A 144,179-nucleotide genomic window follows, 5' to 3' on the forward strand; every position below is an offset into this window, starting at 1 on the left:
AACACATACAACAGTTTTTAGACACAGATCTACCTGCACTGTTAAACAACAGAGGAACACACAAGTGCATTAAATACCTATTTGGCATTCTGTACTTCCATGGAGCTTCTCTGATTGGAACTTTGTCTGTTTCCTCCTCTGTCTGGTGAGCATGTGTCTCTAGAAAATCCTAGCAGGGAGTTTTACACAGGAATAAATGAAACTGGCTGGGATTGGTTAAGGCTCTGTACAGTGTGAGGATGGCTGTGATTGGCTCACCTTATACTAACTCTTAAAGGCATATTTTCCTTTTCTGCTTCTGCTAACACAATGAATATATAAATGTCATATAACAATCAAAGACATAAATCACAGCAATGATTCTGCTTTGGCTTTAACATATGCACATATATACTGTACTGAGGTTATTGGCAGGTTTGGTATACACATATATGTGACCCATATTAACAACCTAGGACCGGTCTTAGCTGGCCAGCTACACCCCATCATTGGGCTTAGTGGGAGGGATAGTGTTTTGTATAAATGAGAATCTTCCCCAGGGGCCGGATAATAGCAAGAAAAGAGTTGCATTTGGCCTATGGGCTACAGTTTGGAGACCACTAATATAGAGGGAAGAGAGATCCAAAATTCTATTGCATCTTCTTAAAAAGACTACTTGATTCAACAGATAATCCCTTCTTGTAGATCAATACATTTTTTGTGGTTGGAACTGAGAACTGTTATTCCAGCGTTAGGAATGGATTACCATCTTCCCAAATTGCTGGAATTGGGATGTATACTTTAAAAGCAAAGCCATGATGTCCTCCACAGACTTCCTGTGAATGATTTTATTGACAGATATTTCTTTCTCACATCGGTTCGATCCCACAGGACTGCAGAATGAGCGACAACATCAGAAATTTCCGTCTTCGTGATGTTGAAGGAAATGAAGGTTATAATCGGATCATCTTGCAGCTCTTCGGGTTACCGGGAAATGGGAAATCCTCCTTCATCAACTCCTGCAAATATGTCAACGATGGCGGAGAGTTTGTCGCCCACGCTGAGGCTGGAAACAACCAAGGAGGAGGAATAACCACTAGAAGAATCCCTTATGAGCTCACTGAGTCAATACTGATGGTGGATAATCGGGGGATGCCAACACTGGACAGGTTCCAGACAGGAGAGATTTTTGCTCAACTTGGTAAAATTTTATGAACCTTTAAAATGACCTCAGTGATATTTTTTATTAAAAATCAAAGCAATGTGCAGTAACCATACATCCTGAACTTAGAACCCGAGAGAGGGACAGACTGGTGTGAAGATGATATATGGGGGCGTACAGCATGCCATGGGGGAAGGGAGCATGACAACAGTGGGGGAAACCCACTAAAACTGGAGCACGCAGAATCTGGTGCAGTTGTGCATAGGAGCCAATCAGCTTCTAACTTCAGCTTGTTCGATTAAGCTCTGGCAATAAACCCTGGAAGCTGATTGGTTTCTATGAAGAGCTGCACCAGATTTTGCACCCTCCAGTTTTAGTAAATAACCTTCACTATCTTGTATATTGGCAATGGCATAATGAGGGACAGTTATGTGCAGAGACTGTATACACTACACACATATTTTATGCCACAGCCCTAGTACCCCCAATATATTCTGTAATTACTGTGCCACAAATGACAGTCTCACAGACACACATACACATAAGGACAAAGGACCATTTTAAAACATGGAAACTCTTCCATTGCATATGCTTTTCATCACACAAAGTATGCACAGGGAGCTAACACTTTATCTGAGCCTACCTTTATGAATGATTTCATTAGAACAGTTTGGAACTACATAGTAACCAGAAACTGATGAGATAATGAACTAATTGACCAGAAGATTGTAATGTACAGCACAGCTTCTAGAGTGCCAGAGGTAAAGCTGTGTAATGTACAACATAGAATATAGAGTGTAGTGGCCAGAAGTATGTAATTTACAACATAACATATAGTGCAGTGGTTAGCAGTATGTAATGTACCACATATCACAGAGAGTGCAGTGGTAAGGGGTGTGTAATGTACAGCACAGCATACAGCATGCAAAGAATTATTATTATTATTATTATACAGGATTTATGTGGCGCCAACAGTTTTCTCAGCGCTTTACAATATAATGGGAGACAATACAGCAACAATACAGTTCAATACAACTGAAGCTTACAATCTAGGAGGGAGGGGCTAGTGGTACAAAAGGTAGTAATTGTGGGGGATGGACTGGTTGGAAAAGTAGAAGATTCCAGTATTAGCTGAGGGCAGGATAGGCTTCCCTGAAGAGATTTTCAGAGATTGCCTAAAAGTGAGCAGAGTAGGCGATAGTCTGATAAATTGGGGTAGAGAGTTCCAGAGAATGGGGAAAGCTCTGTACATAGAGTGCAGAGGGTAACATGGAGGTTAGCTATTGTTCTTAGGAGGTCATAAAATGCCATCACATTGGAGGTCAGTGGGATAATAAATGCCTTAGTGTCAGTGGTCAGAAGAAGGATTTTACAGTATTAGTGGCAGGAAAAATTCCTCCTAATAGATGACAGTCCATAGAAGGAAGAATACCCCAACATTGGTGTCAGTGGTAAGAAAAACATTATGCACCATTGATCAGAGATGAGAATATTCTCCATCATTGGTTTCAGAGGAAGGAAGACTTTTCCCCATAGTGGGTGTCATTAGAAGGGTGGAACAATGCAGGCAGCATTAGTCAGGAGGTCTCTCCACCTCACAGCACCAGCACCTGACTCTGGAATATGGAATAGAAATATCACCAGCATATCGGGTGTCAAGAGAACCACAGAGCACACAGAGACAGATTGCACGGAACCCAATGTGTGGGCTTTTATTGGGGAGGTTTTTGGGGCACAGACAACAGTTCCTTTAGTCCACAGATCCACACCAGACACAGTAACACAGTAAAGTTCTTTTGAAGGCAATATGGAACAACAGGGGTAGGGTAATCCACAGGGTTCAGTAAGGCAAGGGCGGGGTGGCTTTGGGGGACTTTGGGTTCCTGGGGAGAATTGGGCTCAGTCTTTTGGGCAGCACGGGGTTAGTCCACTTACTGGATGCGGGAAGCCGGACACAGAGGGCTACAGTCCACACCAGCAACACAGGGTTAATCCACACAGGCAGCTCCAGGCAGGGAAGGGTTAAGTCAGTTCGGCTCACGGGCAACAAAGAGTTAAATCCAGGCAGGGAAAATGTCCAGCCCGCAGGCTCACAGGGAACAAGAAGTAAGTCCAGCCAGGGAAGGGGTTCCAGGCAGCAGAGAGTTCTCCCCACACAGGAGAGGATCCAGCAGCAGACGGACAGTCCAGTCAGCCAGGGAGATGAGGAGGAGGACGGGGGATGGTCGTATGAGAGAAGCTGGCACTCAGCACAGTCTTCCCTCACACACACAGCCAGGAGAACAGAAGGGGTTTTTTTCTTGCTCACCCTTAAGTATATAGCTGGGCGCCTTGTTGGTAACCTGAGACTTCCTGTCGGGTTACCATGGCAATGGGCCCTGTCTCCCAGGTCTCTGGACCAGCCCAGGGAGCCTGGGAAGATGTGCATGAGGGGGAAGGGAGGAGGGGGCTTGTTTGTGGATTCCTTCAGCAGGGGGCCAGACTGCAAGTGAGGGGGGTGAGGGGCTGCTGAGGGCTGCCTGTGTCAGGGACATGGAGGTCTAGAAGTCCCAGCATGGACGGGACAGAAGAGTAAGGGGCTGCTGAGTGGTGTGGGGGTGGCAGGCAGCAAGCCTGGAGGATGTGGGGGAAGAGCAAGCTCTGTGACAACCCCTCCATTCTACAAGTGCTGCCAGGGGAACCTCTTGCTGACGGGACAGCCCATCTGCATTGTGGTGCTGACTTCCCCTTCGGTATTGGATAGTGAAATTGTAGGGTTGTAAGGCCAGGCCCCATCGTAAGAGGCGGCCATTATCCCCAGAGACCCGATTCAGCCAGGTGAGGGGGTTATGGTCTGTGAGGATGGTGAACTCCCGGCCATACAAATAGGGTTGAAGTTTCTTCAACGCCCACACTATGGCCAGGCAGTCCTTTTCTATGGTGGCATAGGCAACCTCCCGGTCTAATAGTTTCCTGCTAAGGAAGGCCACAGGGTGCTCCTTCCCCTCCTCATTTACCTGGCTGAGGACGGCCCCCAGCCCATAGGTAGAGGCGTCCGTCTGTATGAGGAACCTTCGCTGGTAGTTGGGCGTTGCTAGGATGGGGTCATGGGAAAGGGCCTCCTTCAGCCGATCAAATGCAGTCTGGCAGGCCGGGGTCCAGGTTACCATCCGAGGCATGGCCTTCTTGGTGAGATCTGTGAAGGGCTTCGCAATCGTGCTGAATTGAGGAACAAATTTGCGGTAATAGTTAGCAGTGCCCAGAAATGCCATAATCTGTTTCTTAGTCTGGGGGGTGGGCCATTCCCTAATGGCTTCTATTTTAGCTGGTTCGGGGAGCAGTTTACCCTCTCCCACCCGGTGTCCTAAATATTGCACCTCCGCCATCCCCATCTGGTACTTGTCTGGTCGAATGGTGAGGTTGGCCCCTGCAATTTGGTCCAGGACAAAACCCACATGCTGGAGGTGGTCTTCCCATGTTTCTCTAAAGATGGCGATGTCATCCAGGTAGGCGCAGGCAAAGTCATGACAGCCCCACAGCAGCTGGTCCACCGTGCGCTGGAAGGTGGCAGGAGCATTCTTCATGCCAAAAGGCATGTTGAGAACCTCGAACAGACCGAAGGGGGTGATGAAGGCAGAGCGCTCCTGACCCTCTGCAGATAAGGGGATTTGCCAGTAGCCCTTGCTCAAGTCCAGAGTAGTGACATAGCGGGCTCCAGCCATCCGGTCCAGCAGGTCATCAATACGGGGTATCAGGTAGGCGTCACTAACCGTGTGGTCATTGAGGCATCGGTAGTCAACACAAAATCGGATGCTACCATCTTTCTTGGGGACAAGAACAACAGGAGAGGCCCAGAGGCTCTGGGAGGGCTGAATAATTCCCAGATCCAGCATTTCGATCAGTTCCTGTCTCATAGTGTTCATAACGGCTTCAGGGACACGATATGGGGCTTGTTGGATGGGCTGGGTTCCCAGGGTCTCCACATGGTGAGTGGTGATAGTGGTCTTTCCAGGCCGGGCCGAAAAAGCGGAACTACGCTGGCCCAGGACAGCATTCATGGCCCTCTGTTGCCCCGGGTTCAGCTGCAGACTCAGGGGCACCTGGTGCACATCAGTTGGATGACGCGCTGCTTCCAGGAGGTCCAGTACGGCCTCTTCCTCCTCCTCCTCCTCAGAGGGTATTGAACAGACGGCCATAACAAGGGGGTTTCGGTCATGGTACTCCTTGATCATATTGACATGCACCATTTTCTGCCATCTCCCCCGATCATCTAGTCCGAGAATATAGTTTGTGTCATTCACTTTCCTAATGACATGGAAGGGTCCCTCCCATGTGGTTTACAATTTGTTCTGGGGATTTGGGACAATCATGAGGACCTGTTTGATTTCAGTAAACTCCCGGGTGCGTGTCTTGCGGTCATACCATGTCTTTTGCCGGACCTGGGCTGCTTGGAGATGGTCAGCTGCTAGGCTGGCTAGTTGTCCCATCTTTTCACACAGTTACAAGACATAGTGCACCACAGGGACCCCGGTATTTGGTAGTTGACCCTCCCAGTATTCCTTCAGTAGGGTCAGGGGGCTGTGGATTTTCCACCCATACAGCAGTTCAAAGGGGGAAAATCCAGATTCCTGGGGCACCTCTCAGTAGGCAAGGAAGAGGTGGGGCAGGTATCGTTCCCAGTTTGGCTCTAGGTCTACAAAGGCCCGTAGCATGACCTTCAGGGTCCCGTTAAAGCATTCACACAGTCCATTGGTCTGGGGGTGATAGGGGGTTGTCCGGATGGCCCACACTCCACAGGTCTGCCAGAGGGACTGAACAAGGCCTGACATGAACTGAGTCCCCTGATCTTACAGGATTTCAGCAGGGAAGCTCACTCGGGTGAAAATGGTAACCATGGCTTCTGCAACTTTGGGAGCTGTGATGCTGGACAGGGCGACTGCTTCGAGATAACAAGTAGCATAGTCCACGATGGTCAGGATGTACCGCTTTCCAGATTTGCTGGGGCGAGCTAAGGGACCTAGAATGTCAATAGCTACTCGTTGGAACGGCTCCTCAATAATGGTTAGGGGCTGTAGGGGGGCGCGCAGGCCACCCGTTCTTCCATGTCGCTGACAGGTATCGCAGGTACGGCAGTAGCGAGCTACCGATTGGGACATCCCAGGCCAATAGAAGGCCTGGGCCAACCTCTTTTCGGTCCGTAGCTTTCCCTGATGCCCAGCCATGGGAATATCATGAGCAAGGTGTAGCAGTTGGGTCCAGAATTGTTGGGGAACTTTCAGCTGTTTAGCCACGGTCTGAGGCCCCCCTTCGGCATCGGTCTCCACCACTCGGTACAGCAACCCATTTTCCTGCACTATCCTTTCGCCGGTCCCCGGACCAGTCAGCCCTGCTCAGGCCCAGAAGCTTGTGTCGGGGATCGCCGCAGCGCTGGGCTCGGCGCAGGCGCAGTGCACCGCCCTGTCGTGGTGGTTTATGTAAGGATATATATTATTTATAAAGGGCGTGTCCCTTTCCCTTAGATGAAATATTACAGTGCCTCCAGCCGTTAAAATACGGCAAATATTTAATAAACCAATAATTTGGACACTTTGATAATTTGATCACCACTTATTATTATACCTTGAATTCTTTTAGCCAATATGATTTCGTACCATACACACAAAATTTGCCTTATAATAGATAAATATAAAAATTTATTTATGTACAAAAATTATATATATATTAACACAAAACGCAAAAGACTGGTGATAAATGAATATTGGTACACACAATCAAAGATATAACCTACCAATGTAAGACACACTAATAAGGTCTCTAACTAATTACATCAATCACAAATTTTAAATGATATGATATTTATTAAATTTATTAATAATTAATAATTTCGAATATCTCAAAGGTTATATTCTCGCATGCCGTGGCCATAGGATTGCAAGAAGTAAGCCCTTGATATGTGATACTCTGGTTATTAATATTCAATAAATTATGAAATATGGAAAAATTTATAATATGGCAATAAACAATTTTTAACAGTAACACAGTATCTGACTACAGATATCTAACTACCCAATATTGTTGTAATACACTAAGGTAATTTTATGATTCTACACAACAGAGAAAGTAATTAATACAAAATCAAATAAACATCTCACCACACCCGGACGTCAGACTAGGCAACTCTCCCGTGGATTTAGCTGGCAGTGGAACGCCTTTAGACTGATATATAGGCAAGTGATAGATTCAATAGGGGAGAATGTAGGAAGTTATAAGTTTAGAGGTATAAAGTTTTAGGAAGTTTGAAAAGATGGAAGAGTAGTTATTTCAGCAGAGATCTTCTTCAGATGTCAGGTCTTTCCATGAGGTCTTTATGAGGGTTCCTTTTTTTTTTTCTCTTAAAGCACATGGGCTTTTATATCCACTAGTCCATTGTTCTAAGATACCTTCCCACCAGGCTTCCTGATTGGCTAGTTGAGAAATGTGTGTACATAAGCTATTTCTCACCTGCCCGCCAGGTGGCGGTCATGTATCACAGAACAATGTGAGCATTTGAGATGACTCATACCTTGGGTGGAATCTTCAGGTAATTTCAGGAATAAAATATACGGCTCTTTCCAGATATAGCAGTGATACCTATATTATTCTAAATAGGGACCATGGAATATAGGTGTATATTCGGTTATTCCTCCTTGAAGTACCATCCTGTTTGTTTCCTGATAAGACATGTTACTAATGCTAGTTTATAATACATCTTACTTCCCATCATCTCAATACTCAAGTTAGTGATATATAGTTCCCATTGCTGAGTATTTAGTGGTGTTTAAAGTCTATGACATCTTATTTATAATCTGTTTTTGTAATACATTTTTGTAATGATATACAGTGAACTTTTAGACTTAAATGTCCTGAATTTCACCCCTTTGTTTCAGAATCAACATTTTTCTCTGTGTAGGGAAAAAACTCTCTATTTGCATGGCCCTTGTATTGGGCTCATGGTAAACAATTGTTAATGCTTTCACCCTTGGTGAACAATAGTATATGGTAATAGTTTCAGAGGTCTGTTGGTTCATCACACTCTACAAGGTTTGGGTAAGCTCTCAGACAATCAGTTTGGTTCCTCTATTGTCCTGTCCAGACCTTGTATATGTTTACCTGCTTATTGAAGTCTGAATAATGGTGTTTGATCACCTGTAGAACTTTAAAATAGTATTGTCTCTAGGAGGAAAGAAAAACAATCCCTTCACCCATTCTCTCCAGTTCTTTAACTAGAATTCTTGGTGGTTCAACCAAGACAAAATTAACTCTTAACATCCGGTTATGCTGATCTGTTTGCCATATAATATTATGTCTTGATAAAAGTCATATTCTTGAGACATGATTCAAAAGCCCACAACAAAATCCCCCTTTGTTTGGGGTACAGGCACGTGTATAGGGGTGTCTGTGTCGCAAAACATGAGTGGGGCTTTTGGCTAGAGTGATTGTTCGTCTTCTCCGGTGAAGTGAATGAAATAAAAAAACAATTTTTTTTTTTTTTTTTTTATAATAAAATGGCAGCGGTGATGCTGGTTGGTCCTCAACTTGACTCGGCGTCTTTAGATGGACACTTCCGATGACGATCCTGGTCTTGTGATGAGGCCGGCCTGGCCTGGCACATCCACCTTGGGGTCCATGGGTCCTCCGCACGACAGGTCTCTTAGACGGTCTCCTAGGCGGGTCTTTTCCTCTGGACTGGCCCTTGGTGGCCTGGGACATCAGGTTATCGTCTCCGGATCGATCTCTGGCATCTGGTCTTTCCCACAGGACATTATAGCTTCCTTCTAGGGTCCGGTCATTGACACCTCCGATCGCCGGTCTGGTCATAGTCTGGGCCTTCCTTTCTAAATTATTAAAATGAACAGTTTAAGTATGGGATATACATAAAATTATGTTACTGGATCCTGTAAGGCAAAAGATGAATTATATGTTTAAAGGAAATTTAATAATGATCTCAATATCTCCAGATAGGAATTGGTGGGTTCAGTCTTCCAACAACTGCAATTGAGACTTCGGATGGCAAGCACGTAATTGGTTGATGTGCACCCATCTATCACTGATTTCACCATACCGGGTAACCTGCAATTTATATGCGACCGGAGAGATTTTATCAACGATAGAGAACGGACCTTTCCAAGATGGAAGGAATTTCCGTTCCTTGATCTGGTCTCTTGCAAAATTGTATAGATAGACCTTGTCACCAATCTCATATTCCTTCTTGGAGGTTTTGAGATCATAGTATGTCTTAGCACTAGTTGCAGCTCTTTCCAAATTTTGCTGGGCAAAGGCAAAAGCATATTGCAGATGTTTACGTAAATCCTCTATGTACTGGTGTGTGGTGGTAGCATTGATCAAATTTTGATCTGTAGTGCGATACAATAAGTGCTGGGGCAGTACCATCCGTCTACCTGTCATCAGTTCAAAAGATGACATTTTTGTAACTGTATTCGGAGTAGCCCTCAATGCCATCAGGACCAGCGGGAGCTTGACATCCCAATCTTTGCCTGTTTCCTTAACAAATTTCTTAAGGACATTAACGATGGTCTGATTGTATCGTTCTACACCACCACTAGAGGCTGGCCGATAGGCGATATGCAATTTCCTTTTAACCCCCAAAATTTTCCACAATTTGGCCATCACTTCGCTAGTGAAGTGCGATCCTCTATCAGACTCTATCCTCTGAGGTAAACCAAAACGTGAAAATACATGATTTATTAGCAATGCAGCACATGTCTCGGAGCTGTTATTTGGTGCTGGTATACATTCGACATACTTGGTGAATAAACATGTAACTGTTAACATATACCGATTTCCTCGTGAAGATTTTGTTACTGGCCCAATAAAATCCATTTGAAGGTCTGACCAAGGCATACATATCCCCCTCTTCTGGAGAGGTGCTCTGTGAGTTGGCTTGGTAGGTTGAAATTGGGGACATATTAGGCAACCTTGGCAGTACTCCTTCACATCACGTAACATATGAGGCCAGTAGGCATAATCCCGCAGGATCTCATACGTGATCTTTTCCCCACGATGACCGGAAGTGGGAGCATCATGGGCATGCTGTAGCATCAAACCTCTAAATTTAAGTGGGACGACCCATTGTTGTACGCCACCCTTTGAGGTTCGTATCAACAATCCCTGGTATAAAGAGAATTGGGATTTGGATTTCATTAAGATACGTAAATCCTCCTTCCCACTACATACTTCCTTATTTATGGGATTTTGGTTGGGATCTTCTATATGACTATAAAACAAGCCAATTATTGGGTCTTCTTTTTGGGCAGTAATTAAATCCTCACTAGGAGAATCGTGACTCCATTGTAATGCATTTGGATCACCAGCTGTTCTGGCCTGTTGCCTGGTGACAGCTTCAACCTGTACGGTACCTAAAAATTGATCAATGTCTAACAGTTCACCGGTGATTGCCCCTTCCTTGGCTAGAGAATCGGCCAGATCGTTCCCTTCTTTCTCGGCACCTAGAACCTTGGAGTGGCCTTTGGTCTTCTTGAAGTGCAGGGTGAGATCATTGGACCTTACCAGTTCATCGATGTGACAAAAGAGCTTACCATGTTTCACGGGTTTGTGATTACTCTTGTTCATGTTGTTTCGCTTCCACCTAGGGAAATACTCCACAAAACTATTCCTGACATAATTGGAATCGGTTATGATGGCACACTCTTTAATGTTGAACTCTATAGCCATCTCAACTGCTCTAAGAATTGCAGTAAGTTCAGCAACCTGACTGCTTTTTGGTCCAAGTTTGTATCCCACAGAAATTGGGGTGACACCTTGGGTCCAAACGATTCCAATACCTGCCACTAGTTGGAGCTGTTCCCCATCCTTGTGATGAAAAGCACAACCATCCACATATACACACGGCAGCTGTTTACAGTATTCTTCATCGTAAACCTTGTAAGGAGAGAACAGTTGTTCTTCCAGAAAGTCAGTGTCCGGGCCCTCCATAGTAGGCGTAGTTGCGGAACAATCATGGAGCTCGGCTAGGCCCTGGGCTACTGGACTTTCCTTGTTCTGTTTGTATCGAATTTCAAGAGGCCACCCTTGCAAAGACAAAGTCCAAGCAGTGATGCGGCTATTAGACACATTTCCTCCCTTGATACGTTCACTCTTTAAATACTGTAAAGGCTGGTGTGCCGTTTCAACAATGATTCTCTCTCCCTGAATGTAACTGCGGAAATTCTGTAATGCCCACACGGTGGACAATAGAGCTTTTTCACAGTCACTGAACTTTACTTCAACCGGGGACAAAGTTTTACTGGCATAGGCAATCACCTTACTGACATCATCACGTTTCTGGTAAAGAACAGAACTCATACTTACCTGCGTAAACCCTGTCTCTAGATAGAAATTTTTACCCCCTTCGGGATATCCGAGACACGGGGCTTGTGTGAGACGTTCCTTTAATTCCTTCATGGCGTCCTCCTGTTTCTTACCCCACGACCATTCGACATCCTTCTTCAGTAGGTGAAGCAGTGGCTTGCTTATCTCGGCGTAATTATCAATAAACTTATGCGAGTAGTTTACCATACCTAGGAATGATCTCAATTCTTTAAGGTTAGTAGGGACTTTACAGTTCAGAACCGCCTCAACTTTCTTCTTTTGTGGGTTCAAACCTTCAGCAGTAACTTCATGGCCTAGGAAGTTTACCTTCGTGCGACACCACTGGGCTTTTTGTAAGGACAGTTTTACTCCTGCTGCTTTTAATTGGCCCAGGACATGCCGAAGTTCTGTAATGTGTTTGGCCATATCAGTACTTTTGATCAGGATATCGTCCACATATGCCAACGTCCCCCTTTCGAAGGCGTCTGGCATGGCCTTGTGCATGAACACAGCAAATTCATGTCCGGAATTTATGAATCCGAAAGGCATTCTCACCCAACAATATTGTCGATTCCCAAAACTGAAAGCCAGTTTGTATTGGTCTTCCTCACTCACCTTTATGGTCCAATACCCTTGTGCACAATCCAAGGCTGTGAAAACTTGGGATCCTTGGAGCTGGGCGAGACATTGGTCTATGTATGGGACAGGCCATCCTGACATGTACACACGTTTATTCAGCTGACGGAGGTCAGCGCACAAACGCCATTGTCCATTGGGTTTTAAGATACCCAGGATCGGGTGGTTGTAGGAGCTGTGGATGGGCCTAATTATACCCCTTTCATGTAACTTCCTGATAATCTCAGCTAGAGATTCATAGGAAGCTAATGGTAACCTATACTGTCTTACGAATACTGGTGGGGCATCTGGATCTGTTTGGATCCTAGCGATGTGTAGGTCAGTAGTCCCACAATCGTAAGAATCCTTGGCAAAGATCTCTTGGAATTCAAGGAGAAGCTCTCGGAGCAATTGTCGGTCGAGATCACTGGCACACGCGTCGGCGAGGGCCACCATCTCTTCCACTAACTCCTTGAATCCAGGAAAGCTTTCCGGCTGACCTATCTCATATGCCTCTTCAAGTTTCGTGGTGAGGTCATTGGGTATGTGATGTGTGGGTGTGTTTTCCTGCCATCCAGGTTCTTTGGGGTACTCTTGTTCTTTGATTGGGTGATCAAAGACAATTGATGTCTCTTCGACTCGACAGGTGCCATCTTTAGAATCGAATGGATAAATGGACTCTATGGTGAAAATACCCTCTGGTAATGAATGGAATGTTTGTTCAATTAATTGTTCCTCCGACAAATATTCATCGGGGATGAGTCCAATCACCTGGTTAGTAACCCCAAAGGTATAATATTCAGTCTCTACCGCTAGACCAATAAGGGTCTCTTTGGGTAAGATGATGTCCTGATTGGACAGATTATGTATGTAAATGTACATTGGGGATTGATGTGTGTTGACTAGGGGCGTGTGTGTAATGTTCAGTCCCTCCCCCTGCATTTTATGGGAGAGGCATACTAATGCATCTGACCCCTTCAGTCTATGTCCCTTTTTAACTTGGATGGGGAGTATGAAATTATTTATGCCCTTAGGAATTGTAATCTTTTGGGCTACCTGGACTTCAACAGCATAAGGCATCTGTTGCTGGGATTTTAAAGCTAAGTCCAGATTTTGGTATTTTTCGGGGTCCCCCTTTAGTCGACTCCATAAACAGTCATTAATTAGGTCGACTTGCGTTGCAAAGCGATGTAATATATCGTTGCCAAAATAAATTTTCGTTTGGGGATTATCCAAGACTAGGAACACATGGGTGGCTGTTTTGTTTCCTACAGTGACGTTTAAGAGACACCTAGCCATTGAATTGTGATCATCAGAGTCATCAAGGGAGTCTGAAATCCAATGACGCTGAGGTGTGGAGAAACGGATCATTTCCATTTCGGTCAGGTGTTTTATCAGCCCATGGCTTACAAAGCTGTGTTCCTGTCTCAAATCTAGTTTGGCATATTTTGACCTATTAAGACCATTTATCCGGATGGGGATAAACAAGTCGCTGTTAACCCTTTCAATACCTGTCAAGAATTGGGTATGATCTCCCCCTTTTCTTGGTTTATCCTCCTGATGAAAAGATATCGTAAGGATGTCATCTTGGAGGGAAATATCTTTTATTTTATCTTGGGGAATTCTAAAAATGTGTTCCTCATCTCTTCTGATAGGGTTATGGTCATCAGGTTTGATAACCGTTACATCAGGAAGTTGGCTGTTCCTGAAATGGATTTCTAATGATCCAGGCCTTTCTTCCACCAGGTGGCAGTGTTGTCGGGAATGGGGAGTTTTAAGTTTCCCATATTTAATTGGGGTATTTACCTGTGACCACAGGACTTGGTTCACACAGTCAACTATGGTGTTCAGCCTTTTTAGGAAGTCCATCCCAATTATCATGTGGTGCTGGGAGAAGCTAGCAATGATGATGGGGTGTCTCAGTTCCTTATTACCCAGTTTCAATTTAAGCCAGGCGGTACCCATGACTTGTAACGGGTCTCCACCTACACCAATCAATGAGCTGTCAAAACTTTTAAGTCTCGGCTTGGTGGGCATGACATTCGCCACTTTGTCAAAATGTTCCTGTGACATGATGGTTGCTTGGGATCCAGTGTCGATTAAACCGACAATCGAAAGATCACTGGCATCCTGCACCTGTACTGTGGCATAATATCTCCCATCAGCTTCAGTCAGCTCACACATGAAATTGGTGTGGTTGAAGATCTGTGGGCCCTTCAATAACCTATGACTAGCTCTTATCTCACCGCATGTGGTGGACACATCACCCTTATCCTCCCTGGTGGGATTCTTGGACTGTCTCAAGACAGAAGCACAACTAGAAGTTGGTGCTCCGTCTGGCTTGTCAATCCTGATGACTTCCGATGCCGCGACTATATTAGGGGCAATAGATGGACACTGAAAAGCAGGAGAATCATTAATAACCAACAACTGGTCCCCCTTTGCCTGAGAACTAGATTCTCTATTAGTAGGCGTGTCAGGGACGGGGCACACATCTCCTGTCATTTGACTCAGTGTCCTCCCCTGTTGGTTTAAGGCTGGGTTGCCTGTTAATTCTGTGACCCTTGGTTGGTCACAGGAGCTGCTCCTAAAAAAGGATTGGATGGAAATTGAGTGACAAGCCTGTCCATTTGTTCAGCCATTTTGCTGACCTGTGCCTCTATTTGTCCAATACGCTCAGAGGAGTTATTCTGTTGATTCTCCCTTTTCCTATACTTGCGCTTGTATTTTGGACGAGACTGGTAATGAGACTCAGAGTCAGAACTACTGCTCTGGTCCCGACGCCATTGTTCTCTCTGAGGTTTTGGGGTCTCCCTGTTATTAAAGGGAGCCTGGGGTACTGTATCCCCCCTTTGAGCCTGAGGGTGTTCTTGGCGTGGAGGAAATCTTTGGAAGTCGGAGTTTTTATTAAAATTGGGATTCTTATTGTAATTATGGGGCCTGTTGAAATTGGGGTTCCCATAAAAATTCCCATGTTGGTTTTGGCGAGGATAATAGAACCTCTGAGGATACCATTGCCTCCTTTGATTCTCATCACTGTACTGACCCTTACCATACTTTTTATTCTTCTCACTTCCACTACCGTAGTTCCCTGGCTTTTGTCTATCCTTTCTCACCCACTGGTTTTGGGGTGCAAAGTTATGGACCTCCTTCACTTGCTGGGTTTGAGGTACAAATCTAGGGGAACCATTGGTTTTACCCCCACGGACTACTTCCGCATATGATTTCTTCTCTGCCTGCAAATTTGGATTTGGAGGGGAGACGGTAGTGGCTGCTACTATCTTGGGGCTATTTTTAGGTTCTCTTTTTATCCCGCCCTCACTGGACTGTTGGATCGAGAATAAATAGTCGCTCTCTCTCACCAACCAATCAAGAGAGCATCCCTTTCTGTAATCCTTTGCAAGTCCCAATTTTATGTAAGCAGGTAATGCTTCATAGAATAGTGTCTTGAATTCTGGCTGGTTAGGATTGGGATCCTTTTCAGCCAGGAAATAGGCATTTCTGAGGACAGCCAGAAATTCTGCAGGGCTTTGGTGAGGACCACACTTTAAATTGTAGGCCGCAGCCTTGGCAGAGGTTACAGTTTTATAAGGCCCAAATTCCATGTGGCACTTATGTTTAACCTCTCTCCAGGACTGACTGGAATAGGCCCTCAAGGTCTCAAAGAATTGCCGGTATTTCTCTTCAAACACCCATGGCAGCAATTCTATTTTGGTGTGGTCATCTCTAATGCCCAGAATCTCTAACGTCTGTTCATATGTTCTCATGTGTTCGGTGATCTCAAGGGACCCTTTCTTAGAAAACATAGGAACAGTGTCCTTCAGGAACTTAATGACCTTTGGGGTGTCATATCTCCTGAATGACCCCTGGGATTTCCCTTCCTGCCTATATGAAACCTCATATTTTTCTTCAGAGCGCTCTGGAGTGTATCTTGAAAGCTTAGGAGGTGACCTATATTCTGACCCTGACTCACTATCAGATACTTCGCTGTGATGCGGGTATCTCCGCCCATCAGCCTCTGGCTTGACTGGGTTAGTCCGTCTTTGGACCCCAGAATTTATTTGGGCCGTCAACCTTATAATCTGCTCCTCCAGAGTTTTCTGCTCAGATTTTATCAAGGTAAGTTCTGACTGGTCATGCTTATCCCCTGGGTGAACTTTAATTTTGACAGGAGATAACCTCTCTGATCTGAAGTACTCCACCTCATCTTTTAAGTCCTGATACTTCTTTTGAAGTTGTTTTAATTCCTGAAAGTTTCTTTCATATAGGTCCTGAGCACTTCGAAAGTCTCCGACCAATCTATCATAATGTTTCTCGGATTCGTCTAAACGAACACCGGCATGACCAAGCTTCCCTTTCAAAGACTCAATGTCCTGATTTTTGCTTTCTAACAAGAGGCGGGCCTCTGACAACTCTTCCCTTAGAGTCCTGGTCTGCTGGGCAGCTCCAGCGGTCATGAACCATAACATGGGCCAAGCTTCTAGGAGAAGTCTGTCACGGCTTCTATCACTTTCTGCTCCAGCAAATGCTATTAAAAACCCAACAACCTGGCCCTTTTGGTTGAACAGGTCCTCAAAAGTGCTAATAGCCTGCTTTTTCTCTTCATCCACAAATTCCTTATTGCTATTCCCCAAACTTAATCTCTTGCGGAGATAATCTATTACTTCATTTTCAACATACTTCTGCCAAGCACCGGCAGCTTTCCGAGCTGGCTTCATAGCTTCTTGCTCAATGCCTTGAGCCGCCATATTTTCCTCGTTATGCTTGGAAGAGGTGGATCCGTGATTACTGGATGCCATTTTGATACAAAATATATGTTTGATAAAGTGTACAAATATACAATCACCAGTGCGTTTTGTGTTATGGTACGATTTCTATGGATCTCAGCAGTGCCTCCAAATTTATGTCGTGGTGGTTTATGTAAGGATATATATTATTTATAAAGGGCGTGTCCCTTTCCCTTAGATGAAATATTACAGTGCCTCCAGCCGTTAAAATACGGCAAATATTTAATAAACCAATAATTTGGACACTTTGATAATTTGATCACCACTTATTATTATACCTTGAATTCTTTTAGCCAATATGATTTCGTACCATACACACAAAATTTGCCTTATAATAGATAAATATAAAAATTTATTTATGTACAAAAATTATATATATATTAACACAAAACGCAAAAGACTGGTGATAAATGAATATTGGTACACACAATCAAAGATATAACCTACCAATGTAAGACACACTAATAAGGTCTCTAACTAATTACATCAATCACAAATTTTAAATGATATGATATTTATTAAATTTATTAATAATTAATAATTTCGAATATCTCAAAGGTTATATTCTCGCATGCCGTGGCCATAGGATTGCAAGAAGTAAGCCCTTGATATGTGATACTCTGGTTATTAATATTCAATAAATTATGAAATATGGAAAAATTTATAATATGGCAATAAACAATTTTTAACAGTAACACAGTATCTGACTACAGATATCTAACTACCCAATATTGTTGTAATACACTAAGGTAATTTTATGATTCTACACAACAGAGAAAGTAATTAATACAAAATCAAATAAACATCTCACCACACCCGGACGTCAGACTAGGCAACTCTCCCGTGGATTTAGCTGGCAGTGGAACGCCTTTAGACTGATATATAGGCAAGTGATAGATTCAATAGGGGAGAATGTAGGAAGTTATAAGTTTAGAGGTATAAAGTTTTAGGAAGTTTGAAAAGATGGAAGAGTAGTTATTTCAGCAGAGATCTTCTTCAGATGTCAGGTCTTTCCATGAGGTCTTTATGAGGGTTCCTTTTTTTTTTCCTCTTAAAGCACATGGGCTTTTATATCCACTAGTCCATTGTTCTAAGATACCTTCCCACCAGGCTTCCTGATTGGCTAGTTGAGAAATGTGTGTACATAAGCTATTTCTCACCTGCCCGCCAGGTGGCGGTCATGTATCACAGAACAATGTGAGCATTTGAGATGACTCATACCTTGGGTGGAATCTTCAGGTAATTTCAGGAATAAAATATACGGCTCTTTCCAGATATAGCAGTGATACCTATATTATTCTAAATAGGGACCATGGAATATAGGTGTATATTCGGTTATTCCTCCTTGAAGTACCATCCTGTTTGTTTCCTGATAAGACATGTTACTAATGCTAGTTTATAATACATCTTACTTCCCATCATCTCAATACTCAAGTTAGTGATATATAGTTCCCATTGCTGAGTATTTAGTGGTGTTTAAAGTCTATGACATCTTATTTATAATCTGTTTTTGTAATACATTTTTGTAATGATATACAGTGAACTTTTAGACTTAAATGTCCTGAATTTCACCCCTTTGTTTCAGAATCAACATTTTTCTCTGTGTAGGGAAAAAACTCTCTATTTGCATGGCCCTTGTATTGGGCTCATGGTAAACAATTGTTAATGCTTTCACCCTTGGTGAACAATAGTATATGGTAATAGTTTCAGAGGTCTGTTGGTTCATCACACTCTACAAGGTTTGGGTAAGCTCTCAGACAATCAGTTTGGTTCCTCTATTGTCCTGTCCAGACCTTGTATATGTTTACCTGCTTATTGAAGTCTGAATAATGGTGTTTGATCACCTGTAGAACTTTAAAATAGTATTGTCTCTAGGAGGAAAGAAAAACAATCCCTTCACCCATTCTCTCCAGTTCTTTAACTAGAATTCTTGGTGGTTCAACCAAGACAAAATTAACTCTTAACATCCGGTTATGCTGATCTGTTTGCCATATAATATTATGTCTTGATAAAAGTCATATTCTTGAGACATGATTCAAAAGCCCACAACAGCCCTGTGCAGGGACGCGGGCACTGGGACCTGGCCGACCGCGGCAATCAAGTTCGCGCATGCACGGTAGAGACCGCGGGCGTGCGCTTGGCACCAATGACAGCGCAGGGCGGGATATTTAAATGGCCCTGAGCTGTCATTCAGTGCCTTCTGGTCTCCTTGTATCCTGTATCTTGTGAACCTGTGAATAAGTGAGTTGCTGACCCGGATTGTGCCCTGACCTTGCTGTTTTCTCCTGTCCTGACCCTTGCTTGCCTGACCTCTCTCCTGGATGCCCCCTATTGGACCTGACCTGCTGTTGTTGACCTGGAGTGTGACCCGACTACTCTCTGCCCGCTGCTTTGTACCGCACCGTCCCTATAGTTACCGACCCGGCCTGCCTGACCTCGCACTCGCTCAGCCATCTATCCATTCATCCCGTCGGGATCTCCCAGCCTTCTCACATTAGGCTCTTCCTCTGTGGGAGCCCCTGGCGGATACCCCTACCAGTGGTGAGTGTGCCCAGTAACTGTGACCTGCTTTCAGAGCACTACAAGTCCATCCCCACCATCAGGGGCCCTGGTGAACAAGTGCACTGGGACTTAGATTCCGCACGCTGGAATCACCTCACCGGTGGGTTGCTAGAGGTACCGCTGGGTGGTCCCTTACAGCTTGTCAGAGTAGGGTCGGTGGCTAAGTCCCCTTGAAACTTGTCCCAGTCCCATGTCACCCCAGTATTATCAGCAGTCAAAGTTGAGTCACTCACCGCGGAAAGCAGAGGTCTGTCCACATGCTGGGGTGACTCCTTCCTCTCAGCGGTTTCCCAGCAGACCTGACTTCATGTGATGGCGCCCACAAAGTGACATTGAAGATCGCCCACATCATTCCCAAGAGCCACATCTGCAGTTAGTCCTCCCATTACACCCACGTTGCAGCGTTTAGGCCCCAAGCCATAGTCCAGATTGACAGTAGCAAGAGGGATGAAGCATTTGGTGCCCCCTGCTAGCTGGATCACTATCCCAGGGCCAGGCTGTACAGCGTCAGGGTGCACCACTCAGGGGTCCACAATGGTGAGGAAGGCTCCTGAGTTTCGGAAGCCTACCGCCTTTTGTCCATCCGCAGTGACCTCTTGCAAGTGCTTTCCTTGGAGGCTCTGGGTAGGGGCCACCACCGGCTGTAGGCCAAAGACTGCTGGAGGGGTGTCCTTGTCTGCAGGAGCAAGATCCCAGTCTGAAGGGGGTGGTGGCAAGTCCTCGGGAGCCTGGTACAGATCCACAGAATTTACTGGCCGGGGCAAGCTAGGCCTGAGAGTCTGTTTTTTGGCGGGGCAGCTGGCCTGGTAGTGATAAAAATAATACACCTTGTATGGAGGTGTGCCTTTAATAATTCATATGGTGAAAAAATAAATCACCAGCCTGTGTCTTTAGGAAGCCAGGTTCCAAGATGGACGGCCCGTCTGCTCAGAGGGAAGCAGTGGAGTAGAATGCCTGTCAGTGCAAGGACCACGTGTACCCGACGTCCCAGCATCCTGGATGACGTCACCACGATGTGGAGAGACGGAGGGGGGAACTCTTGCTTGTCCCAACTGGCCTCTTCCTTCTAAAGCTGCGGCTCCAGCAAGAGTTCCCCCCTTCCGTCTCTCCACATCGTGGTGACGTCATCCAGGACGCTGGGACGTTGGGTACACGTGGTCCCTGCACTGACAGGCATTCTACTCCACTGCTTCCCTCTGAGCAGACGGGCCGTCCATCTTGGAACCTGGCTTCCTAAAGCCACAGGCTGGTGATTTATTTTTTTACCATATGAATTATTAAAGGCACACCTCCATACAAGGTGTATTATTTTTATCACAAAACTACACAGCGCCTGGCTCCTGCTTATACCTCCCACAAACCAATGTGTTTTTACCATGGCAGCAGTGAGTTTTTTCTCCACCAATCATAGTTGACATATACCATTCACTTATTTCCTTTGGGACACATCTGTGCGCTTTTATCCAGACCGTTCTTCCTGGTAGTGACCAATCTGTCCACAGCCAAAGCGCCGCCTATCTAAGGCAGGTCTGGGGCCCCGTTGTGAGTTGGCTGAACGAACTGGGAGTAGGGGCTGTAGTGCTGGTACTATTTGTGGAGCCATTCGGCGATGGGGAGGCGTGTAGGGCACCGGTGTAGGATGGGGCATCCTGTCCGCTTGGGGTGCCTCGACAGCAGGCTTCTTCCATTGCGGGTTAATGAGGAGAGCCTCATCCGCCAAGGCTGCAGCTTCTTCTAGGGTGGCATGTTTCCGCTCACGCGCCCACTGTCGGAGCTCGGGGGGGGGGGGGGCACTTGAAAAGGAATTGTTCCTTCAGGATGGCCTGGATGATCTGCTCAGGGGAGGTTGCCTTCTCCCCTTCCAGCCACCGGCGGCAGTCTACCGACAACTTGTGCACAAACATTTGAAGGAGGCCTCTGGGAGACGGAGTGTAGTCCGGAACTGGGCCCGATATGACTCTGAGGAGACCGCGTATTAGTCCAGTATGGCCCTTTTTATCTCCTCATAGTTCCGTCTCTTGAGGGGGTCCATCATTTGGTAGGCTTCATCAGCCCCTCCGTCAAGCAGCCCTACCACATGGCGAGTCCAGTCTGTGGGTGGGACCTGCAGTAGTTCGCACTGACATTCAAAGTCCTGGAAGAACCCATCCACATCTCTGATGTGCTCTTGGTAGGGCTTAAAGTCCTTCCTGGATATTCTCTGGGCCTCCCGTGCCACAGGGACAGCCACAGGAGCAGCTGCTTGATTCTTTGCAGCTTCCCACGCTGTTTGTCTCTTTTGAGCCTTTTCCATGGCCGCCAGCTTTCTATCTAGGGTGGCATCCTTCCCCAGAATGGCCATCTCTTCCTCGTACCAGATGACCCAAGGGCTCTTTCCATTTGTGCTTTGAAGCTCTGGTCCATCTCCTCTCGGGACCGCTTGGCCCTTGTCTGTGCCTACCTCTTCCCATTGCTGTTGGCTGGCTTTCTCCAGCATCCGGACCAGCTGATCTTTGTTAAGTCCCTTGTAGTTGAGGCCCAAAGTTCTGGCCTTTTCTTGTAAGCTGATTGCCATCCAGTGTCGATATTCCGGGGCCACCGCTTCCATTGTAAGCAGACTCTCTCATCTGCCATCTCGAGTGCTCTCGTCCCGCCGCTGCCAACCAGTTGTCAAGAGAACCACAGAGCACACAGAGACAGATTGCACAGAACCCAATGTGTGGGCTTTTACTGGGGAGGTTTGTGGGGCACAGACAACAGTTCCTTTAGTCCACAGATCCACACCAGATACAGTAACACAATACAGTTATCTGGAAGGCAATATGGAGCAACAGGGGTATGGTAATCCACAGGGTTCAGTCTTTTGGCAGCACGGGGTTAGTCCACTTACTGGATGCGGGGAGCCGGACACAGAGGGCTACAGTCCACACCGGCAACACAGGGTTAATCCACACAGGCAGCTCCAGGCAGGGATGGGTTAAGTCCATCCGGCTCACGGGCAACAAAGAGTTAAATCCAGGCAGGAGAAATGTCCGGCCCGCAGGCTCACAGAGAACAACAGGTAAGTCCAGCCAGGGAAGATGTCCAGTCTCGCAGGCTCACAGGGAACAAGAGGTAAGTCCAGGCAGCAGAGAGTTCACCCCACACCGGAGAGGGATCCAGCAGCAGACGGACAGTCCAGTCAGCCATGGAGATGAGGAGGAGGACGGGGGATGGTCATAAGAGAAGCTGGCACTCAGCACAGTCTTCTCTCACACACACAGCCAGGAGAACAGAAGGGTTTTTTTTTTCCTGCTCACCCTTAAGTATATAGCTGGGCGCCCTGTTGGTAACCGGAGACTTCCTGTCGGGTTACCATGGCAACGGGCCCTGTCTCCCAGGTCTCCGGACCAGCCCAGGGAGCCCGGGAAGATGTGCATGAGGGGGAAGGGAGGAGGGGGCCTGTTTGTGGATTCCTTCAGCAGGGGGCCAGACTGCAAGCAAGGGGGTGAGGGGCTGCTGAGGGTTGCCTGTGTAAGGGACACGGAGGACTTGAAGTCCCAGCATGGACGGGACAGAAGAGTGAGGGGTTGCTGAGGGGTGGGGGTGGGGTGTCAGACAGCAAGCCTAGAGGATGGGGGGGAAGGGCCAGCTCTGTGACATCGGGTTTTTCCAATATGGGCTCAAAGCTTATAATGTTTAATTACATAGTTACAAGAAAAGCAAACTTTTGGAGTCTCACAGGACCCCTTCATCAAGAATGGGATGTGTCACATGTCTGATGAAGGGGTCCTGCGAGACTCCAAAAGTTTGCTTTTCTTGTAACTATGTAATTACATGTTAATAGCTTCCGACCCACATTGGAGAAACCCGGTGTGCTGGTGATGTTTCTGTTCCTTTATGTATCACGGTTCCAGCCGCTGGTCCCTGCAGCCCCCACTATACATACAGTCGTTGTACAATGCAGGAACGTGTGCGATGGGATTGTGTAACTATGACTCCGGAATATGACACATAACTGCAGGACATTTGGAGGATATCCAATAACTCAGAGCAACTATCCATCTCCCAGACATCATTCTCCTTGCCTGAAAGGTGACATCTGACAGAGGAGACTGACAACGTAAACTCATTACAGTTTCTTTAAACTTTCAATACATTTTTCTACATTTTTTAGGAAATTTGCTGCCGCTAAACCAGGAGGTGGAATGGGTTGAGGACTATAATAAAAATGTGGACAGAGTAATGGCTGAATTCAATAATGAGGACAGTTTCCATGATCTAATTGTCCCGGTTCTTATACACAGGTAAGAACTAAAAACATACTATGGGGTGTTTGTGACAGAGATAAAGTGTTACTGAACCCACAACAGTTCAATCAGTCTGTATATGCAGCAAAGCATGCTGGTTATACTCATTGTGAGACCTGATATAGTGAATGCGGGGTCCGGGGAGAGCGGATATAGTGAATGCGGGGTCCAGGGAGAACGGATATAGTGAATGCGGGGTCTGGGGAGAGCGGATATAGTGAATGCAGGATCCAGGAAGAGCGGATATAGTGAATGCAGGGTCCAGGGAGAGCGGATATAGTGAATGTGGGGTCCGGGGGGGGCGGATATAGTGAATGCGGGGTCCGGGGAGAGTGGATATAGTGAATGCAGGGTCCGGGGAGAGCGGATATCGTGAATGTGGGGCCCGGGAGCAAGGATATAGTGAATGCGGGGTCCGGGGAGAGCGGATATAGTGAATGCGGGGTCCGGGGAGAGCGGATATAGTGAATGCAGGGTCAGGGAAGAGCGGATATAGTGAATGCGGGGTCCGGGGAGAGCGGATATAGTGAATGCGGGGTCCGGGGAGAGCGGATATAGTGAATGCGGGGTCCGGGGAGAGCGGATATAATGAATGCAAAGTCCGGGGAGAGCGGATATAGTGAATGCAGGGTCCAGAGGAGAGCAGATATAGTGAATGCGGGGTCCGGGGAGAGTGGATATAGTGAATGCAGGGTCTGGGAAGTGCTGATATAGTGAATGCGGGGTCTGGGGAGAGCGGATACAGTGAATGCAGGGTCCAGGGAGAGCAGATATAGTGAATGCAGGGTTTGGGGAGAGCGGATATAGTGAATGCGGGGTCCGAGGAGAGCGGATATAGTGAATGCAGGGTCTGGGAAGTGCTGATATAGTGAATGCGGGGTCCGGGGAGAGCGGATATAGTGAATGCGGGGTCCGGGGAGAGCAGATATAGTGAATGCAGGGTCTGGGGAGAGCGGATATAGTGAATGCAGGGTCCGGGGAGAGCGGATATAGTGAATGCGGGGTCCGGGGAGAGCGGATATAGTGAATGCGGGGTCCGGGGAGAGCGGATATAGTGAATACGGGGTCCGGGTAGAGCGGATATAGTGAATGCGGGGTCCGGGGAGAGCGGATATAGTGAATGCGGGGTCCGGGGAGAGTGGATATAGTGAATGCGGGGTCCGGGGAGAGTGGATATAGTGAATGCGGGGTTCGGGGAGAGCGGATATAGTGAATGCAGGGTCCGGGGAGAGCGGATATAGTGAATGCAGGGTCCGGGGAGAGCGGATATAGTGAATGCAGGGTCCGGGGAGAGGGGATATAGTGAATGCGGGGTCCGGGGAGAGCGGATATAGTGAATGCGGGGTCCGGGGAGAGAGGATATAGTGAATGCGGGGTCCGGGGAGAGGGGATATAGTGAATGCGGGGTCCGAGGAGAGCGGATATACTGAATGCGGGGTCCGGGGAGAGAGGATATAGTGAATACAGAGTTTGGGGTTTAGTACCAGTTTAATTCAGACGTCTAACATGGATTGAGGTCATATTAGAGGCATTTCCTGCAATGAAGTCTCTCAGTCTTTGATGAAAAAAACATTAGCAATGAATATAGTTCACATGTAATGGATTTATAACAAATATTTTTCTCTCAGAGTAGACTACAATATCCAGAATGAAGTTGGGTTGTTCAGAGAACTACTGAACACTGCCCGAGAACTAACTGGTTAGTATTTGGGGTATTTTTGTCATGTGGTTGTTTTTCCTCTCCTCTTTGTTCATGTCATGGTATTCTCTCCTCTCTCTATCTCCCAGACATTCCATGTGTGTTTTTGAAGGTATATGGGGTATATGAAACAGAAAAATATCCTCCTGCGCTTATATGGTAAATAATACACTTAACTAGAAAGCAGCCAGCATCTCTCCCATACCAGATAAGGACAATAGTAAAAACACATATAAAAGTGATGCAGCGCTAAAACTAATAATAAAAATACTCCAGAGATATAGGAAGTGATATACATAAAATAATGATTTAGCAAACGGGGTAACAAATGACCCAAATCCACATGGGGATATGAGAGAGGCAGTGACCCCTGGTACCCGAAGGGTACTCAATAAAGACCAGGTGAATATCTGCAGGACAAACCAAACAGATAATAATGGCTTTGTGCAATAAATGAAGTGTCCACAGTTCATACAAATGCTTTTATTTCAAGACGTGCAGGTGAATCACAGCACACTCCAAACATGATCCCAAGTGGGATCCCAAGTTCGTCCTGACGAAGTCACGAGTTACGTGACGCAACGCGTCGACGGCAATAGCGTGGTGACGTACTTCCGGCGTGACGCCATTTTGGAACACCTTTTTGATCATGCTGTACCACAATGATCTGGATACAGGCTGCTGCTATGTGAGTGTATTTACCCCCTTTTTTTGGCTTGTTGTTACTGTGCCATTAAAAGCAGTAATACACTATGAGGATTGTGTTCTTTTTCTATACTTATGAGCATATGAGCTTTGACACCTAAGGAGGGTGTATTTCGTTTGCCCACTGGTCCGACTACTGTGTATGTGATGATTGCCCATACTATCCTATCTGAGGAACCATCGGTTTCAGGGATCCAGAGATCTACATTTGCTTTGTGGCCCTTTGGGGTCGTAGAGTGGAGGTGAGAGGCCACTGTAGCCAGACTGCCTGCGATCATGTTTGGAGTGTGCTGTGATTCACCTGCACGTCTTGAAATAACAGCATTTGTATGAACTGTGGACACTTCATTTATTGCACAAAGCCATTATTATCTGTTTGGTTTGTCCTGCAGATATTCACCTGGTCTTTATTGAGTACCCTTCGGGTACCAGGGGTCACTGCCTCCCTCATATCCCCATGTGGATTTGGGTCATTTGTTACCCCGTTTGCTAAATCATTATTTTATGTATATCACTTCCTTTATCTCTGGAGTATTTTTATTATTAGTTTTAGCGCTGCATCACTTTTATATATGTATATGGGCTATATGAAAACTGCGTGATCGTAATGGGAATTTCTATTTTTTCAGCAAAAATTTCCCAGTGTCTTTGTCAATCTCTACTCACATCACCATAGCTCAGTCCAAAATTTTTATACTTTCGTAAAGTATTTTAGTCTTTTTTATTCTTTACTTTTCTATTATTGTATAATCTATTCTAATGTATTCTTTTTTAATTCATTCTATTCAAAATTTGAATTTCGGAAGGCAATTATATACTTTCTTTTTTATTCTATTCTATTATTTTTCCATTCTATTCTTTTCTATTCTATTCTAATGGATTCTATTCTGTTCCTTTAGTTGCTATTAAATTTTATTCTGTTTTACTCTATTTTTTTCTATTCTTTAATTTTCTATTCTATGTTTTTCTATTCTATTTTCATTGATTCTATTCCTTTATTTTCTGACCTATTTTATTCTACTCTTGTTTTCAAATTCAAATGGAATTTTGGCTGAATTTTGTTTCATTATTTCAGATTTGTGTAAATTTGTTACTATTGGAATTTGGAATTCAGATACACCCAAAAAATGTAAAATGTATTAGTATTGTTATTATTATTATTATTATTATTATACAGGATTTATGTAGCATCAACAGTTTGCTCAGCATTTTACAATATAACAGCAGACAATGCAGCCCGAATATGGATTCGGATCAAAAAGAACTGCACATGTCTATCTCCTCTCTGTCTATGTAATGACTACCTTTCCTCTGTCTATCTCCTCTCTGTCTATGTAATGACTACCTTTCCTCTGTCTATCTCCTCTCTGTCTATGTAATGACTACCTTTCCTCTGTCTATCTCCCCCTTTACTCTGTCTGTATAATGACCGCCTTTCCTTTGTCTATCTCCTCCTCTCCTCTGTCTGTATAATGACTTCCTTTCCTCTATCTCCTCCTCTCTCCTCTGTCTATATAATGACTGTGTCATGGAGCTAGCCCCTCACTTTTCTGTCCCGTCTATGCTGGGACTTCTAGTCCTCCGTGTCACTGACACAGGCAGCCCTCAGCAGCCCCTCACCCCCCTTCCCCTGCAGTCTGGCCCCCTGCTCCTCTTTCTATATAATGACTGCCTTTCCTCTGTCTATCCCCTCCTCTCCTCTGTCTGTATAATGACTGCCTTTCCTCTGTCTATCTCCTTCTCTCCTCTTTGTCTGTAGAATGACCGCCTTTCCTCTGTCTATCTCCTTCTCTCCTCTTTGTCTGTAGAATGACCGCCTTTCCTCTGTCTATCTCCTACTCCTCTCCTCTGTCTGTATAATGACCGCCTTTCCTCTGTCTATCTCCTCTCTCCTCTGTCTGTATAATGACCGCCTTTCCTCTGTCTATCTCCTCTCTCCTCTTTGTCTGTATAATGACCACCTTTCCTCTGTCTATCTCCTCTCCTCTGTCTGTATAATGACCGCCTTTCCTCTGTCTATCTCCTCCTCCTCTCCTCTGTCTGTATAATGACCGCCTTTCCTCTGTCTATCTCCTCTCTCCTCTTTGTCTGTATAATGACCGCCTTTCCTCTGTCTATCTCCTCTCTCCTCTTTGTCTGTATAATGACCGCCTTTCCTCTGTCTATCTCCTCCTCCTCCTCTCCTCTGTCTGTATAATGACCGCCTTTCCTCTGTCTATCTCCTCTCTCCTCTTTGTCTATATAATGACCGCCTTTCCTCTGTCTATCTCCTACTCCTCTCCTCTGTCTGTATAATGACTGCCTTTCCTCTGTCTATCTCCTTCTCTCCTCTTTGTCTGTATAATGACTGCCTTTCCTCTGTCTATCTCCTCTCTCCTCTGTCTGTATAATGACTGCCTTTCCTCTGTCTATCTCCTTCTCTCCTCTTTGTCTATATAATGACCGCCTTTCCTCTGTCTATCTCCTCTCCTCTGTCTGTATAATGACTGCCTTTCCTCTGTCTATCTCCTACTCCTCTCCTCTGTCTGTATAATGACCACCTTTCCTCTGTCTATCTCCTCTCTCCTCTGTCTGTATAATGACCACCTTTCCTCTGTCTATCTCCTCTCTCCTCTGTCTGTATAATGACCGCCTTTCCTCTGTCTATCTCCTCTCTCCTCTGTCTGTATAATGACTGCCTTTCCTCTGTCTATCTCCTCTCCTCTGTCTGTATAATGACTGCCTTTCCTCTGTCTATCTCCTCTCTCCTCTGTCTATATAATGACTGCCTTTCCTCTGTCTATCTCCTTTTCTCCTCTTTGTCTGTATAATGACCGCCTCCTCTCTTTCTATATCATGACTGCCTTTCCTCTGTCTATCTCCTCCTTATTCTCCTTCAGATTTTTCCTCTAGAAAAAGCCTGCAATGGTTCTGCCCCCCTTCTCTTCACCCAGACAATGGCTATCTTTCCTCCATCTCCCCTTTACCTCCTGTCCTTCAGGAACTGACTTGCTCCTTGTACTGAATTCCTTCATGTTGATGTTCCAGGCGTTAACCCATACATTGTCCTGACACACAAGTACAGCGGTGAATTGGAATCCATGAAGTCCATCTTTACAAACATGGGGCTGAAAAACATCTACACCATCGAAAATTACACTGCAAAGGGCGAGCCGATGGTGAGAGAGAAGCATGAAGAGATCATCAAATTCCTCACTGATGTTTTGGAAGACATCAGATTCCGTATGGGACACATGAGAGATCCCAAAGAGGAGAGGAAAAGGCATCTGAAATTTATTATAAAATATATGAAAGAAACAAGCGACATGAAACTAAATTCCGAATATATGAAGAACAAGAGTGAGGGGAGTGGAAAAAGTTATTGTATTCTACTTTGAATAAATTGTGATTGTGCAGCCCTAGCTACTGTATATTACAATCCCTGTGTGCCTTATGTAGTTATCTGTGATGTAAAATATAAATGGTAGGTAAGATTTGGGAAGGTCTACGTCAGTTATTTCTTCTTCTCACTTAGAGGACAGAAGGGACTCACTGAAGGTCCAGGTTAATAAAAAGCCTCCATAGACCATTTCTTCTCTTTCAGCCATCAGTTTTCTGTGTTTCTATGTATTGGTGACATAAAGTGGGCTCTGCATCCAGCGCCAGCTCAACCATAGGGAGGCATAGGCAGCCGCCTTAGGGTGCCAGCATGGTGGGGCGGGGGGGGGGGGGCGGTAAAATCCAAATCCCCAGCCTTTTGCTCAGGATTTGTAACCATAGTGCGGACATGTGTGTTCCCCGGCCAGAAGCGTGCGTACTTTTGTGAAGCTGACTGAAGCTGGCTGTCTATGGGAAGGGTTTCAAGTGGCTGCAAAACTGTCGATCACTTCTACAACTGCCACTATGTGCCGCCCCCTGCGCAACCCCCCCACCATATTTACAGGGGTCCCACCTGCTGGCCCACTGCGTTCATGGCGGATGTCGCTGTGAAGGGCGGAAGGAATTTAGTGGACATTTATCCGCTGAGCTTCTCTCCTCTGTACAGAACAGGCAGTGACGTACCTAACTTCACTTCCAGAGCTGTCAATGACTGGAATCAGTACCTGAGGAAGCAGCTGACAGACCATGATCTGTGTTCCATCAGCTGCAGTGGCGTGTAAGGGAGACATCCAGGGTCTAATAGACCCCAGATGTCTCATAAAGAGTACCTGTCACCTATATGCTATCACATAGAGGGCTAGTGGTCCCCTATGTGATAGCAATCACAAGTATGTAAAATGTTTTTTTAAGTTTTAAGCATTAAAATAGACACATATAAAATTAAAAAATAAAAATATTTGCCCCCCCCCACATATCAAAATGCACGCATTGGGGTGCCTATATACAAAAACGGCAATTGCTGAACACATATTACATATCACTGCGCTTGGTGGAGTGAGATCAATAATTATAGCATCAGAACTCCTGCATAACTTTACATTGATGACCTGTAGCGGCTTTTAAAATGTTGTCTATGAAAAAAAAATCTAGGGTTTCACGGGCACACACAAATTTAAGGTTTGACATGTTGGGTCTCTATTTACTCAGCACAACTTCATAATTTACATTTTACAAAAAAAAAAGTGTAATAAATTGAATTTATACAACCAAAAATGTACTTTGGTGTATTTTTTAATGAAAGTTTGTATTTGAGCCAGTATCGTGTAACATAAAAAATTGGGACTACCAAAATGTTATTCTCTAGGACAGGAGTGTCAAACTCCATTTCATTGAGGGCCGAATCAGCATTATGGTTGCCCTCTAAGGGCCGATTGTATCTGTAAGGGTAGATGTCCCTCTTAGATTGTAAGCTCCCAGGATCAGGGCCCTCCTATATGTATTGTTGCTGTATTGTCTCCTGTTATATTGTAAAGCGCTGAGCAAACTGTTGGCGCCATAAATCCTGTATAATAATAATAATAATGTCTTGAGCACCCCATCCCCCTCATTACATCAGATATCAAGAATCCCACACCCTCCATAACATCACCGTGCACCCACTTTGGGGGCAGAGCTGGAAAGCAGAAGGTACAGGGTCTGGAGGAGGACCAGAGGAGGAATGGAGTCAGTTACCAAAGTCTGCTGAATGTTGAGACCAGGGGAGGCAGAACTGAGGGGGTGCTGCAGCTGCACTGAGAGGTACAAAATTTGGCAGAGAAGTTATTTTGTCTTCTCTGCTGCCGATTGCTGAGACAAGGAGGGGGCAGAGACAAGGGGGTACCTGAAGGAGAGGTGCAAGGGCCACATGAAATGGCCTGGAGGGCTGGATTTGGCCTGCGGGCCTTATGTTTGACACCTGTCATCTAGGGTGTCTTCTTTTTAGAAAATATATAATGTTCTGAGGGGGTATAAGTAACCTTCAAGCCTAAAATAATTTCAAATATCTGTCTTCCAATCCTAACACTGAGTCCTCTTGCCTACGTGGAAGGGAATCAGGGAATACATACCCTCCTCCCTCATTACACACTGCCCTTGTGGAAGGAAGGGAGTGGTGGGAGGATGGGGGGGAGAGGGAGTTGCAAAATGCACCTTCACTTAAGTATTATTATTTTATTATTATACAGGATTTAGATACCGCCATCAGTTATGCAACGCTTTACAACATGAGGGCAGACAGTACGAATACAATACAAATGAATACAGGAGAATTCAGAGGGCCTGACTCGTTAGAGCTTACAATCTAAGAGGGAGGGTCGAGAGATACAAAAGGTAATAACTGTGGGGGATGGGCTGATGGACAAAATACATGTACAGTTGTTAGGTGGGGGCAGGATAGGCTTCTCTGAAGAGATGAGTTTTCAGGGGTCTTCTAAAAGTGGACAGAGATGGAAATATATGAACAAATTGGGGAAGGGAGTTCCAGAGCATGGGAACAGCTCTGGAGGAATCCTGGAGGCGAGCATAGGAGGAGGTGACAAGGGAGCTAGAGAACAGGAGGTCTTGGGAGGAACGAGTTGGTTGGTATTTTGAGAGCAGGTTGGTGATGTAACTCGGGAATGAGTTATGGATGGCTTTATAAGTTGTTGTAAGTATCTTGAATTTTATTTGTTGGGTGAGCAGGAAAAGTGGAGGAATTGGCAAAGAGGGATTGAGGACACTGAGCGGAGGTCAGTGGAGGAACTGGAAAAAAGGGATGGAGGACACTGAGCGGAGGTCAATGGAGGAACTGGAAAAGAGGGATGGAGGACACTGAGCGGAGGTCAGTGGAGGAACTGGAAAAGAGGGATGGAGGACACTGAGCGGAGGTCAATGGAGGAACTGGAAAAGAGGGATGGAGGACACTGAGCGGAGGTCAGTGGAGGAACTGGAAAAAGGGATGGAGGACACTGAGCGGAGGTCAGTGGAGGAACTGGCAAAGAGGGATGGAGGACACTGAGCGGAGGTCAGTGGAGGAACTGGAAAAGAGGGATGGAGGACACTGAGCGGAGGTCAGTGGAGGAACTGGAAAACAGGGATGGAGGACACTGAGCGGAGGTCAGTGGAGGAACTGGAAAAGAGGGATGGAGGACACTGAGCGGAGGTCAGTGGAGGAACTGGAAAAGAGGGATGGAGGACACTGAGCGAAGGTCAATGGAGGGACTGGCAAAGAGGGGCAACATACACTGGACAGTTAGTAAGGTGGATGAGCCTGGCAGCAGCATTCATGATGGACTGAAGAGGGGACAGCCTATGCAAAGGTAAGCCAATGAGAAGGGAGTTGCAGTAGTCATGGTGGGAGATGATCAGGGAAGCAGACATAAAAACCTTGCAGCGGCCATGTCTGCGACTACGAATGACAGAGGAAGTTCAGATATCTCCAAGCTTTTCATTGATGAAACATCTGCCTGCCTACTTCATGCCTTAGGGTGAAGGTTACTCCATTTTTATGAATTGATATCAGAGTCCTAGTGCAGACATAATTCCAAAGCTCCTCGGGAGAGTTCTATATTCACATTCTGATATCTTACTAGAAGATTATTTTGACTTCACCCTCTCCAGCCTGCACTCCATGCCTCTTGATTGGCTCTTCAATGTGACGGGTAGCCAAACTGGGATAACGTCTGAAAGGAATGGAGCCGCACACCCACTATCAGCCAGGTAAAGCTTCATGTAAAAAATGGCTTCAGAGAGTCTCCTCCCATGCCACACCTCTGTGAGGGGCGTGGCATGGGAGGAGACTCTCTAAAGCCGTTTTTTACATGAAGTTTCATCCTGTTGATCAATGGATAGCGGCTCTCTTTAGATCTGTGAACTGGACAAGCTGAGCTTGGAGCATCGGCACCCAGTCACATGTTAGAAGTCACCAGGAAATATGCGCGCAGTTCTTGGACCCTCACTTTTCACAAACTGGGATAAAGGCTACTTTATATTAGTTACATGTCCCCGTTTACATAGCATAACTGAAAAAAAAAATTGCAGCTTACGTTTTTTAGATGCTCTGATCTAGACCCTATGGCAAGGAAAATCCGACATAGTTCTCTTTGTTTACTGTAAGAGGGGCTGGATATGCGTTTGCCATAATGAACCCAGTCTGCAATGTGCAGGGAGATAGTAATTTTTAATTTTGATATAGATGTGAAATAGATTTGTACTCTGTCTGTCCTAAATAAAGGTTTTCACTATTGTTGGGCTAGAGCAGGGTCTCCAAACTATGTCCCTCCAGCTGTTGAAGTACTACAAGTCCCATCATGCTTCAGCCATCTTGTTGGTGGCTGTCAGAGTCTTGCAAGGCCTCATGGGACATGCAGTTCCTCAATACCTGGAGGGTCATAGTTTGGAGACCCCTGGTCTAGATGTTCGAGTCAAACATTAGTTCGGCATTGGCTGTTCACGTGTTGGGTGAACACACAAATGGTAAGGGTATTCTTTGGGCTGTTTGCTCACCACTCCCCACAATACACTGCCCCCTGACAGTGCATTGTAATTGGCCAAAGCAAGGCATCTGACCACAGGTCAGGTTACATAATGACATAGTTAGTCTGGCTGAAAAAAGACAAAAGTCCATCCAGTTCAACCAAAAAAAAAACCTTATAATCCTACACCCACAGTTGATCCAAAGGAGGTGAAATGATTTGGCCAATCACAGCACATGATGATGAAGGGGGCATGGCCTTGTGACATCATCACAGTATTTAGAAACTGCCTACCAGCACAGCTGTCAGACAGCAGGAGCCAGTGTCAAGAGCGCAGACTTTTTTTTGGGTCGGCAGTGGCATTGTGATTGACGTTGGATCTACTTCGGGGTCTACTTTTTATTGTTATTAAAGGACTAGTCAACGACTGTCTCCTGTCATTTGTACACTACACTTTTTTTTGTGAATGAGTAGTGGTACCATGTATCCCATATTCATTCACATGGGGGGAATCTGGGGGCCCCTTTGTTAAAGGGAGCTTCCAGATTCCAAAAACCCCCCATCCACAGACCTTCCCCACAACCACCAGCCATGGGTGTGGGGAAGGGGCCCTTGTCCCCATCAACATGGGGACAAGGTGCTTTGGGGGGAAGCCCCTCTGCTCCAAAGCACCCCCATGTTGAGGGCATGTGGCCTGGTATGGTTCAAGAGGGGGGGACGCACATTTATTCCCCTCCCTTTCCTGACCTGCTGGGCTTCATGCTCGGATAAGGGTCTAGTATGGATTCTAGGGTAGTGGTGTTTTTTGGTTTTGTGCTGCCCTAGGCAAGACTAAAATTGCACCCCCATCTAAATTTGTAATCTCCGTTCCTTCTGCTTTAGGCTCCACATCTTCCTATAAGAGCTCCATATCAGACGTTGGTCAGCAACTGCGGACATGATACAGGAGACAGTCAGAGACTGCAGACGGGATACAGGAGATGGTCAGAGATGACAAACATGATATAGAAGAAACTGTGGACAGGAAGCAGGAGAAGTTTAGAGACAGCAGACAGGATACAGGAGACGGTCAGCGAATGCAGACATACTACAGTAAATGTCCAGAGACTGCAGACAGGATAAAGGAGAAGGTCAGAGACTGAGGACAGGATACAGGAGATGATCAGATTCTGCTGGCATACTACAGGAGACGGCCAGAGACTTGGACAAGATAAAGGAGAAAGACTGAGGACAGAATACAGGAGATGATCAGAGTCTGCTGACATATTACAGGAGATGGTCAGAGACTGAGGACAGGATACAGGAGAAGGTCAGAGACTGCGGACATACTACAGGAGATAGTCAGAGACTGTGGACATAGTACAAGAGACAGTAAGATACTGTGGACCTAGTACAGGAGACAGTCAGAGACTGTGGATATAGTACAGGAGACAGTCAGAGACTGCGGACAGGATAAAGGAGATGGTCAGAGACAGCGGACAGGATACAGTAGATGGTCAGAGACAGCGGACAGGATACAGGAGATGGTCAGAGACAGCGGACAGGATACAGGAGGTGGTCAGAGATTTAGAACAGGGTACAGGAGAAGGTCAGAGACTGGGACAGGCTACAGGAGATAGTCAGACTGCGGACATAGTACAGGAGACAGTCAGCACCTGCGGACATAGTACAGGAGATGGTCAGAGACTGCCTAGTACAGGAGACAGAGACTGCGGACAGGATACAGTAGACTCTCAGAGACTGCGGACATAGTACAGGAGACAGTCAGAGACTGCGCACATAGTACAGGAGACAGTCAGAGACTGTGGACAGAATACAAGAGACAGTCAGAAACTGGGGACAGGATATAAGAGACGGTCAGAGACTGCAGACATGATACAGGAGACGGTCAGAGACTGGGGACTAGCCAGAGAGGCCTGGTCTAACCATACACTATGGATGACTGGTTTGCCTACACACATTAGCTGGGAGCTGCACAACCCATTAGACCTTGAAGCCACTCTAAGAGTTAACAGGACTCAGATGTGCACTGGGGTCTCGGCTATCCTGGGACTCCCTCTCCTCATTGGCTGAGACAGCAGCAAGAGCCACCATTGGCCAGTGAGCCAATGAGAAGATAGTGGGGGCGGGGCAGGGCTGAGCCGCCACTCCGTGTGTGAATGGACACACAGAGCAGCAACTGGGGAGTGCTCGGGTGCCCCCATAGCAAGCTGAGGAGGGAGGGGCCAGGAGCGCCAGGGGAGGACCTGAGAAGAGGAGGATCCGGGCTGCTCTGTGCAAAACCATTACACAGAGCAGGTTAGGATAGACATGTTTGTTATTAAAAAAGAAATAAAAAATAGGCCTTTAGCATCACTTGAAGGGCCAGTTCACACTCCATGCATTTCAGTTGCTTTTGTTCTGCATCCAAGACGCACAAGAAGTTGGTTATATGGTCGTCAATGTCACAGTTCACATCAGCGCTTGCAGTTCCAGTGCGTTCCGGTTGAAGATAAAAAAGTAGAACAGGTTGCATTTTTTTTGCACAGAACTGTACTGGAATGTGGTAAAATGCACAAAAAATGCACCAGATCTCACCAGAAAACACCCAAACACACCAAAAACACACAGGAGCGCACAATGTCCCTATGTGAATTGAAGAAAAAAAGAGGGGAAAAATTAGCTGGAAATTCATAAAAAATGCACTGGAATGTAAAAAAAAGCATCAATAATGCAACAGAATGTGGGTTGCCTTTGAGCCATTTTGGCGTTTTGTGTTTTGCACCTGCGTTTTTGACGTGTTTTTGCGGTGTTTTGCATTTCGCGAGGTTTTTTTTTTCATCTTTTCATTTTTTTCATTTTTCTGCAGCATTTCCATTTAAGTCTATAGAACCAAAAACACAACTTTTTGCATTCAAAAAAGTCCCTGACCCTTTCCAAAAAAACGCAATGGGTGAAAATGCGCAGATGTGAACGTGTCCCATAGGAAATCATGTTAAATGGACTGTACTGAGTTTCTGCAAAATGCTGTGGAAAAATTAAAAGGGGTTCCAACCTGCTACTAGCAACGTCTACCTAATAAAGTGACCGATGAATGTATGTATATATAAAAACATTTTCACACTGATACATTGTATTCTCACACTGATACATTGTATTCTCACACTGATACATTGTATTCTCGCACTGATATATTCTATTCTCACACTGATACATTATATTCTCACACTGATACATTGTATTCTCACACTGATATATTATATTCTCACACTGATATATTATATTCTCACACTGATATATTATATTCTCACACTGATACATTGTATTCTCACACTGATATATTATATTCTCACACTGATACATTGTATTCTCACACTGATATATTATATTCTCACACTGATACATTGTATTCTCACACTGATATATTATATTCTCACACTGATACATTGTATTCTCACACTGATATATTATATTCTCACACTGATACATTGTATTCTCACACTGATACATTGTATTCTCACACTGGGGTGAGGGGATTTACTAAATCTGGGGCAGCTGTGCATGGCAGCCAATCAGCTTCTACCTTCAGCTTGTTCAATGAAGCTTTGACAATAAAACCTGGAAGCTGATTGGTTTCTATGCAGAGCTGCACAAGTATCCGAGGTCCCTGCAAAGTCTCCCCAGGACTAATGACCGGTCTATAGAGCAGAAGTGGTCACCTTAGTAGAGGGGGGGGGAGGGGGCTCATCTATGGCTTCTGAATCCATGAAAAGACGGCAGATAATATTCACTGTATTTAATGCCCCCGACTGTCCCTGGTTGGGATGAAACCAGTCCCTCCGTCCTCGTCAGTTGTCCCTCTTTATGGTCGGATGTATAGAACTCTGCATTAGTCCCGGTCACATCGCTGCAATTTAAAACCGTGCGATTTGTGTGCAATTTCAGCGCGATTTCAGGTGAGATTTCTGAAGACTTTATTGCTACTTGTGAAGATTTTCAATGATTTCTTGCAATTTGCAGAGCAATCTCCATTATATTCTGAGTATGTGAAATCGCAACAAAACTGCAGAAAAAGTCACGCAAGAACTATTCTAGAAATGGCGCCGCAGCAAATCGCACGTGTGAACACGCCAACATTCACATTCATTAGATGCCATTTCAGGTGCCATTTCAATTCCCAAATCCCACCGGTATGACCCCGGGCATGTAAAGGCATTTAAATATCAAAGGCGTTTTCCTGCACCAAACCTTCCACCAACCTCCAGATTATTACAATTCAGATTCTGAAGGAAAAGGAAAAAAAAAACAAAAGGGGGGGGGGGGGTTACCAACCTTTTTTATGCATACTTTTTATTCTACTCTGCTTAAATGTGGGAATGATGGGGGGGGGGGGGGCTTTGAATTTACACTTTGTATCTTAAGGGGTCCTTCTTCCCCAGCCAAGAATTTTGGGAGGTTTGTGATACAGGAGATGATCAGAGACTGCAGACATAGTACAGGAGATGGTCAGAGACTGCAGACATACTATAGGAGATGGTCAGAGACTGCAGACATAGTACAGGAGATGGTCAGAGACTGCGGACACAGTACAGGAGATGGTCAGAGACTGCAGACATACTACAGGAGATGGTCAGAGACTGCAGACATACTACAGGAGATGGTCAGAGACTGCAGACATACTATAGGAGTTGGTCAGAGACTGCAGACATAGTACAGGAGATGGTCAGAGACTGCAGACATACTATAGGAGATGGTCAGAGACTGCAGACATAGTACAGGAGATGGTCAGAGACTGCAGACATACTATAGGAGATGGTCAGAGACTGCAGACATAGTACAGGAGATGGTCAGAGACTGCGGACATAGTACAGGAGATGGTCAGAGACTGCGGACATAGTACAGGAGATGGTCAGAGACTGCAGACATAGTACAGGAGATGGTCAGAGACTGCGGACATAGTACAGGAGATGGTCAGAGACTGCAGACATACTACAGGAGATGGTCAGAGACTGCAGACATACTATAGGAGATGGTCAGAGACTGCAGACATATTACAGGAGATGGTCAGAAACTGCAGACATACTACAGGAGATGGCCAGAGACTGCAGACATACTAGAGGAGATGACCAGAGACTGCAGACATGCTACAAGAGATGGTCAGAGACTGCAGACATACTAGAGGAGATGGTCAGAGACTGCAGACATGCTACAGGAGATGGTCAGAGACTGCAGACAAGCTACAGGAGATGGTCAGAGACTGCAGACATACTACAGGAGATGGTCAGAGACTGCAGACATACTATAGGAGATGGTCAGAGACTGCAGACATATTACAGGAGATGGTCAGAAACTGCAGACATACTACAGGAGATGGCCAGAGACTGCAGACATACTAGAGGAGATGGTCAGAGACTGCAGACATGCTACAGGAGATGGTCAGAGACTGCAGACAAGCTAAAGGAGATGGTCAGAGACTAAAGACATACTAGAGGAGATGGTCAGGTACTGCAGACATAGTACAGGACACGGTGAGAGACTGCAGACATAGTACAGGAGACGGTCAGAGACTGCAGACATAGTACAGGAAATGGTCAGAGACTGCGGACACAGTACAGGAGATGGTCAGAGACTGCAGACATAGTACAGGAGATGGTCAGAGACTGCAGACATAGTACAAGAGACAGTCAGAGACTGCAGACATAGTACAGGAGATGGTCAGAGACTGCAGACAATATATAGGAGGTGGTTAGAGATGTCAGACAAAATACAGGAGATGGTTAGAGACTGAAGACATGATACAGTAGATGGTCAGAGACTGCAGACATACTACAGGAGATGGTTAGAGACGGCAGACATACTACAGGAGACGGTCAGAGACTGCAGACATAGTACAGGAGATGGTCAGAGACTGCAGACATACTACAGGAGACGGTCAGAGACTGCAGACATAGTACAGGAGATGGTCAGAGACTGCAGACATACTACAGGAGACGGTCAGAGACTGCAGACATACTACAGGAGACGGTCAGAGACTGCAGACATAGTACAGGAGATGGTCAGAGACTGCAGACATACTACAGGAGACGGTCACAGACTGCAGACATACTACAGGAGACGGTCACAGACTGCAGACATACTACAGGAGACGGTCACAGACTGCAGACATAATACGGGTGATGGTCAGAGACTGCAGACATAATACAGGAGATGGTCAGATACTACAGGCATAGTACAGGAGATGGTTAGAGACTGAACACAGACTACAGGAGATGGTTAGAGACTGAACACAGACTACAGGAGATGGTTAGAGACGACAAACATACTATGGGGACAATGAATATGGGCAGAGGGTTTGGTCCAAATGAGGGACTGCTGGGAAGTATACGATCATTGCACCTCACACATCGGTGTTCAATGTGTACGGCGGGCCCGTGAGTTTCTGTTTGGGTTGAACATCCAAGTAATGATGAGGGCATCCCAGGAGGTCAGGCTTTCTGCTACTGCACATAGGCTTTTATCCGGCCCTTGGGGTATAATTACCCCCACTCTCTGGGTGGTAAATGGTGGTGCATATTCCTGCCATTGACACTGACAGTGGGGTACTAGTCCTCCCACTGACACCAACAATGGGACACTATTATTCATTGATACCAATGATAAGGTACTATTTCTCCAACTGACATCAATGATGGGGCTCTATTCCTACCACTTAATGTTCTCCACGGCTTCTCCAGACCCTTTCACGTCTGTCACATGTGCTCAGGGGGAACCTGCTCTCATCTGTGAAAAGCACAGGGTGCCAGTGGCGGACCTGCCAATTCTGGGGTTCAATGGGAAATGCCAAGCGAGCTCTATGGTGCTGGGCAGTGAGCACAGGGCCCACTAGAGGATGTCAGGCCCTCAGGCCACCCTCATGAAGTCTGTTTCTGATTGTTTGGTCAGAGACATTCACACCAGTGGCCTGCTGGAGGTCATTTTGTAGGGCTCTGGCAGGGATCATCCTGTTCCTCCTTGCACAAAGGAGCATATGCCGGTCCTGCTGATGGGTTAAGGACCTTCTACGGCCCTGTCCAGCCCTCCTAGAGTAACTGCCTGTCTCCTGGAATCTCCTCCATGCTCTTGAGACCATGCTGGGAGACACAGCAAACCTTCTGGCAATGGTGCGTATTGCTGTGGCATCCTGGAGGAGTTGGACTGCCTGTGCAACCTCTGTAGGGTCCAGGTATGGCCTCATGCTACCAGTAGTGACACTGACCCGAGCCAAATTAAAACTAGTGAAAAACAGTCAGTGCTTTCTAAATAAAAGGCAACAACAGAAGCTGATTAGAGGGACTCTAAGATGACTTAACACCAAGAAAGTTCTCTGCAGAAGAAGTTTTTCACCCGATCTCCTGCAATTGCTGTAGAGTAAGCCTGGGTCCTAGCATTACCTATGGAGATTGAGAACCTACTCTAACCTGAGTTAAGTAACCTTTTCATCGTATTACTATTGTATACAGAACATGGATTCACTAGGAGGTAGGTAGCATTTGTGCTTGTTATAGGTATACAGTATCTGTCTGTCTTGTGTTGTATTCCTAGAATTGTAATTGTTTCTATGTACAGCACTTTCATTTAGTAAAAGCACATAATACACTACGGAGGTCTAAACTTCCTTGCTTATAACGCAAAGTAACCTTTATAAAACAGCAAGAAAAATGCGCCTCATCACTGAAAATAATCTTTGACAGCCGGTTATCATCATTTCCATTAGCACCATGTTGGATCTCACTGCCCTCTGCTGGTAGGAGGTGTGCACAGAGATTATGCAGGAGAAAAAAGACATTTTTGAGTTACTGTATCTGCAGTCACCATATTTGTCAATCTACTCCAATAACGTTTGATTTTATTACTACTCAAAGAGTATTTTTGTGCTCACCCCGCATATTTACTTCTGGTAAAGTTACTCAGTATGGATTCTTAGGTGTACAGTTGCAAGAAAAAGTATGTGAACCCCTTGGGATTCCGTGGAGTTTTGCATGAATTGGGCATAAAATGTGCTCTGAACGTCATCTAAGTCACAACAATAGAAGAACACAGTCTGCTGAACATAATACTACACAAACATTAGATGTTGCCATGGTTTAATTGCACATAACATGTAAACATTCTCAGTGCAGGGAGGAAAAAGTATGTGAGGCCCTAGCCTAATGACTTCTCCCAGAGCTAATTGGAGCCAGGAGTGAGCCAACCTTGACTCCAATCAGTGTGATGATATTGGATGTGTTGCTGACACCTGTTTTGGGTTTACTGGTTTCAAGAAGCACTGTCTGATGTGAACCATGCCTCGCAGAAAAAAGCTCTCAGAAGACCTACGATCAAGAATTGTTGACTTGCATCAAGCTGGAAAGGGTTACAAAAGTATCTCCAAAAGCCTTGATGTTCATGTGTCCACGGTAAGACAGACTGTCTACAAATGGAGAAAGTTTAGCACTGTTGCTACTCTCCCTAGGCGTGGTCGTCCTGTAAAAATGACTGCAAGAGCACAGCGCAGAATGCTGCATGAGGTAAAGAAGAATCCCAGAGTGTCAGCTAAAGACCTACAGAAATCTCTGGCACATGCTAACATTTTTGTTGACACATCTACAATAAGGAAAACATGAAACAAGAATGGAGTACATGGGAGGACACCACGGAGGAAGCCATTGCTGTCCAAAAAGAAGATTGCAGCACGTTTGAAGTTTGCAAAAGAGCACCTGGATGTTCCACAGCACTACTGGCAAAATATACTGTGGACAGATGAAACCAAGATGGAGTTGTTTGGGAAGAACACACAACACTATGTGTGGAGAAAAAAAGGCACAGCACACCAACATCAAAACCTCATCCCCACTGTGAAACATGGCGGAGGGAGCATCATGGTTTGGGGCTGCTTCGCTGCCTCAGGGCCTGGACGGATTGTTGTCATTGATGGAAAAATTAATTCCAGAGTTTATCAAGACATTTTGCAGGAAAACATACAACCATCTGTCCGCCAACTGAAGCTCCGCAGAGGATGGGTGATGCAACAGGACAATGACCCAAAGCATACAAGTCATTCAACAAAACAATGGCTGCAACAGCACAGAATACGCCTTTTGGAGTGGCCCAGTCAGAGTCCTGACCTCAACCCCATTGAAATGCTGTGGCATGACCTTAAGAGAGCGATTCACACCAGACATCCCAAGAATATTGCTACACTGAAACAGTTTTGTGAAGAGGAGTGGTCCAAAATGACTCCAGATCGTTGTGCAGGTCTGATCTGCAACTACAGGAAACGTTTGGTTGAGGTTATTGCCGCCAAAGGAGGGTCAACCAGTTATTAAGTCCAAAGGTTCACATACTTTTTCCTCCCTGCACTGTGAATGTTTACATGTTATGTGCAATTAAACCATGGCAACATCTAATGTTTGTGTAGTATTATGTTCAGCAGACTGTGTTCTTCTATTGTTGTGACTTAGATGACGTTCAGATCACATTTTATGCCCAATTCATGCAAAACTCCACGTAATCCCAAGGGGTTCACATACTTTTTCTTGCAACTGTAGGACAAAATCTGTTGCATTCTGACTACAAAGAAACGCCCTCTGCCTGTATTTTATCTGGTAGCACGCACAGTACACATTGTGTAAATATCACAGTTATATTTTATTGCCTTGTTTAAAGACAACTTGTGACTCAATGTAAACCGCTGGATTAGTTTCATTTTCTGGAAAGGAGTGAGGATCCAACCCGTCTCTGGGCACCTTCAGGAGCGTCACAGGCAGGTAATGGGCATTTTTCATTTGGTGGGATCAAAATACAGATACTATGGGGGGAAGGAATGTTTTCTAAGATCACCCTATAGACTTTTAGATTAGACTTTTAGATAGAGTAACTATCAACAGCACTAGAGAAGAAAACCACACCCTGGTTTACACGCCTCATATGAACATCGACTTTCCTGACTGACAAACCAGCAATTATTTTTTAACATCAGGCCAACTAAAAAAAGCTGGAATAATAATCTCATTTTCATTAAAAAAAACAAGGGCACAAGTGGCAGTTCCCCATTGGAAGAATTACCCCCAACTCTTGTTCTGGTGACAACTGTAAAAGTTTGGATATCCCATTATTTTCTGTTTTGGTGACAATGGTCACCAAGACAATTAGAGAGGGGAAAGAAAAGAAAGAAAGGAAAGAAAAGAAAAGAAAAGAAAAGGAAGAAAGAAATGAAAATAAAGATGTTTTGGGGGCTTCGCTGACATCACCAGTTCTTCTTATGGGATCTTGGAAAGTTAAGAATAGCAAATCTTCTTAAAAAACTTGAACAATTTATTCCCTTGCTCAGGAGACAGTAATCATCCCTGGATATTAAACTATATCTTTCCAAAGTCACTGTGATCTGACAGCAACACTAAATCACTGAGATTTAGAAAAACATTTTACTACTGGCTGGATTATGTATATTCTCAAGGGCACAAAAACCTAATGTTGGGTGACTAAAATATTGACTTCTGACCAGGGCGGACTGACCATTTGGAAACTTGGGCACTGCCCGAGGGCCCGGGGTCAGTAGGGGGACCCATGAGATGCCCCTGGTACCTTTTTCATAGGCTTTTTTGAGTTTGGGCAAGGACACAGGGGCCCCATAATCCCCCCCCTCGGTCAGTAGGGGGCCCCATGAGTTGTCAGTCCACCCCTGTGGTGGATACACCCGACACAGAGAATCCAAGACAAATCCAATACAAACATCACATTATTTAAGCAAAAGATAAAAAGAAAAAAACTCACTACTAAAAAAAAACCAAAACACCTTTTATTACATACATGAAAAATAAAGATGAAAGCATACCATGGTACTAGTCAACCCCTGTAAATGGTGCATTATGTTTTAGGGGTTGATTAGTATCATGGTATGTTTTTATCTTTATTTTTGTACGTAACTTTAATATTGATTCTAACACAGACCCCTCTGAGAATTTTTTAGGGCCACAAGTGCAGGTAGAAAAGATAAATATACCACGCCCACTTACAAGCACCATGGATTAATTTGTTGTAAAGATGACACCTCAGAATCAGGCCTGAACGTCATTAATCTTTCTTCACATAATCTCGTGAGGTTCTTAGTTTTGGTCTGACTTTCTGTCCCGTCCAACAGTTAGATCATTTTGAGGTTACCAAGGATATCCAGCTATTCGCATGGAAGTTGGCCTATCAATATCTATTTGATGAGGAACATAAAAAGAAAAAGCGATAACGTACTTAAAGACCAGTGGAAAGATTTTAAGGCCAGAGATTTCCGTGCTTTAAAATAACTTGTGGATTTATTAGAAGAAAATTAAGGTTTGGACGGGGCAATGGGACAGACACCCTCTGGAAATTAACTAGTAGCCGACCGCAGATAGCCGAATGACGGCTGCACTGCGGCCGGCCAGTTCTGAGTGGACGTCATATGACGTCCTCCCAGAACGCGCTCTCTGGGGCGCGCACCCGGCGATCTCCGTGATCGCTGTGTCCTACGGACACAGCTGATCACGTGATGTGGTAAAAGGCCAATCACAGCGGCCTTTTACCACCTGATCAGCGGTGTCCAATGACACGCTGATCAGAGGGAAATGCAAGTGCCGGTTCTCGGCTGCACTTTCCTCACACTGTCAGATCGTGAGGAAAGTACTGCCGAGAACCGGCAGTTGTCAGAGCGGGGATCGGCACCGATCATCAGGGCACTGATGATCAGTGCCCTGATGATCGGTGCCCAGCAGTGCCACCCGCAAGTTCCGCCCACCTGTGCCCAGCAGTGCGCCCACTAGCTCTGCCCACCTGTGCCCAGCAGTGCACCCACCTGTGCCCAGCAGTGCACCCACCTGTGCCACTCTGCAGTGTCCCACACCTGTGCCCAGAAGTGCCACCTACCTGTGCCCAGCAGTGCCACCCACCTGTGCCCACCCACCTGTGCCCACCAGTGCCACCCACCTGTGCCCACCCACCAGTGCCACCCACCAGTGCCACCCACCAGTGCCGCCCAGCAGTGCTGCCAGTCAGTGCCACCAGTCAGTGCCCAGGGGTTGTGCCAGTCAGTGCCGCCAGTCAGTGCCCAGCAGTGATGCCAGTCAGTGCTGTCTATCAGTACCCATCATCAGTGTCACCTATCAGTGCCGCCTATCAGTGCTGCATATTAGTGCCGCCTATCCGTGACACCTCATTAGTACTGCCTATCAGTGCCCTTTAGTGCTGCCTATCAGTGCCCATCAGTGCCGCCTATCAGTGCCCATCAGTGCTGCCTCATCAACGCACATCAGTGAAGGAGAAAAAATACCTGTTTGAAAAATGTTATAATAGAAACAAAGAAACTTTTTTTTTTTTTCAAATTTTCGGCAATTTTTTTATTTATAGCGCAAAAAGTAAAGCGCCCAGTGGCGATTAAATACCACCAAAAGAAATCTCTATTTGTGAGAAAAAAATGATCAAAATTTCATATGGGTACAATGTTGCATGACCGCGCAATTGTCAATCAAAGTGCGGCAGCGCTGAAAGCTGAAAATTGGCCTGGTAAGGAAGGGGGTATAAGTGCCCGGTAGGCAAGTGGTTAAACAGAAATCAGATAAGTTCCAACCTCTGCAAACCAACCCCCAAATTATGGCCTTTGTAACTCAGGTATCAAAACAAATTGAACAAATTCACACGCAGGGATATCACTCTGCTGATCTGTCAGTGAATCAGGCCCAAGCCTTACATGAATTAAGTAATGACCACTCCATTGTGATTAAACCTTCTGATAAAGAGGACAATGTGGTCCTTATGGACAGGGACCAATACCGACAAATGTGTTTAGACATTCTTCACAATAATGAATGGTACATACAAATTTCTAGTGATTTATCTCACAGATTTCAGAGTGAATTTTCAGAGTTCCTAATTTATTTCGGGTACTTATATAACGCAGTCAATTTACGCAGCGCTTTACATATATAATGGCAGCTTATCACAACGGAGTCATTACTAAAGATATGAGTCTCTGTTGGTCAAATTCCCATGTACACCCACGTTTTGCGAGTTACCAAAAACTCATAAGAATTTATATCATCCCCCAGGCAGACCCATAGTGAGTGTCGCGTATTGGATCCTATACTGAACTAGTGAGTCCTTTGGTTGATGCATATTTGCGCCCCTTTGTTATAACAGTACCATTGTATATCCAAGATACCCCGACCTACATACATGTTTAGAGGGGATACAGGTACCCAGGCCCGGACTGGGACAAAAAATAGGCCCGGGCATTTTAGACTGAGCAGACAATTTTTCCGGGGGGGGGGGGGGCATTCGTGGTGCAGTTGGTCCTCCACACTGTAATGTAAAGGAGTACTGTGATATAGAAGGGACTGCACTGTATTGATTATAGTGCCCCTTTACAGCACAGGCCCCTTTATATAATAGTGCCCCTTTACATTACAGTGCCCCTAGAGATCTAATCACAGTGCCCCCTATATATTCAGATATTCAGAGAGATGGCCCAATCCAGCAAAGAGACATCCCAATCCAACAAAGAGACATCCCCATATAGCAAAGACAGCCCAGTCCAGTAAACAGACATCCCCGTATAGCAAAGAGACAGCCCGATCCAGCAAACAGACATCCCCATCTAGCAAAGAGACATCCCAACAGCAAAGAGACAGCATGTCCAGCAAGGAGACAACCCGTCCAGCAAAGAGACAGCCCATCCAGCAAAGAGACAGCCCATCCAGCAAAGAGACAGCCCATCCAGCAAAGAGACATCTTGCCCAGCAAAGACACAGCTCATACAGCAAATATACAGTTCGTCCAGCAAAGAGACAGCTCATCCAGCAGAGACAGCTCAACCAGTAAAGAGACAGCCCATCTAGCAAAGAGACAGCCCATGCAGCAAAGAGATAGCCCAGCCATCAAAGAGACAGCTCAACCAGTAAAGAGACTGCCCGTCCAGCAAAGAGACAGACTGTCCAGTAAAGCAACATCCTACCCAGCAAATAGACAGCCCATCCAGCAAAGTGATAGCCCATCCAGCAAAGAGACAGCTCATCCAGCAAAGAGACATCCTGCCCCGCAAAGACACAGCTTGCACAGCAAAGACACAGCTCGTCCAGCAAAGAGACAGCCCATCCAGCAGAGACAGCTCAACCAGTAAAGAGACAACCCATCCAGAAAAGAGATAGCCCATCCAGCAAAGAGACAGCTCAACCAGTAAAGAGACAGCCCGCCCAGCAAAGTAAAATCCTGCCCAGCAAAGAGACATCCTTCCCAGCAAAGAGACAGCCCGTCCAACAAAGAGACAGCCCATTCAGCAAAGAGACAGCCTGTCTAGCAAAGGGATAGCCCATCCAGCAAAGAGGCATCCCGTTCAGCAAAGAGACAGCCCATCCAGCAATGAGACAGCCCGTCCAGCAATGAGGCAGCCCATCCAGCAAAGAGACAGCCCATCCAGCAAAGAGACAGCCCATCCAGCAATTAGACTGCCCATCCAGCAAAGAGACAGCCCTTCCAGCAAAGAGACATCTCATCCAGCAATGGTACAGCCCGTACAGGAAAGAGACAGCCCATCCAGCAAAGAGACAGTTCACCCAGCAAAGAGACAGTTCACCCTGCAAAGAGACAGCCCAATCCACCACCGAGCTGTAACAGTGCGTTGGCGGGTGAAGGAGAGAGACCACCTCTGTCCCTTCACTGTGGCTGTGTGCAGCAGCCAGCTAAGGAGGTGTCTGTGTGTCCTTGGTGGTGCTTACTGCTTGTAGCTGGAGCCATCACTGATGCTCCTCCTGTCAGCAATGCTTTGGGCATAGCCGAATAGCAAGAGGTGAGCGGCGGCCACGGTCTGTGTTAGCCTTGTCCAGACTGCAGTCGCCGCTTACCTCCTGCTGTGTGGCTCGGTCATCAATAGGCCACTCTTCTAAAGCCCGGTGTGCCTTATGGCCAGTCTGGGCCTGTAGGTACCCTCAAATACAAAATTGGCTGCAATTGATATTGAAGATGTATACAAAAATTTACCTCATTCTAAATGCCTATCTGTGATCAAATGTTTTCTTAGAGAAAGACCCCAGGAATCACATACTGTATATACATTGATTTCATATTGGCTCTATTGGAACATATTCTAACTAGAAATGGCTTCACGTTTGACGGTTCCCACTACCTCCAGGTACATGGGGTGGTAATGGGGACATGTTGTGCCCCATCGTATGCAAACCTGTACCTGGGGGGGGGTAGGGAACGTATGCTCTTCTTGGATGAGAGGTTCAGTAGATTTTGGCCATATATACTCTTGTGGCTTTGCTATATAGATGATGTTGTTCCATGGATGGGATCTACTCAGGAATTCTCTGAATTTATGTCTTTATTAGGCAAAAATTATTTCAACCTAAAATTGACCTCTCACATTGATAAAAAAAATCTCTCATTTTTGAACATTGAAATTATGATACTGGATGACGACACCATTGGTACCACCCTGTACTGTAAGTCAACAGCAAGTAATACTATCTTACATTTATTTATTTATTATTTATTTATCGAGTTTATATAGCGCCAAAGGGTTTGCTCAGCGCTGTACAATAGAGGGGGGGACAATACATGAAACAGTACAGTAACATCAAACAGCACACAAGGGGTAAGAGGGCCCTACTCTTTCGAGCTTACAATCTAGGAGGGAGGGGGTAGTGGTACAGGAGGAAATGGCTGTGGGGGATGGAGTGGTAGAAGGAGGGAAGGGCAGCGGCTGTTAGGTGAGGGTGGGGTAGGCTTCCCTGAAGAGGTGGGTTTTCAGGGAGTGCCTGAAGGTGAGGAGGGAAGGTGACAGTCTGATGGATTGGGGTAGTGAGTTCCAGAGGATGGGGGAGGACCTGGAGAAGTCTGGCAGTCGTGCGTGGGAGGAGGAGACCAGGGAGCAAGATAGAAGGAGGTCCTGTGAAGAGCGAAGGGTACGGGTAGGGTGGTACCTGGGAATCAGGTCGGTGAGGTAGTCAGGGGCAGTGTTGTGAATGGCCTTATAGGTCAGAGTGAGCAGTTTGAATTTAATGCGTTGGGCAATGGGGAGCCAGTGGAGGGAGAGGCAGAGGGGGGTGGCAGAGGTGGAGCGGCTGGTGAGGTGGATGAGTCTGGCAGCTGAGTTCAGGATGGTCTGAAGCGGGGAGAGCCTGCACTGGGGCAGGCCGGTGAGGAGGGAGTTGCAGTAGTCAAGGCGTGAGATAATCAGGGAGTGTACGAGTAGTTTAGTGGTGTCTGGGGTAAGGAAGGAGCGTATCTTGGCGATGTTCCGGAGGTGGAGCCTGCATGTGTTTGTAAGTGATTTGACATGAGGTTGAAAGGAAAGGTTTGAGTCCAGAATGACGCCAAGGACCTTGGCTTGCTGGGCGGGATTGATGGTGGTGTTGTTGGTAGTGATGGAAAGGATGGGGGGGGGGCATGGGAAGGGGGAAAGACGAGAAGCTCGGTTTTGGAGAGGTTGAGCTTGAGGAAATGGAGGTGAGTGATGCGGGCGGAGAATGTGGGGGTGAGGTGAGGGGTGGATAGGTAGATTTGAGTATCATCAGCGCAGAGGTGGTAGTTGAAGCCGTGGGAGTGTATGAGTTTGCCAAGGGAGGAGGTGTAGATGGAGAAGAGAAGGGGTCCAAGGACAGAGCCCTGGGGGACCCCAACAGAGAGGGGGAGGGAAGAGGAGGTGGCACCGTTGTAGGAAACGCTGAAGGAGCGTTGGGATAGATAGGACGAGAACCAGAAGAGAGCGGTGTCTCTGATGCCAAGGGAGAGTAGTTTATTAAGGAGGAGGGGGTGGTCGACTGTGTCAAAGGCCGCGGAGAGGTCTAGGAGAAGGAGGACAGAGTAGTCGCCTTACATGCTGATAGTTTCCATCCGAGGCCACTCAAACGTAGTATACCCCTCACAGTCAATATCTGAGACGTCGATGCATTTGCTAGAATGATCAGGATTTCAAAAGAGAGGCAGGTGCACTACAAGATAGGTTGTTACAAAGAGGTTACTCGCGTACTACACTCCGAAAGGCATATAATAAAGTATACCGATGCTCTAGAGAAGAAATTTTGTTCCAGAAAAAGGCACATTCTAATTCGAATACAGTCAGATTAATTACCCCATTCACTAGACAGCAAGGGCTAATACAGCAGATTATTCAACAACACTGGTATCTACTTACCAACGATACTATCCTTAGAAAATACATTAAGGATTCTCCAGAAATTACATACAAAAGAGCTCAGTCCATCAGGGATAGAATTACGAAGAGTCATTTTATGCAGGAAGGCCCTAATATAGATTATCAGTAGAGATGAGCGAATTTCTCAAAAATTCGATTCGGCTGATTCGGCGAATTCCAGTGTGAAATTCGATTCGATGCGAATTTCTTCGCTACGAAGTTAACTTATTAAAAGGGTTTCTAGGCTTCAGAGAGCCTTTAAATTAGTGCAGAACACTGTACCTTTAATTTAAATGCCCTTGGAGATGAGGAAGGAGAAGGAGAAGGATGAGAAGAAGGAGAAGGAGAAGGATGAGAAGAAGGAGAAGGAGAAGGATGAGAAGAAGGAGAAGGAGAAGGAGAAGGATGAGAAGAAGGAGAACGAGAAGGATGAGAAGAAGGAGAAGGAGAAGGATGAGAAGAAGGAGAAGGAGAAGGAGAAGGATGAGAAGATGGAGAAGGAGAAGGATGAGAAGAAGGAGAAGGATGAGAAGAAGGAGAAGGAGAAGGATGAGAAGAAGGAGAAGGAGAAGGATGAGAAGAAGGAGAAGGATGAAAAGAAGGAGAAGGAGAAGGATGAGAAGAAGGAGAAGGAGAAGGATGAGAAGAAGGAGAAGGAGAAGGATGAGAAGAAGGAGAAGGATGAGAAGAAGGAGAAGGATGAGAAGAAGGATGAGAAGAAGGAGAAGGATGAGAAGAAGGATGAGAAGAAGGAGAAGGATGAGAAGAAGGAGAAGGAGAAGGATGAGAAGAAGGAGAAGGAGAAGGATGAGAAGAAGGAGAAGGATGAGAAGAAGGAGAAGGAGAAGGATGAGAAGAAGGAGAAGGAGAAGGATGAGAAGAAGGAGAAGGAGAAGGATGAGAAGAAGGAGAAGGAGAAGGATGAGAAGAAGGAGAAGGAGAAGGATGAGAAGAAGGAGAAGGATGAGAAGAAGGAGAAGGAGAAGGATGAGAAGAAGGAGAAGGATGAGAAGAAGGAGAAGGATGAGAAGAAGGAGAAGGAGAAGGATGAGAAGAAGGAGAAGGATGAGAAGAAGGAGAAGGATGAGAAGAAGGAGAAGGATGAGAAGAAGGAGAAGGAGAAGGATGAGAAGAAGGAGAAGGATGAGAAGAAGGATGAGAAGAAGGAGAAGGATGAGAAGAAGGAGAAGGAGAAGGATGAGAAGAAGGAGAAGGATGAGAAGAAGGAGAAAGATGAGAAGAAGGATGAGAAGAAGGAGAAGGATGAGAAGAAGGACAGTTCTGTGACAGTTTCTGTCTATTTCTGACAGTTCTGGGACATTCACTCCATACAGCGGTTTCAACCGCTGTATGGAGGGAATGTCATAGAACTGTCAGAAATAGACTATTTCTAACAGTTCTGGGACACTCACTCCATACAGCGGTTGAAACATTGTATCTATTTGTTTCCATAAATGGATCCATTTATGGAAACAAATAGATACAATGTTTCAACCGCTGTATGGAAGGACAGTCCCAGAACTGTCATTAATAGTCTATTTCTGACAGTTCTATGACATTCCCTCCATACAGCGGTTGAAACCGCTGTATGGAGTGAATGTCCCAGAACTGTCATAAATAGTCTATTTCTGACAGTTCTGGGACATTCACTCCATACAGCGGTTGAAACATTGTATCTATTTTTTTCCATAAATGACATTCTGCAGATACACTTAGAGGAGCGCTGCAGATACACTTTTTGCCGGCTTGGAATTATTCTTATTTTCATCCTACTTCTTCTTCTTCTTCTTCTTCATCCTCATCCTCTTCTTCTTCTTCTGAGGATGAGGATGAGGATGAAGAAGAAGAAGAAGAAGAAGAAGTAGGATGAAAATAAGAATAATTCCAAGCCGGCAAAAAGTGTATGTGCAGAGCTCCTCTAAGTGTATCTGCAGAGCTCCTCTAAGTGTATCTGCAGAATAGAGGAACTCTGCACATACACTTTTTGCCGGCTTGGAATTATTCTTATTTTCATCCTACTTCTTCTTCTTCTTCTTCTTCTTCCTCATCCTCATCCTCTTCTTCTTCTGAGGATGAGGATGAGGATGAAGAAGAAGAAGAAGAAGAAGTAGGATGAAAATAAGATTAATTCCAAGCCGGCAAAAAGTGTATGTGCAGAGCTCCTCTAAGTGTATCTGCAGAGCTCCTCTAAGTGTATCTGCAGAATAGAGGAACTCTGCACACACACTTTTTGCCGGCTTGGAATTATTCTTATTTTCATCCTACTTCTTCTTCTTCTTCTTCTTCATCCTCATCCTCTTCTTCTTCTTCTGAGGATGAGGATGAAGAAGTAGAAGAAGAAGAAGAAGTAGGATGAAAATAAGAATTCCAAACCGGCAAAAAGTGTATGTGCAGAGTTCCTCTATTTCTGACAGTTCTCTGACAGCTTCTTCACATGTACAGCGGTTGAAACATCTGTATCCTAAATGGAAACTAATAGATACAATGTTTCAACCGCTTTACATGTGTTCCTTCTGTCAGAGAACTGTCAGAAATAGCGGAACTCACTGCAGGGACACTTTTGCCGGCTGATCGGGAAATGTTCGATTCGCGCACCCGAAGTAGGCAAAATTTCGGATTCGACGCGAATCGAATATTTCCTGAAATTCGACTCGAATTCCGGTTCGCCTGGTTCGATTCGCTCATCTCTAATTATCAGGTGTGTGGCACTTGGAAATGTGGCAAGTGTCATTTTTGTAACTGGATTTATGAAAATCATTATACTTACCTAATGGCCAACTTCATTCTGTCCGACAATATGTGGATTGTCAAACTATTGGTATAGTTTATATTATGTTTTGCAAATATTAATTACAACGTATTATCTGCTTGAATAGGTAGACAAGTGGGACTATGTCACAAAAATAAAACTGAGGTAGTGAGGTTTGCTGCATTAGAATGTATAAAAGAAAATCCAAGAGGAAATAACTTTGACAAATTTATCTTACAATGAGAAGCATGTTGGACATATTATTTAAAAAAACTTTGAGCTACAAACCCTTTTTGAACCTATTTAGTATTGTGGGTCTATTATCACACTCCCTCTAGTTCCATCCTTCCTCTGATACGCTGTGAGATATATTTAATATTGAGTGATGCTTTATCTTTCTTTCTATTTTTGTTATGTAATTTTGTTATGTTGATACATTGTGGTATTTTATATGGTTGTGTCTCTCACTGTGCCTAAAAAGTCTGCTATCTTTGCCATACATTTTGCCCGGCCATTTTTTTCTCTGTATGTAACAAAAGAAATGCTTTTGACTTTATGGTGCGAGTTAAGTATATTTTAGAATTGGATGCTCCATGGTAGTCCATCTAGCTGTGGTTTGACAATTTTTGGTTTTGGTCTTTATAGATTGTCAGAGACTGCAGACAAGTTACAGAAGTGGTTGGAGAACACGATATATCAGACTGTTAGAGATTATTGTCACGTAAACAACATACTCTTTTTCTCTAGACTTGCATACAGTGCCTTGAAAAAGTATTCCTACCCCTTTGAATTTTCTACATTTTGTCATGTTAGCCAAAAATGTAATTGTATTTTATTGGGATTGGATGTGATAGACCGACACAAAGTGGCACATAATTGTGAAGTGGAAGGAAAATGAGAAATGGTTTCCAACATTTGTGACCAAAAAATCTGTGAAAAGTGTGACGGCATTTGTATTCGGCCCCCCGGAGTCAGTACTATGTAGGACCCCCTTTCGCTGCATTTCCAGCTGCAAGTCTTTTATGGGATGTCTGTTTGCACATCTAGAGAGGGACATTTCTGCCCGTTCTTCTTTGCAGAATCCCTCAAGCTCTATCAGATTGGATGAAGAGTGTCTGGGAACAGCAATTTGCAGGTCTTTGCACAGATTCTCCATTGGATTTGGGTCTGGACTGTGTCTGGGCCATTCTAACATATGAAGATGCTTTGATGTAAACCATTCCATTGTAGCTCTGGCTGGATGTTTCGGGTTGTTGTCCTGCTGGAAGGGGAACCCCCGCCTCGGTCTCAAGTCTTTTGCAGACTTTAACAGGTTTTCTTCTAAGATTGTCCTGTATTTGGCTCCATCCATCTTCCCATCAACTCTGACCAGCTTCGCTGTCCCTGCTGAAGAAAAGCAATCCTGCAACATGATGCTACCACCACCATGTTTCACGATGGGGATGATGTGTTCAGGGTAATGTGCATTGTTAGTTTTCCACCACATATAGCGTTTTGCTTTTAGGCCAAAAAGTTAAATTTTGTTCTCATCTGAACAGAGCCCCTTTTTCCACATGTTTGCTGTGTCCTCCACATGGCTTCTCGCAAACTGCAAACGGGACCTCTTATGGCTTTCTCTCAAAAATGGCTTTCTTCCTGTCACTCTTCCATAAAGGCCAGATTTGTGGAGTGCACAACTAATAGTTGCCCTAAGGAGAGATTCTCCCACCTGAGCTGTGGATCTCTGCAGCTCCTCTAGAGTTCCCATGGGCCTCTTGGCTGCTTCTCTGATTAATGCTCTCCTTGCCTGGCCTGACAGTTTAGGTGGACGGCCATGTCTTGGTAGGTTTGCAGTTGTGTCATACTCTTTCCATTTTCAGATGATGGATTGAACAGTGCTCTGTGAGATGTTCAGATCTTGGGAGATTTTATTATAACCTAACCCTGCTTTAACTTCTTCACAACTTTATCCCTGACCTGTCTGGTGTATTCCTTGACCTTCATGATGCGGTTTGTTCACTAATGTTCTCTAACAAATGTCTGAGGGCTTCACAGAATAGCTGTATTTATACTGAGATTAATGATACACAAGTGGACTCTGTTTACGAATTAGGTGACTTCTGAAGGCAATTGGTTCTACTAGATTTTAGTTAGGGGCATCAGAGTACAGGGGGCTGAATAAAAATGCACACCACCCTTTTAACAGATTTATTTGGAAAAAATTTGGAAACCATTTATCATTTTCCTTCCACTTCACAATTATATGCCACTTTGTGTTGGTCTATCACATAAAATCCCAATAAAATAAATTTACATTTTTGGTTGTAACAAAGGGTGTGAATACATTTTCAAGGCACTGTATGTAGTCAGATGAAGGAAAACTTAAAACAAGCTAGATAGGTCTGGCAAGGTGTCTCCCTCACAGCAAGGCTTCCCTAAATGGACACCCAACAGTAGCTCCAACCACAGAAATACAGAAAGGAGGGCCAGACCAACATTGGATAAGAGTCCAAGAGAGACTTAGTTGATAGTAAATAAAAGTCCTATAAAAACATCCAGTGCAATCCAGGGGCAACACCGCTCCCTCTTCTTCAGGGCTTAACACTGGATAAACTTCGGATGACAACAACTCCACAGAACTATATTAGAACTTGTATAGAATTCTCCATGTGGAGTAACAACTTGAGCAGTAATGGAGCTCAGTTGTTTCTCAGCAACCGGTTTTGGTCTGGTGGTCCTTTCTGTATATTTCTGGTTACACATCACTGTCATAACAGCCCATTTACAAAGCAATATTTCTAAACCCATTCCTGCCTCCTGAGAACCAAGGGCCACACAACAAGTGCCAAAGGGGTTGTCATGATGCCCTCAGGCCACAGGTTGGACACCAGTGCTTTAGTCAATCTACCATTAAATACAATTAAATTTGTCCAGACTGCCACAAATAGTTACACATGTTTTCTAAGCATCTAATAAACAAACAAACTTAACTTAACTTTTTTTTAATATTCCTTTTATGAAATACTCTACCATGTAGAGGGGGTGTCCAAGCTTTCTAAACAAGGAGGCAGATTACTGACCTTCAGACCTTAGGCGGCCAGACTGTGGCCAGTGGAATGAGAAAATTCCTCAGGATTAGTCCTAGGAAAAAATTCCTCAGGATTAGTTATCAGTGGAAGTAAACAAATTAACAACTGGGATCAGTAGAAGGAGAAATAGTGCCCCATTGTTCGTGTCAGTTGGAGGAATAGTGCCCCATGATTGGTTTCAATAGAAGGAATAGTGTCTCATCATTGGTGTCAATGGAAGGAATAGTTCCCCATCATTGGTGTCAATGGCAGGAATAGTGTCCCATCATTGGTATCAGTGGGAGGAATAGTGCCCCTTCATTGGTGTCAATGGAAGGAATAATGCCCCATCATTGGTGTCAGTGTGAGGAATAGTGTCCCACCATTGGTATCAGTGGGAGGAATAGTGCCCATCATTGGTATCAGTGGGATGAATAGTGCCCCATCATTGGCGTCAGTGGGAGGAATAGTGCCCCATCATTGGTTTCAATAGAAGGAATAGTGTCTCATCATTGGTGTCAATGGAAGGAATAGTGCCCCATCATTGGTGCCAATGGAAGGAAAAGTGCCCCATCATTGGTATCAGTGGGAGGAATAGTGCCCCATCATTGGTATCAATGGGAGGAATAGTGCCCCATCATTGGTGTCAGTGGGAGGAATAGTGCCCCATCATTGGTGTCAGCGGGAGGAATAGTGCCCCATCATTGGTATCAGTGGGAGGAATTGTGTATCATCATTGCTGTCAGTGGGAGGAATGTGCCCCATCATTGGTGTCAGTGGGAGGAATAGTACCCCATCATTGGTGTCAGTGGGAGGAATAGTGCCCCATCATTGGTGTCAGTGGGAGGAATAGTGTCTAATCATTGGTATCAGTGGAAGGAATAGTGCCCCATTATTGGTGTCAATGGAAGGAATAGTGTCCCATCATTGGTGTCAATGGAAGGAATAGTGTCCCATCATTGGTGTCAATGGAAGGAATAGTGTCCCATCATTGGTGTCAATGGAAGGAATAGTGTCCCATCATTGGTGTCAATGGAAGGAATAGTGTCCCATCATTGGTGTCAATGGAAGGAATAATGTCCCATCATTTGTGTCAATAGAAGGAATAGTGTCCCATCATTGGTGTCAATAGAAGGAATAGTGATCCGTTTCTAGTATCAGTGTAAGGAATAGTGCCCTGTCATTGGTGTTAGTGGGAGGAATAGTGTTTTGTATAAATGAGAATCTTCCCCAGGGATAATGGCAAGAAAAGAGTTTCATCTGGCCCATGGCCTACAGTTTGGAGACCACTGATATAGAGGGAAGAGAGATCCAAAATTCTATTGCATCTTCTTAAAAAGACTACTTGATTCAACAGATAATCCCTTCTTGTAGATCAATACATTTTTTTGCTAACAAAGTAACTTTCTACAAGCAAGTAGAAATACTTCAGAAGACCCCTTTTCACTTTATGATTGTGGTTGGAACTGAGAACTGTCATTCCAGAGTTAGGAATGGATTACCATCTTCCCAGATTGCTGGAATTGGGACGTATACTTTAAAAGCAAAGCCATGATGTCCTCCACAGACTTCCCGTGAATGATTTTATTGACAGATATTTCTTTCTCACATCGGTTCGATCCCACAGGACTGCAGAATGAGCGACAACATCAGAAATTTCCGTCTTCGTGACGTTGAAGGAAATGAAAGTTGTAATCGGGTCATCTTGCAGCTCTTCGGGTTAACGGGAAATGGGAAATCCGCCTTCATCGACTCCTGCAAATATGTCATCGATGGCGGAGAGTTTGTTGCCCACGTTGAGGCTGGAAGATGGCCAGGAGCATCTACCATTAGGAGAATCCCTTATGAGCTCACTGAGTCAATACTGATGGTGGATAATCGGGGGATGTCAACACTGAACAGGTTCCAGACAGGAGAGATTTTTGCTCAGCTGGGTAAAATTTTATGAACCTTTAAAATGACCTCAGTGATGTTATTATCAATAGTCAAAGCAATGTGCAGTAACCATACATCCCGAATGTAGAACCCGAGAGAGGGACAGACGGGAGTGAAGATGATATATGGGGACGTACAGCATGCCATGGGGGGAAGGGAGCATGACAACAGTGGGGGAGACTCACTAAAACTGGAGCACACAGGATCTGGTGCAGTTGTGTATGGGAGCCAATCAGCTTCTAACTTCAGCCTATTTAGTTAAGCTTTGGCAATAAACCCTGCAAGCTGATTGGTTTCTTTGAAGAGCTGCACCAGATTTTGCACCCTCCAGTTTTAGTAAATCACCTCCACTGTGTTGTATATTGGCGATGGCATAATGAGGGACAGTTATGTGCAGAGACTGTATACACTGCACACATATTGTATGCCACAGCCCTAGTACCCCCAATATATTCTGTAATTACTGTGCCACAAATGACAGTCTCACAGACACACATACACATAAGGACAAAGGACCAAAAACATGGAAACTCTTCCATTGCATATGCTTTTCGTCACACAACATATGGGCAGGGAGCTAACACTTTATCTGAGCCTACCTTTATAAATGATTTCATTAGAACAGTTTGCAACTACATAGTAACCAGAAACTGATGAGACAATGAACTAATTGACCAGCAGATTGTAATGTACAGCACAGCTTCTAGAGTGCCAGAGGCAAAGCTGTGTAATGTACAACATAGAATATAGATTGTAGTGGCCAGAAGTATGTAATTTACAACATAACATATAGTGCAGTGGTTAGCAGTATGTAATGTACCACATATCACAGAGAGTGCAGTGGTAAGGGGTGTGTAATGTACAGCACAGCATACAGCATGCAAAGAATGTACATAGAGTGCAGAGGGTAACATGGTGATTAGCTATTGTTCTTAGGAGGTAAAAAAATGCCATCACATTGGAGGTCAGTGGGAGAATAAATGCCTTAGTGTCAATGGTCAGAAGAAGGAAAATGTTACAGCATTATTGGCAGGAAAAGTTCCTCCTAATAGATGACAGTCCATAGAAGGAAGAATACCCCAACATTGGTGTCAGTGGTAAGAAAAACATTATGCACCATTAATCAGAGATGAGAATATTTTCCATCATTGGTTTCAGAGGAAGGAAGACTTTTCCCCATAGTGGGTGTCACTAGAAGGGTGGGACAATGCAGACAACATTAGGCAGGAGGTCTCTCCATCTCACAGCACCAGCACCTGACTCCGGAATATGGAATAGAAACATCACCAGCACACCGGGTTTCTCCAATGTGGGTCCAAAGCTTTTTATGTGTAATTACATAGTTACAAGGAAAGCAAACTTTTGGAGTCTCACAGGACCCCTTCATCAAGAATGGGATGTGTCACATGTCTGATGAAGGAGTCCTGCGAGACTCCAAAAGTTTGCTTTTCTTGTAACTATGTAATTACATGTTAATAGTTTCCGACCCACATTGGAGAAACCCGGTGTGCTGGTGATGTTTCTGTTCCTTGGTGTATCACGGTTCCAGCCGCTGGTCCCTGCAGCCCCCACTATACATCCAGTCGTTGTACAATGCAGGAACGTGTGCGATGGGATTGTGTAACTATGACTCCGGAATATGACACATAACTGCAGGACATTTGGAGGATATCCAATAACTCAGAGCAACTATCCATCTCCCAGACATCATTCTCCTTGCCTGAAAGGTGACATCTGACAGAGGAGACTGACAACGTAAACTCATTACAGTTTCTTTAAACTTTCAATACATTTTCTATATTTTTCAGGAAATTTGCGGCCGCTAAACCAGGAGGTGAAATGGGTTGAGGACTTTAATAAAAATGTGGACAGAGTAATGGCTGAATTCAATAACGAGGACAATTTGTATGATCTAATTGTCCCGGTTCTTATACACAGGTAAGAACTAAAAATGTACTATGGGGTGTTTGTGACAGAGATAAAGTGTTACTGAACCCACAACAGTACAATCAGTCTGTAGATGCAGCAAAGCATGCTGGTTATACTCATTGTGGAACCTAAGGGGTTAATCCTCCGCACTGTGTAAAAAGACTATTTAATCCTGTCTTCTCTGTTCCATCCCTTGTTCAAGTGATTGCCTCTTATCTCCTGATAAGATAGACTGACCTGTAGGCATTTTGCACATGCTCATTTTGGTGTGTATTGCTGGAAAGGTTTTTTTTTTTTGCCCTTGGGAGAGTGCATGTGATCAGCACAGGGCCAATCAGCACTGTCCAGACAGAGGTCAGTGGTGCTGCATCCTCCTAGAGCAGAAAGAAAACTCCGCCTACATGCTTTAACCAGTGCTCTGCTGGACACTGATAGAAGCCACAAGACTGCTATATACTGCTGATGGGAAAAGGTATTTAGCCGTTTAAACTTACTAAAATAATTACATTTCCATGTTGTGTGTACTGTTGGAGACTAGATATAGTGAATCCGGGGTCCGGGGAGAGCGAATATAGTGAATGCGGGGTCCGGAGAGACCGGATATAGTGAATGCAGGGTCCGGGGAGAGCGGATATAGTGAATACAGGGTCCGGGGAGAGCGGATATAGTGAATGCAGGGTCCAGGGAGACCGGATATAGTGAATGCGGGGCCCGGGGAGAGCGGATATAGTGAATGCAGAGTTTGGGGTTTAGCATCAGTTTAATTCAGACGTCTAACATGGATTGAGGTCATATTAGAGGCATTTCCTGCAATGAAGTCTCTCAGTCTTTGATGAAAAAATCATTAGCAATGAATATAGTTCACATGTAATGGATTTATAACAAATATTTTTTCTCTCAGTGTAAATAACAATATCCAGAATGAAGTTGGGTTGTTCAGAGAACTACTGAACACTGCCCGAGAACTAACTGGTTAGTATTTGGGGTATTTTTGTCATGTGGTTGTTTTTTCCTCTCCTCTTTGTTCATGTCATGGTAGTCTCTCCTCTCTCTATCTCCCAGACATTCCATGTGTTTTTTTGAAGGTATATGGGGTATATGAAGAACTGCGTGATCGGAATGGGAATTTCTATTTTTTTTCAGCAAAATTTTCCCAGTGTCTTTATCAATCTCTATTCACATCACCATAGCTCAGTTCAAAAATTGTATACGTTCGTAAAGTATTTTAGTCTTTTCTGTTCTTTTCTATTATTGTATAATCTATTCTTTTTTTCCATAAAATGTATTAGGAAAGTACATAGCATAAACCATATACACTTAGTACAAAGCGATAAAGTGTGATAAAAAAAAAAAAGGAAAACGCATTGTAAAACAATGAACAAAAGCCATACATAGAGAGATTGTTAGGTAAACAAACATAGACAAAGATCGCATGTCATACATAATATTAATGATGTTAGTAATGTTAGTAGGCAATTAGAAGAGGCGACAGTCACGTCAAGGGTGAAGGCACTGAAAACCCAAAACCATAATAAGGCAACGGAGAACCACAATACAGGTAAGTTCAGGCACTTAGTTCCCCATGTGTCTAACATCGTATAAAGGCAAGGTGAGGGGGCAGAGGAAGTGCGTAAAGACTAAATATATCCTGAAGAGGAAAACAGGCACTGAGAGCATTAAGCAAACCCAAAAATAAAAGGGGGAGCTGTGAAGGGGGTTACAAGTAATGGTTACCCGTGTGCGGGAGGAGGTCTGCATGAATCAGTAGGCACATATATTGCAATTTACATATGGGTATGAGTGTGGGTCGCCTATGGGCAGGGAAAAAAGTGGAAGGGCAGGAGGAGGAGAATAAAGTAGGACATGCAGAATTGAAAGGAAAAAAGGAAAGATAAAGGATAAAATAAAAAGAAGTCAGAAAGGAAGGAGAAGGGATTAGGGGTGCTAGAGAGAAGAAGAAAAAAAAAACAAAAGGGGGGGGGGGGGCAAGGGAAGGGAGGGGGAGAGAGGATCAAAGTGGGAAGGGAGGGCGTTAGGGAGGGGGCAGTATAGACAGGCATATTACCGGTGTGAAGGCTTCAAGGACACAACAACTAAAAGCAACCCGAAGAGGGTAGAAACGTGTGTCAGATAATCGTGAGACCCATAAGGGAACGGAATTCAGGGGTCCAGCAAGACCAGATATGGGAGTATTTGGTTGGGTTATCTTGTGATGAGGCTATCAGCTCTTCCATCTCCACAACTTTTCCCAAACGTGTGAGCCAGTCTTGTATTAAACAAGGGTGCGTGGATCTCCATAGACCAGGTAGACAGAGTCTAGCTGCGTTGAGCATATGCATAGCAAGTGATTTAAAATAAAGGCGTCTGGGAAGCAGGGGCGGACTGACCATTTGGAAACTCGGGCATGGCCCAAGGGCCCGGGGTCAGTAGGGGGCCCCATGAGATGCCCCTGGTACCTTTTTCATAGGCTTTTTTGAGTTTGGGCAAGGACACAGGGGCCCCATGATCCCCTATTGCCCGGGGGCCGAGGTTATCCGGTGAACCTCCTGCCAGAAGGGCTGGATAATTGGGCATAACCACCAGATATGGAAAAGAGACCCATCAGGTGCCCCACACCTCCAACATTTGTTGGGCAGAGAGGGATTGTAGTGATGGATTCTAGAGGGGATATGGTACCAACGGGATGCCAGTTTGTAGCTGTTTTCTTGCGTTGATACATTCAACGAGCATTTGTGGGAGTATGTAAATATTTGGTCCCAGTCTGAAGAGGAGAAATCTGTTTCCAGGGCCCTGCTCCATGCTCGGCATGCGGGGAGGGAGTCATGGTTCCCACCGCCAACTAGGAGGAGGTAAACTAATGAAATCAGGTGACTCTGGGGTTCAGCTTTAGAGCAAATAGATTCAAAGAGGGTAAGAGGACGGGTCCATTTGTGACGGTGTTCATGCGTTTGCAGAAAATGCCTAATTTGGAGGTAAGTCCAAAAGGAGAAAGTACGATCTCTCATGCTGCCCTCCAACGAAGAGTAGAGTTTCAATTGGACTTTTTGGAAAAAGTGTTCTGCTTTCATCTGGCTATGTGGCCAATGTCTGGATAGAAAGGCCTTATGCATGCCTGGAGGGAAGGCGAGATTTAGGCGGAGAGAGGTTAAGGGGTTAGGAGCGTCCGAAATGGAGGCCAACTTGCAGGTCAGATGGAAGATTTTCAGAGTAGATCCCAACAATGAATGTGTGAGGAGGGTCTGAGGTGTATGCTTCACCAGAAGTCATGGGATCGATGCTATGGGGAAGGGGGAAAACGAGTTCTCTAATTGCACCCAAGCTTTGGTGGTCGAATATAGCATGCCAATCTATAATTCTGGAAAGATGGCAAGCCCAGTGATAACGTTGTAGGTGAGGGAGCCCGAACCCTCCTTTAGATTTAGGGAGAACCAGTTGGGCATATGAAATGTGCGGATGCTTGTGATTCCAGAGAAACAATGAGCACATTCTTCTTCACGAGGTAAAAAAGGCAGGTGGTAGTTGAATAGGTATGGTTTGAAAAAGATAGAGGAGGCGAGGGAGTACGTTCGTTTTGAGTAGAGCAGCCCTCCCGAACCATGAGAGTCAAGGACTGTGCCACTTAGTAAGGTCTTCCTGAATGGATCTGAGAGATGGGACAAAGTTTTTGGCATATAGGTCATTTAGGTTACGAGTGAGCTGGGTGCCCAGATAAGTTAGGGCTTCCTTTTCCCAATGAAACGGGAATCGTGACTGGCAAAAAGATACCATGTCAGAAGAAAGAGTGATGTTAAAGGCATAAGACTTAGAATAATTAATTTTGAGGTTCGAAAGAATTTGAAAGAATGAAAAATCTTTCAGTAGATTGGGCAAGGTGGTTCGAGGACTCGCAAAAACAATAGGATGTCATCCGCATAAGCAGCAATTTTGTATTCTTGAGCTGCTGCTTTAATGCCTTTGATAGCGGGATTCGAACAGATTTTGCATTGCAGTGGTTTCAATGATAGTACAAAAAGGAGCGGGGAGAGGGGACATCCTTGATGAGTCCCATTCCCGAGGGGGAAGGGGTTCGACAAATGGCCATTCACGCGAACCTGTGCCGTTGGGCCAGAATAGAAGGCCATAATGAAATTAAGCATATGTTCTCTCAAACCGATCACCTGCAGGGACGCCTTCAGATAGTCCCATGCCACTCTGTTGAAGGCCTTTTCAGCATCCAAAGAAAGGAAGAACCCGGGGGTATTATATTTGTGAAGCCAGTGGAGGAGATTAAGGGCCTTAGTGGCAATATCTCTTGCTCCATGCCAGGAATGAAACCCACTTGATCTAAATTGATCAAGGAGGGGAGTAAGGGAAGGAGACGATTGGCAAGAATTTTCGCAAATATTTTGACATCTACTGGAGGGAGATGGGCCTATAATTGGATACCAAAGTTGCATCCTTACCACCTTTGGGTATGGCTGTGATGTGCACTTCTAAGAGGCGATGTCGTGGCGGGGGGGATGAGGAGAAGGTGTTAAAGTCAGAGAGAAAAGGGTCGCTCAGGATGTCTAAAAATGATTTGTAGTAAGCTACCGACAAACCGTCGGGGCCCAGGCTCTTACCAGGTTTCATTTGTTTGACAGCTCGGATGTAATATTTTGTTCCAAAGTCTGTGCCGTATCCTCAGGAAGGACAGCGGGGCTATAAAGATGAAGGAAGTCAGAGATCAGAGTGGCTCTGGGTTTATCGGTTTCAGATGGGGGACGTTCAGGAGGGAGGTTGTATAGGGTGTTGTAAAACTGCTCGAAATGAGAAGAGATGTCAGTATTTGATGTGGCGACAGCACCATCCAAACCCCTGATTTTGTGGACTGTCATGCTCGACTTTTTTGCTTGAAGGGCTCTGGCTATGAATCTTCCGCTTTTATTCGCAAATTGATAAAATAGCTGCTGCAACAAAATATATCTCGTTTGGCTGCCTTACCCAGTTTGGTTAGGAGCTGTGAGCAAGCGTTCGTGAGTTCAGTCAATGTCAACACGGCTTGAGTAAGCTTGTGGGCCTTTTCTAAGAATTGGATTCTATCTGTAAGATGTTGTAGACGCTCTTGTCTGTCCCGTTTATGTTTCACGGCTATAGCTATGAGGACACTGCGGATGAGGTGTCTGGAGTTTGGTTTGTTGAGAAGTAGTCAGTCAATTTGGAACAGATCTCTGCTTCGGTTGCTAGGTCGGATAGAAGGGAAGGAATAGACCAGCTAGTCCACTTGTGAATGGGAGAGAAGGAAGAAAAAAAAGAAAAAAGGGGTAGAGGGAGAGTGTCACGTACCTGATGGGAGACTGAAATGACGAGGTCGGCCTCACTTGTGTCTCTAATCCTGACTCCGCTAGATTAGTAACAGAGAGAGTCTAGGACCCAGGGGAACAAGAGTGCCAGTAGTTGTTGTTTGCAGCTCTTGCAGATGATGACCTTGGAAGGCTGATGATCCTCTGATTTTGGCACAGGAGTAGTAGGCAGGGCAGGTTTTGCAGATTGCCAGGCGTGTACCAGAGCAAGGCAGGTAGTGAGGACAAGAGACAGGAGCAATGTCATGGAATAGCCAGGGTCATCAACAGTCGGGCAGCACGGTACAGAATCAGAAGGAAAAGCCAAGGTCAGGAGCAGAGCCTAAGTCAGGAACCAGTATCAGGAGAGCAATCAGAGTCAGGTCAGTATCAGGAGAGCAATCAGAGTCAGGTGAGCAGAGACACTCCTTAAATAGGCCGTCTGGTGCCAATCTTTGCCGTGCGTGTGCACATGCGTGATCGCGCATTTCCGGTCACGAGTCGTCTTGCTGGAAATCCCTTACAGAGAGAAAGCGAGGAGAGAAGGAGAGAAAATGGAGGTAGCCGACTGAAATCAGTAAGTGCTCACTGAGCCCATTGTGTGGGGAACGAGGTGGGCGAAGATCCAAAATGGGGGAGCCCACCGTCCGGTGGACCCTGAGAAGATTAAAATGTGGGGACTGTAGAGGAAGGGCGAGGGCAGGGCAATCATTACAAAGAACTTCTATGTTCAGTCGGATGAGGTGGTATAGCAGCCCTCCCCTGATAGAACGAGTGACTTGGAATGCCTTGAGAAATTAGAATTAAGTGTATGAGGAGTAACAGCGGTGAGAGGGATAGATATCTGGATACCATACACAGCGGTTTAGTGCGGGTAGATATCACATATTTGGGAGTGAGTGGAATGTAGGCTGAAACGTGACCTAGGAAATTTGAAATAGAAGTATGGTAATAAGAGCGTTCAATAGCAGACCAGGTATCAAAATCTCTCTGAGGTAGGGCTACGGGTGAGGCCAAGGTAGGTACTCCCTGCTCTCCCCAGGAGGAGGGCAAGCAGTACCACTACCTACCTAAGGAATTGAAAGTTGGATACATAACAATAATGAAAACATAGGATGACCAGCATGTGCAAAATGACCAACTAGGCAGCCAGCATACAATGTATAAAACATTACATGGAAGAAGGAAAACAAAGGAGAGAAAACCGGGAAATTTACCGAGAGGGTCTGCTCTCAAGGCATCAAGGGAGTCGAGCAGTACCTCATGTAGGTCTGGGGAATGCGCATAAGCACGCACCTGCAGGGGGAGAGGGAAGGGAGGGAGCAGCCAATGTCATGGGGCCTACGATGGAACAATGGAGACGTAACCCCGAGCGTGAGAATGGGAGGGATGGAGATGCAAAAGCAGAAGAGGGGTTACCAATCTCTGCAGGGGACTACCATCCAGGGAGCCTATTGAGGTGATGCTCGCTCACAGGTATAAAACAACAATGCAATAATAAAAATGAACAATCAATGAATCCCACTGGCCCCCCACTGCCCAACCCGGTCTCCACCTGCTACCCCATTCATGCACTAATAAACGGTAAAGGATATCTGATGTCAGGATCTTCTCGGGGTGTTCTCTGCAAGTGGTCTTTGGTGAACAGTTCAAGGCGAGTTGAGTGCGGTGTAGAAGGGGGAGCATGGGACCCCTCAAATAGATGACCGAAAAACCTCAGAAGCTTCATGGCTGAGTCCTGGATTGAGTGGATGGGGAATGCAATAGGACAGGGATCTTCCAGAAGTCGTCCGCTGAGTCGAGGTGTGCGTATACTTGACAAAGGCAATGTGGGAGGGGCTTAATGGAAATGGAGACTCGGATGTAAATCAGGTGGCTGCAATCTGAGGTACTAATGGCGGTGCCATAAAAAGGCCTTTAGAGAAGGGAGGCAAAGCGAGGTGGACTGTGACAGATGGACAGCCAAGTGGATGGCGAGGGTTGCGAGGGTTGCAGAATGAGATCCAGGAAGCCTCCAAAGGTGTGTGGATGATTGTATTCCAGTCTGTCCGGACGTCCAGGCTGGAGCAGTTGAGGGAAGGATTTCAGGATGGGAATTCCGAGGCCCACAATGATAGGATCAAAGAAACGGAGGGTTTTCTAGATAAACTTTGGAGGTGAGGTGTGAGGGTCTGGAGCCGGTAGTAAGCTGGTAATACACTGTGGATGAGAGGGCTAGAAGAAAATGGAAGTGCAGGGCTCTTAAGCATCATGGCGGGGCCTTCGGTGCGCAGGCAAGTCCGTTGGGCTGGATATGGTAGTAGAGCCCCTTTAGGGAGGTCTTGGAGGGGTCGTGGGAACCGAGCGGCGTCAGCGAGAAAGGGGGCCTTGCCACTCCATTGCACTGGATTCCGGTCTAGTTTCTGGGGGAGATGGGATCCACATGGTTCTGTACCAGTCAGGAAGGTTGATTAATGGTATATCCAGAGAGGCGCAGAAATTGGACAAATCCTCAGGGACCCGCAGATTGGCAGTGCGCCCGTGCGGAAAGGTAGAAGGGGAATCGCCACCTGTAGGGTATGTTGTGGGAGCGGAGTGAGTCCAATAGGTGGCAAAGTTCCTGCCTTTGTTGCAGGGTCAGGTTGGAGAGATCTTGGAACAGATGTGTTTCTGACCCCCGATACAAGAGGCGTCTTCTTTCTCTGGCGCATTTGAGGATATCCTCTTTAAGTGGGAGACTAACTAGACAACATACTATGTCTCTGGGGGGGTCGGTATCTCTGCCCCTGGGGAGCAGCGATCTGTGTGCACGTTCCAGGTCAATAGGCATTGCAGGCGGACGGCCCAGAAGGTCATTAAAGATCGCCACAACCGGTCTAGGAAACTCGTTTGGTTCCACAGATTCTGGCAAACCGCGGAGTCTGATGGTATGTCTGCGTCCACGATTATCTTAATCCTCAATGTGTCTATAGAATTTCCGGATGTTTGAAGCGTGGGAGGCGGTCATCTGCTGTATCTCCACTATTGCATATGTATTTTGTTTGGTAGAGAGTCCCACCCAGGGGCGGACTGACAACTCATGGGGCCCCCGGGCAATAGGGGATCATGGGGCCCCTGTGTCCTTGCCCAAACTCAAAAAAGCCTATGAAAAAGGTACCAGGGGCATCTCATGGGGCCCCATACTGACCCCGGGCCCCATGAGATGCTGGTCAGTCCGCCCCTGGTTCCACCCCCACTAATCTGGTGCCCAGGGAGTGATGGTCATCACGTAGGTCAGTAGTGAGCGTGACTTTAATATCCGCTGCCACCGCATGGAGATCTCTGAGTGATAAAGCATGGGATTCAGAGGAGAGATCATGTTGGGGACAGAGTCTGGCACTGTGTCAGAGACTGTGCTCTGTGAGCTAGCTGCAGCTTCAGAGGAAGGGTGGGAGGGAGAAGGAGAGGGAGAGGGGGATACCTGCAGCCTGTCCCTCTGCTGGGAGCGGAATAGCTCCTTGATATGCCTTGCTGGGTGCTGACTAGGGGCCCGCGGGGAATGGGACCGGGAACCGGATGTGTTCCGGTCCGTTTTCCCCATATTTGTGTGCCCTGCGCTCACCCAATCCTCCGTGGAAAGAAGCAGGATGTCTCAGGCCGGCGGGAGCTCCTTGCTTAAGTGGCCATCTCGGATCGCGGCAGACCACGCCCCTGAATAATCTATTCTAATGTATTCTTTTTTAATTCATTCTATACAAAATTTGAATTTCGGAAGACAATTATATACTTTCTTTTTTATTCTATTCTATTATTTTTCTATTCTATTATAATTGATTCTATTCTGTTACTTTATGTTCTATTGAATTTTGTTCTGTTTTCTCTTTTCTTTTCTATTCTTTAATTTTCTGTTCTATGTTTTTCTATTCTACCGTATTTTTCACTCCATAAGACGCCCCTGACCATAGGACGCACCTAGGTTTTAGAGGCAGAAAACAGGAAAAAAAATATTCTGAACTAATGGACTGCAGACATAGTAGAGGAGATGACCAGAGACTGCAGACACAGTACAAGAGATGACCAGAGACTGCGGACAGTACAGGAGAGGACCAGAGACTGCGGACATAGTACAGGAGATGACCAGAGACTGCGGACACAGTACAGGAGAGGACCAGAGACTGCGGACATAGTACAGGGGATGACCAGAGACTGCGGACACAGTACAGGAGATGACCAGAGACTGCGAACACAGTACAGGAGAGGACCAGAGACTGCGGACATAGTACAGGAGAGGACCAGAGACTGCGAACACAGTACAGGAGATGACCAGAGACTGCGGACATAGTACAGGAGATGACCAGAGACTGCGGACACAGTACAGGGGATGACCAGAGACTGCGGACACAGTACAGGGGATGACCAGAGACTGCGGACAGTACAGGAGATGACCAGAGACTGCAGACATAGTACAGGAGATGACCAGAGACTGCAGACATAGTACAGGAGATGACCAGAGACTGAGGACATAGTACAGGAGATGACCAGAGACTGGTGACATAGTACAGGAGATGACCAGAGACTGCAGACATAGTACAGGAGATGACCAGAGACTGCAGACATAGTACAGGAGATGACCAGAGACTGCAGACACAGTACAGGAGATGACCAGAGACTGCAGACATAGTACAGGAGATGACCAGAGACTGTGGACAGTACAGGAGATGACCAGAGACTGCAGACATAGTACAGGAGATGACCAGAGACTGTGGACAGTACAGGAGATGACTGCTGACCTTTGGGGAGGGGGGGGGACCTGAATTTGACAGGTACCCGCTCTTACTTCCGTGGAGTTGTTCTTTGATCTTACCTGTTCCTCTATCCATCCGCGCTGTCTTCCCGGCTTCTGTAGTGTCGGTGCTCGGCGGACAGCCGGGTGCCAAGTGCGCATGAGCGAGAAGCACTTGCGCTTTGTGATTGGTCCGGCGGCTTCTGGGATCTGTCATGTGTCCCAGGTACCGCCTTACCATTCACAAAGAGCACCGCTTCTTGCGGATGCGCACTGGGCATCCGGCTGTCAAGCCGAACACCGACACTACAGAAGCCGGGAAGACAGCGCGGATGGATAGAGGAACAGGTAAGGTCCCGCTGCAGAGCTGAGCGGCCGGCCCGGTATTCTGACACGGTGGCGATGGAAATACCGGACCGGCCGCTCTATATTCGCTCCATAAGACGCACTGACATTTCCCCCCCCTTTTTTGGGGGGAAAAAAGTGCGTCTTATGGACCGAAAAATACGGTAATTTAATTGATTCTATTCTTTTCTATTCCTTTATTTTCTGTCCTATTTTATTCCACTCTTGTTTTAAATGTGTTTTCAAATGGAATTTTGGCCAAATTTTGTTTCATTATTTCAGATTTGTTTAAATTTGTTAATATTGTAATTCGGAATTCAGATACATCTGAATTCCCAAAAAATGAAAAATGTATTATTATTATACAGGATTTATGAGGCCAACAGTTTGCTCAGCGCTTTACAATATAACGGGAGAGAATTTGGATTCGGAACAAAAATAACTGCACATGTCTATGTCCTCTCTGTCTATATAATGACTGCCTTCCCTTTGTCTATCTCAAGATGAGCAGGCCTGGCTCACAGTCTCCACACTAATTCATCCCAAAGGTGTTCTATGGGGTTGAGGTCAGGACTCTGTGCAGGACAGTCAAGTTCCTCCACCCCAAACTGGCTCTTTATGGACCTTGCTTTGTGCACTGGTGGGCAGTCATGTTGGAACAGGAAGGGGCCATCCCAAAACTCTTCCCACAAAGTTAGGAGCATGACATTTTCCAAAATGTCTTGGTATGCTGACACCTTAAGAGTGCCCTTCACTGGAACTAGGGGGCCAAGCCCAACCCCTGAAAAACATCCCCACTCCATAATCCCCCCTCCATCAAACTTTACACTTGGCACAATGCAGTCAGGCAAGAACCGTTTTCCTGGCAACCGCCAAACCCAGACACTTCAATTGGATTGCCAGAGAAAAGTGATTGGTCACTCCAGAGAACATGTCTCCACTGCTCTAGAGTCCAGTGGCGGCGATCTTTACACCACAGTATCCGACACTTTGCATTGCACTTGGTGATGGAAGGCTTGGATGCAGCTGCTCGGCCATGGAAACCCATTCCATGAAGCTCTCTACGCACTGTTGTTGGGCTCATCTGAAGGTCACACCAAGTTTGGAGGTCTTTAGCTATTGACTCTGCAGACAGTTGGCGACTTCTGCGTACTGTGTGCTTCAGCATGCGCTGACCCCGCCCTGTCATGTGACGTGGCCTACCACTTGGTGGCTGAGTGGCTGTTGTTCCCAGTGGCTTCCACTTTGTTATAATCCCACTAACAGTTGAGCGTGGAATATTTAGTAGCCAGGAAATGTCACGGATGGACTTATTGCACAGGTGGCCACCTATCACGGGACCACGCTTGGAGTCACTGAGCTCCTGAGAGCGACCCATTCTTTCACCAATGTTTGTAGAAGCAGTCTGCATGCCTAGGGGATGGATTGTATACACCTGTGTCCATGGAGGGGATTGGAACACCTGAATCACATGATTTGGAGGGCTGGCCCAATACTTTTGCCAATATAGTGTATATAATGACCGCCTTTCCTCTGTCTTTCTCCTCCTCTCCTCTCTATCTACTGTATATAACCACTTGACCTCCAGAGGATTTACGCCCCCCAATGACCACGCCTCTTTTTGCTGTTTGGCGCTGCACTATTTTAACTGATAATTGCGCGGTCATGCAATGCTGCACCCAAACGAAATGTACATCCTTTTTCACACAAATAGAACTTTCTTTCGGTGGTATTTGATCACTTGTGCGCTTTTTTATTTTTAAATAAAAAAAGACCGAAAACATTGAACAAAAACAATATTTTTTACTTTCAGCTATAAAAAATATATAGTAAACTCAAAGTTGGTTATAAATTTAGGCCAAAATGTATTCTGCTCCATGTTTTTAGTAAAAAATCCCAATAAGTGTATATTGATTGCTTTGTGTGACAGTTATAGCGTCTACAAACTATGGGAGAGATAATGGAATTTACACAGCTTTTACTTTCTGACTGCTCATCACATTTCTCGAGGTGCTAAAATACCAGGACAGTACAAACACCCCCAAATGACCCCTTTTTGGAAAGTAGACACCCTAAGCTATCTGCTGAGAGGCATATTGAGGTCATGGAAGATTTATTTTTTTTCCCACACATTTTTGGAAAATTACAAAACCATTTTTTTACACAAAGTTGTCATTTAAATTGTATATTTTTCACACAAGCCATGGGTATATGTGGAATTACACCCCAAAATATATTCTGCTACTTCTACCGAGTATGGGGGTACCACATGTGTGAGACCTTTTGGGAGCCTAGCCACATACAGGAGCCTGAAATCAAATGACCACTTTGAAAGCCTGAAGGTGCGTAACTTCCTCATTACACTTCCTGATTACCTATCACAGTTATGGAGGCCCTGAAATGCCAGGATAGCACCAAAAAAAAATGAGCCCTTTTTGGAAAGTAGACACCCCAAGGAATTTAAAAAGAGGCATGGTGAGTGTCACGATCGCACAGTCGCCGCCACCAACATGCGACAATTGCACAACCGCGACTAACAGTAATACATCACGCCCGCGGCGTCAGACTCCAGACCTTCTCACCAAACTCGTGACCGAAGGACCGGCCGATCTAAAACCGCGGTGTGACACGCGTAACAAGGCCCCATCCAGCTGAACCCTGCATAGCGATTGTCCAGCTAATGGGCTACAATCGGTGCCTGCAGCCTGAATGCACTTGTTACTGGGTCGGGTTAATTACGCAACTAACCTTCTACTGCCACCACCATCTTTTTCTGTCAGAGAAGAAGGAAACTCTTGTTATCAAATATACACTATAATGATTGAAAAGTCGCCTGTCCAATGCGGACCCCGCAGGCCAATTGGGCAGAGAATTAAACAAACACAGTAGCGTCTCTTCAAAAGGCAGGAATTCGTGAATTGCAAGTAAACGCTTAAAAACAGTTTAACACTTTCAGAAAGAAAGATTTATTACTAAAAGAGTCAAACAGGTGCAATAAAATATTTACAAAGAGATGTCACGAAAATATATATATATGTATATAAAGATACAGCAAAGAGATAATAGGAAGGAAGTTACAGGGTTAAGTTACTTGCCAATAGACCTTGGTTTGTAAGCAGATCCACATTGCAGAGCGAAAGGGTCTCCCCAGGTGGTATCTTGATGGTTTTTGGGAGATGTGAGTCTCTTAGCATCCAGCCTGTCTCTTTTTAAAAATCCCTCTGCAAGGGGGGGGGTGGCTCTGAGTACTGGCCATTACGCTGTTTTGGGAGGGGTCAGGAGAACTCTGAATTAGGACCAACATCTGTCATAATCCATGACATGAAAAATAGGGGGAAAAAAACCTGACTTGAGGAATGTTCATTTCATTCTGTCATCTTTAACTGTTAGGTTCTGTGAAGTTTCAATTTCTTTTAAGTCCGGGAAGAAGCTGCCTTATCTGTTTTATGATGGGAGAGGAAGGTTACACTTTCGCAGACTGCCTGGCTCCGGACTCAGGATGTCTTAACCTGGGTTGACCCACAGGAGATTACGTTTGCCTCTCATGAAGGGAGGGGGTAGGGAATGAAGGGCTGAGGAATACTTCCACTAAAAAGAAAAGAAAAAAAAGGGAACTCCGCGTCCAACTCTGATGGGCTAGTTCGCTACAGTGAGTATTTTGCAGATCTCATTTTTCTCACAAGGTTTTGAAATATAAAAAAAGAAAATAAAGACTATATTTTTGTTTTCTTTCTTCATTTTCCAAAAACTTGTGGCAACGAACGAGATCTGCAAAACACTCACCATGCTTCTTATCAAATTCCTTGGGGTGTCTACTTTCCAAAAAGGGGTCATTTGGGGGGGGGGGGGTTGGTGCTATCCTGGCATTTCAGGGCCTTCGAATCTGTGATAGGTAATCAGGGTCTCTCACATGTGGTACCTCCAAACTCGGGAGAAGTAGCAGAATGTATTTTGGGGAGTAATTCCACATACAGTTGTGTTCAAAATAATAGCAGTCAGGCATCACTAACCGGATCAATCACTGTTTTTGGTGGAAATGATATTTCTACATGGCAAATAATTTCCTAGCAGGTGTAGTAGAGTCATAGAAATCCAACAGACCCAACAGTCATGACATGCATGCTGCTGATTCTGTGTCATTGAATCACTCATTGAAAGGGGCGTGTTCAAAATAATAGCCGTGTGGAGTTCTATTAGTGAGGTCATTCATTCTTTGAAAAACAGGTGGCAATTATTGCCCTTATTTAAGGAAGGAAGGCAGCAAATGTTGGACATGCTGGTTACAGTGCATTTCTCTCTGAAATTCTGAGGAAAATGGGTCGTTCCAGACATTGTTCAGAAGAACAGCGTACCTTGATTAAAAAGTTGATTGGAGAGGGGAAAACATATAAAGAAGTGCAGAAAATGATCGGCTGCTCAGCTAAAATGATTGCAAATGCTTTAAAATGGCAACTAAAACCTGAAAGATGTGGAAGAAAGTGAAAAACTACCATTGGAATGGATAGAAGAATAGCCAAAATGACAAGGACTCATCCAACAATCAGCTCCAGGAAGTTGAAAGAAGGTGTGACGTTCCCTGTGAGGACTGTTACAATTAGAAGACGCCGATGTGAAGCCAAGCTATCTGCAAGAAGTCCCCGCAAAGTCCCACTGTTGGGAAAAAGACACGTGCTGAAGAGGTTACAATCTGCCATGAGCACATTGACTGGCCTAAAGAGAAATGGGGCAACATTTTGTGGGCTGATGAAAGTAAGATTGTTCTTTTTGGGCCTAGTGGGCGGAGACAGTTTGTCAGACGACCCCCAAACACTGAATTCAAGCCACAGTACACTGTGAAGACAGTGAAGCATGGTGGTGCAAGTATCATGATATGGGGATGTTTCTCATACTACGGTGTTGGGCCTATTTATCGCATACCAGGGATCATGGATCAGTTTGAATACATCAGAATACTTGAAGAGGTCATGCTGCCTTATGCTGAAGAGGAAATGCCCTTGAAATGGGTGTTCCAACAAGACAACGACCCCAAACACACCAGTAAACGTGCAACATCTTGGTTCCAGACCAACAAGATGGATGTTATGGAGTGGCCGCCCAATCCCCGGATCTTCATCCAATAGAAAACTTGTGGGGTGACATCAAAAATGCCGTTTCTGAGGCAAAACCAAGAAATAGAGAAGAACTGTGGAATGTGGTCCAATCATCCTGGGCTGGAATACCTGATCACAGGGGCCAGAAGTTGGGGGACTCCATGCAACACAGATGTACAGCAGTTCTCAGAAACAGTGCGACTACAACCAAATATTCATGAAGTCATTCAAAGGAAAGCAAAATCTTCAAACATTTCTCAGTTTATATAGTGAATGTTGGAGTTTGTAAAGAAGAATACAAACACGGCCATTTTTTTTGAACCGTCTAATATTCACTTTTCTTTAATTTTTTTAGAGGAACAACACAAATTTGATGTATTTTTCTTCATGTTTTGATTTGGAATAGAATGTGTCGTGTTCCCAATGCATTTGTGTGGATGGAAATAAAAGCTCTTAGAAGGATTTTCAGCTTTATTCACTTTTTTCCACACACTGATATTATTTTGAGCACAACTGTATATCTATGACTTGTGAGCAATAAATAATTTAAGAGACAATTTTGTGTAAAAAAAAATTGTCATTTTCCAAAAACTTGTGGTAAAAAAAGTGAATTATTCTATTGACACAACATGCCTCGCAGAAAATAGTTTGGGGTGTCTACTTTCCAAAAAGGGGTCGTTTTGGGGGGTGGGGGCGTTTTATGCCCAACATTAGGAGTTTATGCCACACATCACTCACTCTTCTAACCACCTGAAGATCAAGCCTTTTCTGACACTTTTTGTTCCCATGAAAAAAATCAGTATTTTTTGCTAGGAAATTACTTTATAAATTATATATTTTTTAAAGCAGACACCCTAGTGCATAAAATGGTGGGTGCTTCAATTTTTTATGTCACATAGTACTCGCGCAGTGATTTTTCAAATGCAGACTTTTTGCAAAAAATACACTTTTCTTTACTTTTAATGCACAAAAACACAATATATTGGCCAATTATTTGGTAAGATATAAAATATGATGGTATGCCGAGTAAATACAGTCAGGTCCAAAAATATTGGGACATTGACACAATTCTAACATTTTTGGCTCTATACACCACCACAATGGATTTGAAATGAAACGAACAAGATGTGCTTTAACTGCAGACTGTCAGCTTTAATTTGAGGGTATTTACATCCAAATCAGGTGAACGGTGTAGGAATTACAACAGTTTGCATATGTGCCTCCCACTTTTTAAGGGACCAAAGCACATCTTTGTTTCATTTCAAATCCATTGTGGTGGTGTATAGAGCCAAAAATGTTAGAATTGTGTTGATGTCCCAATATTTATGGACCTGACTGTAGATACCAAACATGACTTGCTTTAAAACTGCGCATGCCCCGTGCAATGGTGACAAACTGCAAACATTTTTAATATCCATAGACAATGCTTTAAAAGCCATTACAAGCTACCATTTTAGATTTACAGAGGAGGTCTAGTGCTAGAATTACTGCCCTTGATCTGACGTTTGCGGTAACACCTCACCTGCATGGTGCAACCGCTGTTTACATACCAATATAAATAATAAAGTGCAGCACTAAAATACAGTAAATATAATCACAATAGAATCCAAATACGAATACGTTGATGAGTATATAGTGAGATGAATCCAGAAGTGAGCAAATGTCAGTATGCTGATGCTTTGAAGAAATGATAGGATTGCGCACTTACCATATGCACATTAATATATCCACCTCAGGGCACTTAGGTTAGGAGGTATGGTAGGTGTATGTAGAACATCCGTCTAGGAATGGGCAGTGCAGCAGTCAATGGATGATGTCTGCTTACTCCAGAGGTCCCCTTTAGGATGGATAGGGTCAGCCACCTGCTTTCAGGGATTCCCTTCCTCTGGATATTGGGTCAAACTTGTAATCTCCACTGGCTCTGCAAACGTAATGGCTCCATAAAGAAGCCATAAGAAAGGTGCCCATAGTGTAGTACTTTTTAAGTAAACTTATTTAATCCAAGAAATGACAGTACAGTAGTATAAAAACAGGTACACTGACCATGAGTAAAGATGGCCGCTGGACCAACAGGTGGCTCCGGCGGCGTGACGTCACAGCGTGTTGGTTCCCTTAAGCCTTTCGTGCCAAGCATGTTTTCAGAGGGAAAATCAACATCTCACTATATACTCATAGACGTATTCGCATTTGGATTCTATTGATTATATTTATTTTAGTCAAAAGTTAGGGTATGTGAGTGCTATTATAAAGTGACAGCAGCTAGGACACCTAAAGGTACCATAAAACCTCGAAAAGTGGATAATATACAAGAAATAGTGCAGCGCTGTTAGATGAATCTGTGAAGCATTATAAGTCAAGCAATACTGTATTATAAGTACAATATTATTCAGGTGCAAACGGTGGTATTCTACCACCAGTAAATGGCTAGAACGTCAATCAGTAAGAATAAATCCAAATTGTAGACTTTTAGGTCATATCATATCTGAATTCTAGGAGTTCAGTTCCTTATAATCAATGATGTGATGAAAACATGAGAAATATGTGAATTGCGCACTCACCAGAAGTGCGCTATCAAAACGCATTTGAGATCATAATCGTCTCATCGGGTCAGCCAGGACAATCACTTCCAGGTATGGTCAGGTTACTGCGCCTGTGCCTTTAAGGACCGCTCAAATGATACCACTGTCTCGGGACACTCCTAAACCGGCCTCTGTGAATGGTGAGACTCGCAAAGAGGCATGTGTGTGAAGATGGCCGCCAACGGCGGCAAGATGTCAGGATGCTGTAGCCCCTGACACTGACGCGTTTCATGCGAAGCACTTAGTCATAGGGTGCAGGCTTACCTGGTATAACCATTCAAAGTCCAGTGATGTACCAGTACGTCGCTGGTCCTTGTTGGGTGTATATGTTATGTTCTTTGTTTTTGTATGCAGCCTGTGGACTGAATGAAAAAAAGAGAAGAAATCTCTGCCAGAAAAAGTGTGTGGTATGCCCACCATTAGAATATACCGCCCTGCATCCACCCACTTCTAATAGTGGGCACACATTAGGTCACGCGGTGCCACATGTGCCAGTTCCAAGATTGTACAAATGTCTAAATAGTGGCACGCTTGAATAAAAATTGTCCACGTATTTGTGGTACCCCATATGGAGAAATGATGACACCAAGTCCCAAACTATCTTGCCACTACTCCCCATGTAGTCTGGGCATCCGGGGGGGCTCCACGTAACATCTTTTCCCTCGTAAATCCGAAACTTATAAGTATAGCCTGTTGTCCTCTCACAGGTCTTCTACATCTTGACCCCATATCTGGCACGCTTGCTGGGGAAAAATTGTTTGAATGTAAGGTGACCAGAAAAATGAATGAGGGACTCCTCAACGCAGATGTTTTGCTGGGGAGTATAGACATCTGCAAATTTTTGGTTAAGGTGATTTGCGAGGGGCTGAATTTTGTGGAGCCGTCAAATTCAGGGTCACCCCGAGGACAACAGAGTGTATTGTCGTTGAAATGCATAAATCACATTATACTCTCATATCTATGCCTGGCCATGGCAGCAGAGAACACGGCATATGATGAATCGGGTCTGCGGACCAATACAACTGCAATTCATTTTTTTCAGTAATGCCCATGTTGAGGGTTAGGCCCAAAAAAAATGTAAATTCAGAAACCGTAATGAGTTTCCATGCGAATGGTCTGTCAAGATTTGAATTTGGGTTGCGATAAATTGTTGTGCATATAAATTGCTTTGATCCACAATCAACGCATACAGATATTCCATGAAAAACAGCTCCAAAAAATTAAGGGGAGGGGTTAAATATTCTGTTTCCACCTGAATTTTGGGTTGGGCAGTGAATGGGGGAAGTGCAGGTGCTGATTCTGTGAACACTGCAGTTTTGTGTGCAATGTATCAAGTGACAGTGACCTACTGACACTGCACTTGCTGGGGGTGAAGGAGGGGGTAAGCATAGGGGCTAAACGCAGGTGTTGGCAGGTGCCGGGGCTTATCCCGCTAATGCTGCATTTTTGGGGACGCTATACTAATGTGAACGCTGCTATAGTGCTGATCTGACCAAAGATATTGACCCGTTCAGACACTATACTAGCAATGGAGGTTTATTGTACCTGAGCGTCTTCCTGGCAATCAAGGGGTTAAATATGATGACTGGTGTACTGACGGGCAATCTGACGCTATCTGGGAGGGGCGTGAAAACCACAGGAGCGCGAATCACGTATACGTATATATGAATTTGTGCATCCATGCCGCCCTGTAGCAGTATTTCTGCTATAGGGCTGTCAGGAAGCGGTTACAGAAGCGGTTTGTGTTACAGCGCTGCGTTACTTTAACTGGCAATTGCGCTGTCATGCAACGCTGCACCCAAACTAAATTTATGTCATTTTTTCCCCACGAATTGAGCTTTCTTTTGGTGGTATTTGATCGCCTGTGTAGTATTTGAGAACAAAACAATATTTTGGACTTTTTGCTACAAAACATGTCCAGTAAAAAAATAAAAAAATCAAATTTTGTAATAAATTTAGGCCAAAATATATTGCTAAAAAATCACAATACGCGTAAAATAATTGGTTTATGTGAAAGTTAAAGTGTCTACAAATGCCGGTATAGATACTGGAATTTAATTTTTTTAATCCTAATAATGGCGGCGATCATCGACTTATGAAAGACTGAGGTGAACATTCTGACACTGGGGAGGGGGGGACTGATTTGGGGTCACTGACATCCCCAGTGACACCAATACAGTTATCAATGCAAAAAAAAAACACTGACACTGTACTAATGGGACTGGGGAGGACGGGGTTAACATTAGAAGGCAATCAAAGGGTTAACTGTGTGATGGGAGTGTTTCACTAGGGGGTGGGGAGGGTTGTGTGCTTCACTGTAAGCACACTGATCCTGAAGGATGAGCTCAGCCATCGGGATCAATGTGCTCAAACAGGGAACGAGGGCTGCTGTCAGGAAAGGCCTGCCCATAGTGCAGGTGAAGTTCCACAGTGCACAAATATGCGCATGCGCAGAGTCCTTGTGAGCCGAACAGATTTGCAGGCACTTGAACATAGGCAGGCGTGTGCTGGTCACTAATGCTGGCTCCAAAAGAGCTATTTAAACTGTCTGCTGTAGTTGTCTCATTGCCGTATGGTCTTTCCCTGCTCGTGTTCCCTGATTCCCGTCATTGACTCCCGATACCAAACCAGCTTGTTCCTGATCTCGGCTTGATTGCCTCCTGCCCTGACCTCTGGCTTGTCTTTGGATTATTCTTCTGTCTGCTCCTGTCTGATTGATCTTCCGTTACTGAACCTGGCCTGTGACCCGACTACTCTTCCTCCTGCCGCTGTAAGCCTGATCTGCCTCATCAATACTGAACCCGGCTGGTCTGACCCTGCACCCTCAGCATGCTGTGCCCCAGCATCCATCCATCCTGCATGGCTACATCCGCACCCTGCTCCTGGTCTACAACTCCTCAGCTCACCTGCTATTACCGGACTGATCACAGGCACTCATACCCCACCGTGCCCCTGCAACCGCTGTCTCACCCTCAGCGGTCCTTGAGCCGGAGTTGTACAGGAATCCTGCCTCTTCACGTCAGGCTCACTATCCAGGTACTGTATGTGACAGCTGCATTGTAAACAGTGCAGCCCACCTCCCTGTCAGTGTTTGCCTGTAATCACCAGGTTCCGGTGGGTAGTCACCGGCCGGGACCCGGTGACTGACACTTGCAGGCCGCGATCGGCAATGCAGGTAGGGCGGTGTCGCTCCTTCACACGCCCCCTACCCGAAATGCAAAATCATGTATATATACGTGATTTTGCGCAGCGGTGTCACCCTGTCGCAGTATAACTACAGTGACTGGACTTTCCTCTGTCTATCTCCTCTCTGTCTATATAATGACTGCCTTTCCTCTGTCTATCTCCTCTCTGTCTGTATAATGACTGCCTTTCCTCTGTCTATCTCCTCCTCTCCTCTCTGTCTATATAATGACTGCCTTTCCTCTGGCTATCTCCTCCTCTCCTCTCTGTCTGTATAATGACTGCCTTTCCTCTGGCTATCTCCTCCTCTCCTCTCTGTCTATATAATGACTGCCTTTCCTCTGGCTATCTCCTCCTCTCCTCTCTGTCTGTATAATGACTGCCTTTCCTCTGGCTATCTCCTCCTCTCTCCTCTGTCTATATAATGACTGCCTTTCCTCTGTCTATCTCCTCTCTGTCTATATAATGACTGCCTTTCCTCTGTCTATCTCCTCTCTGTCTATATAATGACCGCCTTTCCTCTGTCTATCCCCTCCTCTCTCTCCTCTCTGTCTATATAATGACTGCCTTTCCTCTGTCTATCTCCTCCTTTCTCTTCTCTCCTTCAATTATTCCTGTAGAAAAAGCCTGCAATGATTCTGCCCCCCTTCTCTTCACTCAGACAATGGCCATCTTTCCTCCATCTCCCCTTTACCTCCTGTCCTTCAGGAACTGACTTCTGACTGGTTGTTGTACTGAATTCCTTCTTGTTGATGTTCCAGGCATTAACCCATACATTGTCCTGACACACAAGTCCAGCGGTGACGTGGAGTCCATGAAGTCCATCTTTACAAACATGGGACAGTCAAAGATCTACACCATCGAAAATTACACTGCAAAGGACCAGTCAATGGTGATAGAGAAGCATGAAGAGATCATCAAATTCCTCACTGAGGTTTTGGAAGACATCAAATTCCGTATGGGACACATGAGAGATCCCAAAGAGGAGAGGAAAAGGCATCTGAATTTAATTTTACATTATATGAAAGAAACAAGCGACATGAAACTAGCAGAGGAATTTACAAAGAGTCAGGGGAAGTTGAGGAAAAGAAGAGATCCATGTTTTATATTTTGAATAAATACTTCTCAGATTGTGCAGCCCTATCTACTGTATATTACAACCCCTGTGTGCCTTATGTAGTTATCAGTGATGTAGAATATAAATGGTAGGTAAGGTCTGGGAAGGTCTACGTCAGTTATTTCTTCTTCTCACTTGGAGGACAGAAGGGACTCACTGAAGGTCCAGGTTAATAAAAAGCCTCCATAGACCATTTCTTCTCTTTCAGCCATCAGTTTTCTGTGTTTCTATGTATTGGAGGACAGGTGACATAAAGTGGGCTCTGCATCCAGTGCCGGCCCAACTATAGGGAGGCATAGACAGCTGCCTCAGGGTGCCAGCATGGTGGGGCGGGGGTGCGGTAAAATCCGAATCCCCAGCCCTTTGCTTGGGATTTGGATTTGTAACCATAGTGCGGACATGTGTGTTCCCCGGCCAGAAGCGTGCGTACTGTTGTGAAGCTGACTGAAGCTGGCTGTCTATGCAAAGCCGCCGATCACTTCTACAACTGCCATGATGTGCCATCCCCTGTGCAATCCCCCCCCCACCCCCACCATATTTACCAGGCTCTACTGGCCCACTGCATTCATGGTGGATGTCGCTGTGAAGGGTGGAAGGAATTTAGTGGACATTTATTGCTGAGCCTCTCTCCTCTGTACAGAACAGGCAGTGACATGCATGACTTCACTTCCTGAGCTGTCAATGACTGGAATCAGTACCTGAGGAAGCAGCTGACAGACCATGATCTGTGTTCCATCAGCTGCAGTGGCGTGTAAGGGAGACGTCCAGGGTCTAATGGACCCCAGATGTCTCATAAAGAGTACCTGTCACCTATATGCTATCACATAGAGGGCTAGTGGTCCCCTATGTGATAGCAATCACAAGTATGTAAAAATGTTTTTTAAATTTTAAGCATTAAAAAAGACACATAAAAAAAACATTTTTATACCCCCCCCCACACACACACACACACACACACACATATCAAAATGCATGCATTGGGGTGCGTATGTACAAACATGGCGATTGCCGTACACATATTACATATCACTGCGCTTGTCGGACTGAGAGCAATAATTATATCACCAGAACTCCTGCATAACTTTACACTGATGACCTGTAGCGGCTTTTATAAATCTAGGGTGTCACGGGCACACACACATTTAAGGGTTGACATGTTGGGTCTCGATTTACTCAGCACAGCTTCATCTCTTACATTTTACAAAATATTAATAAATTAAATTTATGCATCCAAAAATTTACTGTGGTGTATTTTTTAATGAAATTTTGTATTTCATGAACCGTTGAGCCAGTATCGTGTAACATAAAAAATTGAAACTACCAACATATTATGGGCTGTCAAACTCCATTTTATGGTGGGCCGCATCAGCATTATGGTTGCCCTCAAAGGGCCAGTTGTATCTGTAAGACTAGATGTCCAGAACACCCCACCCCCCTCATTACATCACATGTCAAGAATCCCACACCCTCCATAACATCACTGTGCACCCCCTTTGGGGGCAGAGCTGGAAAGCAGAAGGTGCAGGGTCTGGAGGAGGACCAAAGGAGGAACGGAGTCAGTTTCCAAAGTCTGCTGAATGCTGAGATTAGGGGAGGCAGAGATAAGGGGGTGTTGCAGCTGCAAGATTTGGCAGCGAAGTTCTTTTTTCCTCTCTGCTGCCGATTGCCGAGACAAGGTGGGGGCAGAGACAACGGGGTACCTGAAGGAGAGGTGCAAGGGCAACATGAAATGGTCTGGAGGGCCGGATTCCACCGGCGGGCCCCGATGACCAATGATGAGGCACAGGAGGTAGCAGGGGATGGGACTAAGTGCCGACTTCTTGGTAGACATTTAGTATTGGAGCTCATTGAGTCTCGGGGCTCTTGAGGAAGGACCGCATAGGTGAAGATACTCTACCAGGAAAGAGGGAAGTACAGAGCCATTTTGAAACATGGCTTCCTTGAAATCAATAAAGAAGTTTGATAAATATGAAACCCCCAAAAATCTCATATTATATTCATACAGCTTTTTTTTAATTGTAAATTGTATTTTCACTTTTGCAGCCAAACTGGGATAACGTCTGAAAGGAATGGAGCCGCACACCCACTATCAGCCAGGTAAAGCTTCATGTAAAAATGGCTTCAGGGAGTCTCCGCCCATGCCACACCTCTGTGGGGCGTGGCATGGGAGGAGACTCTCTAAAGCCATTTTTTTCCATGAAGTTTCACACTGTTGATCGTTGGATAGCGGCTCTCTTTAGATCTTTGAACTGGACAAGCTGAGCTTGGAGCATCGGCACCCGGTCACATGTTAGAGGTCACCAGGAAATATGCGCGCAGTTCTTGGAGCGCCACTTTTCACACACTGGGATAAAGCCTACTTTATATTAGTTACAAGTCCCCATTTACATAGTATAGCTGAAAAAAAGATTAAAAACTGCAGCTTGCCTTGTTAAGATACTCTATTCTGGACCCTCTGGCAAGGAAAATCCGACATAGTTCTCTTTGTTTAAGAGGGGCTGGATATGCGTTTGCCATAATGAACCCAATCTGCACTGTGCAGGGAGATCTTCATGTTTAGTTTTGAAATAGATTTGTACGCTGTCTGTCCTTAATAAAGGTTTTCACTATTGTTGGGCTAGAGCAGGGGTCTCCAAACTATGTCCCTCCAGCTGTTGAAGTACTACAAGTCCCATCATGCTTCAGCCATCTTGCCGGTGGCTGTCAGGGTCTTGCAAGGCCTCATGGGACTTGCAGTTCCTCAACACCTGAAGGGCCATAGTTTGGAGACCCCTGGTCTAGATGTTCGAGTCAAACATTAGTTCAACTCGAACACCGGCTGTTCACGTGTTGGGTGAACACACAAACGGCAAGGGTGTTCTTTGGGCTGTTTGCCCACCACGCCCCACAATACACTGCCCCCTGATAGTGCATTGTGATTGGCCAAAGCAAGGCATCTGACCACAGGTCAGGTTACATAATGACATAGTTAGTCTGGCTGAAAAAAGACAAAAGTCCATCCAGTTCAAGCAAAAAAAAAAGTTATAATCCTACACCCACAGTTGATCCAGAGGAGCTGAAATGATTTGACCAATCTCAGCACATGATGATGTCACAAGGGGGCATGGCCTTGTGACATCATCACAGTATTTAGAAACTGCCATCCCGGCGCAGCTGTCAGACGGTGGGAGCGGAGACTTTTTTTTTCTTTTTTTGGGTCGGCAGTGGCATTGTGATTGACGTTGGATCTACTTCGGGGTCTACTTTTTATTGTTAATAAAGGACTAGTCAAAGACTGTCTCCTGTCATTTGTACACTACACTTTTTTTTGTGAATGAGTAGTGGCACCATGTATCCCATACTCATTCACATGGGGGGAATCTGGGGGCCCCTTTGTTAAAGAGAGCTTCCAGATTCCAAAAACCCCTCATCCACAGACCTTCCCCACAACCACCGGCCATGGGTGTGGGGAAGGGGCCCTTGTCCCCATCAACATGGGGACAAGGTGCTTTGGGGGGAGCCCCTCTGCTCCAAAGCACCCCCATGTTGAGGGCATGTGGCCTGGTATGGTTCAAGAGGGGGGGACGCACATTTATTCCCCTCCCTTTCCTGACCTGCTGGGCTTCATGCTCGGATAAGGGTCTAGTATGGATTTTGGGGCAGTGGTGTATTTGGGTTTTGTGCTGCCCTAGGCAAGACTAAAATTGCACCCCCATCTAAATTTGTCCCACCCCTTCTTGTTTAAGATCCACCCCTTCATCTGTAATCTCCGTCCCTTCCGCTTTAGGCTCCACATCTTCCTATAAGAGCTCCATATCAGAAGTTGGTCAGCGACTGCGGACATGATACAGGAGACAGTCAGAGACTGCAGACGAGATACAGGAGATGGTCAGAGATGACAAACATGATATAGAAGAAACTGTGGATAGGATGCAAGAGACAGTCAGAGACTGAGGACACCATACAAGAGAAGGTCAGAGACTGCAGACAGGATACAGGAGACAGTCAGAGACTGAGGACAGGATACAGGAGAAGGTCAGAGACTGCAGACATACTACAGGAGATGGTCAGAGACTGCAGACAGGATACAGGAGATGGTCAGAGATTTAGGACAGGGTACAGGAGAAGGTCAGAGACTGCAGACAGGATACAGGAGACGGTCAGCGAATGCAGACATACTACAGTAAATGTCCAGAGACTGCAGATAGGATAAAGGAGAAGGTCAGAGACTGAGGACAGGATACAGGAGATGATCTGATTCTGCTGGCATACTACAGGAGACGGCCAGAGACTTGGACAAGATAAAGGAGAAAGACTGAGGACAGGATACAGGAGATGATCAGAGTCTGCTGACATATTACAGGAGATGGTCAGAGACTGAGGACAGGATACAGGAGAAGGTCAGAGACTGCGGACATACTACAGGAGATAGTCAGGGACTGCAGACATAGTACAAGAGACAGTAAGATACTGTGGACCTAGTACAGGAGACAGTCAAAGACTGTGGATATAGTACAGGAGACAGAGACTGCATAGTACAGGAGACAGTCAGAGACTGTGGACAGGATACAGGAGATGGTCAGAGACAGCGGACAGAATGCAGGAGAAGGTCAGAGACTGTGGACAGGCTACAGGAGATAGTCAGACTGAGGACATAGTACAGGAGACAGTCAGAGACTGCGGACATAGTACAGGAGATGGTCAGAGACTGCCTAGTACAGGAGACAGAGACTGCGGACAGGATACAGTAGACAGTTTGAAACTGAGGACAGGATACAGGAGACTCTCAGAGACTGCAGACATAGTACAGAAGATGGTCAGAGACTGCGGACATAGTACAGGAGAAAGTTAGAGACTGCGCACATAGTACAGGAGACAGTCAGAGACTGTGGACAGAATACAAGAGACAGTCAGAAACTGGGGACAGGATATGGGAGACGGTCAGAGACTGCAGACATGATACAGGAGACGGTCAGAGACTGAGGACTAGCCAGAGAGGCCTGGTCTATACCAAACACTATGGATGACTGGTTTGCCTACACACATTAGCTGGGAGCTGCACAACCCATTAGACATTGAAGCCACTCTAAGAGTTAACAGGACTCAGATGTGCACTGGGGTCTCGGCTATCCTGGGACTCCCTCTCCTCATTGGCTGAGACAGCAGCAAGAGCCACCATTGGCCAGTGAGCCAATGAGAAGACAGTGGAGGCAGGGCTGAGCCACCACTCCGTGTGTGAATGGACACACAGAGCAGCAACTGGGGAGTGCTTGGGTGCCCCCATAGCAAGCTGAGGAGGGAGGGGCCAGGAGCGCCAGGGGAGGACCTGAGAAGAGGAGGATCCGGGCTGCTCTGTGCAAAACCATTACACAGAGCAGGTTAGGATAGACATGTTTGTTATTAAAAAAGAAATAAAAAATAGGCCTTTAGCATCACTTGAAGGGCCAGTTCACACTCCATGCATTTCAGTTGCTTTTGTTCTGCATCCAAGACGCACAAGAAGTTGGTTATATGGTCGTCAATGTCACAGTTCACATCAGCGCTTGTAGTTCCAGTGCGTTTCGGTTGAAGATAAAAAAGTAGTACATGCTGCATTTTTTTTGCACAGAATTGTACTGGAATGCGTTAAAATGCACAAAAAAACACACCAGATCTCACCAGAAAACACCCAAACACACCAAAAACACACAGGAGTGCACAATGTCCCTACGTGAATTGAAGAAAAAAAGAGGGGAAAAATGCACTGGAATGTAAAAAAAAGCATCAATAATGCAACAGAATGTGGGTTGCCTTTGAGCCATTTTGGCGTTTTGTGTTTTGCACCTGCGTTTTTGACGTGTTTTTGCGGTGTTTTGCATTTCGCGAGGTTTTTTTTTTTCATCTTTTCATTTTTTTCATTTTTCTGCAGCATTTCCATTTAAGTCTATAGAACCAAAAACACAACTTTTTGCATTCAAAAAAGTCCATGACCTTTTCCAAAAAAGGGCAATGGGTGAAAATGCGCAGATGTGAACGTGTCCCATAGGAAATCATGTTAAAAGGTTCCAACCTGCTACTAGCAACATCTACCTAATAAAGTGACCGATGAATGTATGTATATATAAAAGCATTTCCACACTGATACATTGTATTCTCACACTGATACATTGTATTCTCACACTGATACATTGTATTCTCACACTGATACATTATATTCTCACACTGATACATTGTATTCTCACACTGATATATTATATTCTCACACTGATACATTGTATTCTCACACTGATATATTATATTCTCACACTGATACATTGTATTCTCACACTGGGGTGAGGGGATTTACAAAATTGGGGGCAGCTGTGCATGGCGGCCAATCAGCTTCTACCTTCAGCTTGTTCAATGAAGCTTTGACAATAGAACCTGGAAGCTGATTGGTTTCTATGCAGAGCTGCACCCCACAAGTATCCGAGGTCCCTGCAAAGTCTCCCCAGGACTAATGACCAATCTATAGAGCAGAAGTGGTCACCTTAGTAGAGGAGGGGGGGGGAGGGGGTCATCTATGGCTTCTGAATCCATGAAAAGACGGCTGATAATATTCACTGTATTTAATGCCCCCGACTGTCCCTGGTTAAGATGAAACCAGTCCGTCCGTCCTCGTCAGTTGTCCCTCTTTATGGTCGGATGTATAGAACTCTGCATTAGTCCCGGTCACATCGCTGCAATTTAAAATCATGCGATTTGTGTGCAATTTCAGCGCGATTTCAGGTGAGATTTCTGAAGACTTTATTGCGACTTGTGAAGATTTTCAATGATTTCTTGCAATTTGCAGAGCGATCTCCATTATATTCTGAGTATGTGAAATCGCAACAAAATGGCAGAAAAAGTCACGCAAGAACTACTCTAGAAATGGCGCTGCAGCAAATCGCACGTGTGAACTCGCCAACATTCACATTCACTAGATACCATTTCAGGTGCCATTTCAATTCCCAAATCCCACCGCTATGACCCCGGGCATGTAAAGTCATTTAAATATCAAAGGCGTTTTCCTGCACCAAACCTTCCACCAACCTCCAGATTATTACAACTCAGATTCTGAAGGAAAAGGAAAAAAAACAAAAGGGGGGGGGGGGTTACCAACCTTTTTTCTGCATACTTTTTATTCTACTCTGCTTAAATGTGGGAATGGGGGGGGGCTTTGAATTTACACTTTGTATCTTAAGGGGTCCTTCTTCCCCAGCCAAGAATTTTGGGAGGTTTGTGATACAGGAGATGGTCAGAGACTGCAGACATAGTACAGGAGATGGTCAGAGACTGCAGACATGATACAGGAGATGGTCAGAGACTTCAGACATAGTACAGGAGATGGTCAGAGACTGCAGACATAGTACAGGAGACGGTCAGAGACTGCAGACATAGTACAGGAGACGGTCAGAGACTGCAGACAATGTATAGAAGATGGTTAGAGATGTCAGACAAAATACAGGAGATGGTTAGAGACTGCAGACATGATACAGGAGATGGTCAGAGACTGCATACATGATACAGGAGATGGTCAAAGACTGCAGACATATTACAGGAGATGGTAAGAGACTGCAGACATGGTACAGGAGATGGTCAGAGACTGCAGGCATAGTACAAGAGATGGTTAGAGTCTGCAGACATGTTACAGTAGATGGTCAGAGACTACAGGCATACTACAGGAGATGGTTAGAGACGGCAGACATACTACAGGAGACGGCCAGAGACTGCAGACATACTACAGGAGACGGTCAGAGACTGCAGACATACTACAGGAGACGGTCAGATACTGCAGACATAGTACAGGAGATGGTCAGAGACTGCAGACATACTACAGGAGACGGTCAGAGACTGCAGACATAATACAGGTGATGGTCAGAGACTGCAGACATAATACAGGTGATGGTCAGAGACTGCAGGCATAGTACAGGAGATGGTCAGAGACTGAACACAGACTACAGGAGATGGTTAGAGACGACAAACATACTATGGGGACAATGAATATGGGCAGAGGGTTTGGTCCAAATGAGGGACTGCTGGGAAGTATACGATCATTGCACCTCATACATCGGTGTTCAATGTGTACGGCGGGCCCGTAAGTTTCTGTTTGGGTTGAACATCCAAGTAATGATCAGGGCATCCCAGGAGGTCAGGCTTTCTGCTACTGCACATAGGCTTTTATCCGGCCCTTGGGGTATAATTACCCCCATTCTCTGGGTGGTAAATGGTGGTGCATGTTCCTGCCATTTACACTGACAGTGGGGTACTAGTCCTCCCACTGACACCAACAATGGGACACTATTATTTATTGATACCAATGATAAGGTACTATTTCTCCAACTGACATCAATGATGGGGCTCTATTCCTCCCATTTAATGTTCTCCATGGTTTCTCCAGACCCTTTCACATCTGTCACATGTGCTCAGGGGGAATCTGCTCTCATCTGTAAAAAGCACAGGGTGCCAGTGGTGGACCTGCCAATTCTGGTGTTCAATGGCAAATGCCAATCGAGCTCTATGGTGCCGGGCAGTGAGCACAGGACCCACTAGAGGATGTCGGGCCCTCAGGCCACCCTCATGAAGTCTGTTTCTGATTGTTTGGTCAGAGACATTCACACCAGTGGCCTGCTGGAGGTCATTTTGTAGGGCTCTGGCAGGGCTCATCCTGTTCCTCCTTGCACAAAGGAGCAGATACCGGTCCTGCTGATGGGTTAAGGACCTTCTACGGCCCTGTCCAGCCCTCCTAGAGTAACTGCCTGTCTCCTGGAATCTCCTCCATGCTCTTGAGACCATGCTGGGAGACACAGCAAACCTTCTGGCAATGGTACGTATTGCTGTGGCATCCTGGAGGAGTTGGACTGCCTGTGCAACCTCTGTAGGGTCCAGGTATGGCCTCATGCTACCAGTAGTGACACTGACCCGAGCCAAATTAAAACTAGTGAAAAACAGTCAGTGCTTTCTAAATAAAAGGCAACAACAGAAGCTGATTAGAGGGACTCTAAGATGACTTAACACCAAGAAAGTTCTCTGCAGAAGAAGTTTTTCGCCCGATCTCCTGCAATTGCTGTAGAGTAAGCCTGGGTCCTAGCATTACCTATGGAGATTGAGAACCTACTCTAACCTGAGTTAAGTAACCTTTTCATTGTATTACTATTGTATACAGAACATGGATTCGCTAGGAGGTAGGTAGCATTTGTGCTTGTTATAGGTATACAGTATCTGTCTGTCTTGTGTTGTATTCCTAGAATTGTAATTGTTTCTATGTACAGCACTTTCATTTAGTAAAAGCACATAATACACTACGGAGGTCTAAACTTCCTTGCTTATAACGCAAAGTAACCTTTATAAAACAGCAAGAAAAATGCGCCTCATCACTGAAAATAATCTTTGACAGCCGGTTATCATCATTTCCATTAGCACCATGTTGGATCTCACTGCCCTCTGCTGGTAGGAGGTGTGCACAGAGATTATGCAGGAGAAAAAAGACATTTTTGAGTTACTGTATCTGCAGTCACCATATTTGTCAATCTACTCCAATAACGTTTGATTTTATTACTACTCAAAGAGTATTTTTGTGCTCACCCCGCATATTTACTTCTGGTAAAGTTACTCAGTATGGATTCTTAGGTGTACAGTTGCAAGAAAAAGTATGTGAACCCCTTGGGATTCCGTGGAGTTTTGCATGAATTGGGCATAAAATGTGCTCTGAACGTCATCTAAGTCACAACAATAGAAGAACACAGTCTGCTGAACATAATACTACACAAACATTAGATGTTGCCATGGTTTAATTGCACATAACATGTAAACATTCTCAGTGCAGGGAGGAAAAAGTATGTGAGGCCCTAGCCTAATGACTTCTCCCAGAGCTAATTGGAGCCAGGAGTGAGCCAACCTTGACTCCAATCAGTGTGATGATATTGGATGTGTTGCTGACACCTGTTTTGGGTTTACTGGTTTCAAGAAGCACTGTCTGATGTGAACCATGCCTCGCAGAAAAAAGCTCTCAGAAGACCTACGATCAAGAATTGTTGACTTGCATCAAGCTGGAAAGGGTTACAAAAGTATCTCCAAAAGCCTTGATGTTCATGTGTCCACGGTAAGACAGACTGTCTACAAATGGAGAAAGTTTAGCACTGTTGCTACTCTCCCTAGGCGTGGTCGTCCTGTAAAAATGACTGCAAGAGCACAGCGCAGAATGCTGCATGAGGTAAAGAAGAATCCCAGAGTGTCAGCTAAAGACCTACAGAAATCTCTGGCACATGCTAACATTTTTGTTGACACATCTACAATAAGGAAAACATGAAACAAGAATGGAGTACATGGGAGGACACCACGGAGGAAGCCATTGCTGTCCAAAAAGAAGATTGCAGCACGTTTGAAGTTTGCAAAAGAGCACCTAGATGTTCCACAGCACTACTGGCAAAATATACTGTGGACAGATGAAACCAAGATGGAGTTGTTTGGGAAGAACACACAACACTATGTGTGGAGAAAAAAAGGCACAGCACACCAACATCAAAACCTCATCCCCACTGTGAAACATGGCGGAGGGAGCATCATGGTTTGGGGCTGCTTCGCTGCCTCAGGGCCTGGACGGATTGTTGTCATTGATGGAAAAATTAATTCCAGAGTTTATCAAGACATTTTGCAGGAAAACATACAACCATCTGTCCGCCAACTGAAGCTCCGCAGAGGATGGGGGATGCAACAGGACAATGACCCAAAGCATACAAGTCATTCAACAAAACAATGGCTGCAACAGCACAGAATACGCCTTTTGGAGTGGCCCAGTCAGAGTCCTGACCTCAACCCCATTGAAATGCTGTGGCATGACCTTAAGAGAGCGATTCACACCAGACATCCCAAGAATATTGCTACACTGAAACAGTTTTGTGAAGAGGAGTGGTCCAAAATGACTCCAGATCGTTGTGCAGGTCTGATCTGCAACTACAGGAAATGTTTGGTTGAGGTTATTGCCGCCAAAGGAGGGTCAACCAGTTATTAAGTCCAAAGGTTCACATACTTTTTCCTCCCTGCACTGTGAATGTTTACATGTTATGTGCAATTAAACCATGGCAACATCTAATGTTTGTGTAGTATTATGTTCAGCAGACTGTGTTCTTCTATTGTTGTGACTTAGATGACGTTCAGATCACATTTTATGCCCAATTCATGCAAAACTCCACGTAATCCCAAGGGGTTCACATACTTTTTCTTGCAACTGTAGGACAAAATCTGTTGCATTCTGACTACAAAGAAACGCCCTCTGCCTGTATTTTATCTGGTAGCACGCACAGTACACATTGTGTAAATATCACAGTTATATTTTATTGCCTTGTTTAAAGACAACTTGTGACTCAATGTAAACCGCTGGATTAGTTTCATTTTCTGGAAAGGAGTGAGGATCCAACCCGTCTCTGGGCACCTTCAGGAGCGTCACAGGCAGGTAATGGGCATTTTTCATTTGGTGGGATCAAAATACAGACACTATGGGGGGAAGGAATGTTTTCTAAGATCACCCTATAGACTTTTAGATTAGACTTTTAGATAGAGTAACTATGAACAGCACTAGAGAAGAAAACCACACCCTGGTTTACATGCCTCATATGAACATCGACTTTCCTGACTGACAAACCAGCAATTATTTTTTTAACATCAGGCCAAGTTTTCAGGCAACTAAAAAAAGCTGGAATAATAATCTCATTTTCATTAAAATAAACAAGGGCACAAGTGGCAGTTCCCCATTGGGAGAATTACCCCCACCTCTTGTTCTGGTGACAACTGTAAAAGTTTGGATATCCCATTATTTTCTATTTTGGTGACAATGGTCCCCAAGACAATTAGAGAGGGGAAAGAAAAGAAAAGAAAAGGAAGAAAGAAATGAAAAGAAAGATGTTTTGGGGGCTTCGCTGACATCACCAGTTCTTCTTATGGGATCTTGGAAAGTTAAGAATAGCAAATCTTCTTAAAAAACTTGAACAATTTATTCCCTTGCTCAGGAGACAGTAATCATCCCTGGATATTAAACTATATCTTTCCAAAGTCACTGTGATCTGACAGCAACACTAAATCATTGAGATTTAGAAAAACATTTTACTACTGGCTGGATTATGTATATTCTCAAGGACACAAAAACCTAATGTTGGGTGACTAAAATATTGACTTCTGACCAGGGCGGACTGACCATTTGGAAACTCGGGCACTGCCCGAAGGCCCGGGGTCAGTAGGGAGACCCATGAGATGCCCCTGGTACCTTTTTCATAGGCTTTTTTGAGTTTGGTCAAGGACACAGGGGCCCCATAATCCCCTATTGTCCGGGGGCCCCATGAGTTGTCAGTCCACCCCTGTGGTGGATACACCCGACACAGAGAATCCAAGACAAATCCAATACAAACATCACATTATTTAAGCAAAAGATAAAAAGAAAAAAACTCACTACTAAAAAAAAACCAAAACACCTTTTATTACATACATGAAAAATAAAGATGAAAGCATACCATGGTACTAGTCAACCCCTGTAAATGGCGCATTATGTTTTAGGGGTTGATTAGTATCATGGTATGTTTTTATCTTTATTTTTGTACGTAACTTTAATATTGATTCTAACACAGACCCCTCTGAGAATTTTTTAGGGCCACAAGTGCAGGTAGAAAAGATAAATATACCACGCCCACTTACAAGCACCATGGATTCATTTGTTGTAAAGATGACACCTCAGAATCAGGCCTGAACGTCATTAATCTTTCTTCACATAATCTCGTGAGGTTCTTAGTTTTGGTCTGACTTTCTGTCCCGTCCAACAGTTAGATCATTTTGAGGTTACCAAGGATATCCAGCTATTCGCATGGAAGTTGGCCTATCAATATCTATTTGATGAGGAACATAAAAAGAAAAAGCGATAACGTACTTAAAGACCAGTGGAAAGATTTTAAGGCCAGAGATTTCCGTGCTTTAAAATAACTTGTGGATTTATTAGAAGAAAATTAAGGTTTGGACGGGGCAATGGGACAGACACCCTCTGGAAATTAACTAGTAGCCGACCGCAGATAGCCGAATGACGGCTGCACTGCGGCCGGCCAGTTCTGAGTGGACGTCATATGACGTCCTCCCAGAACGCGCTCTCTGGGGCGCGCACCCGGCGATCTCCGTGATCGCTGTGTCCTACGGACACAGCTGATCACGTGATGTGGTAAAAGGCCAATCACAGCGGCCTTTTACCACCTGATCAGCGGTGTCCAATGACACGCTGATCAGAGGGAAATGCAAGTGCCGGTTCTCGGCTGCACTTTCCTCACACTGTCAGATCGTGAGAAAAGTACTGCCGAGAACCGGCAGTTGTCAGAGCGGGGATCGGCACCGATCATCAGGGCACTGATGATCAGTGCCCTGATGATCGGTGCCCAGCAGTGCCACCCGCAAGTTCCGCCCACCTGTGCCCAGCAGTGCGCCCACTAGCTCCGCCCACCTGTGCCCAGCAGTGCACCCACCTGTGCCCAGCAGTGCACCCACCTGTGCCACTCTGCAGTGTCCCACACCTGTGCCCAGAAGTGCCACCTACCTGTGCCCAGCAGTGCCACCCACCTGTGCCCACCCACCTGTGCCCACCAGTGCCACCCACCTGTGCCCACCCACCAGTGCCACCCACCAGTGCCACCCACCAGTGCCGCCCAGCAGTGCTGCCAGTCAGTGCCACCAGTCAGTGCCCAGGGGTTGTGCCAGTCAGTGCCGCCAGTCAGTGCCCAGCAGTGATGCCAGTCAGTGCCGTCTATCAGTACCCATCATCAGTGTCACCTATCAGTGCCGCCTATCAGTGCTGCATATTAGTGCCGCCTATCCGTGACACCTCATTAGTGCTGTCTATCAGTGCCACCTATCCGTGCCACCTCATTAGTGCTGCCTATCAGTGCCGCCTATCCGTGCTACCTCATTAGTACTGCCTATCAGTGCCCTTTAGTGCTGCCTATCAGTGCCCATCAGTGCCGCCTATCAGTGCCCATCAGTGCTGCCTCATCAACGCACATCAGTGAAGGAGAAAAAATACCTGTTTGAAAAATGTTATAATAGAAACAAAGAAACTTTTATTTTTTTTCAAATTTTCTGCAATTTTTTTATTTATAGCGCAAAAAGTAAAGCGCCCAGTGGCGATTAAATACCACCAAAAGAAAGCTCTATTTGTGAGGAAAAAAATGATCAAAATTTCATATGGGTACAATGTTGCATGACCGCGCAATTGTCAATCAAAGTGCGGCAACGCTGAAAGCTGAAAATTGGCCTGGTAAGGAAGGGGGTATAAGTGCCTGGTAGGCAAGTGGTTAAACAGAAATCAGATAAGTTCCAACCTCTGCAAACCAACCCCCAAATTATGGCCTTTGTAACTCAGGTATCAAAAATAATTGAACAAATTCACACGCAGGGATACCACTCTGCTGATCTGTCAGTGAATCAGGCCCAAGCCTTACATGAATTAAGTAATGACCACTCCATTGTGATAAAACCTTCTGATAAAGAGGACAATGTGGTCCTTATGGACAGGAACCAATACCGACAAATGTGTTTAGACATTCTTCACAATAATGAATGGTACATACAAATTTCTAGTGATTTATCGCACAGATTTCAGAGTGAATTTTCAGAGTTCCTAATTTATTTAAGGTACTTATATAACGCAGTCAATTTACGCAGCGCTTTACATATATAATGGCAGCTTATCACAACGGAGTCATTACTAAAGATATGAGTCTCTGTTGGTCAAATTCCCATGTACACCCACGTTTTGCGAGTTACCAAAAACTCATAAGAATTTATATCATCCCCCAGGCAGACCCATAGTGAGTGTCGCGTATTGGATCCTATACTGAACTAGTGAGTCCTTTGGTTGATGCATATTTGCGCCCCTTTGTTATAACAGTACCATTGTATATCCAAGATATCCCGACCTACATACATGTTTAGAGGGGATACAGGTACCCAGGCCTGGACTGGGACAAAAAATAGGCCCGGGCATTTTAGACTGAGCAGACAATTTTTCCCGGGGGGGGGGGGGGCATTCGTGGTGCAGTTGGTCCTCCACACTGTAATGTAAAGGAGTACTGTGATATAGAAGGGACTGCACTGTATTGATTATAGTGCCCCTTTACAGCACAGGCCCCTTTATATAATAGTGCCCCTTTACATTACAGTGCCCCTAGAGATCTAATCACAGTGCCCCCTATATATTCAGATATTCAGAGAGATGGCCCAATCCAGCAAAGAGACATCCCAATCCAACAAAGAGACATCCCCATATAGCAAAGACAGCCCAGTCCAGTAAACAGACATCCCCGTATAGCAAAGAGACAGCCCGATCCAGCAAACAGACATCCCCATCTAGCAAAGAGACATCCCAACAGCAAAGAGACAGCATGTCCAGCAAGGAGACAACCCGTCCAGCAAAGAGACAGCCCATCCAGCAAAGAGACAGCCCATCCAGCAAAGAGACATCTTGCCCAGCAAAGACACAGCTCATACAGCAAATATACAGTTCGTCCAGCAAAGAGACAGCTCATCCAGCAGAGACAGCTCAACCAGTAAAGAGACAGCCCATCTAGCAAAGAGACAGCCCATGCAGCAAAGAGATAGCCCAGCCATCAAAGAGACAGCTCAACCAGTAAAGAGACTGCCCGTCCAGCAAAGAGACAGACTGTCCAGTAAAGCAACATCCTACCCAGCAAATAGACAGCCCATCCAGCAAAGTGATAGCCCATCCAGCAAAGAGACAGCTCATCCAGCAAAGAGACATCCTGCCCCGCAAAGACACAGCTTGCACAGCAAAGACACAGCTCGTCCAGCAAAGAGACAGCCCATCCAGCAGAGACAGCTCAACCAGTAAAGAGACAACCCATCCAGAAAAGAGATAGCCCATCCAGCAAAGAGACAGCTCAACCAGTAAAGAGACAGCCCGCCCAGCAAAGTAAAATCCTGCCCAGCAAAGAGACATCCTTCCCAGCAAAGAGACAGCCCGTCCAACAAAGAGACAGCCCATTCAGCAAAGAGACAGCCTGTCTAGCAAAGGGATAGCCCATCCAGCAAAGAGGCATCCCGTTCAGCAAAGAGACAGCCCATCCAGCAATGAGACAGCCCGTCCAGCAATGAGGCAGCCCATCCAGCAAAGAGACAGCCCATCCAGCAAAGAGACAGCCCATCCAGCAATTAGACTGCCCATCCAGCAAAGAGACAGCCCTTCCAGCAATGAGACAGCCCATCCAGTAAAGAGACATCTCATCCAGCAATGGTACAGCCCGTACAGGAAAGAGACAGCCCATCCAGCAAAGAGACAGTTCACCCAGCAAAGAGACAGTTCACCCTGCAAAGAGACAGCCCAATCCACCACCGAGCTGTAACAGTGCGTTGGCGGGTGAAGGAGAGAGACCACCTCTGTCCCTTCACTGTGGCTGTGTGCAGCAGCCAGCTAAGGAGGTGTCTGTGTGTCCTTGGTGGTGCTTACTGCTTGTAGCTGGAGCCATCACTGATGCTCCTCCTGTCAGCAATGCTTTGGGCATAGCCGAATAGCAAGAGGTGAGCGGCGGCCACGGTCTGTGTTAGCCTTGTCCAGACTGCAGTCGCCGCTTACCTCCTGCTGTGTGGCTCGGTCATCAATAGGCCACTCTTCTAAAGCCCGGTGTGCCTTATGGCCAGTCTGGGCCTGTAGGTACCCTCAAATACAAAATTGGCTGCAATTGATATTGAAGATGTATACAAAAATTTACCTCATTCTAAATGCCTATCTGTGATCAAATGTTTTCTTAGAGAAAGACCCCAGGAATCACATACTGTATATACATTGATTTCATATTGGCTCTATTGGAACATATTCTAACTAGAAATGGCTTCACGTTTGACGGTTCCCACTACCTCCAGGTACATGGGGTGGTAATGGGGACATGTTGTGCCCCATCGTATGCAAACCTGTACCTGGGGGGGGTAGGGAACGTATGCTCTTCTTGGATGAGAGGTTCAGTAGATTTTGGCCATATATACTCTTGTGGCTTTGCTATATAGATGATGTTGTTCCATGGATGGGATCTACTCAGGAATTCTCTGAATTTATGTCTTTATTAGGCAAAAATTATTTCAACCTAAAATTGACCTCTCACATTGATAAAAAAAATCTCTCATTTTTGAACATTGAAATTATGATACTGGATGACGACACCATTGGTACCACCCTGTACTGTAAGTCAACAGCAAGTAATACTATCTTACATTTATTTATTTATTATTTATTTATCGAGTTTATATAGCGCCAAAGGGTTTGCTCAGCGCTGTACAATAGAGGGGGGGACAATACATGAAACAGTACAGTAACATCAAACAGCACACAAGGGGTAAGAGGGCCCTACTCTTTCGAGCTTACAATCTAGGAGGGAGGGGGTAGTGGTACAGGAGGAAATGGCTGTGGGGGATGGAGTGGTAGAAGGAGGGAAGGGCAGCGGCTGTTAGGTGAGGGTGGGGTAGGCTCCCCTGAAGAGGTGGGTTTTCAGGGAGTGCCTGAAGGTGAGGAGGGAAGGTGACAGTCTGATGGATTGGGGTAGTGAGTTCCAGAGGATGGGGGAGGACCTGGAGAAGTCTGGCAGTCGTGCGTGGGAGGAGGAGACCAGGGAGCAAGATAGAAGGAGGTCCTGTGAAGAGCGAAGGGTACGGGTAGGGTGGTACCTGGGAATCAGGTCGGTGAGGTAGTCAGGGGCAGTGTTGTGAATGGCCTTATAGGTCAGAGTGAGCAGTTTGAATTTAATGCGTTGGGCAATGGGGAGCCAGTGGAGGGAGAGGCAGAGGGGGGTGGCAGAGGTGGAGCGGCTGGTGAGGTGGATGAGTCTGGCAGCTGAGTTCAGGATGGTCTGAAGCGGGGAGAGCCTGCACTGGGGCAGGCCGGTGAGGAGGGAGTTGCAGTAGTCAAGGCGTGAGATAATCAGGGAGTGTACGAGTAGTTTAGTGGTGTCTGGGGTAAGGAAGGAGCGTATCTTGGCGATGTTCCGGAGGTGGAGCCTGCATGTATTTGTAAGTGATTTGACATGAGGTTGAAAGGAAAGGTTTGAGTCCAGAATGACGCCAAGGACCTTGGCTTGCTGGGCGGGATTGATGGTGGTGTTGTTGGTAGTGATGGAAAGGATGGGGGGGGGCATGGGAAGGGGGAAAGACGAGAAGCTCGGTTTTGGAGAGGTTGAGCTTGAGGAAATGGAGGTGAGTGATGCGGGCGGAGAATGTGGGGGTGAGGTGAGGGGTGGATAGGTAGATTTGAGTATCATCAGCGCAGAGGTGGTAGTTGAAGCCGTGGGAGTGTATGAGTTTGCCAAGGGAGGAGGTGTAGATGGAGAAGAGAAGGGGTCCAAGGACAGAGCCCTGGGGGACCCCAACAGAGAGGGGGAGGGAAGAGGAGGTGGCACCGTTGTAGGAAACGCTGAAGGAGCGTTGGGATAGATAGGACGAGAACCAGAAGAGAGTGGTGTCTCTGATGCCAAGGGAGAGTAGTTTATTAAGGAGGAGGGGGTGGTCGACTGTGTCAAAGGCCGCGGAGAGGTCTAGGAGAAGGAGGACAGAGTAGTCGCCTTACATGCTGATAGTTTCCATCCGAGGCCACTCAAACGTAGTATACCCCTCACAGTCAATATCTGAGACGTCGATGCATTTGCTAGAATGATCAGGATTTCAAAAGAGAGGCAGGTGCACTACAAGATAGGTTGTTACAAAGAGGTTACTCGCGTACTACACTCCGAAAGGCATATAATAAAGTATACCGATGCTCTAGAGAAGAAATTTTGTTCCAGAAAAAGACACATTCTAATTCGAATACAGTCAGATTAATTACCCCATTCACTAGACAGCAAGGGCTAATACAGCAGATTATTCAACAACACTGGTATCTACTTACCAACAATACAATCCTTAGAAAATACATTAAGGATTCTCCAGAAATTACATACAAAAGAGCTCAGTCCATCAGGGATAGAATTACGAAGAGTCATTTTATGCAGGAAGGCCCTAATATAGATTATCAGTAGAGATGAGCGAATTTCTCAAAAATTCGATTCGGCTGATTCGGCGAATTCCAGTGTGAAATTCGATTCGATGCGAATTTCTTCGCTACGAAGTTAACTTATTAAAAGGGTTTCTAGGCTTCAGAGAGCCTTTAAATTAGTGCAGAACACTGTACCTTTAATTTAAATGCCCTTGGAGATGAGGAAGGAGAAGGAGAAGGATGAGAAGAAGGAGAAGGATGAGAAGAAGGAGAAGGATGAGAAGAAGGAGAAGGAGAAGGATGAGAAGAAGGAGAAGGAGAAGGAGAAGGATGAGCAGAAGGAGAAGGAGAAGGATGAGAAGAAGGAGAAGGAGAAGGATGAGAAGAAGGAGAAGGAGAAGGATGAGAAGAAGGAGAAGGAGAAGGAGAAGGATGAGAAGATGGAGAAGGAGAAGGATGAGAAGAAGGAGAAGGATGAGAAGAAGGAGAAGGAGAAGGATGAGAAGAAGGAGAAGGAGAAGGATGAGAAGAAGGAGAAGGATGAAAAGAAGGAGAAGGAGAAGGATGAGAAGAAGGAGAAGGAGAAGGATGAGAAGAAGGAGAAGGATGAGAAGAAGGAGAAGGATGAGAAGAAGGATGAGAAGAAGGAGAAGGATGAGAAGAAGGATGAGAAGAAGGAGAAGGATGAGAAGAAGGAGAAGGATGAGAAGAAGGAGAAGGATGAGAAGAAGGAGAAGGATGAGAAGAAGGAGAAGGAGAAGGATGAGAAGAAGGAGAAGGAGAAGAATGAGAAGAAGGAGAAGGAGAAGGATGAGAAGAAGGAGAAGGAGAAGGATGAGAAGAAGGAGAAGGAGAAGGATGAGAAGAAGGAGAAGGATGAGAAGAAGGAGAAGGATGAGAAGAAGGAGAAGGATGAGAAGAAGGAGAAGGATGAGAAGAAGGAGAAGGAGAAGGATGAGAAGAAGGAGAAGGATGAGAAGAAGGAGAAGGATGAGAAGAAGGAGAAGGATGAGAAGAAGGAGAAGGATGAGAAGAAGGAGAAGGAGAAGGATGAGAAGAAGGAGAAGGATGAGAAGAAGGATGAGAAGAAGGAGAAGGATGAGAAGAAGGAGAAGGAGAAGGATGAGAAGAAGGAGAAGGATGAGAAGAAGGAGAAAGATGAGAAGAAGGATGAGAAGAAGGAGAAGGATGAGAAGAAGGACAGTTCTGTGACAGTTTCTGTCTATTTCTGACAGTTCTGGGACATTCACTCCATACAGCGGTTTCAACCGCTGTATGGAGGGAATGTCATAGAACTGTCAGAAATAGACTATTTCTAACAGTTCTGGGACACTCACTCCATACAGCGGTTGAAACATTGTATCTATTTGTTTCCATAAATGGATCCATTTATGGAAACAAATAGATACAATGTTTCAACCGCTGTATGGAAGGAATGTCCCAGAACTGTCATTAATAGTCTATTTCTGACAGTTCTATGACATTCCCTCCATACAGCGGTTGAAACCGCTGTATGGAGTGAATGTCCCAGAACTGTCATAAATAGTCTATTTCTGACAGTTCTGGGACATTCACTCCATACAGCGGTTTCAACCGCTGTATGGAGGGAATGTCATAGAACTGTCAGAAATAGACTATTAATGACAGTTCTGGGACATTCCTTCCATACAGCGGTTGAAACATTGTATCTATTTGTTTCCATAAATTGATCCATTTATGGAAACAAATAGATACAATGTTTCAACCGCTGTATGGAAGGACAGTCCCAGAACTGTCATTAATAGTCTATTTCTGACAGTTCTATGACATTCCCTCCATACAGCGGTTGAAACCGCTGTATGGAGTGAATGTCCCAGAACTGTCATAAATAGTCTATTTCTGACAGTTCTGGGACATTCACTCCATACAGCGGTTGAAACATTGTATCTATTTTTTTCCATAAATGACATTCTGCAGATACACTTAGAGGAGCGCTGCAGATACACTTTTTGCCGGCTTGGAATTATTCTTATTTTCATCCTACTTCTTCTTCTTCTTCTTCTTCATCCTCATCCTCTTCTTCTTCTTCTGAGGATGAGGATGAGGATGAAGAAGAAGAAGAAGAAGAAGAAGTAGGATGAAAATAAGATTAATTCCAAGCCGGCAAAAAGTGTATGTGCAGAGCTCCTCTAAGTGTATCTGCAGAGCTCCTCTAAGTGTATCTGCAGAATAGAGGAACTCTGCACATACACTTTTTGCCGGCTTGGAATTATTCTTATTTTCATCCTACTTCTTCTTCTTCTTCTTCTTCTTCATCCTCATCCTCATCCTCTTCTTCTTCTGAGGATGAGGATGAGGATGAAGAAGAAGAAGAAGAAGAAGTAGGATGAAAATAAGATTAATTCCAAGCCGGCAAAAAGTGTATGTGCAGAGCTCCTCTAAGTGTATCTGCAGAGCTCCTCTAAGTGTATCTGCAGAATAGAGGAACTCTGCACATACACTTTTTGCCGGCTTGGAATTATTCTTATTTTCATCCTACTTCTTCTTCTTCTTCTTCTTCATCCTCATCCTCTTCTTCTTCTTCTGAGGATGAGGATGAAGAAGTAGAAGAAGAAGAAGAAGTAGGATGAAAATAAGAATTCCAAACCGGCAAAAAGTGTATGTGCAGAGTTCCTCTATTTCTGACAGTTCTCTGACAGCTTCTTCACATGTACAGCGGTTGAAACATCTGTATCCTAAATGGAAACTAATAGATACAATGTTTCAACCGCTTTACATGTGTTCCTTCTGTCAGAGAACTGTCAGAAATAGCGGAACTCACTGCAGGGACACTTTTGCCGGCTGATCGGGAAATGTTCGATTCGCGCACCCGAAGTAGGCAAAATTTCGGATTCGACGCGAATCGAATATTTCCTGAAATTCGACTCGAATTCCGGTTCGCCTGGTTCGATTCGCTCATCTCTAATTATCAGGTGTGTGGCACTTGGAAATGTGGCAAGTGTCATTTTTGTAACTGGATTTATGAAAATCATTATACTTACCTAATGGCCAACTTCATTCTGTCCGACAATATGTGGATTGTCAAACTATTGGTATAGTTTATATTATGTTTTGCAAATATTAATTACAACGTATTATCTGCTTGAATAGGTAGACAAGTGGGACTATGTCACAAAAATAAAACTGAGGTAGTGAGGTTTGCTGCATTAGAATGTATAAAAGAAAATCCAAGAGGAAATAACTTTGACAAATTTATCTTACAATGAGAAGCATGTTGGACATATTATTTAAAAAAACTTTGAGCTACAAACCCTTTTTGAACCTATTTAGTATTGTGGGTCTATTATCACACTCCCTCTAGTTCCATCCTTCCTCTGATACGCTGTGAGATATATTTAATATTGAGCGATGCTTTATCTTTCTTTCTATTTTTGTTATGTAATTTTGTTATGTTGATACATTGTGGTATTTTATATGGTTGTGTCTCTCACTGTGCCTAAAAAGTCTGCTATCTTTGCCATACATTTTGCCCGGCCATTTTTTTCTCTGTATGTAACAAAAGAAATGCTTTTGACTTTATGGTGCGAGTTAAGTATATTTTAGAATTGGATGCTCCATGGTAGTCCATCTAGCTGTGGTTTGACAATTTTTGGTTTTGGTCTTTATAGATTGTCAGAGACTGCAGACAAGTTACAGAAGTGGTTGGAGAACACGATATATCAGACTGTTAGAGATTATTGTCACGTAAACAACATACTCTTTTTCTCTAGACTTGCATACAGTGCCTTGAAAAAGTATTCCTACCCCTTTGAATTTTCTACATTTTGTCATGTTAGCCAAAAATGTAATTGTATTTTATTGGGATTGGATGTGATAGACCGACACAAAGTGGCACATAATTGTGAAGTGGAAGGAAAATGAGAAATGGTTTCCAACATTTGTGACCAAAAAATCTGTGAAAAGTGTGACGGCATTTGTATTCGGCCCCCCGGAGTCAGTACTATGTAGGACCCCCTTTCGCTGCATTTCCAGCTGCAAGTCTTTTATGGGATGTCTGTTTGCACATCTAGAGAGGGACATTTCTGCCCGTTCTTCTTTGCAGAATCCCTCAAGCTCTATCAGATTGGATGAAGAGTGTCTGGGAACAGCAATTTGCAGGTCTTTGCACAGATTCTCCATTGGATTTGGGTCTGGACTGTGTCTGGGCCATTCTAACATATGAAGATGCTTTGATGTAAACCATTCCATTGTAGCTCTGGCTGGATGTTTCGGGTTGTTGTCCTGCTGGAAGGGGAACCCCCGCCTCGGTCTCAAGTCTTTTGCAGACTTTAACAGGTTTTCTTCTAAGATTGTCCTGTATTTGGCTCCATCCATCTTCCCATCAACTCTGACCAGCTTCGCTGTCCCTGCTGAAGAAAAGCAATCCTGCAACATGATGCTACCACCACCATGTTTCACGATGGGGATGATGTGTTCAGGGTAATGTGCATTGTTAGTTTTCCACCACATATAGCGTTTTGCTTTTAGGCCAAAAAGTTAAATTTTGTTCTCATCTGAACAGAGCCCCTTTTTCCACATGTTTGCTGTGTCCTCCACATGGCTTCTCGCAAACTGCAAACGGGACCTCTTATGGCTTTCTCTCAAAAATGGCTTTCTTCCTGTCACTCTTCCATAAAGGCCAGATTTGTGGAGTGCACAACTAATAGTTGCCCTAAGGAGAGATTCTCCCACCTGAGCTGTGGATCTCTGCAGCTCCTCTAGAGTTCCCATGGGCCTCTTGGCTGCTTCTCTGATTAATGCTCTCCTTGCCTGGCCTGACAGTTTAGGTGGACGGCCATGTCTTGGTAGGTTTGCAGTTGTGTCATACTCTTTCCATTTTCAGATGATGGATTGAACAGTGCTCTGTGAGATGTTCAGATCTTGGGAGATTTTATTATAACCTAACCCTGCTTTAACTTCTTCACAACTTTATCCCTGACCTGTCTGGTGTATTCCTTGACCTTCATGATGCGGTTTGTTCACTAATGTTCTCTAACAAATGTCTGAGGGCTTCACAGAATAGCTGTATTTATACTGAGATTAATGATACACAAGTGGACTCTGTTTACGAATTAGGTGACTTCTGAAGGCAATTGGTTCTACTAGATTTTAGTTAGGGGCATCAGAGTACAGGGGGCTGAATAAAAATGCACACCACCCTTTTAACAGATTTATTTGGAAAAAATTTGGAAACCATTTATCATTTTCCTTCCACTTCACAATTATATGCCACTTTGTGTTGGTCTATCACATAAAATCCCAATAAAATAAATTTACATTTTTGGTTGTAACAAGGGGTGTGAATACATTTTCAAGGCACTGTATGTAGTCAGATGAAGGAAAACTTAAAACAAGCTAGATAGGTCTGGCAAGGTGTCTCCCATACAGCAAGGCTTCCCTAAATGGACACCCAACAGTAGCTCCAACCACAGAAATACAGAAAGGAGGGCCAGACCAACATTGGATAAGAGTCCAAGAGAGACTTAGTTGATAGTAAATAAAAGTCCTATAAAAACATCCAGTGCAATCCAGGGGCAACACCGCTCCCTCTTCTTCAGGGCTTAACACTGGATAAACTTCGGATGACAACAACTCCACAGAACTATATTAGAACTTGTATAGAATTCTCCATGTGGAGTAACAACTTGAGCAGTAATGGAGCTCAGTTGTTTCTCAGCAACCGGTTTTGGTCTGATGGTCCTTTCTGTATATTTCTGGTTACACATCACTGTCATACCAGCCCATTTACAAAGCAATATTTCTAAACCCATTCCTGCCTCCTGAGAACCAAGGGCCACACAACAAGTGCCAAAGGGGTTGTCATGATGCCCTCAGGCCACAGGTTGGACACCAGTGCTTTAGTCAATCTACCATTAAATACAATTAAATTTGTCCAGACTGCCACAAATAGTTACACATGTTTTCTAAGCATCTAATAAACAAACAAACTTAACTTAACTTTTTTTTAATATTCCTTTTATGAAATACTCTACCATGTAGAGGGGGTGTCCAAGCTTTCTAAACAAGGAGGCAGATTACTGACCTTCAGACCTTAGGCGGCCAGACTGTGGCCAGTGGAATGAGAAAATTCCTCAGGATTAGTCCTAGGAAAAAATTCCTCAGGATTAGTTATCAGTGGAAGTAAACAAATTAACAACTGGGATCAGTAGAAGGAGAAATAGTGCCCCATTGTTCGTGTCAGTTAGAGAAATAGTGCCCCATGATTGGTTTCAATAGAAGGAATAGTGTCTCATCATTGGTGTCAATGGAAGGAATAGTTCCCCATCATTGGTGTCAATGGCAGGAATAGTGTCCCATCATTGGTATCAGTGGGAGGAATAGTGCCCCTTCATTGGTGTCAATGGAAGGAATAGTGCCCCACCATTGGTATCAGTGGGAGGAATAGTGCCCATCATTGGTATCAGTGGGATGAATAGTGCCCCATCATTGGCGTCAGTGGGAGGAATAGTGCCCCATCATTGGTTTCAATAGAAGGAATAGTGTCTCATCATTGGTGTCAATGGAAGGAATAGTGCCCCATCATTGGTGCCAATGGAAGGAAAAGTGCCCCATCATTGGTATCAGTGGGAGGAATAGTGCCCCATCATTGGTATCAATGGGAGGAATAGTGCCCCATCATTGGTGTCAGTGGGAGGAATAGTGCCCCATCATTGGTGTCAGCGGGAGGAATAGTGCCCCATCATTGGTATCAGTGGGAGGAATTGTGTATCATCATTGCTGTCAGTGGGAGGAATGTGCCCCATCATTGGTGTCAGTGGGAGGAATAGTACCCCATCATTGGTGTCAGTGGGAGGAATAGTGCCCCATCATTGGTGTCAGTGGGAGGAATAGTGTCTAATCATTGGTATCAGTGGAAGGAATAGTGCCCCATTATTGGTGTCAATGGAAGGAATAGTGTCCCATCATTGGTGTCAATGGAAGGAATAGTGTCCCATCATTGGTGTCAATGGAAGGAATAGTGTCCCATCATTGGTGTCAATGGAAGGAATAGTTTCCCATCATTGGTGTCAATGGAAGGAATAATGTCCCATCATTTGTGTCAATAGAAGGAATAGTGTCCCATCATTGGTGTCAATAGAAGGAATAGTGATCCGTTTCTAGTATCAGTGTAAGGAATAGTGCCCTGTCATTGGTGTTAGTGGGAGGAATAGTGTTTTGTATAAATGAGAATCTTCCCCAGGGATAATGTCAAGAAAAGAGTTTCATCTGGCCCATGGCCTACAGTTTGGAGACCACTGATATAGAGGGAAGAGAGATCCAAAATTCTATTGCATCTTCTTAAAAAGACTACTTGATTCAACAGATAATCCCTTCTTGTAGATCAATACATTTTTTTGCTAACAAAGTAACTTTCTACAAGCAAGTAGAAATACTTCAGAAGACCCCTTTTCACTTTATGATTGTGGTTGGAACTGAGAACTGTCATTCCAGAGTTAGGAATGGATTACCATCTTCCCAGATTGCTGGAATTGGGACGTATACTTTAAAAGCAAAGCCATGATGTCCTCCACAGACTTCCCGTGAATGATTTTATTGACAGATATTTCTTTCTCACATCAGTTCGATCCCACAGGACTGCAGAATGAGCGACAACATCAGAAATTTCCGTCTTCGTGACGTTGAAGGAAATGAAGGTTATAATCGGGTCATCTTGCAGCTCTTCGGGTTAACGGGAAATGGGAAATCCGCCTTCATCGACTCCTGCAAATATGTCATCGATGGCGGAGAGTTTGTTGCCCACGTTGAGGCTGGAAGATGGCCAGGAGCATCTACCATTAGGAGAATCCCTTATGAGCTCACTGAGTCAATACTGATGGTGGATAATCGGGGGATGTCAACACTGAACAGGTTCCAGACAGGAGAGATTTTTGCTCAGCTGGGTAAAATTTTATGAACCTTTAAAATGACCTCAGTGATGTTATTATCAATAGTCAAAGCAATGTGCAGTAACCATACATCCCGAATGTAGAACCCGAGAGAGGGACAGGCTGGTGTGAAGATGATATATGGGGGCGTACAGCATGCCATGGGGGAAGGGAGCATGACAACAGTGGGGGAGACTCACTAAAACTGGAGCACACAGGATCTGGTGCAGTTGTGTATGGGAGCCAATCAGCTTCTAACTTCAGCCTATTTAGTTAAGCTTTGGCAATAAACCCTGCAAGCTGATTGGTTTCTTTGAAGAGCTGCACCAGATTTTGCACCCTCCAGTTTTAGTAAATCACCTCCACTGTGTTGTATATTGGCGATGGCATAATGAGGGACAGTTATGTGCAGAGACTGTATACACTGCACACATATTGTATGCCACAGCCCTAGTACCCCCAATATATTCTGTAATTACTGTGCCACAAATGACAGTCTCACAGACACACATACATATAAGGACAAAGGACCAAAAACATGGAAACTCTTCCATTGCATATGCTTTTCATCACACAAAATATGGGCAGGGAGCTAACACTTTATCTGAGCCTACCTTTATGAATGATTTCATTAGAACAGTTTGCAACTACATAGTAACCAGAAACTGATGAGACAATGAACTAATTGACCAGCAGATTGTAATGTACAGCACAGCTTCTAGAGTGCCAGAGGCAAAGCTGTGTAATGTACAACATAGAATATAGAGTGTAGTGACCAGAAGTATGTAATTTACAACATAACATATAGTGCAGTGGTTAGCAGTATGTAATGTACCACATATCACAGAGAGGGCAGTGGTAAGGGGTGTGTAATGTACAGCACAGCATACAGCATGCAAAGAATGTACATAGAGTGCAGAGGGTAACATGGAGATTAGCTATTGTTCTTAGGAGGTAAAAAAATGCCATCACATTGGAGGTCAGTGGGAGAATAAATGCCTTAGTGTCAATGGTCAGAAGAAGGGAAATGTTACAGCATTATTGGCAGGAAAAGTTCCTCCTAATAGATGACAGTCCATAGAAGGAAGAATACCCCAACATTGGTGTCAGTGGTAAGAAAAACATTATGCACCATTAATCAGAGATGAGAATATTTTCCATCATTGGTTTCAGAGGAAGGAAGACTTTTCCCCATAATGGGTGTCACTAGAAGGGTGGGACAATGCAGACAACATTAGGCAGGAGGTCTCTCCACCTCACAGCGCCAGGACCTGACTCCAGAATATGGAATAGAAATATCACCAGCACACCGGGTTTCTCCAATGTGGGTCCGAAGCTTTTATTGTGTAATTACATAGATACAAGAAAAGCAAACTTTTGGAGTCTCGCAGGACCCCTTCATCAAGAATGGGATGTGTCACATGTCTGATGAAGGGGTCCTGCGAGACTCCAAAAGTTTGCTTTTCTTGTAACTATGTAATTACATGTTAATAGCTTCCGACCCACATTGGAGAAACCCGGTGTGCTGGTGATGTTTCTGTTCCTTGATGTGTCACGGTTCCAGCCGCTGGTCCCTGCAGCCCCCACTATACATCCAGTCGTTGTACAATGCAGGAACGTGTGCGATGGGATTGTGTAACTATGACTCCGGAATATGACACATAACTGCAGGACATTTGCAGGATATCCAATAACTCAGAGCAACTATCCATCTCCCAGACATCATTCTCCTTGCCTGAAAGGTGACATCTGACAGAGGAGACTGACAACGTAAACTCATTACAGTTTCTTTAAACTTTCAATACATTTTCTATATTTTTCAGGAAATTTGCGGCCGCTAAACCAGGAGGTGAAATGGGTTGAGGACTTTAATAAAAATGTGGACAGAGTAATGGCTGAATTCAATAACGAGGACAGTTTCCATGATCTAATTGTCCCGGTTCTTATACACAGGTAAGAACTAAAAATGTACTATGGGGTGTTTGTGACAGAGATAAAGTGTTACTGAACCCACAACAGTACAATCAGTCTGTAGATGCAGCAAAGCATGCTGGTTATACTCATTGTGGAACCTAAGGGGTTAATCCTCCGCACTGTGTAAAAAGGCTATTTAATCCTGTCTTCTCTATGCCATCCCTTGTTCAAGTGATTGCCTCTTATCTCCTGATAATATAGACTGACCTGTAGGCATTTTGCACATGCTCATTTTGGTGTGTATTGCTGGAAAGGTTTTTTTTTTTTTGCCCTTGGGAGAGTGCATGTGATCAGCACAGGGCCAATCAGCACTGTCCAGACAGAGGTCAGTGGTGCTGCATCCTCCTAGAGCAGAAAGAAAACTCCGCCTACATGCTTTAACCAGTGCTCTGCTGGACACTGATAGAAGCCACAAGACTGCTATATACTGCTGATGGGAAAAGGTATTTAGCCGTTTAAACTTACTAAAATAATTACATTTCCATGTTGTGTGTACTGTTGGAGACTAGATATAGTGAATCCGGGGTCTGGGGAGAGCGATATAGTGAATGCGGGTTCCAGGGAGAGCGGATATAGTGAATGCAGGGTCCGGGGAGAGCGGATATAGTGAATGCAGGGTCTGGGGAGAGCAGATATAGTGAATACAGGGTCCGGGGAGAGCGGATATAGTGAATGCAGGGTCCGGGGAGAGCGGATACAGTGAATGCGGGGTCCGGGGAGACCGGATATAGTGAATGCGGGGTCCGAGTAGAGCGGATATAGTGAATGCGGGGTCCGAGCAGAGCGGATATAGTGAATGCAGGGTCCGGGGAGAGCGGATATAGTGAATGCGGGGTCCGGGGAGAGCGGATATAGTGTATGTAGGGACCGGGGAGAGCGGATATAGTGAATGCGGGGTCCGGGGAGAGCAGATATAGTGAATGCGGGGTCCGGGGAGAGCGGATATAGTGAACGCAGGGACCAGGGAGAGCGGATATAGGGAATGCAGGGTCCGGGGAGAGCGGATATAGTGAATGCAGGGTCCGGGGAGAGCGGATATAGTGAATGCAGGGTCCGGGGAGAGCGGATATAGTGAATGCGGGGTCCGGGGAGAGAGGATATAGTGAATGCCGGGTCCAGGGAGAGCGGATATAGTGAATGCAGGGTCCAGGGAGAGCGGATATAGTGAATGCGGGTCCGGGGAGAGTGGATATAGTGAATGCGGGGTCCGGGGAGACCAGATATAGTGAATACTGGGTCCGGGGAAAGCGGATATAGTGAATCCGGGTTCCGGGGAGAGCGGATATAGTGAATGCAGGGTCCGGGGAAAGCGGATATAGTGAATCCGGGTTCCGGGGAGAGCGGATATAGTGAATGCGGGGTCCGGGGAGAGCGGATATAGTGAATGCGGGGTCCGGGGAGACCAGATATAGTGAATACTGGGTCCGGGGAAAGCGGATATAGTGAATCCGGGTTCCGGGGAGAGCGGATATAGTGAATGCAGGGTCCGGGGAAAGCGGATATAGTGAATCCGGGTTCCGGGGAGAGCGGATATAGTGAATCCGGGTTCCGGGGAGAGCGGATATAGTGAATGCAGGGTCTGAGGCAGGGGCGGACTGACAACTCATGGGGCCCCCGGGCAATAGGGGATCATGGGGCCCCTGTGTCCTTGCCCAAACCCAAAAAAGCCTATGAAAAAGGTATCAGGGGCATCTCATGGGGCCCCCTACTGACCCTGGGCCCTCGGGCAGTGCCCGAGTTTCCAAATGGTCAGTCCGCTCCTGGTCTGAGGAGAGAGTATATAATGAATGCAGGGTCCACGGAGACCGGATATAGGGAATGCAGAGTCAGGGGAGATCGGATATAGTGAATGCGGGGTCCGGGGAGAGCGGATATAGTGAATGCGGGGTCCGGAGAGCGGATATAGTGAATGCGGGGTCCGGGGAGAGCGGATATAGTGAATGCGGGGTCCGGGGAGAGCAAATATAGTGAATGCGGGGTCCGGGGAGAGCGGATATAGTGAATGCGGGGTCCGGGGAGAGCGGATATAGTGAATGCGGGGTCCGGGGAGAGCGGATATAGTGGATGCGGGGTCCGGGGAGAGCGGATATAGTGGATGCGGGGTCCGGGGAGAGCGGATATAGTGGATGCGGGGTCCGGGGAGAGCGGATATAGTGGATGCGGGGTCCGGGGAGAGCGGATATAGTGAATGCGGGGTCCGGGGAGAGCGGATATAGTGAATGCGGGGTCCGGGGAGACCGGATATAGTGAATGCGGGGTCCGGGGAGAGCGGATATAGTGAATGCGGGGTCCGAGGAGAGCGGATATAGTGAATGCGGGGTCCGGGGGGAGAGCGGATATAGTGAATGCGGGGTCCGGGGAGAGCGGATATAGTGAATGCGGGGGCCGGGGAGAGCGGATATAGTGAATGCGGGGGCCGGGGAGAGCGGATATAGTGAATGCGGGGGCCGGGGAGAGCGGATATAGTGAATGCGGGGGCCGGGGAGAGCGGATATAGTGAATGCGGGGGCCGAGGAGAGCGGATATAGTGAATGCGGGGTCCGGGGAGAGCGGATATAGTGAATGCGGGGTCCGGGGAGAGCGGATATAGTGAATGCGGGGTCCGGGGAGAGCGGATATAGTGAATGCGGGGTCCGGGGAGAGCGGATATAGTGAATGCGGGGTCCGGGGAGAGCGGATATAGTGAATGCGGGGTCCGGGCAGAGCGGATATAGTGAATGCGGGGTCCGGGGAGAGCGGATATAGTGAATGCGGGGTCCGGGGAGAGCGGATATAGTGAATGCGGGGTCCGGGGAGAGCGGATATAGTGAATGCGGGGTCCGGGGAGAGCGGATATAGTGAATGCAGGGTCCGGGGAGAGCGGATATAGTGAATGCAGAGTTTGGGGTTTAGTACCAGTTTAATTCAGACGTCTAACATGGATTGAGGTCATATTAGAGGCATTTCCTGCAATGAGGTCTCTCAGTCTTTGATGAAAAAAACATTAGCAATGAATATAGTTCACATGTAATGGATTTATAACAAATATTTTTTCTCTCAGTGTAAATATCAATATCCAGAATGAAGTTGGGTTGTTCAGAGAACTACTGAACACTGCCCGAGAACTAACTGGTTAGTATTTGGGGTATTTTTGTCATGTGGTTGTTTTTTCCTCTCCCCTGTTCATGTCATGGTAGTCTCTCCTCTCTCTATCTCCCAGACATTCCATGTGTGTTTTTGAAGGTATATGGGCTATATGAAAACTGTGTGATCGTAATGGGAATTTCTATTTTTTTCAGCAAAATTTTCCCAGTGTCTTTGTCAATCTCTACTCACGTCACCATAGCTCAGTTCAAAAATTGTATACGTTCGTAAAGTATTTTAGTCTTTTCTGTTCTTTTCTTTTCTATTATTGTATAATCTATTCTTTTTTTTCCATAAAATTTATTAGGAAAGTACATAGCATAAACAATATACACTTAGTACAAAGCGATAAAGTGTGATAAAAAAAAAAGGAAAACGCATTGTAAAACAATGAACAAAAGCCATACATAGAGAGATTGTTAGGTAAACAAACATAGACAAAGATCGCATGTCATACATAATATTAATGATGTTAGTAATGTTAGTAGGCAATTAGAAGAGGCGACAGTCACGTCAAGGGTGAAGGCACTGAAAACCCAAAACCATAATAAGGCAACGGAGAACCACAATACAGGTAAGTTCAGGCACTTAGTTCCCCATGTGCCTAACATCGTATAAAGGCAAGGTGAGGGGGCAGAGGAAGTGCGTAAAGACTAAATATATCCTGAAGAGGAAAACAGGCACTGAGAGCATTAAGCAAACCCAAAAATAAAAGGGGGAGCTGTGAAGGGGGTTACAAGTAATGGTTACCCGTGTGCGGGAGGAGGTCTGCATGAATCAGTAGGCACATATATTGCAATTTACATATGGGTATGAGTGTGGGTCGCCTATGGGCAGGGAAAAAAGTGGAAGGGCAGGAGGAGGAGAATAAAGTAGGACATGCAGAATTGAAAGGAAAAAAGGAAAGATAAAGGATAAAATAAAAAGAAGTCAGAAAGGAAGGAGAAGGGATTAGGGGTGCTAGAGAGAAGAAGAAAAAAAAAACAAAAGGGGGGGGGGGGCAAGGGAAGGGAGGGGGAGAGGAGATCAAAGTGGGAAGGGAGGGCGTTAGGGAGGGGGCAGTATAGGCAGGCATATTACCGGTGTGAAGGCTTCAAGGACACAACAACTAAAAGCAACCCGAAGAGGGTAGAAACGTGTGTCAGACAATCGTGAGACCCATAAGGGAACGGAATTCAGGGGTTGTTTGAAAGTGAGTCCAGCAAGACCAGATATGGGAGTATTTGGTTGGGTTATCTTGTGATGAAGCTATCAGCTCTTCCATCTCCACAACTTTTCCCAAACGTGTGAGCCAGTCTTGTATTAAACGAGGGTGCGTGGATCTCCATAGACCAGGTAGACAGAGTCTAGCTGCGTTGAGCATATGCATAGCAAGTGATTTAAAATAAAGGCGTCTGGGAAGCAGGGGCGGACTGACCATTTGGAAACTCGGGCATGGCCCAAGGGCCCGGGGTCAGTAGGGGGCCCCATGAGATGCCCCTGGTACCTTTTTCATAGGCTTTTTTGAGTTTGGGCAAGGACACAGGGGCCCCATGATCCCCTATTGCCCGGGGGCCGAGGTTATCCGGTGAACCTCCTGCCAGAAGGGCTGGATAATTGGGCATAACCACCAGATATGGAAAAGAGACCCATCAGGTGCCCCACACCTCCAACATTTGTTGGGCAGAGAGGGATTGTAGTGATGGATTCTAGAGGGGATACGGTACCAACGGGATGCCAGTTTGTAGCTGTTTTCTTGCGTTGATACATTCAACGAGCATTTGTGGGAGTATGTAAATATTTGGTCCCAGTCTGAAGAGGAGAAATCTGTTTCCAGGGCCCTGCTCCATGCTCGGCATGCGGGGAGGGAGTCATGGTTCCCACCGCCAACTAGGAGGAGGTAAACGAATGAAATCAGGTGCCTCTGGGGTTCAGCTTTAGAGCAAATAGATTCAAAGAGGGTAAGAGGACGGGTCCATTTGTGACGGTGTTCATGCGTTTGCAGAAAATGCCTAATTTGGAGGTAAGTCCAAAAGGAGAAAGTACGATCTCTCATGCTGCCCTCCAACTAAGAGTAGAGCTTCAATTGGACTTTTTGGAAAAAGTGTTCTGCTTTCATCTGGCTATGTGGCCAATGTCTGGATAGAAAGGCCTTATGCATGCCTGGAGGGAAGGCGAGATTTAGGCGGAGAGAGGTTAAGGGGTTAGGAGCGTCCGAAATGGAGGCCGACTCGCAGGTCAGATGGAAGATTTTCAGAGTAGATCCCAACAATGAATGTGTGAGGAGGGCCTGAGGTGTATGCTTCACCAGAAGTCAGGGGGTCGATGCTATGGGGAAGGGGGAAAACAAGTTCTCTAATTGCACCCAAGCTTTGGTGGTCGAATATAGCATGCCAATCTATAATTCTGGAAAGATGGCAAGCCCAGTGATAACGTTGTAGGTGAGGGAGCCCGAACCCTCCTTTAGATTTAGGGAGAACCAGTTGGGAATATGAAATGTGCGGATGCTTGTGATTCCAGAGAAACAATGAGCACATTCTTCTGCACGAGGTAAAAAAAGGCAGGTGGTAGTTGAATAGGTATGGTTTGAAAAAGATAGAGGAGGCGAGGGAATACGTTCGTTTTGAGTAGAGCAGCCCTCCCGAACCATGAGAGTCAAGGACTGTGCCACTTAGTAAGGTCTTCCTGAATGGATCTGAGAGATGGGACAAAGTTTTTGGCATATAGGTCATTTTAGGTTACGAGTGAGCTGGATGCCCAGATAAGTTAGGGCTTCCTTTTCCCAATGAAACGGGAATCGTGACTGGCAAAAAGATACCATGTCAGAAGAAAGAGTGATGTTAAAGGCATAGGACTTAGAATAATTAATTTTGAGGTTCGAAAGAATTTGAAAGAATGAAAAATCTTTCAGTAGATTGGGCAAGGTGGTTCGAGGACTCGCAAAAACAATAGGATGTCATCCGCATAAGCAGCAATTTTGTATTCTTGAGCTGCTGCTTTAATGCCTTAATATCGGGATTCGAACAGATTTTGCGTTGCAGTGGTTTCAATGATAGTACAAAAAGGAGCGGGGAGAGGGGACATCCTTGATGAGTCCCATTCCCGAGGGGGAAGGGGTTCGACAAATGGCCATTCACGCGAACCTGTGCCGTTGGGCCAGAATAGAAGGCCATAATGAAATTAAGCATATGTTCTCTCAAACCGATCACCTGCAGGGACGCCTTCAGATAGTCCCATGCCACTCTGTTGAAGGCCTTTTCAGCATCCAAAGAAAGGAAGAACCCGGGGGTATTATATTTGTGAAGCCAGTGGAGGAGATTAAGGGCCTTAGTGGCAATATCTCTTGCTCCATGCCAGGAATGAAACCCACTTGATCTAAATTGATCAAGGAGGGGAGTAAGGGAAGGAGACGATTGGCAAGAATTTTCGCAAATATTTTGACATCTACTGGAGGGAGATGGGCCTATAATTGGATACCAAAGTTGCATCCTTACCACCTTTGGGTATGGCTGTGATGTGCACTTCTAAGAGGCGATGTCGTGGCGGGGGGGATGAGGAGAAGGTGTTAAAGTCAGAGAGAAAAGGGTCGCTCAGGATGTCTAAAAATGATTTGTAGTAAGCTACCGACAAACCGTCGGGGCCCAGGCTCTTACCAGGTTTCATTTGTTTGACAGCTCGGATGTAATATTTTGTTCCAAAGTCTGTGCCGTATCCTCAGGAAGGACAGCGGGGCTATAAAGATGAAGGAAGTCAGAGATCAGAGTGGCTCTGGGTTTATCGGTTTCAGATGGGGGACGTTCAGGAGGGAGGTTGTATAGGGTGTTGTAAAACTGCTCGAAATGAGAAGAGATGTCAGTATTTGATGTGGCGACAGCACCATCCAAACCCCTGATTTTGTGGACTGTCATGCTCGACTTTTTTGCTTGAAGGGCTCTGGCTATGAATCTTCCGCTTTTATTCGCAAATTGATAAAATAGCTGCTGCAACAAAATATATCTCGTTTGGCTGCCTTACCCAGTTTGGTTAGGAGCTGTGAGCAAGCGTTCGTGAGTTCAGTCAATGTCAACACGGCTTGAGTAAGCTTGTGGGCCTTTTCTAAGAATTGGATTCTATCTGTAAGATGTTGTAGACGCTCTTGTCTGTCCCGTTTATGTTTCACGGCTATAGCTATGAGGACACTGCGGATGAGGTGTCTGGAGTTTGGTTTGTTGAGAAGTAGTCAGTCAATTTGGAACAGATCTCTGCTTCGGTTGCTAGGTCGGATAGAAGGGAAGGAATAGACCAGCTAGTCCACTTGTGAATGGGAGAGAAGGAAGAAAAAAAAGAAAAAAGGGGTAGAGGGAGAGTGTCACGTACCTGATGGGAGACTGAAATGACGAGGTCGGCCTCACTTGTGTCACTAATCCTGACTCCGCTAGATTAGTAACAGAGAGAGTCTAGGACCCAGGGGAACAAGAGTGCCAGTAGTTGTTGTTTGCAGCTCTTGCAGATGATGACCTTGGAAGGCTGATGATCCTCTGATTTTGGCACAGGAGTAGTAGGCAGGGCAGGTTTTGCAGATTGCCAGGCGTGTACCAGAGCAAGGCAGGTAGTGAGGACAAGAGACAGGAGCAACGTCATGGAATAGCCAGGGTCATCAACAGTCGGGCAGCACGGTACAGAATCAGAAGGAAAAGCCAAGGTCAGGAGCAGAGCCTAAGTCAGGAACCAGTATCAGGAGAGCAATCAGAGTCAGGTCAGTATCAGGAGAGCAATCAGAGTCAGGTGAGCAGAGACACTCCTTAAATAGGCCGTCTGGTGCCAATCTTTGCCGTGCGTGTGCACATGCGTGATCGCGCATTTCCGGTCACGAGTCGTCTTGCTGGAAATCCCTTACAGAGAGAAAGCGAGGAGAGAAGGAGAGAAAATGGAGGTAGCCGACTGAAATCAGTAAGTGCTCACTGAGCCCATTGTGTGGGGAACGAGGTGGGCGAAGATCCAAAATGGGGGAGCCCACCGTCCGGTGGACCCTGAGAAGATTAAAATGTGGGGACTGTAGAGGAAGGGCGAGGGCAGGGCAATCATTACAAAGAACTTCTATGTTCAGTCGGATGAGGTGGTATAGCAGCCCTCCCCTGATAGAACGAGTGACTTGGAATGCCTTGAGAAATTAGAATTAAGTGTATGAGGAGTAACAGCGGTGAGAGGGATAGATATCTGGATACCATACACAGCGGTTTAGTGCGGGTAGATATCACATATTTGGGAGTGAGTGGAATGTAGGCTGAAACGTGACCTAGGAAATTTGAAATAGAAGTATGGTAATAAGAGCGTTCAATAGCAGACCAGGTATCAAAATCTCTCTGAGGTAGGGCTACGGGTGAGGCCAAGGTAGGTACTCCCTGCTCTCCCCAGGAGGAGGGCAAGCAGTACCACTACCTACCTAAGGAATTGAAAGTTGGATACATAACAATAATGAAAACATAGGATGACCAGCATGTGCAAAATGACCAACTAGGCAGCCAGCATACAATGTATAAAACATTACATGGAAGAAGGAAAACAAAGGAGAGAAAACCGGGAAATTTACCGAGAGGGTCTGCTCTCAAGGCATCAAGGGAGTCGAGCAGTACCTCATGTAGGTCTGGGGAATGCGCATAAGCACGCACCTGCAGGGGGAGAGGGAAGGGAGGGAGCAGCCAATGTCATGGGGCCTACGATGGAACAATGGAGACGTAACCCCGAGAGTGAGAATGGGAGGGATGGAGATGCAAAAGCAGAAGAGGGGTTACCAATCTCTGCAGGGGACTACCATCCAGGGAGCCTATTGAGGTGATGCTCGCTCACAGGTATAAAACAACAATGCAATAATAAAAATGAACAATCAATGAATCCCACTGGCCCCCCACTGCCCAACCCGGTCTCCACCTGCTACCCCATTCATGAACTAATAAACGGTAAAGGATATCTGATGTCAGGATCTTCTCGGGGTGTTCTCTGCAAGTGGTCTTTGGTGAACAGTTCAAGGCGAGTTGAGTGTGGTGTAGAAGGGGGAGCATGGGACCCCTCAAATAGATGACCGAAAAACCTCAGAAGCTTCATGGCTGAGTCCTGGATTGAGTGGATGGGGAATGCAATAGGACAGGGATCTTCCAGAAGTCGTCCGCTGAGTCGAGGTGTGCGTATACTTGACAAAGGCAATGTGGGAGGGGCTTAATGGAAATGGAGACTCGGATGTAAATCAGGTGGCTGCAATCTGAGGTACTAATGGCGGTGCCATAAAAAGGCCTTTAGAGAAGGGAGGCAAAGCGAGGTGGACTGTGACAGATGGACAGCCAAGTGGATGGCGAGGGTTGCGAGGGTTGCAGAATGAGATCCAGGAAGCCTCCAAAGGTGTGTGGATGATTGTATTCCAGTCTGTCCGGACGTCCAGGCTGGAGCAGTTGAGGGAAGGATTTCAGGATGGGAATTCCGAGGCCCACAATGATAGGATCAAAGAAACGGAGGGTTTTCTAGATAAACTTTGGAGGTGAGGTGTGAGGGTCTGGAGCCGGTAGTAAGCTGGTAATACACTGTGGATGAGAGGGCTAGAAGAAAATGGAAGTGCAGGGCTCTTAAGCATCATGGCGGGGCCTTCGGTGCGCAGGCAAGTCCGTTGGGCTGGATATGGTAGTAGAGCCCCTTTAGGGAGGTCTTGGAGGGGTCGTGGGAACCGAGCGGCGTCAGCGAGAAAGGGGGCCTTGCCACTCCATTGCACTGGATTCCGGTCTAGTTTCTGGGGGAGATGGGATCCACATGGTTCTGTACCAGTCAGGAAGGTTGATTAATGGTATATCCAGAGAGGCGCAGAAATTGGACAAATCCTCAGGGACCCGCAGATTGGCAGTGCGCCCGTGCGGAAAGGTAGAAGGGGAATCGCCACCTGTAGGGTATGTTGTGGGAGCGGAGTGAGTCCAATAGGTGGCAAAGTTCCTGCCTTTGTTGCAGGGTCAGGTTGGAGAGATCTTGGAACAGATGTATTTCTGACCCCCGATACAAGAGGCGTCTTCTTTCTCTGGCGCATTTGAGGATATCCTCTTTAAGTGGGAGACTAACTAGACAACATACTATGTCTCTGGGGGGGTCGGTATCTCTGCCCCTGGGGAGCAGCGATCTGTGTGCACGTTCCAGGTCAATAGGCATTGCAGGCGGACGGCCCAGAAGGTCATTAAAGATCGCCACAACCGGTCTAGGAAACTCGTTTGGTTCCACAGATTCTGGCAAACCGCGGAGTCTGATGGTATGTCTGCATCCACGATTATCTTAATCCTCAATGTGTCTATAGAATTTCCGGATGTTTGAAGCGTGGGAGGCGGTCATCTGCTGTATCTCCACTATTGCATATGTATTTTGTTTGGTAGAGAGTCCCACCCAGGGGCGGACTGACAACTCATGGGGCCCCCGGGCAATAGGGGATCATGGGGCCCCTGTGTCCTTGCCCAAACTCAAAAAAGCCTATGAAAAAGGTACCAGGGGCATCTCATGGGGCCCCATACTGACCCCGGGCCCCATGAGATGCTGGTCAGTCCGCCCCTGGTTCCACCCCCACTAATCTGGTGCCCAGGGAGTGATGGTCATCACGTAGGTCAGTAGTGAGCGTGACTTTAATATCCGCTGCCACCGCATGGAGATCTCTGAGTGATAAAGCATGGGATTCAGAGGAGAGATCATGTTGGGGACAGAGTCTGGCACTGTGTCAGAGACTGTGCTCTGTGAGCTAGCTGCAGCTTCAGAGGAAGGGTGGGAGGGAGAAGGAGAGGGAGAGGGGGATACCTGCAGCCTGTCCCTCTGCTGGGAGCGGAATAGCTCCTTGATATGCCTTGCTGGGTGCTGACTAGGGGCCCGCGGGGAATGGGACCGGGAACCGGATGTGTTCCGGTCCGTTTTCCCCATATTTGTGTGCCCTGCGCTCACCCAATCCTCCGTGGAAAGAAGCAGGATGTCTCAGGCCGGCGGGAGCTCCTTGCTTAAGTGGCCATCTCGGATCGCGGCAGACCACGCCCCTGAATAATCTATTCTAATGTATTCTTTTTTAATTCATTCTATACAAAATTTGAATTTCGGAAGACAATTATATACTTTCTTTTTTATTCTATTCTATTATTTTTCTATTCTATTATAATTGATTCTATTCTGTTACTTTATGTTCTATTGAATTTTGTTCTGTTTTCTCTTTTATTTTCTATTCTTTAATTTTCTGTTCTATGTTTTTCTATTCTACCGTATTTTTCACTCCATAAGACGCCCCTGACCATAGGACGCACCTAGGTTTTAGAGGCAGAAAACAGGAAAAAAAATATTCTGAACTAATGGACTGCAGACATAGTAGAGGAGATGACCAGAGACTGCAGACACAGTACAAGAGATGACCAGAGACTGCAGACACAGTACAGGAGATGACCAGAGACTGCAGACACAGTACAGGAGATGACCAGAGACTGCAGACATAGTACAGGAGATGACCAGAGACTGCAGACATAGTACAGGAGAGGACCAGAGACTGCGGACATAGTACAGGAGAGGACCAGAGACTGCGGACATAGTACAGGAGATGACCAGAGACTGCGGACACAGTACAGGGGATGACCAGAGACTGCGGACATAGTACAGGAGATGACCAGAGACTGCAGACAGTACAGGAGAGGACCAGAGACTGCGGACATAGTACAGGGGATGACCAGAGACTGCGGACACAGTACAGGAGATGACCAGAGACTGCGAACACAGTACAGGAGATGACCAGAGACTGTGGACATAGTACAGGAGATGACCAGAGACTGCGGACACAGTACAGGAGATGACCAGAGACTGCGGACATAGTACAGGAGAGGACCAGAGACTGCGGACACAGTACAGGAGATGACCAGAGACTGCGGACACAGTACAGGAGATGACCAGAGACTGCGGACATAGTACAGGAGATGACCAGAGACTGCGGACACAGTACAGGGGATGACCAGAGACTGCGGACACAGTACAGGGGATGACCAGAGACTGCAGACATAGTACAGGAGATGACCAGAGACTGCAGACATAGTACAGGAGATGACCAGAGACTGAGGACATAGTACAGGAGATGACCAGAGACTGAGGACATAGTACAGGAGATGACCAGAGACTGGTGACATAGTACAGGAGATGACCAGAGACTGCAGACACAGTACAGGAGATGACCAGAGACTGCAGACATAGTACAGGAGATGACCAGAGACTGCAGACACAGTACAGGAGATGACCAGAGACTGCAGACATAGTACAGGAGATGACCAGAGACTGTGGACAGTACAGGAGATGACCAGAGACTGCGGACAGTACAGGAGATGACCAGAGACTGTGGACAGTACAGGAGATGACTGCTGACCTTTGGGGAGGGGGGGGGACCTGAATTTGACAGGTACCCGCTCTTACTTCCGTGGAGTTGTTCTTTGATCTTACCTGTTCCTCTATCCATCCGCGCTGTCTTCCCGGCTTCTGTAGTGTCGGTGCTCGGCGGACAGCCGGGTGCCAAGTGCGCATGAGCGAGAAGCACTTGCGCTTTGTGATTGGTCCGGCGGCTTCTGGGATCTGTCATGTGTCCCAGGTACCGCCTTACCATTCACAAAGAGCACCGCTTCTTGCGGATGCGCACTGGGCATCCGGCTGTCAAGCCGAACACCGACACTACAGAAGCCGGGAAGACAGCGCGGATGGATAGAGGAACAGGTAAGGTCCCGCTGCAGAGCTGAGCGGCCGGCCCGGTATTCTGACACGGTGGCGATGGAAATACCGGACCGGCCGCTCTATATTCGCTCCATAAGACGCACTGACATTTCCCCCCCCTTTTTTGGGGGGAAAAAAGTGCGTCTTATGGACCGAAAAATACGGTAATTTAATTGATTCTATTCTTTTCTATTCCTTTATTTTCTGTCCTATTTTATTCCACTCTTGTTTTAAATGTGTTTTCAAATGGAATTTTGGCCAAATTTTGTTTCATTATTTCAGATTTGTTTAAATTTGTTAATATTGTAATTCGGAATTCAGATACATCTGAATTCCCAAAAAATGAAAAATGTATTATTATTATACAGGATTTATGAGGCCAACAGTTTGCTGAGCGCTTTACAATATAACGGGAGAGAATTTGGATTCGGAACAAAAATAACTGCACATGTCTATGTCCTCTCTGTCTATATAATGACTGCCTTCCCTTTGTCTATCTCAAGATGAGCAGGCCTGGCTCACAGTCTCCACACTAATTCATCCCAAAGGTGTTCTATGGGGTTGAGGTCAGGACTCTGTGCAGGACAGTCAAGTTCCTCCACCCCAAACTGGCTCTTTATGGACCTTGCTTTGTGCACTGGTGGGCAGTCATGTTGGAACAGGAAGGGGCCATCCCAAAACTCTTCCCACAAAGTTAGGAGCATGACATTTTCCAAAATGTCTTGGTATGCTGACACCTTAAGAGTGCCCTTCACTGGAACTAGGGGGCCAAGCCCAACCCCTGAAAAACATCCCCACTCCATAATCCCCCCTCCATCAAACTTTACACTTGGCACAATGCAGTCAGGCAAGAACCGTTTTCCTGGCAACCGCCAAACCCAGACACTTCAATTGGATTGCCAGAGAAAAGTGATTGGTCACTCCAGAGAACATGTCTCCACTGCTCTAGAGTCCAGTGGCGGCGTGCTTTACACCACAGTATCCGACACTTTGCATTGCACTTGGTGATGGAAGGCTTGGATGCAGCTGCTCGGCCATGGAAACCCATTCCATGAAGCTCTCTACGCACTGTTGTTGGGCTCATCTGAAGGTCACACCAAGTTTGGAGGTCTTTAGCTATTGACTCTGCAGACAGTTGGCGACTTCTGCGTACTGTGTGCTTCAGCATGCGCTGACCCCGCCCTGTCATGTGACGTGGCCTACCACTTGGTGGCTGAGTGGCTGTTGTTCCCAGTGGCTTCCACTTTGTTATAATCCCACTAACAGTTGAGCGTGGAATATTTAGTAGCCAGGAAATGTCACGGATGGACTTATTGCACAGGTGGCCACCTATCACGGGACCACGCTTGGAGTCACTGAGCTCCTGAGAGCGACCCATTCTTTCACCAATGTTTGTAGAAGCCGTCTGCATGCCTATGGGCTTGATTGTATACACCTGTGTCCATGGAGGGGATTGGAACACCTGAATCCAATGATTTGGAGGGCTGGCCCAATACTTTTGCCAATATAGTGTATATAATGACCGCCTTTCCTCTGTCTTTCTCCTCCTCTCCTCTCTATCTACTGTATATAACCACTTGACCTCCAGAGGATTTACGCCCCTTAATGACCACGCCTCTTTTTGCTGTTTGGCGCTGCACTATTTTAACTGATAATTGCGCGGTCATGCAATGCTGCACCCAAACGAAATGTACATCCTTTTTTCACACAAATAGAACTTTCTTTCGGTGGTATTTGATCACTTGTGCGCTTTTTTATTTTTAAATAAAAAAAGACCGAAAACATTGAACAAAAACAATATTTTTTACTTTCAGCTATAAAAAATATATAGTAAACTCAAAGTTGGTTATAAATTTAGGCCAAAATGTATTCTGCTCCATGCTTTTAGTAAAAAATCACAATAAGTGTATATTTATTGCTTTGTGTGACAGTTATAGAATCTACAAACTATGGTATAGATAATGGAATTTACACAGCTTTTACTTTCTGACTGCTCATCACATTTCTCGAGGTGCTAAAATACCAGGACAGTACAAACACCCCCAAATGACCCCTTTTTGGAAAGTAGACACCCTAAGCTATCTGCTGAGAGGCATATTGAGGTCATGGAAGATTTATTTTTTTTCCACACATTTTTGGAAAATTACAAAACCATTTTTTTACACAAAGTTGTCATTTAAATTGTATATTTTTCACACAAGCCATGGGTATATGTGGAATTACACCCCAAAATATATTCTGCTACTTCTACCGAGTATGGGGGTACCACACGTGTGAGACCTTTTGGGAGCCTAGCCACATACAGGAGCCTGAAATCAAATGACCACTTTGAAAGCCTGAAGGTGCGTAACTTCCTCATTACACTTCCTGATTACCTATCACAGTTATGGAGGCCCTGAAATGCCAGGATAGCACCAAAAAAAAATGAGCCCTTTTTGGAAAGTAGACACCCCAAGGAATTTAAAAAGAGGCATGGTGAGTGTCACGATCGCACAGTCGCCGCCACCAACATGCGACAATCGCACAACCGCGACTAACAGTAATACATCACGCCCGCGGCGTCAGACCCCAGACCTTCTCACCAAACTCGTGACCGAAGGACCGGCCGATCTAAAACCGCGGTGTGACACGCGTAACAAGGCCCCATCCAGCTGAACCCTGCATAGCGATTGTCCAGCTAATGGGCTACAATCGGTGCCTGCAGCCTGAATGCGCTTGTTACTGGGTCGGGTTAATTACGCAACTAACCTTCTACTGCCACCACCATCTTTTTCTGTCAGAGAAGAAGGAAACTCTTGTTATCAAATATACACTATAATGATTGAAAAGTCGCCTGTCCAATGCGGACCCCGCAGGCCAATTGGGCAGAGAATTAAACAAACACAGTAGCGTCTCTTCAAAAGGCAGGAATTCGTGAATTGCAAGTAAGCGCTTAAAAACAGTTTAACACTTTCAGAAAGAAAGATTTATTACTAAAAGAGTCAAACAGGTGCAATAAAATATTTACAAAGAGATGTCACGAAAATATATATATATGTATATAAAGATACAGCAAAGAGATAATAGGAAGGAAGTTACAGGTTAAGTTACTTGCCAATAGACCTTGGTTTGTAAGCAGATCCACATTGCAGAGCGAAAGGGTCTCCCCAGGTGGTATCTTGATGGTTTTTGGGAGATGTGAGTCTCTTAGCATCCAGCCTGTCTCTTTTTAAAAATCCCTCTGCAAGGGGGGGGTGGCTCTGAGTACTGGCCATTACGCTGTTTTGGGAGGGGTCAGGAGAACTCTGAATTAGGACCAACATCTGTCATAATCCATGACATGAAAAATAGGGGGAAAAAAACCTGACTTGAGGAATGTTCATTTCATTCTGTCATCTTTAACTGTTAGGTTCTGTGAAGTTTCAATTTCTTTTAAGTCCGGGAAGAAGCTGCCTTATCTGTTTTATGATGGGAGAGGAAGGTTACACTTTCGCAGACTGCCTGGCTCCGGACTCAGGATGTCTTAACCTGGGTTGACCCACAGGAGATTACGTTTGCCTCTCAGGAAGGGAGGGGGTAGGGAATGAAGGGCTGAGGAATACTTCCACTAAAAAGAAAAGAAAAAAAAGGGAACTCTGCGTCCAACTCTGATGGGCTAGTTCGCTACAGTGAGTATTTTGCAGATCTCATTTTTCTCACAAGGTTTTGAAATATAAAAAAAGAAAATAAAGACTATATTTTTGTTTTCTTTCTTCATTTTCCAAAAACTTGTGGCAACAAACGAGATCTGCAAAACACTCACCATGCTTCTTATCAAATTCCTTGGGGTGTCTACTTTCCAAAAAGGGGTCATTTGGGGGGGGGGGGTTGGTGCTATCCTGGCATTTCAGGGCCTTCGAATCTGTGATAGGTAATCAGGGTCTCTCACATGTGGTACCTCCAAACTCGGGAGAAGTAGCAGAATGTATTTTGGGGAGTAATTCCACATACAGTTGTGTTCAAAATAATAGCAGTCAGGCATCACTAACCGGATCAATCACTGTTTTTGGTGGAAATGATATTTCTACATGGCAAATAATTTCCTAGCAGGTGTAGTAGAGTCATAGAAATCCAACAGACCCAACAGTCATGACATGCATGCTGCTGATTCTGTGTCATTGAATCACTCATTGAAAGGGGCGTGTTCAAAATAATAGCCGTGTGGAGTTCTATTAGTGAGGTCATTCATTCTTTGAAAAACAGGTGGCAATTATTGCCCTTATTTAAGGAAGGAAGGCAGCAAATGTTGGACATGCTGGTTACAGTGCATTTCTCTCTGAAATTCTGAGGAAAATGGGTCGTTCCAGACATTGTTCAGAAGAACAGCGTACCTTGATTAAAAAGTTGATTGGAGAGGGGAAAACATATAAAGAAGTGCAGAAAATGATCGGCTGCTCAGCTAAAATGATTGCAAATGCTTTAAAATGGCAACTAAAACCTGAAAGATGTGGAAGAAAGTGAAAAACTACCATTGGAATGGATAGAAGAATAGCCAAAATGACAAGGACTCATCCAACAATCAGCTCCAGGAAGTTGAAAGAAGGTGTGACGTTCCCTGTGAGGACTGTTACAATTAGAAGACGCCGATGTGAAGCCAAGCTATCTGCAAGAAGTCCCCGCAAAGTCCCACTGTTGGGAAAAAGACACGTGCTGAAGAGGTTACAATCTGCCATGAGCACATTGACTGGCCTAAAGAGAAATGGGGCAACATTTTGTGGGCTGATGAAAGTAAGATTGTTCTTTTTGGGCCTAGTGGGCGGAGACAGTTTGTCAGACGACCCCCAAACACTGAATTCAAGCCACAGTACACTGTGAAGACAGTGAAGCATGGTGGTGCAAGCATCATGATATGGGGATGTTTCTCATACTACGGTGTTGGGCCTATTTATCGCATACCAGGGATCATGGATCAGTTTGAATACATCAGAATACTTGAAGAGGTCATGCTGCCTTATGCTGAAGAGGAAATGCCCTTGAAATGGGTGTTCCAACAAGACAACGACCCCAAACACACCAGTAAACGTGCAACATCTTGGTTCCAGACCAACAAGATGGATGTTATGGAGTGGCCGCCCAATCCCCGGATCTTCATCCAATAGAAAACTTGTGGGGTGACATCAAAAATGCCGTTTCTGAGGCAAAACCAAGAAATAGAGAAGAACTGTGGAATGTGGTCCAATCATCCTGGGCTGGAATACCTGATCACAGGGGCCAGAAGTTGGGGGACTCCATGCAACACAGATGTACAGCAGTTCTCAGAAACAGTGCGACTACAACCAAATATTCATGAAGTCATTCAAAGGAAAGCAAAATCTTCAAACATTTCTCAGTTTATATAGTGAATGTTGGAGTTTGTAAAGAAGAATACAAACACGGCCATTTTTTTTGAACCGTCTAATATTCACTTTTCTTTAATTTTTTTAGAGGAACAACACAAATTTGATGTATTTTTCTTCATGTTGTGATTTGGAATAGAATGTGTCGTGTTCCCAATGCATTTGTGTGGATGGAAATAAAAGCTCTTAGAAGGATTTTCAGCTTTATTCACTTTTTTCCACACACTGATATTATTTTGAACACAACTGTATATCCATGACGTGTGAGCAATAAATAATTTAAGAGACAATTTTGTGTAAAAAAAAATTGTCATTTTCCAAAAACTTGTGGTAAAAAAAGTGAATTATTCTATTGACACAACATGCCTCGCAGAAAATAGTTTGGGGTGTCTACTTTCCAAAAAGGGGTCGTTTTGGGGGGTGGGGGCGTTTTATGCCCAGCATTAGGAGTTTATGCCACACATCACTCACTCTTCTAACCACCTGAAGATCAAGCCTTTTCTGACACGTTTTGTTCCCATGAAAAAAATCAGTATTTTTTGCTAGGAAATTACTTTATAAATTATATATTTTTTAAAGCAGACACCCTAGTGCATAAAATGGTGGGTGCTTCAATTTTTTATGTCACATAGTACTCGCGCAGTGATTTTTCAAATGCAGACTTTTTGCAAAAAATACACTTTTCTTTACTTTTAATGCACAAAAACACAATATATTGGCCAATTATTTGGTAAGATATAAAATATGATGGTATGCCGAGTAAATACAGTCAGGTCCAAAAATATTGGGACATCGACACAATTCTAACATTTTTGGCTCTATACACCACCACAATGGATTTGAAATGAAACGAACAAGATGTGCTTTAACTGCAGACTGTCAGCTTTAATTTGAGGGTATTTACATCCAAATCAGGTGAACGGTGTAGGAATTACAACAGTTTGCATATGTGCCTCCCACTTGTTTAGGGACCAAAAGTAATGGGACAATTGGCTTCTCAGCTGTTCCATGGCCAGGTGTGTGTTATTCCTCATTATCCCAATTACAATGAGCAGATAAAAGGTCCAGAGTTCATTTCAAGTGTGCTATTTGCATTTGGAATCTGTTGCTGTCTACTCTCAAGATGAGATCCAAAGAGCTGTCACTATCAGTGAAGCCATCATTAGGCTGAAAAAACAAAACAAACCCATCAGAGAGATAGCAAAAACATTAGGCGTGGCCAAAACAACTGTTTGGAACATTCTTAAAAAGAAGGAACGCACCGGTGAGCTCAGCAACACCAAAAGACCCGGAAGACCACGGAAAACAACTGTGGTGGATGACCGAAGAATTCTTTCCCTGGTGAAGAAAACACCCTTCACAACAGTTGGCCAGATCAAGAACACTCTCCAGGAGGTAGGTGTATGTGTGTCAAAGTCAACAATCAAGAGAAGACTTCACCAGAGTGAATACAGAGGGTTCACCATAAGATGTAAACCATTGGTGAGCCTCAAAAACAGGAAGGCCAGATTAGAGTTTGCCAAACGACATCTAAAAAGCCTTCTCAGTTCTGGAACAACTTCCTATGGACAGAGGAGACCGACATCAACTTGTACCAGAGTGATGGGAAGAGAAGAGTATGGAGAAGGAACTGCTCATGATCCTAAGCAGACCACCTCATCAGTGAAGCATGGTGGTGGTAGTGTCATGGCGTGGGCATGTATGGCTGCCAATGGAACTGGTACTCTTGTATTTATTGATGATGTGACTGCTGAGAAAAGCAGCCGGATGAATTCTGAAGTGTTTCAGACAATATTATCTGCTCATATTCAGCCAAATGCTTCAGAACTCATTGGACGCTTCACAGTGCAGATGGACAATGACCCAAAGCAGACTGCAAAAGACACCAAAGAGTTTTTTAAGGGAAAGAAGTGGAATGTTCTGCAATGGCCAAATCAATCACCTGACCAGAATCCGATTGAGCATTTCACTTGCTGAAGACAAAACTGAAGGGAAAATGTCCCAAGAACAAGCAGGAACTGAAGACAGTTGCAGTAGAGGCCTGGCAGAGCATCACCAGGGATGAAACCCAGCGTCTGGTGATGTCTATGCGTTCCACACTTCAGGCTGTAATTGACTGCAAAGGATTTGCAACCAAGTATTAAAAAGTGAAAGTTTGATTTATGATTATTATTCTGTCCCATTACTTTTGGTCCCTTAAAAAGTGGGAGGCACATATGTAAACTGTTGTAATTCCTACACCGTTCACCTGATTTGGATGTAAATACCCTCAAATTAAAGCTGACAGTCTGCAGTTAAAGCACATCTTGTTTGTTTCATTTCAAATCCATTGTGGTGGTGTATAGAGCCAAAAATGTTAGAATTGTGTTGATGTCCCAATATTTATGGACCTGACTGTAGATACCAAACATGACTTGCTTTAAAACTGCGCATGCCCCGTGCAATGGTGACAAACTGCAAACATTTTTAATATCCATAGACAATGCTTTAAAAGCCATTACAAGCTACCATTTTAGATTTACAGAGGAGGTCTAGTGCTAGAATTACTGCCTTTGATCTGACGTTTGCGGTAACACCTCACATGCATGGTGCAACCGCTGTTTACATACCAATATAAATAATAAAGTGCAGCACTAAAATACAGTAAATATAATCACAATAGAATCCAAATACGAATACGTTGATGAGTATATAGTGAGATGAATCCAGAAGTGAGCAAATGTCAGTATGCTGATGCTTTGAAGAAATGATAGGATTGCGCACTTACCATATGCACATTAATATATCCACCTCAGGGCACTTAGGTTAGGAGGTATGGTAGGTGTATGTAGAACATCCGTCTAGGAATGGGCAGTGCAGCAGTCAATGGATGATGTCTGCTTACTCCAGAGGTCCCCTTTAGGATGGATAGGGTCAGCCACCTGCTTTCAGGGATTCCCTTCCTCTGGATATTGGGTCAAACTTGTAATCTCCACTGGCTCTGCAAACGTAATGGCTCCATAAAGAAGCCATAAGAAAGGTGCCCATAGTGTAGTACTTTTTAAGTAAACTTATTTAATCCAAGAAATGACAGTACAGTAGTATAAAAACAGGTACACTGACCATGAGTAAAGATGGCCGCTGGACCAACAGGTGGCTCCGGCGGCGTGACGTCACAGCGTGTTGGTTCCCTTAAGCCTTTCGTGCCAAGCATGTTTTCAGAGGGAAAATCAACATCTCACTATATACTCATAGACGTATTCGCATTTGGATTCTATTGATTATATTTATTTTAGTCAAAAGTTAGGGTATGTGAGTGCTATTATAAAGTGACAGCAGCTAGGACACCTAAAGGTACCATAAAACCTCGAAAAGTGGATAATATACAAGAAATAGTGCAGCGCTGTTAGATGAATCTGTGAAGCATTATAAGTCAAGCAATACTGTATTATAAGTACAATATTATTCAGGTGCAAACGGTGGTATTCTACCACCAGTAAATGGCTAGAACGTCAATCAGTAAGAATAAATCCAAATTGTAGACTTTTAGGTCATATCATATCTGAATTCTAGGAGTTCAGTTCCTTATAATCAATGATGTGATGAAAACATGAGAAATGTGAATTGCGCACTCACCAGAAGTGTGCTATCAAAACGCATTTGAGATCATAATCGTCTCATCGGGTCAGCCAGGACAATCACTTCCAGGTATGGTCCGGTTACTGCGCCTGTGCCTTTAAGGACCCCTCAAATGATACCACTGTCTCGGGACACTCCTAAACCGGCCTCTGTGAATGGTGAGACTCGCAAAGAGGCATGTGTGTGAAGATGGCCGCCAACGGCGGCAAGATGTCAGGATGCTGTAGCCCCTGACACTGACGCGTTTCATGCGAAGCACTTAGTCATAGGGTGCAGGCTTACCTGGTATAACCATTCAAAGTCCAGTGATGTACCAGTACGTCGCTGGTCCTTGTTGGGTGTATATGTTATGTTCTTTGTTTTTGTATGCAGCCTGTGGACTGAATGAAAAAAAGAGAAGAAATCTCTGCCAGAAAAAGTGTGTGGTATGCCCACCATTAGAATATACCGCCCTGCATCCACCCACTTCTAATGGTGGGCACACATTAGGTCACGCGGTGCCACATGTGCCAGTTCCAAGATTGTACAAATGTCTAAATAGTGGCACGCTTGAATAAAAATTGTCCACGTATTTGTGGTACCCCATATGGAGAAATGATGACACCAAGTCTCAAACTATCTTGCCACTACTCCCCATGTAGTCTTGGCATCCAGGGGGCTCCACGTAACATCTTTTCCCTCGTAAATCCGAAACTTATAAGTATAGCCTGTTGTCCTCTCACAGGTCTTCTACATCTTGACCCCATATCTGGCACGCTTGCTGGGGAGAAATTGTTTGAATGTCAGGTGACCAGAAAAATGAATGAGGGACTCATCAACGCAGATGTTTTGCTGGGGAGTATAGACATCTGCAAATTTTTGGTTAAGGTGATTTGCGAGGGGCTGAATTTTGTGGAGCCGGTCAAATTCAGGGTCACCCCGAGGATGACAGAGTGTATTGTCACTGAAATGCATAAAACACATTATACTCTCATATCTATACCTGGCCATGGCAGCAGAGAACACGGCATATGATGAATCGGGTCTGTGGACCAATACAACCGCAATTCATTTTTTTCAGTAATGCCCATGTTGAGGGTTTGGTCCAAAAAAAATGTAAATTCAGAAACCGTAATGAGTTTCCATGCGAATGGTCTGTCAAGATTTGAATTTTGGTTGCGATAAATTGTTGTGCATATAAATTGCTTTGATCCACAATCAACGCATACAGATATTCCATGAAAAACAGCTCCAAAAAATTAAGGGGAGGAGTTAAATATTCTGTTTCCACCTGAATTTTGGGTTGGGCAGTGAATGGGGGAAGTGCAGGTGCTGATTCTGTGAACACTGCAGTTTTGTGTGCAATGTATCAAGTGACATTGATCTACTGACACTGCACTTGCTGGGGGTGAAGGGGGGGGGTAAGCATAGGGGCTAAACGCAGGTGTTGGCAGGTGCCGGGGCTGATCCCGCTAATGCTGCATTTTTTGGGACACTATTCTAATGTGAACGCTGCTATAGTGCTGATCTGATCAAAGATATTGATCCGTTCAGACACTATACTAGCAATGGAGGTTTATTGTACCTGAGCGTCTTCCTGGCAATCAAGGGGTTAAATATGATGACTGGTGTACTGACGGGCAATCTGACGCTATCTGGGAGGGGCGTGAAAACCACTGGAGCGCGAATCACGTATACGTATATATGAATTTGTGCATCCATGCCGCCCTGTAGCAGTATTTCTGCTATAGGGCTGTCAGGAAGCGGTTACAGAAGCGGTTTGTGTTACAGCGCTGCGTTACTTTAACTGGCAATTGCGCTGTCATGCAACGCTGCACCCAAACTAAATTTATGTCATTTTTTCCCCACGAATTGAGCTTTCTTTTGGTGGTATTTGATCGCCTGTGTAGTATTTGAGAACAAAACAATATTTTGGACTTTTTGCTACAAAACATGTCCAGTAAAAAAATAAAAAAATCAAATTTTGTAATAAATTTAGGCCAAAATATATTGCTAAAAAATCACAATACGCGTAAAATAATTGGTTTATGTGAAAGTTAAAGTGTCTACAAATGCCGGTATAGATACTGGAATTTAATTTTTTTAATCCTAATAATGGCGGCGATCATCGACTTATGAAAGACTGAGGTGAACATTCTGACACTGGGGAGGGGGGGACTGATTTGGGGTCACTGACATCCCCAGTGACACCAATACAGTTATCAATGCAAAAAAAAAACACTGACACTATACTAATGGGACTGGGGAGGACGGGGTTAACATTAGAAGGCAATCAAAGAGTTAACTGTGTGATGGGAGTGTTTCACTAGGGGGTGGGGAGGGTTGTGTGCTTCACTGTAAGCACACTGATCCTGAAGGATGAGCTCAGCCATTGGGATCAGTGTGCTCAAACAGGGAACGAGGGCTGCTGTCAGGAAAGGCCTGCCCATAGTGCAGGTGAAGTTCCACAGTGCACAAATATGCGCATGCGCAGAGTCCTTGTGAGCCGAACAGATTTGCAGGCACTTGAACATAGGCAGGCGTGTGCTGGTCACTAATGCTGGCTCCAAAAGAGCTATTTAAACTGTCTGCTGTAGTTGTCTCATTGCCGTATGGTCTTTCCCTGCTCGTGTTCCCTGATTCCCGTCATTGACTCCCGATACCAAACCAGCTTGTTCCTGATCTCGGCTTGATTGCCTCCTGCCCTGACCTCTGGCTTGTCTTTGGATTATTCTTCTGTCTGCTCCTGTCTGATTGATCTTCCGTTACTGAACCTGGCCTGTGACCCGACTACTCTTCCTCCTGCCGCTGTAAGCCTGATCTGCCTCATCAATACTGAACCCGGCTGGTCTGACCCTGCATCCTCAGCATGCTGTGCCCCAGCATCCATCCATCCTGCACGGCTACATCCGCACCCTGCTCCTGGTCTACAACTCCTCAGCTCACCTGCTATTACCGGACTGATCACAGGCACTCATACCCCACCGTGCCCCTGCAACCGCTGTCTCACCCTCAGCGGTCCTTGAGCCGGAGTTGTACAGGAATCCTGCCTCTTCACGTCAGGCTCACTATCCAGGTACTGTATGTGACAGCTGCATTGTAAACAGTGCAGCCCACCTCCCTGTCAGTGTTTGCCTGTAATCACCAGGTTCCGGTGGGTAGTCACCGGCCGGGACCCGGTGACTGACACTTGCAGGCCGCGATCGGCAATGCAGGTAGGGCGGTGTCGCTCCTTCACACGCCCCCTACCCGAAATGCAAAATCATGTATATATACGTGATTTTGCGCAGCGGTGTCACCCTGTCGCAGTATAACTACAGTGACTGGACTTTCCTCTGTCTATCTCCTCTCTGTCTATATAATGACTGCCTTTCCTCTGTCTATCTCCTCTCTGTCTGTATAATGACTGCCTTTCCTCTGTCTATCTCCTCCTCTCCTCTCTGTCTATATAATGACTGCCTTTCCTCTGGCTATCTCCTCCTCTCCTCTCTGTCTGTATAATGACTGCCTTTCCTCTGGCTATCTCCTCCTCTCCTCTCTGTCTGTATAATGACTGCCTTTCCTCTGTCTATCTCCTCCTCTCCTCTCTGTCTATATAATGACTGCCTTTCCTCTGGCTATCTCCTCCTCTCCTCTCTGTCTGTATAATGACTGCCTTTCCTCTGTCTATCTCCTCCTCTCCTCTCTGTCTATATAATGACTGCCTTTCCTCTGGCTATCTCCTCCTCTCTCCTCTGTCTATATAATGACTGCCTTTCCTCTGTCTATCTCCTCTCTGTCTATATAATGACTGCCTTTCCTCTGTCTATCTCCTCTCTGTCTATATAATGACCGCCTTTCCTCTGTCTATCCCCTCCTCTCTCTCCTCTCTGTCTATATAATGACTGCCTTTCCTCTGTCTATCTCCTCCTTTCTCTTCTCTCCTTCAATTATTCCTGTAGAAAAAGCCTGCAATGATTCTGCCCCCCTTCTCTTCACTCAGACAATGGCCATCTTTCCTCCATCTCCCCTTTACCTCCTGTCCTTCAGGAACTGACTTCTGACTGGTTGTTGTACTGAATTCCTTCTTGTTGATGTTCCAGGCATTAACCCATACATTGTCCTGACACACAAGTCCAGCGGTGACGTGGAGTCCATGAAGTCCATCTTTACAAACATGGGACAGTCAAAGATCTACACCATCGAAAATTACACTGCAAAGGACCAGTCAATGGTGATAGAGAAGCATGAAGAGATCATCAAATTCCTCACTGAGGTTTTGGAAGACATCAAATTCCGTATGGGACACATGAGAGATCCCAAAGAGGAGAGGAAAAGGCATCTGAATTTAATTTTACATTATATGAAAGAAACAAGCGACATGAAACTAGCAGAGGAATTTACAAAGAGTCAGGGGAAGTTGAGGAAAAGAAGAGATCCATGTTTTATATTTTGAATAAATACTTCTCAGATTGTGCAGCCCTATCTACTGTATATTACAACCCCTGTGTGCCTTATGTAGTTATCAGTGATGTAGAATATAAATGGTAGGTAAGGTCTGGGAAGGTCTACGTCAGTTCCTTCTTCTTCTCACTTGGAGGACAGAAGGGACTCACTGAAGGTCCAGGTTAATAAAAAGCCTCCATAGACCATTTCTTCTCTTTCAGCCATCAGTTTTCTGTGTTTCTATGTATTGGAGGACAGGTGACATAAAGTGGGCTCTGCATCCAGTGCCGGCCCAACTATAGGGAGGCATAGACAGCTGCCTCAGGGTGCCAGCATGGTGGGGCGGGGGGGCGGTAAAATCCGAATCCCCAGCCCTTTGCTTGGGATTTGGATTTGTAACCATAGTGCGGACATGTGTGTTCCCCGGCCAGAAGTGTGCGTACTGTTGTGAAGCCGACTGAAGCTGGCTGTCTTTGCAAAGCCACCGATCACTTTTACAACTGCCATGATGTGCCACCCCCTGTGCAACCCCCCCACCCCCACCATATTTACCAGGCTCTACTGGCCCACTGCATTCATGGCGGATGTCGCTGTGAAGGGCGGAAGGAATTTAGTGGGCATTTATCCGCTGAGCCTCTCTCCTCTGTACAGAACAGGCAGTGACATGCATGACTTCACTTCCAGAGCTGTCAATGACTGGAATCAGTACCTGAGGAAGCAGCTGACAGACCATGATCTGTGTTCCATCAGCTGCAGTGGCGTGTAAGGGAGACGTCCAGGGTCTAATGGACCCCAGATGTCTCATAAAGAGTACCTGTCACCTATATGCTATCACATAGACAGCTAGTGGTCCCCTATGTGATAGCATTCACAATTATGTAAAAATGTTTTTTAAGTTTTAAGCATTAAAAAAGACACATAAAAAAAACATTTTTATACCCCCCCCCACACACACACACACATATCAAAATGCATGCATTGGGATGCGTATGTACAAAAATGGCGATTGCCGTACACATATTACATATCACTGCGCTTGTTGGACTGAGAGCAATAATTATATCACCAGAACTCCTGCATAACTTTACACTGATGACCTGTAGCGGCTTTTATAAATCTAGGGTTTCACGGGCACACACACATTTAAGGGTTGACATGTTGGGTCTCGATTTACTCAGCACAGCTTCATCTCTTACATTTTACAAATTATAAATAAATTAAATTTATGCATCCAAAAATTTACTGTGGTGTATTTTTTAATGAAATTTTGTATTCCATAAACCGTTGAGCCAGTATCGTGTAACATAAAAAATTGGAACTACCAACATATTATGGGCTGTCAAACTCCATTTCATGGCGGGCCGCATCAGCATTATGGTTGCCTTCAAAGGGCCAGTTGTATCTGTAAGACTAGATGTCCAGAACACCCCACCCCCCTCATTACATCACATGTCAAGAATCCCACACCCTCCATAACATCACTGTGCACCCCCTTTGGGGGCAGAGCTGGTAAGCAGAAGGTGCAGGGTCTGGAGGAGGACCAGAGGAGGAATCCCCCCTTATGTATTATACATGGAGATCATATCCCCCCCATATATATTATACATGGAGATCATATCCCCCTTATGTATTATACATGGAGATCATATCCCCCCCTTATGTATTACACATGGAGATCATATCCCCCTTATGTATTATACATGGAGATCATATCCCCCCCTTATGTATTACACATGGAGATCATATCCCCCTTATGTATTATACATGGAGATCATATCCCCCCCTTATGTATTACACATGGAGATCATATCCCCTTATGTATTATACATGGAGATCATATCCCCCCTTATGTATTATACATGGTGATCATATCCCCCCCTTATGTATTATACATGGAGATCATATCCCCCCCTTATGTATTATACATGGAGATCATATCCCCCTTATGTATTATACATGGAGATCATATCCCCCCTTATGTATTATACATGGAGATCATATCCCCCTTATGTATTATACATGGAGATCATATCCCCCCTTATGTATTATACATGGAGATCATATCCCCCCTCATGTATTATACATGGAGATCATATCCCCCCTTATGTATTATACATGGAGATCATATCCCCCCTTATGTATTATACATGGAGATCATATCCCCCCTTATGTATTATACATGGAGATCATATCCCCCCTTATGTATTATACATGGAGATCATATCCCCCCTTATGTATAATACATGGAGATCATACCCCCTTATGTATTATACATGGAGATCATATCCTCCCTTATGTATTATACATGGAGATCATATCCCCCTTATGTATTATACATGGAGATCATATCCCCCCTTATGTATTATACATGGAGATCATATCCCCCTTATGTATTATACATGGAGATCATATCCCCCCTTATGTATTATACATGGAGATCATATCCCCCTTATGTATTATACATGGAGATCATATCCTCCCTTATGTATTATACATGGAGATCATATCCCCCCTTATGTATTATACATGGAGATCATATCCCCCCTTATGTATTATACATGGAGATCATATCCCCCCTTATGTATTATACATGGAGATCATATCCCCCTTATGTATTATACATGGAGTTCATATCCCCCCTTATGTATTATACATGGAGATCATATCCCCCCTTATGTGTTATACATGGAGATCATATCCCCCCTTATATATTATACATGGAGATCATATCCCCCCTTATGTGTTATACATGGTGATCATATCCCCCCCTTATGTATTATACATGGAGATCATATCCCCCCTTATGTATTATACATGGAGATCATATCCCTCCCCTTATGTATTATACATGGAGATCATATCCCCCCTTATGTATTATACATGGAGATCATATCCCTCCCCTTATGTATTATACATGGTGATCATATCCCCCCTTATGTATTATACATGGAGATCATACCCCCCCTTATGTATTATACATGGAGATCATATCCCCCTTATGTATTATACATGGAGATCATATCCCCCTTATGTATTATACATGGAGATCATATCCCCCCTTATGTATTATACATGGAGATCTTATCCCCCCCTTATGTATTATACATGGAGATCATATCCCCCTTATGTATTATACATGGAGATCATATCCCCCCTTATGTATTATACATGGAGACCATATCCCCCTTATGTATTATACATGGAGATCATATCCCCCTTTATGTATTATACATGGTGATCATATCCCCCCTTATGTATTATACATGGAGATCATATCCTCCCTTATGTATTATACACGGAGATCATATCCCCCTTATGTATTATACATGGAGATCATATCCCCCTTATGTATTATACATGGAGATCATATCTCCCCTTATGTATTATACATGGAGATCATATCCCCCCTTATGTATTATACATGGAGATCATATCCCCCCTTATGTATTATACATGGAGATCATATCTCCCCTTATGTATTATACATGGAGATCATATCCCCCCTTATGTATTATACATGGTGATCATATCCCCCCTTATGTATTATACATGGAGATCATATCTCCCCTTATGTATTATACATGGTGATCATATCCCCCCTTATGTATTATACATGGAGATCATATCTCCCCCTTATGTATTATACATGGAGATCATATCCCCCCTTATGTATTATACATGGAGATCATATCCCCCCTTATGTATTATACATGGAGATCATATCCCCCCTTATGTATTATACATGGAGATCATATCCCCCCTTATGTGTTATACATGGAGATCATATCCCCCCTTATGTATTATACATGGAGTCTCCGCCCATGCCACACCTCTGTGAGGGGCGTGGCATGGGAGGAGACTCTCTAAAGCCTTTTTTACATGAAGTTTCACCCTGTTGATTGTTGGATAGCGGCTCTCTTTAGATCTTTGAACTGGACAAGCGGAGCTTGGAGCATTGGCACCCGGTCACATGTTAGAAGTCACCAGGAAATATGCGCGCAGTTCTTGGAGCGTCACTTTTCACACACTGGGATAAAGCCTACTTTATATTAGTTACAAGTCCCCATTTACATAGTATAGCTGAAAAAAAAATTAAAAACTGCAGCTTGCCTTGTTAAGATACTCTATTCTGGACCCTCTGGCAAGGAAAATCTGACATAGTTCTCTTTGTTTAAGAGGGGCTGGATAGCTGTGTTTGCCATAATGAACCCAGTCTGCACTGTGCAGGGAGATCTTCATGTTTAGTTTTGAAATAGATTTGTACTCTGTCTGTCCTTAATAAAGGTTTTCACTATTGTTGGGCTAGAGCAGGGGTCTCCAAACTATGTCCCTCCAGCTGTTGAAGTACTACAAGTCCCATCATGCTTCAGCCGTCTTGCCGGTGGCTGTCAGAGTCTTGCAAGGCCTCATGGGACTTACAGTTCCTCAACACCTGGAGGGCCATAGTTTGGAGACCCCCGGCCTAGATGTTCGAGTCAAACATTAGTTCAACATCGGCTGTTCACGTGTTGGGTGAACACACAAACGATAAGTTTGTTCTTTGGGCTGTTTGCCCACCACGCCCCACAATACACTGCCCCCTGATAGTGCATTGTGATTGGCCAAAGCAAGGCATCTGACCACAGGTCAGGTTACATAATGACATAGTTAGTCTGGCTGAAAAAAGACAAAAGTCCATCCAGTTCAACCCAAAAAAAAAGTTATATTCCTATACCCACAGCTGATCCAGAGGAGCTGAAATGATTTCACCAATCTCAGCACATGATGATGTCACAAGGGGGCATGGCCTTGTGACATCATCACAGTATTTAGAAACTGCCTACCAGCACAGCTGTCAGACGGCAGGAGCCAGTGTCGAGAGCGCAGACTTTTTTTTGGGTCGGCAGTGGCATTGTGATTGACGTTGGATCTACTTCGGGGTCTACTTTTTATTGTTAATAAAGGACTAGTCAAAGACTGTCTCCTGTCATTTTTTACACTACACTTTTTTTTTGTGAATGAGTAGTGGCACCATGTATCCCATATTCATTCACATGGGGGGAATCTGGGGGCCCCTTTGTTAAAGAGAGCTTCCAGATTCCAAAAATCCCTCATCCACAGACCTTCCCCACAACCACCGGCCATGGGTGTGGGGAAGGGGCCCTTGTCCCCATCAACATGGGGACAAGGTGCTTTGCGGGGAGCCCCTCTGCTCCAAAGCACCCCCATGTTGAGGGCATGTGGCCTGGTATGGTTCAAGAGGGGGGGACGCACATTTATTCCCCTCCCTTTCCTGACCTGCTGGGCTTCATGCTCGGATAAGGGTCTAGTATGGATTTTGGGGCAGTGGTGTATTTCGGTTTTGTGCTGCCCTAGGCAAGACTAAAATTGCACCCCCATCTAAATTTGTCCCACCCCTTCTTGTTTAAGATCCACTCCTTCATCTGTAATCTCTGTCCCTTCCGCTTTAGGCTCCACATCTTCCTATAAGAGCTCCATATCAGAAGTTGGTCAGCGACTGCGGACATGATACAGGAGTTAGTCAGAGACAGCGGACATGGTACAGGAGACAGTCAGAGACTGAAGACGGGATACAGGAGATGGTCAGAGATGACAAACATGATATAGAAGAAACTGTGGATAGGATGCAGGAGACTGTCAGAGACTGAGGACACCATACAAGAGAAGGTCAGAGACTGCAGACAGGATACAGGAGACAGTCAGAGACTGAGGACAGGATACAGGAGAAGGTCAGAGACTGCAGACAGGATACAGGAGAAGGTCAGAGACTGCAGACATACTACAGGAGATGGTCAGAGACTGCAGACAGAATACAGGAGATGGTCAGAGATTTAGGACAAGGTACAGGAGAAGGTCAGAGACTGCAGACAGGATACAGGAGACGGTCAGCGAATGCAGACATACTACAGTAAATGTCCAGAGACTGCAGATAGGATAAAGGAGAAGGTCAGAGACTGAGGACAGGATACAGGAGATGATCAGATTC

At 45.3% G+C, this 144,179-nt stretch overlaps 3 protein-coding genes across 3 annotated transcripts; all 3 read left to right on the forward strand.

The window, feature by feature from the left end:
- The first annotated feature begins 878 nt into the window (after positions 1-878).
- Positions 879-23,721, forward strand: LOC149437872 (uncharacterized). The gene is made up of 2 exons (XM_089660552.1): positions 879-1,180; positions 23,588-23,721. Exons 1-2 carry the CDS (start codon positions 880-882, stop codon positions 23,719-23,721), a joined length of 435 nt encoding a protein of 144 aa, XP_089516678.1. The 5' UTR covers position 879.
- Positions 23,722-58,564: 34,843 nt separating this feature from the next.
- LOC149437873 (uncharacterized) lies at positions 58,565-84,384 on the forward strand. Its single transcript, XM_089660555.1, has 4 exons — positions 58,565-58,862; positions 60,672-60,801; positions 61,694-61,764; positions 82,792-84,384. Exons 1-4 carry the CDS (start codon positions 58,565-58,567, stop codon positions 83,142-83,144), a joined length of 852 nt encoding a protein of 283 aa, XP_089516681.1. The 3' UTR covers positions 83,145-84,384.
- A 25,351-nt stretch (positions 84,385-109,735) lies between these two features.
- Positions 109,736-139,431, forward strand: LOC149437874 (uncharacterized). The gene is made up of 4 exons (XM_089660556.1): positions 109,736-110,039; positions 111,848-111,977; positions 115,039-115,109; positions 137,851-139,431. Exons 1-4 carry the CDS (start codon positions 109,742-109,744, stop codon positions 138,201-138,203), a joined length of 852 nt encoding a protein of 283 aa, XP_089516682.1. The 5' UTR covers positions 109,736-109,741; the 3' UTR covers positions 138,204-139,431.
- The last annotated feature ends 4,748 nt before the right edge of the window (positions 139,432-144,179 follow it).

The sequence above is a fragment of the Staurois parvus genome, unplaced genomic scaffold (genome assembly GCF_062004578.1).
Source record: "Staurois parvus isolate SC_StPar_1 unplaced genomic scaffold, SC_StPar_1.0 ptg001252l, whole genome shotgun sequence".
Lineage (NCBI taxonomy): Eukaryota > Metazoa > Chordata > Amphibia > Anura > Ranidae > Staurois > Staurois parvus.

Excerpts from the sequence above, each read along its gene's own strand:
- LOC149437872 (XM_089660552.1), top strand. The coding sequence starts at position 880 with ATGAGCGACAACATCAGAAATTTCCGTCTTCGTGATGTTGAAGGAAAT. Across the intron at positions 1,181-23,587 it reads AGAGATTTTTGCTCAACTTG|GAAATTTGCTGCCGCTAAAC; the intron begins GTAAAATTTTAT and ends TACATTTTTTAG.
- LOC149437873 (XM_089660555.1), top strand. The coding sequence starts at position 58,565 with ATGAGCGACAACATCAGAAATTTCCGTCTTCGTGACGTTGAAGGAAAT. Across the intron at positions 58,863-60,671 it reads AGAGATTTTTGCTCAGCTGG|GAAATTTGCGGCCGCTAAAC; the intron begins GTAAAATTTTAT and ends TATATTTTTCAG. Across the intron at positions 61,765-82,791 it reads CACTGCCCGAGAACTAACTG|GCATTAACCCATACATTGTC; the intron begins GTTAGTATTTGG and ends TTGATGTTCCAG.
- LOC149437874 (XM_089660556.1), top strand. The coding sequence starts at position 109,742 with ATGAGCGACAACATCAGAAATTTCCGTCTTCGTGACGTTGAAGGAAAT. Across the intron at positions 110,040-111,847 it reads AGAGATTTTTGCTCAGCTGG|GAAATTTGCGGCCGCTAAAC; the intron begins GTAAAATTTTAT and ends TATATTTTTCAG. Across the intron at positions 115,110-137,850 it reads CACTGCCCGAGAACTAACTG|GCATTAACCCATACATTGTC; the intron begins GTTAGTATTTGG and ends TTGATGTTCCAG.